Source organism: Carya illinoinensis, chromosome 2 (assembly GCF_018687715.1).
Source record: "Carya illinoinensis cultivar Pawnee chromosome 2, C.illinoinensisPawnee_v1, whole genome shotgun sequence".
NCBI classification, from domain to species: domain Eukaryota; kingdom Viridiplantae; phylum Streptophyta; class Magnoliopsida; order Fagales; family Juglandaceae; genus Carya; species Carya illinoinensis.
Window position 1 is genome coordinate 27,830,894 of NC_056753.1, and position 140,382 is coordinate 27,971,275.

General features: G+C 36.6%; 15 protein-coding genes across 30 annotated transcripts in view; 7 read left to right on the plus strand and 8 right to left on the minus strand.

Moving 5' to 3' along the window:
• The first annotated feature begins 1,825 nt into the window (after positions 1-1,825).
• Positions 1,826-19,775, plus strand: LOC122300630 (3-isopropylmalate dehydratase large subunit, chloroplastic-like). 4 transcript variants are annotated; one of them, XM_043111428.1, is made up of 15 exons: positions 1,826-2,017; positions 2,152-2,289; positions 2,387-2,557; positions 5,062-5,214; positions 5,308-5,376; positions 5,474-5,590; positions 6,267-6,341; positions 6,490-6,567; positions 6,736-6,831; positions 7,357-7,406; positions 7,698-7,752; positions 7,962-8,093; positions 10,713-10,760; positions 10,861-11,019; positions 19,364-19,775. In XM_043111428.1, exons 1-15 carry the CDS (start codon positions 1,967-1,969, stop codon positions 19,502-19,504), a joined length of 1,533 nt encoding a protein of 510 aa, XP_042967362.1. In that variant the 5' UTR covers positions 1,826-1,966; the 3' UTR covers positions 19,505-19,775. The 4 variants fall into 4 exon arrangements, with proteins under 4 accessions (XP_042967362.1, XP_042967363.1, XP_042967365.1 ...); XM_043111429.1 differs by having other exon boundaries at positions 1,827-2,017; positions 2,155-2,289; XM_043111431.1 differs by having other exon boundaries at positions 1,830-1,987; positions 2,155-2,289.
• Positions 19,776-21,928: 2,153 nt separating this feature from the next.
• Positions 21,929-25,235, minus strand: LOC122300632 (auxin-responsive protein IAA13-like). Its single transcript, XM_043111432.1, has 5 exons — positions 24,516-25,235; positions 23,441-23,754; positions 22,899-23,016; positions 22,525-22,586; positions 21,929-22,420 (listed from the first exon to the last, which is right to left on the minus strand). Exons 1-5 carry the CDS (start codon positions 25,142-25,144, stop codon positions 22,371-22,373), a joined length of 1,173 nt encoding a protein of 390 aa, XP_042967366.1. The 5' UTR covers positions 25,145-25,235; the 3' UTR covers positions 21,929-22,370.
• Positions 25,236-37,643: 12,408 nt separating this feature from the next.
• Positions 37,644-40,295, minus strand: LOC122294915. The gene has a single exon (XM_043103908.1). It carries the CDS (start codon positions 39,995-39,997, stop codon positions 38,228-38,230), a length of 1,770 nt encoding a protein of 589 aa, XP_042959842.1. The 5' UTR covers positions 39,998-40,295; the 3' UTR covers positions 37,644-38,227.
• A 2,975-nt stretch (positions 40,296-43,270) lies between these two features.
• Positions 43,271-51,334, minus strand: LOC122300633 (nuclear transport factor 2-like). The gene is made up of 10 exons (XM_043111433.1): positions 51,189-51,334; positions 50,906-51,041; positions 50,674-50,808; positions 49,495-49,801; positions 47,244-47,512; positions 46,974-47,163; positions 45,579-45,700; positions 45,431-45,496; positions 44,915-44,996; positions 43,271-43,803 (listed from the first exon to the last, which is right to left on the minus strand). Exons 2-10 carry the CDS (start codon positions 50,942-50,944, stop codon positions 43,586-43,588), a joined length of 1,428 nt encoding a protein of 475 aa, XP_042967367.1. The 5' UTR covers positions 50,945-51,041; positions 51,189-51,334; the 3' UTR covers positions 43,271-43,585.
• Positions 51,335-53,895: 2,561 nt separating this feature from the next.
• LOC122300634 (28 kDa ribonucleoprotein, chloroplastic-like) lies at positions 53,896-56,323 on the minus strand. The gene is made up of 4 exons (XM_043111435.1): positions 55,785-56,323; positions 54,800-54,901; positions 54,383-54,655; positions 53,896-54,286 (listed from the first exon to the last, which is right to left on the minus strand). Exons 1-4 carry the CDS (start codon positions 56,202-56,204, stop codon positions 54,233-54,235), a joined length of 849 nt encoding a protein of 282 aa, XP_042967369.1. The 5' UTR covers positions 56,205-56,323; the 3' UTR covers positions 53,896-54,232.
• A 1,046-nt stretch (positions 56,324-57,369) lies between these two features.
• Positions 57,370-61,610, minus strand: LOC122300635. Of its 3 annotated transcripts, none has more exons than XM_043111438.1 (5): positions 61,313-61,610; positions 61,066-61,164; positions 59,068-59,160; positions 58,871-58,966; positions 57,370-57,959 (listed from the first exon to the last, which is right to left on the minus strand). In XM_043111438.1, the coding sequence occupies exons 1-5, from the start codon at positions 61,323-61,325 to the stop codon at positions 57,694-57,696; spliced, it is 567 nt and encodes a 188-aa protein (XP_042967372.1). In that variant the 5' UTR covers positions 61,326-61,610; the 3' UTR covers positions 57,370-57,693. The 3 variants fall into 3 exon arrangements, with proteins under 3 accessions (XP_042967372.1, XP_042967371.1, XP_042967370.1); XM_043111437.1 differs by having other exon boundaries at positions 61,310-61,610; XM_043111436.1 differs by having other exon boundaries at positions 61,066-61,609.
• A 2,542-nt stretch (positions 61,611-64,152) lies between these two features.
• On the plus strand, positions 64,153-69,302 carry LOC122300636. The gene is made up of 4 exons (XM_043111439.1): positions 64,153-64,432; positions 64,532-64,760; positions 67,526-67,681; positions 68,543-69,302. The coding sequence occupies exons 1-4, from the start codon at positions 64,232-64,234 to the stop codon at positions 69,232-69,234; spliced, it is 1,278 nt and encodes a 425-aa protein (XP_042967373.1). The 5' UTR covers positions 64,153-64,231; the 3' UTR covers positions 69,235-69,302.
• Positions 69,303-71,737: 2,435 nt separating this feature from the next.
• On the minus strand, positions 71,738-73,609 carry LOC122300637 (plasmodesmata-located protein 2-like). The gene is made up of 3 exons (XM_043111440.1): positions 72,397-73,609; positions 72,123-72,230; positions 71,738-72,042 (listed from the first exon to the last, which is right to left on the minus strand). The coding sequence occupies exons 1-3, from the start codon at positions 73,187-73,189 to the stop codon at positions 72,035-72,037; spliced, it is 909 nt and encodes a 302-aa protein (XP_042967374.1). The 5' UTR covers positions 73,190-73,609; the 3' UTR covers positions 71,738-72,034.
• Positions 73,610-77,448: 3,839 nt separating this feature from the next.
• On the plus strand, positions 77,449-81,686 carry LOC122300639 (oxidation resistance protein 1-like). The gene is made up of 8 exons (XM_043111442.1): positions 77,449-77,881; positions 78,260-78,690; positions 78,791-78,863; positions 78,956-79,036; positions 79,276-79,339; positions 80,165-80,252; positions 80,372-80,456; positions 80,953-81,686. The coding sequence occupies exons 1-8, from the start codon at positions 77,786-77,788 to the stop codon at positions 80,989-80,991; spliced, it is 957 nt and encodes a 318-aa protein (XP_042967376.1). The 5' UTR covers positions 77,449-77,785; the 3' UTR covers positions 80,992-81,686.
• On the minus strand, positions 81,505-102,022 carry LOC122300638 (pre-mRNA-processing factor 19-like). Its single transcript, XM_043111441.1, has 18 exons — positions 101,862-102,022; positions 101,669-101,754; positions 100,866-100,937; positions 100,649-100,711; positions 99,037-99,123; positions 89,481-89,628; positions 89,268-89,389; positions 88,741-88,857; positions 86,672-86,767; positions 86,527-86,586; positions 84,672-84,746; positions 84,138-84,242; positions 83,695-83,811; positions 83,546-83,623; positions 83,366-83,462; positions 83,088-83,139; positions 82,157-82,227; positions 81,505-82,074 (listed from the first exon to the last, which is right to left on the minus strand). Exons 1-18 carry the CDS (start codon positions 101,872-101,874, stop codon positions 81,959-81,961), a joined length of 1,575 nt encoding a protein of 524 aa, XP_042967375.1. The 5' UTR covers positions 101,875-102,022; the 3' UTR covers positions 81,505-81,958.
• Positions 102,023-113,775: 11,753 nt separating this feature from the next.
• LOC122300641 lies at positions 113,776-118,636 on the plus strand. 8 transcript variants are annotated; one of them, XM_043111447.1, is made up of 6 exons: positions 113,776-114,192; positions 115,771-115,858; positions 115,928-116,559; positions 117,519-117,707; positions 117,894-118,019; positions 118,113-118,636. In XM_043111447.1, the coding sequence occupies exons 1-6, from the start codon at positions 114,142-114,144 to the stop codon at positions 118,218-118,220; spliced, it is 1,194 nt and encodes a 397-aa protein (XP_042967381.1). In that variant the 5' UTR covers positions 113,776-114,141; the 3' UTR covers positions 118,221-118,636. The 8 variants fall into 8 exon arrangements, with proteins under 8 accessions (XP_042967381.1, XP_042967377.1, XP_042967384.1 ...); XM_043111450.1 differs by lacking the exon at positions 113,776-114,192 and adding an exon at positions 115,263-115,518; XM_043111448.1 differs by lacking the exon at positions 113,776-114,192 and adding an exon at positions 115,525-115,682.
• Positions 118,637-122,102: 3,466 nt separating this feature from the next.
• On the plus strand, positions 122,103-126,036 carry LOC122300642. Of its 3 annotated transcripts, XM_043111451.1 has the most exons (4): positions 122,103-122,255; positions 122,445-122,624; positions 123,499-125,249; positions 125,628-126,036. In XM_043111451.1, the coding sequence occupies exons 3-4, from the start codon at positions 123,546-123,548 to the stop codon at positions 125,790-125,792; spliced, it is 1,869 nt and encodes a 622-aa protein (XP_042967385.1). In that variant the 5' UTR covers positions 122,103-122,255; positions 122,445-122,624; positions 123,499-123,545; the 3' UTR covers positions 125,793-126,036. The 3 variants fall into 3 exon arrangements, with proteins under 3 accessions (XP_042967385.1, XP_042967386.1, XP_042967387.1); XM_043111452.1 differs by lacking the exon at positions 122,103-122,255 and having other exon boundaries at positions 122,265-122,624; XM_043111453.1 differs by lacking the exons at positions 122,103-122,255; positions 122,445-122,624 and adding an exon at positions 123,036-123,163.
• A 2,900-nt stretch (positions 126,037-128,936) lies between these two features.
• LOC122300643 (60S ribosomal protein L23) lies at positions 128,937-131,870 on the plus strand. The gene is made up of 4 exons (XM_043111454.1): positions 128,937-129,091; positions 130,026-130,310; positions 131,382-131,423; positions 131,606-131,870. The coding sequence occupies exons 1-4, from the start codon at positions 129,079-129,081 to the stop codon at positions 131,686-131,688; spliced, it is 423 nt and encodes a 140-aa protein (XP_042967388.1). The 5' UTR covers positions 128,937-129,078; the 3' UTR covers positions 131,689-131,870.
• Positions 131,871-134,575: 2,705 nt separating this feature from the next.
• LOC122300644 (eukaryotic translation initiation factor-like) lies at positions 134,576-139,658 on the plus strand. Of its 2 annotated transcripts, XR_006240053.1 has the most exons (6): positions 134,576-134,902; positions 137,668-137,836; positions 137,969-138,094; positions 138,767-138,870; positions 139,148-139,213; positions 139,304-139,658. XR_006240053.1 is itself a non-coding variant. In XM_043111455.1 (5 exons), the coding sequence occupies exons 1-5, from the start codon at positions 134,697-134,699 to the stop codon at positions 139,349-139,351; spliced, it is 615 nt and encodes a 204-aa protein (XP_042967389.1). In that variant the 5' UTR covers positions 134,577-134,696; the 3' UTR covers positions 139,352-139,658. The 2 variants fall into 2 exon arrangements, 1 of the variants encoding a protein (XP_042967389.1); XM_043111455.1 differs by lacking the exon at positions 138,767-138,870 and having other exon boundaries at positions 134,577-134,902.
• A 562-nt stretch (positions 139,659-140,220) lies between these two features.
• Positions 140,221-140,382, minus strand: part of LOC122300646 (protein PROTON GRADIENT REGULATION 5, chloroplastic-like) — a 1,066-nt gene continuing 904 nt past the window's right edge. The window contains exon 2 of the mRNA XM_043111456.1: positions 140,221-140,382. This exon is cut by the window's right edge and continues 236 nt beyond it. The gene's annotated coding sequence lies outside the window, so the exon portion shown is untranslated.

Consider the following 140,382-nt stretch of genomic DNA (forward strand, 5'->3'; position numbering starts at 1 on the left):
TTCTAATAGATCCAATGCCAATGATCTGGTCACTGAGGATGAAAAAACAATTGAACATGATGATCAAATTCTGCAAGGACAACACGAACAAGAAGAGAAAGAAGAAGAAGAAGAAGTTGTTGTTGTTGACAAGGAAAAGGGAGCATGGTTTGGGTTCGAGAGAGGTTAAGAGAGAGAGAGGGGTGGGGGGGGGGGGTCTCGACCGATTGTTCCCTTGTATTGTGGTGCTTAAGGTTTGAAGATGTTCCCCTACGTGATTGTCATCTATTGGCTTCCGATGAAATAAGATTATAAGATAAACCGGTCAAAGCGTATCTATTCAATTAAATATAAAATACCATTAAACCTTAATCGAAAGCTGCTAGCAATGTTATTTACTTGAGAAATAATATTTACAATTTTAGAGTATGCAGTTTCTGCATAATACTTTTAAAAAAAGTGAATAAATCTGTGACCTACATAAAAAAAGTATTTTTTTAATGATAGATCCCACTTTTTTTTAAAGAGGATGCATGAAGACTGCACAATCCAAGATTGTATATTACACTACCCTATTTATTTATGCATTATTTTCAATATAAATAGAATGGAAAATTATTAGATAAATTAGAATTTGGATAACGTGTACTCCCAATCTATCACAACATTAAAATTGCTTATTTAACCATTTGTTTAATGATATGACATTTTATAATAGTATATGAATTATTTTATTCAGCAATCTTACACTACGCACTTGTTGGTGTGGATTTTTATTTTTTATATATTCTTTTCAGCAACAAGTGTGTAGTGCAGGGCTGTTAAATCAAATTTTACATTCCTACTCTAAAACTACTTAAGAGTTCACTCACTTATTCATATAATAATTCACTCTATTAGTTTTTAGACTACATTATTTGTTTTTGCGGGCAATTGTAGTACACTGTTTTTTGCAATCTTTTGAAAAAAATTATAACCCTTATAAAAATATATTTTTTCATAGAGAGTCATACTGTTTATTGAAAATATGAATAAATTTGTTTGGTTAACAAAAATAAAAAATCTCATCTCAATTTATCATTATAATTTTTTCAAATTTCTATATAAAATATAATAAATAATTTAAATTTTCAAATCTTAATATAAAATTAATATTAAAAAATTATATTATAACAATATTTTATTCATTACTATTCAAAACATCTCATCTCCTTTCATATGTGCAACCGAACGAGTCCACGTTTTAAATAAGAATATAGCATTAATAGTTTACTATACTATTATATATGATGGTAAATCATTTATTTATAATTTTTCTTAGATTAAACTATTCGTATAAATTAATCCTCAGCTCCTAGCCTCTTTCTTTTAATATATTTTTAGATTATATTAAATTTTTTTTTGAAAGTTCTATTACAAAAGAGTTGTATTAGCACACTATTTGAAGTGAGACCTATTATAATTAAAAAAAAAAATTAAAATATCAATCATATTTTATTATTGTTGATGCAAAACGCTGAATGTTGGGTTTATTAAAAAACATTTCTAAATAAGTTTTCTAAAATTTAAATATATATTTTCAAGATTGTAAAGTAAAAATACATATTTCATGAGATATGTTTATTATTATCACAAGAAATAGATGGTAATCAACCAACAATGTTTTAAGAGAGGGAAAAAGAGGTTTGGTTAATGAGGTGTTGTGAGATGATCTCAAACTATTTTATTATTATTTATTTACTATTTATTATTATTATTTATATATTAACGCCCAAACGTAGCAACGTTAAAAGTAAAAGAAAGAAATTCTAAAAAAATCTCTTTTAAGTGACGTGTGGTTGAAACACGTTGTGTGATCGATGTCTTGAAGGGTAGCCATCCCATTGGGCCTCCCTGCACAAACAGCCACCTCAATTCGAAAGTGAAGATCCCCATCAAAGTGTTCGGCCGCCGCTTACCACTCTACATTTTCTCAGGGCTTCCACCCATGGCTTCCTCTACCATTGCTGTAACTCCCACATCTTTCATACTCAACAAGGTCAATACATTTCCCCATTTCCCATTGCCCCACGATTCCTCTCTGTTACTATTTTCTCCACTTTTTTTTCTGACAATAATCTAATAGCCCATGTCTAGTATTTCGTTCCTGTTTTGATCCTTTTTTCTTATCAGCAGAAAGATTTGGGGTTCTCTGCTTTTTCGACACGGTCAGGGTTTTCCATTGTGAAATGCCGGAGAACGATTTTCAAGAAAATTTGTTCGGTCATGGCACCGCAGCAGTCGGAACGCAAGCCTTCGACCACTGGCTCGGTTGGGTTCCTATCATTTTTCCTGATCAGGTTTTTGTTTTGGGTTAATGGGTTTGATTGTTTTGTGAATTTAATGGCGGGATTTTGGTTAATTACAGGTGAAGACTGGGATGACGATGACCGAGAAGATACTGGCTAGGGCTTCTGAGAAAACCCAGTTGATCCCTGGTGAGAATGTTTGGGTTAACATTGATGTTCTGATGACCCATGATGTTTGCGGCCCTGGTTCAATTGGAATCTTCAAGAAAGAATTTGGAGAGAATGCCAAGGTATCGGATAGTCTGTTGCATTTAAATGTGACTCTTTTATGACTTTTTTCTTTTGGCTTCAATAAGATTTAATGATTCCTCATTCTAAAGCTAATATCTTAACTTTATTGGAAGTGGTTTGAATGTCTAGTGGCGGAAAACTGATGCGGTCATGTGATGAAAATCTGTGGGCAGAATTTGCATATCTTCATTGAAATTTAAAGTTCCACATAAAACAATAGGGTCTCGTGTTGATGGTCATTAAGCTGTTGTTATTTTAACACTGAATCAAGACAGAGTGATTGCAAAAAAGTCCAAATAGATAACGGACGCGAATCAACCATACCTGATAGTCTGATCACGTCAACATAAGCGTGAGAATTTTGATCATATTAATGTTCACTGGAGCGTTAAGTTTACAATAGTCTGATCATGTCGATTTTCACATAAGCTGTTGTTATTTTTAACACTGAATCAACACAGAGTGATTGCAAAAGTCCAAATAGATAATTGACACAAATCAACCATACCTGAAAGTAAGGGGCACGCGAATCAGGTTTTGGCACGACAATTGGTGTGGGGACGTCGCCCTGAAAAACATATTTCCTTCTCTTTATAGGATTGCGTCTGATCCGGGCTCCTTAGTGGTTGATAATATGTGCAGTACTACAGATGCCATTCAATGGTCTGTGAGGTTCATTAGAGCCGTCCAAGATTGGGAGATGGGAGACATCATTGAATTTTATAGAATGTTATATGTGCTGAAACAAAGGACAGGAGGGGAGGACAGATTATGCTGGAAAGACATTGGTAACAAGAAATTTTCAGTTTGTTCATACTACAAGGCCTTGTCGACTCGCTTCCTTAATGCTTTTCCTTGGAAGAGCATTTGGAGGAGCAACGCCCCTCCCAAGGTTGCTTTCTTTGGCTGGCTAGCTTCTCATGGTAAAATACTGACCATAGACAACTTAAGAAAATGGGGACTACACATTATGGATTGGTGTTACTTGTGCAAACACAATAGTGAATCTGTGGACCAACTTCTTCTCCATTGCGAAGTAGTCAAGGTATTGTGGGATGAAATTTTCTTGAGGCTTGGTATCGCATGGGCTATGCCTAGGAGAGTGATCGATCTACTATCTTGTTGGCGAGGGATAAGGGGCAACCGCTAGATCGCAGCTGTATGGAAGATGGTACCTCTATGTTTAATGCGGTGCACATGGACCGAAAGAAATGGACGATGCTTTGAGAACAAGGAACGCTCTCCAGAGGGTTTCAGGGCTTTTTTCTTTCATACTTTACTACTTTGGGCTTCTTCTATTGTACTAAACGGAACAAGTCTCAATGACTTTTATGCTACTATCAATAGCTCAATGACTTTTATGCTACTATCAATAGCACTTAGTTTGTAACTAGGCTTTTCTTTGTATACTTCCTGTGTACTAGGGCCTTACCTTTTTACGTGGATCAATAAATTTTTTTTAACTATAAAAAAAAAACATACCTGATAGTCTAATCACGTCAACATGAGCGTGTGAAGCCCCTAAGGGTTGGCTCAAGTGGTAAAAGCCTTGGGCTTGGTGGTATACCCAGGTCTAAGGTTCAAATTCCATTGGGTGCAAACAATATCTAGAGGCCATCGGACTTGGGGATTTTCTCATTGAATTACCTAAGGTGCACTTGCGGAAAACTCTTTTCCGAGGGCCTATGCACCCCCGGGATTTGTCAGGATGCTGTTCCTGGACATCTGGTGCCAATAAAAAAAAAAACATGAGTGTGAGAATTTTGATCGTATTAATGTTCACTTGAGCGTTAAGTTTACATTAGTCTGATCATGTCAATGTTCACATGAGCATGTGAATTTTGATGGTATCAATATTCAAATGAGCAAGAAATGTACATACTTGTGAGATATGCTTTATTTATTTATTTTTTTCTGCTGCACAGTCTTCATCATTTTGATGAAGGTGTATGCCATACTCATGAGTGACTGTTAGGTGAACTGTGTGTGTTAGCACTTTTGATACTCCTATATGATAAGATTGAGGGTAGGTGGTGTATGAGATTCCACATTGTTTGGGAATGAGAAGTTTTTGCTTTTTATAAGGTTCCAATGGAGCTCCAATTGTATCATTGACTAGTACTTTTGAAGTATAGGCCATATAGTTTGGGCCTTTCATTGGGGCGTTACAAATGGTATTAGAGCCAATCCCAACCAGAAATGTTGGATTTGAGCCGTGCCACCTACAACAGACAGACCTGACGAGGACGTCAGGAATTTAAGGGGGGTAGATTGTGATACCCCCCATGTGATAAGATTGATGGTATGTGGTGTATGGGATCCCACATTGCTTGAGAAGAAGAAGTTCTTGCTCTTTATAAGGTTCCAATGGGGCTCCAGTTGTATTATTGACTAATCCTTTTATAGTATAGGCCATGTAGTTTGGGCCTTCCATTGGGGCGTTACAGCACTATTTTAAATAATGTAATAACTGTCTGAGATTGACTGTTATTTTGGAATTGAGGTTTGGGATCGGGAGAAGATTGTAATAATACCAGACCATTACATATTCACGAGTGATGAACGTGCAAACCGTAATGTGGATATACTAAGGGATTTCTGCATGGAGCAAAACATCAAGTACTTTTATGATATTAAAGATCTTGGTAATTTTAAGGTATGGCTCTACTCTCTCATTTGCTCTCTTTCCATTTTGCTAATCCATTATTCTTAAGAGGTTATATCTAAATTTTCCTTCCTACCTTTTCAGGCTAACCCAGATTACAAAGGTGTATGCCATATTGCTCTTGCACAAGAAGGTCACTGTAGGCCTGGAGAGGTAAGTTCTTTTATCAAAAACATTGCAAAGTCAATAATTCATGTCACTTTTGTGCCTTAAAGTTCCAATGTTGTTAAACCCTATTCATTGCATTCAGGTCCTGCTGGGTACAGACTCTCACACTTGTACAGCTGGAGCATTTGGCCAATTTGCCACTGGAATTGGCAACACTGATGCAGGTTTTGTGTTGGGCGCTGGGAAACTCCTCCTCAAGGTCTATATATGCTTAATTTTGGCGTCAACATGGACTTCCTCACTTTAACAACTTAATTTTTGCTCGGAAAACTAATTTCATATTTAAGGTTTCCAAAATATGATCGTAATTCTCAATTCTAGGACTTCCAGCAGCTGTAAGAACTTAGATATCCTTCACTGATTGGAAGGTAGTTAAGATACTGCCATCTAGTGTGTGAATATATACCCATACAAATTATTTATTTGACTTTGGGATGTATCATGTTTATCCTTTTTGGTAAGTTCAGATGTCTTATTTTATTAGAGCCATGCATTCTTGTGTTAGACGCTCTTAACATCTTTGTAGTTTGAATTATTATTGAAAAGCCAAGAAAGATGATTAAAATACAATTTATTTGCTCTTTTTAGTATTTCCATGGATAAGCATGACCATGATTATATGCATTCTGTTAAATTTTAGAAAACTAGTAGATCCTCAAGTCTTAAAACTTGCTACTGTTTACATATAAGAGAACTAGAAACCAGAGTATGGAAAAATTATGTCTTTCAACTTCCTTCAAGCTATGTGCATGTTCCAATTTTCTGCAACCTGTACATATGCTCTATCTTATAAATTGACAAAGGTTTTCCTGTCTTATGTAGAAATGTATTTGTAGTATTCCCATATCGAGTTTTCATCTATATATAATTCACAGGTTCCCCCAACTCTGAGATTTGTGATGGATGGCGAAATGCCGGATTATTTGCTTGCAAAAGATTTGATTTTACAAGTAAGTTAAAATAGGTTCTTGGGCGATGCCTATTACCTTTAATAAAATTTCCTGATTGCACTAGCCAATATGCATTAACTGGATCTTCTATATAAATGTACTCCCCTTATCTGTTTTGTTGTTTTCCTGAACAATTTTCACCTTTCAGATTATTGGTGAAATATCTGTATCTGGCGCAACATATAAATCTATGGAGTTTGTGGGCTCAACTGTTGAAAGTTTAACTGTAAGTAAATGTTTCTTTTTATAGGTAACTGTAAGTAAATTTTTAAAAGATATTCTCCGAGTCTCTGGTCCACACAAATCTGCTGCTAATGTTATTCACACATATTTTTTAGTATTTTTTTATTTTTTAAGTGGATCATGAATTTTACTTCTCTAATTCTCTGTATAGATGGAAGAAAGGATGACATTATGCAACATGGTTGTTGAAGCTGGGGGAAAGAATGGTGTTGTCCCTGCTGATAGCACCACATATAAGTACCTTGAGGTTGTTGCAATAGTTCATTAAATGCATTTGGTTTGATAATCCCCTATGTGTTTGTCCATGCACTTAGATGTGTGTTTATGCAAACATGCTAATCTTTTTGAGACCATGCCACTCCATTTTAGGCTTTTAGCTATATATCATGATATAGATATATTTAACTTATCAAAAACTCTATGCATAGTCACTTTTGTGTACTCTACTAATGTGATTGGCCGTGTCACTTTTTATCAATATAAACTACTTGCTTTGGCCAATTACATCAGTAGAGTGTGCAAGGAATACATAAAAATGACTGTATGTAGTAGAACTTTAACTTATTCCTAGTTTTAATACTAAAACCTGATGATAGTATACCACAATCCTGGGTTTGAAATCCATATTTGTTGTAATGGGGTTGGGTTGTCACCTTGAAGAAAAACTTATTGCCTAAAAACTGCTTTGTTTTGGACAGAAGATGTTCTCCTATGAAGTCTACATGTATCATATCAAACATTTGCTTATAATATTATATTTTGTTTTGCACAGGATAAGACTTCTGTGGCCTATGAACCAGTTTATAGTGATGAACAAGCAAGGTAGTTTTTCCTAACTGTAATGTCTATATGATTAGAACTTTACATGGACGTATGAGGAAAAAACTATAACTATTTTTGGAAGAGAGGAGAGGGTGTCTGTGCATCAAGTACCTAGTAGTTAAATCTGTTGATGTTAGCTCTGAATGGTGTTTGGGTGACCTTTCCTACCTTGGCACATTTATGTTTTTTGATGACATACTGAATTAACTTGATTACTTTTTGACTAATTATTTTTCTTTTGTTTCACTTTTGGATTTCATTTATATTGATGAGTTTGATCTTGGCTTTTAGATTTCTTTCCGAGTACAGATTTGATGTCTCAAAACTGGAACCCCTGGTAGCAAAGGTGCGTGATTTTGATAGCTGTCAAAGAGAAGATTTGCTCAATTTTCTTTTGTTTTATCTTTACTTTTCCTAATACGATCAAAACTAGGAAACCATGTAGGTGGTGGATCGCATGATTGATCTACTAAAAATGGGTCTTCTGTTATAGTTCTAGAGGGATTGCTTACTTTGACTCTTTTTATGAGTAATGATGTCAATATTTTTCTACAGCCACATTCTCCAGATAATCGGGCTTTAGCAAGAGAATGCAAAGATGTGAAAATTGACAGAGTGTACATCGGATCTTGTACGGGAGGGAAGACAGAGGATTTTATGGCTGCAGCCAAAGTTTTCCTAGCTTCAGTAAGAAGCTTTATGTCTTTATCATATATAAGACCACTGGGCACTTTTTTGCTACTTATATAATGGCTTGGTTAAAATGTAAATATGGTGTTATTTTTAGATATATTTTGTTAACCCCTAGGGGTTGGCTCAAGTGGTAAAGGCCTTGGGCTTGGGGGTATGCTCCCCCTAGGTCTAAGGTTCAAATCCCCTTGGGTGCAAACAATCTCTATGGACCATCTGGTTAGGGGATTTTTGCCTTGAATTACTAGAGATGCACTTGCGAGAAACTTCTTACTGAAGGCCTATGCACCCCTGGGATTAGTCTGGACGTTGTTCCTAGACACTCGGTTCCAATAAAAAAGAAAGAAAGATATATTTTGTTTAAAAATTTAATCTTAACTTGAGTATTGGAGAGTTTGGTTCTGGTCCCTAATTTGCTTTATCTTTATCCATTTGTTTAGAATCATGAGAAAAACCACTACTAATCTGCCTTATATGAGTAGTTTCATATAATTCATAAGCATCAGGGACGTGTTTTGTTGATGAAGCATGTATCTTAATAACTTTTGTGCTACATTATGCCTTTTTTGCATATTTTTTGTTCTTATATTTGACATATGAGCTTTTTTTACTTAAATGAAGAATCAAATTAAGATTAAGGTATATATTGCACTTTACGTTTTTTTTTTTTTTTTTTGATAAGTAAAAATTTTATTCATCAAATGCGATAGGCGAAGCCCATGTATACAAGAAGTATACAAAAGAAATGTTGATGTCGTGTTTCGTACACTTTTGGGCCGGGCCCTCAGCAACTCAGGTATTCAATCTTGAGCCGGCAAACACAAAAGGTAACTCTAGAAGCCGGCGGCCGAGGTGGCAGCCAGGGGGGAGCCTCCGATGCCTAAGTCAGTATTGCTTAAGGTATAAAGTTCAAGGGTAGTTGTAGCAAGCAAAGTTTAGAGAGTTCCACCCCCATCGTGGTGTGTGAGAGTCGTTTTTATACCTGTGTTTAAGTTAGGGGCCCATGCTTTGCAGCTGGGCGGAGGGGTGTCCTTTTGGAGCCCCTTCCACTAGGCTTTATTTAATGTGGTGTGGCCCCCTAAGTGAGGTAATTAATGCGGTGTGATCTTTTGATATTGCTTTAGAGTTCAGTCCCGTCGAGATGGCGTGTTCCCTTCTTGCTTCGTCGGGATAGCCTACCGTGCCCGAGGTAGCGACCCATTCCCGACTTGGGACCTCGAGCCCTGCTTATACAGGTCAGGAACCCCCGACTGGGTTGCCCAATGGCTTGGCGTGTGCAGGCCTTCGAGAGCTGGCCCTCTAGGGTTTAGGAAAATTCCCTCTTACACCTGGTTTGGGCCTGAGGCCCTGGGGAAAAATCCACCTAACAAGAAACACCTAAAAACATTCTATAACTAGAACATCAAGGACAGCAACTCGTACTGCCCCACCATTAAGTACAATGGCTGAAAACCAACTAAACAAAGAACATATAAAGAATTCCCAGATTTCATCTACATTGCGTTCCCTATTATTAAAACACCTCTCATTCCTTTCAAACCAAATGCACCATATAATATACAACGGAATCATCTTCCATGCAGCTGCCACTTGAGAGCAAGGAAAAAGGTCTAGGCCAACATGCAAGTGCTTCTACTACTGAATTGGGCATAACCCAGGACAGTTCGGATCTACTAAGCACACCATCCCATAACCCTTTAGCCACATCACAATGAATAAGAAGATGGTCCACAGATTCTGCAGCTTTCTTACACAAAAAGCACCTTCCACAACAATCATGCCACGCTTTCTCAAATTGTCAATTGTCTGAATGTTCCCCAAATACTATTCCAAGGAAAATAGATGTTATGCTGATCATACGACTTATAATAAGATCTAACAGTAAACTTTTTAGACATTGTGTGTCTCCAGTACATTTGATTCCTCACATGTCGTCTAATGCCCCTGAAAAAATCAGCAACCTCCTCAATTTCCCAATCCTGAACAGATCTGTAAAAACTGACATCCCAATGCATCTCTTCGTTATAGTAAGTCAACAACTCAGAAATTAAGGCCTGCTTCTTAACAGCCAATCTAAAAACTGCCGGAAAAGCTTTAAATGGTGCAGTATCACCACACCAAACATCAAACCAGAATCGAACTCTTGACCCATCACCTACCACAAAACTGACCTGTTTTACAAAATTATCCCATCCTTTTCTAATAAATTTCCATAAACTTACACCATATGACCCCCTACTCTCCTTAGTGCACCAACCCCCCCCTATCACTACCATACTTCCATACAATCACCCCCCACAACACTCCCTCTTCCATATGAAATCTCCACAACCACTTCCCCAACAATGCCTTATTAAAACTACACAAATTACGAATCCCCAAACGTCCATCAATAATAGGACAGCAAACTTTATGCTTTTTTAGGAGTTATTGAGACTTCATTGTAATGTTTTTTAGTAACTATGCTCCTTTTTGGAGCTTCTTAATATCTTTTGTTTAACTGGTTTACCCAATGCCATTCTTGTGGATTGCTAATGTTATTAACCCCCCCCCCCCTTCCTCTTCTTTCTTCTTTTTGGGGAGTAAGCTAAAGAGATGCAATCACTTATTCTGCAGGGCAAAAAGGTCAAAGTTCCAACATTCCTTGTCCCTGCAACCCAAAAGGTTTGTAATTATAAAGCTCAATATGGGTGGATAGAAAGCAATCATTTGAATAATTTGTAGATAAGTAAACTTTTAAGCAACTATATGATAAAATTTGTAGGTTTGGATGGATTTATATGGTCTCCAAGTACCAGGATCTGGCGGCAAGACTTGCTCCCAGATATTTGAAGAAGCTGGATGTGACACACCTGCAAGTCCCAGTTGTGGTGCTTGCTTGGGTGGCCCTAAAGACACCTATGCACGCATGAATGAACCAATGGTGAGTTATTTGTATCCTTTGCTAGCTCTTTCGGAAGTGTTAACTAACTCTTTATTCATTTACTTCCTGAATGGAGATCCTTATTTCCAGCTGGTATCTTTTGGAAAAATTCATAGCATAATTGAATTGAAATAAACAACTTGCCTATGGTTCCGTCCTAGTGGTTGATGCCTCCACATTTTTCCAAAGAAATTCCTGAGCCAATCTGGGATGAGATTCTGAATGTAGTCCACTTGTATGCCCTGAGAGTTTCAAATTATTCCTGGCACGATGACAGTGGGATAATAATCTTGTCAAGACTCCAGTGTTACAGTTTTATGCTGTTTACCAATATTGTGATATAATTACGCCTGATCTTCCTGTGCTGGAGTTCATAGATGATTGCATTTCACGTCAAAATGTGCAAACAAATTGGACTGATCTCTGACCCTTTGTGGATCCCAGTAGTGGATTATTCTTTATACTAGATCAAGAGTAATTGTTGGCTAAAAAAGTAGTACTTGTTTGGATGAAACTTATATCTATCAAGAAAACCATATCAGCATAAGAGTAATTGGATGGTAATACTGAATAACTACATCAGCATATCATTTTTAAGGTATGAGAAAAATCAGCCCACCCTTTCCTGGGATGTTTTGTGTGTCATTTAAATGATTTGTGGAGTCATGCAATGCTAAGTTCCAATGTACATTACCGTGTTCTGTTAATCCTCCATACTTTGCCATCCACCAGTATCCTGTTACAAGTCTAAGCTGAACCACATTTTTAAAGCAATGGTGGTGATAATTCCTACCTACACCATGTCTAACTTCCTCTTGCTAAAGTCTCTTTGCAAATCTATTGATTGCAAACTAAAGGACTTCTGGTGGGTTTTCCTGCCCACAAACGACAAAATTTTATGCAAAGCATGGGATGCCATTTGTCTATGGGATTATGAAGAAGATGCAAGAATTGAAAAAGGCACTCGTGGAAAAACTAGGACGGGCAATGGTTTTAAACTAGGAGAGCTTGTGGGTAAAATAATTGAGAGGGAACTACCTACCAAATGGTAATTTTTGTATGGCCAAAAGTTATTCATCAAAAAAAAATTTTTGTATGGCCAAAAGCAAAGGCAATGTATTCATGGAGCTTGAAGGAGATTGTTAATATCAAAGAATCGATTACTGCAGATTGCTTAAGGGTTCCCTGTTTATCAGGATTTATCCCCAAAGTTTGGATGAAAGATGCATCAATGAGGCTGAAGGAGTGCTTGTGGAGGCTTTCATCAATCAATCCTAAAGATCCTAGAAAGTAGATTATTTATGTCGAGCTTTTCAAGCTGAGAGGGCTGAAGCAATCCTTGATATCCAGAAGATCATGATAAACTGTTTTGGACATGTTTCTTGCATACTCCATGTGTACTTGGGCTTTCCCTATTTACGTGGATCAATAAAATCTCTTTTACCTATAAAATAAATAAATAAATAAATAAAAACTGTTTTGGACACGAGGATGATGGTCAATTTTCAGTCAGCTTGGCCTTTGCACTTGGAGATGAAAGGAGATGGGATCTAGCTAATCCTTTACAAAAATGCATGATTGGGAACAGTTGTGGAAAGCCCGATTACAGGCTAGACTGAAGCTACAGCTGTGGAAGATAGCTAACAGTATTCTCCCTGCTCAAATGAATGGGGTAAGTTTTTTTTTTTTTTTTATAAGTAAATATAATATATTAATCAAAGTATAGGCAAAACCTGATTCAGTATTTTATAGTTGTCCTAGCTAAGTAGGAGCAATAGATACAAGAAAATCTACGCCATTAAAGTTCACCGCAATGGCCCAAGTACAAAGAGTTCTAATAAAGTAAGCTTTCAATTCCTTCATCGATCTCTCTGTCCTCAAACGTCCGGTCATTACGCTCTTGCCACAAACACCACATGATGCATATAAGAATCATCCGCCACACTGCTTTAATTTGTTGGATACCTCTCAACTCTGTCCAGCTAGCCAAAACTACTACCACAGTCTCAGGCATAACCCAAACCAAATCAACTCTACCAAGAACTTCATTCCACTATCCTCTCGCTATCTCGCAATGTAGTAATAGATGGTCCACAGATTCACTCCCCTTCCGATACATGCAACATCAATCTGCGATAATCAACCTACGTTTCCTCAAATTATCAGTTGTGAGGATCTTACCCAAGGATGCAGTCCACACAAAAAACGCTGCTTTTGATGGTGCCTTATGTCTCCACGGCTCTTTCTAAGGAAAGTGGGTATGTGAATCTTGAGTTAAGGACTTATAAAAAGAGAGAACCGATAAATTACCTTTGCTTGCAGATATCCACCACAACCTATCTTGTGAGTTACTTGGTGTACTGGAATACAAAAGGCTGAAAAAAGTTTCAAAGCTGCTCATCTCCCAATCTTGTGCAGCCCTAGTGAAATTGACATTCCACTGGATTTGCTCTCCCAATCTCACCAATACTTGTGCCACTAAAACATCAATGTCACTTGCAAACCGGAACAGTGAAGGAAAGGAATCCTTTAGAGCTACGTTATTACACCAATTGTCATGCCAAAAGTTAATTCGGGTTCCCTTTTCTAGACAAAGTCTAGCGTGGCGAGAGAAGACCTCCCACCCACGTCTTATATTTTTCCACAACCCCACACCATATGCCCCTCTCACTTCTTTTTTGAACCAATCCCCCCAAAGACCTCCATATTTGCTCTCATTCACCATCTTCCACAGGGCTTCAGGTTCCTTGTGATACCTTCACAACTATTTGCCAAGTAGCGCCCGATTAAAAGATCTCATATTTCTAATGCCCAAGCTGCCACACGAGAGAGGGCTACAAACCTTCTCCCACCTAACAAGATGAAACTTGAATTCCTCCCCATTTGAAGTTTCTCCAGACAAAGCGCCACCTTTGTTGGTATAGAAAATAAGGACAAAAAATAGGTAGGTAAATTAGAAAGAGAACTCTTAATTAGGGTAATCCTACCACCTTTTGACAGGTACATTTTCTTCAATCCTATTGGACGACGCTCCACTTTCTCTATAACCGAATCCCAAATTGGAGCTGCTCTCGAGGCAGCTCCCAGTGGAAGACCAAGGTAAGTCATCGGTAGTGATGCAATCTCACACGCCAAAATACTAGCCAACTGAATGATGGGCTGAACACCTCCAATAGGCACCATCTCTGATTTTTCCTAGTTTATTTTCAAACCCGATGTTGCTTCGAAACAAAGGAGGAGGACCTTCAAAACTCGGACCTAGTTATGATCTGCTTCACAGAAGAAAATAGTATCATTTGCAAATAATAAATGAGAAATGTTAACAAGTCCCCTATCATCGCAAAACCAGTCACCAAACCATTCTCAACCAGTGCTGCAGACATTCTGCTCAATGCCTCCATCACAATAACAAAATGTAGTGGGGACAGTGGGTCTCCTTGCCTTAGGCCTCGTGTGCTATGAAAAAAACCAGTAGGGCTTCCGTTTCTCAAAGCGGAAAATTTCACCGTTGTTATGTACCATCGAATCCATGAGCAATATCTCTCTCCAAAACCACATTTCCCCATAAGGTCAAGAAGAAAGTCCCAGTTAATATGGTCATATGCTTTCTCCATGTTTAACTTGCAAATAATCCCAGCCTCACTAGTTTTCAGACGACTATCTATGCATTTGGTTGCGATAAGAACCGCATCTAGAATCTGTTTATCCTTTACGAATGCATTTTGTGGTTTTGAAATTATCTTTTCCACTACCTCACTCAAGCGGTTCGTTAACACCTTGTAAATAATCTTGTATACCCCATTAACCAAGCTAATAGGCTGAAATTCCTTAATCTTCTCAGCCCCTACCTTCTTCGGTATTAGTGCAAGAAAAGTAGCATTAAGGTTTTTTTCAAACTTTCCCGCCAAGTAGAATTCCTGTAACACCTTCATAAGATCATCTTTTACAACAATCCAACAAGTTTGGAAGAAACCCATCGAAAAACCATCTGGACCCGGGGCCTTGTCTTTAGCTATTTTCCTCACAACATCATAAACCTCCATTTCCTCAAAATGCCTCTCCATTCTACATACATCACTAGGCTCAATGGAATCAAAACCAAGCCCTTCAAGTTTATGCCTCCAGCTCTCCTGCTCAGAAAGTAAATGCTCAAAAAAGTCTATGATATGATTGTTTATCACTTGCTCTTCCCTACACTCCACACCCTCAATTTTTAGCATCTCTATGTTATTGAATCTCCTGTGTGAGTTAGCTACTCTGTGGAAGAACGTAGTGCTTCGATCTCCTTCCTTCAACCATAGTGCCCGACTTTTGACACCATGAAATCTCTTCTAAAAGAACAATTCTTTCTAGGTCTGCTTCCAGCACTGTTTTTAGGGCTATCTCTTCCTAAGTTAACGTCCGAGTTTCTTGTGTCCTTTCGAACCCTTGAATCTCCATTACCTTGCTTTTCTTTCGTTCCATTATGTCACCAAAAGACTGCATATTCCAAAGCTTTAAATCTAATTTTAAAGCCTTCAATCTGCTTGCAAAGATAAAACTAGGAGTTCCTTGTATCTAATATGAGTCCCACCATTGCCTAACTCTATCCTCAAATCCTTCCACTTTCAACCACATGTTTTCAAATTTGAAATGCCTACGCCGCCTTTCGAGCCCTCCACAATCCAACATAATTGGCCAATGGTTCGAACACAAACGAGTCAATCGTTTTTGCACACATCCGAAAAATGGCATTCCCACTCCGGAGAAATTAAGAATCTATCTAGCCGAGACCACGTTTGGTTATTAGACCACGTACAAACACCCTTGCTAATGGTAAATCCACTAGATTCAAATAAAAAATGCACTCTGAAAATTGTGACATAGCTGGCCTTGTTCTCCTATTTCCAAAGCACTCAGTTGGGAATCTTGTAACGTTAAAATCTCCACCAATGCATCAAGGTAGATCCCACTATGTAAACCTACCAATTCATCCCACAATAATCTTCTCTCATTGTCTACGTTGGGGCTATATACACCCGTGAAAGCCCACATAAAATCATCTGCCACGCTTTTAAAGGAGCAAGCCACTGACTACACTCCTATAAAATCCTCAATTTTCTCCACCACCCGTCTATCCCACAATACCAAAATACCACCTGAAGCCCCCTGAGTTGCAAAATATACCCAATCTACATATGAACAGATCCAAATACTTTTCACCATTTTCCTATTAATAAATTTCAACTTTGTCTCCTGTAAGCAAACTATATCTGCCTTCCACTCACGTAGCAAGTGTCTTATTTGGGAACGCTTACTGACCTCATTCAACCCATGGACATTCCATGATACAATTTTGGGCTTCATTTAGAAAAGGCCAGCCCCTTCCCTTTAGTCCTGTCCCTACTGGAGCTTCCGTCCGAGTTCATAGACCAATCTAGCCTTCTCAACAGTAAGTAGTGCCATAAATTGTTCCTCATAACCCTCGCACCTTAGTCCCACTAGATGCTGGATGTCCTTCACCATGTTGAACACCCAGTCTGAAACACAAGGCTCTGGAAACATGAAATTCAGAGTTACAAGCTCACCCACTTCAGATTGATCTGAGTAATCTCTTTGCACGAGGCCACCTTCCCCAAGTGGTTCACTAATCACCTTGATCATTCTCTGGGCATTTTCGTCATCTGATAAGAACAAATCGTCACTGTTTGAGTCATCTGCCTCCATCTCGTCACTACCTTCCAACAAAGAAACATCATCTGTCTTCAATGGAGGTTTTGCTCGAGCAACAGACACTTCCCCTCCACCCATCGGTCTGTTCTGTTCTCCCCCCGATGGTGAAACTGGGGTTGAACCCACTGAGACTAGCTGAGTACCAGGCGTGCGAGAGATCTGCTCCGTAACGCACTGTCCCACCTCCGACAACCCCACCTCCTTCACTGGCACAATCTGTTCACCGGCCGGCAAGTCCTACCCTGTCTGATGCCTTGCCGTTGAATAACTTGACTAAATCGCCCCTGCCCCGCCTAGCTCTGGGTTTTTTCTTGCCGGGCTGGGCGCTCTTTCCATTCCTTCCGGGCTACTTTCGTCCCATGGGATGAGGCCCAATCCGCTCCTTCCAACCCAAATTGAAACGCTTGGGTTCCACTTCACCTATTTTCGAGTGGGCCTTACTTGGCCCAGCCCGTTGCCCATAAACTTCTGAAAGACCCATCTTCTGAGCGTCAGGGACCCCAAAACTCCCTGTTTTGCCGTTTTCCATATTAGACCCAACACATTTCAGAATTTGAGACACCTCTCCCTGCAACTTCCATAGTTGTACCTGCATCTCCCTCAGCAAACCACCATGGCTGTATCAGCAAACCACCATAGTTGCACCTTCATATCAGAAAATGAAGCATTCAATGCCCCTTGTGCAATGTACTTTCAAAACCACCATGGCTGTATTGGAATTTCCACCATAGTTGCACCTTCATATCAGAAAATGAAGCATTCAATGCCCCTTGTGCAATGTACTTTCAAAACCACCATGGCTGTATTGGAATTTGCCGTTGCACATGTGCTATGGAGCTCATCACCTTCGCCCATCGGATACCTTTGCATTTGATAATATTACCATCTTGGAGTGGGTTAGGATTCTCCTTCATGCAAACAAAACCCTCCAAATTGGATAAAATGAACATCCTGACTTTGAGAGAATTAAAATATCCACAAATGAGGAAAAAGGCAGCCCCTTGAAGTGGATATACAAATCATGATTCTATTCCCAAAATACTTGAAGGCTTAGAAAGAGATGCATTCAGAGCCTTGCCTGGGACTCTCTAATCCAATGATGGCGGGAAGTTAACTTTGATGTTGCTATTAGCAGTCTGTCATGACTGGAATGGCTATATAAAGGGCGTATGGAGCAACAAATCTCAAACATGTTCTCCTATTATTGGTGAAGCTATGGCTGCTCTCACTGCTGTGTTGGAAGCTTCAATGGTAAATCTGGATGAGGTAATTGTTTTAAGGGGCTCTTGCAATATTTGTTCCTTAATTATAGAAGGAGACAGGGATGACTACTTGGATCAATAGTTAGCTTGGAAAATACACACAAAAAGAACTGCCAATGAAATGGCACATCGGATCACTAAATGGCTGCAAAATGTATTCAAGAGGATTTTATATCTTGTTCTCAAGACCAAGGCTCTTACCACTTGAGCCAACCATTAGCGGTTATTACATAATGGATATACATATTTATTTATATATATATGTATGTATGTATTTTGTGGCTGACATGGTTAGGTGTGAATGATATTTTATTTCTTCCGGAGCCAGAGTTGTTGGGGAATCACGTTATGTTGTGTGTGTTTTTGGGGGGGGGGGGGGATCCTAACTTCAAAGATTTTATTTGGGCTGGGGTAAGATGGTCGTTGGATAGATGGAGCAGTCTCTTCAGATCAGTCAACCATCAAGAATCACATTGCACAATATTATGAACATCTCCTAGCCGAATAACAACCATGGAGACCGACAATAGGTGGTTTGAGTTTTTCTGAACTAGATTCACAGAGTGTAGGGAGGCTCGAGAGGCCCTTTGAAGAAGAAGTTTGAAAAGTCGTTCGAGGTATGGCTAGTGACAAGGCCCCAGGCCCTAATGGTTTCACAATGGGCTTTTGCCAAACCTGTTGGGAAGTGTGAAGGGGTGACCTTATGCTGGTATTTCAAGAATTCCATAATCATGCTAGTTTTGAAAAAAGTCTGAATGCTACCTTTTTAGCTCTTATTCCCAAAAAGGTGGGATCAGTGGATATTCAAGACTATCGTCCCATTAGGTTCGTGAATGGGTCAACAAGATTCTATCCAAGGTGCTAGCAAACCAATTGAGTACGGGGATGGAAAAGTTAATTTCAAAGCCGCAAAATGCATTTGTCAAATGCAAACAAATTCTGGATTCGGTCTTAATTGCTAATGAAGTGTTGGATGGACGAATTAAATCTCAAGAACCGGGGTTACTTTGCAAACTAGATATGGAAAAAGTCTATGATCATGTAAATTGGAAGTTTTTACTTTATCTACTTACAAGATGTGGTTTTGTTGAGAAATGGCTGAATTGGGTAGAATTTTGCATCTCAACAGTTTGCTTTTCTATATTGGTGAATGGTTCACCGATGGGCTTTTTTTACTCCCGTGGCTTGAGAGGGGGATTTGCTCTTTCCCTTACTCTTTGATTTTTCAAGCATGAGTTATTGCTAGCCATTGTGATGTCTTCAATCTCTATTGTGACTCCCCATTATGTTTTACTTAGATTGCTTATGTTTAAGGCCAATGAGAATGGTTACCTTGAATTTTATGTTACTGTATGGGATGGTCTTTGCAGGTCTGTGTGTCAACAACAAACAGGAACTTCCCAGGTCGAATGGGACACAGAGAAGGCCAGATATATCTTGCTTCTCCGTATACTGCAGCAGCATCAGCTTTGACAGGCTATGTTACCGATCCAAGGGAGTTCTTGCAGTAGGCTATATCATAACTCTGCTCACCATGTATGTCATGGTTACTTTGTACTCAAAGACTGTAGGTCTAATGGCGGAGCTTAGAAGAAGTATGGATCTTAGAAGTTTTGTATGATTATTATTATGAACTCGGTACTAATTATTGAGCTTTTAAGTGAGTTGTAGCCTGGCCAAGAAACCGTGTGTCCTATGGCTGTGCTAAAGCTATCCATGAAATAAAAGGAAGTTACGAGGAAAAAATAATACAATTGGGGTTGGCAGGACTCGTCATCGTAATGATTATTCCTACTTTGGTTTTTATTCTTCCTTTATGGCCAAATAATAGGAAGACCTTGAACTTTCCTGCCTAGCTGTGTAACATTGGAACTTGAGTGATTCTGATTTTGATGTGTGGATCTTCCTTAAGGGTGTGATGATACGCAGACATCGCGGGGGGGTTTCTGTTTTCTATTTTATTTTTTAGGCCCTTTACCCAAGGAAATGACCAATTCTGAATGTAAAACAACATTTATTCTATTTTTCCTGCTGTTCCTTGCGTCAATGGGGTTGAGTCTGAAAACCTACAAAGATCATTTGGGGGAGAGCAATCATTCTCTTGAAGTTATTAGGTACTGAGGAGAAGATTTCAGTCTATAGGCCAGTGGAATCTGGTTTGCAGTCTGTTCTCTGATCTGACTGAACCAAAACATTCTCTCTTTCTAATAGAAGAAACTGAACCAAATAGTCTGTTATAGGCCAATGCAATCTTGTCTGGTTTGCCACTCAAGTACATTGTAACGCTAGTGGCCGTAGTATCTGCACAAAAGTGCAGAAAGACAATTATTTATAGTGCCAAAATCAGAAACCAGGCCTCATGGTGCCTCAACAATCAATGCGCTGAACCTCATCATACAGTTTGTGTTTTTTTTGGGGGGGGGGGTGGGGCTGGCATATCTTTGATCCGATTGCACTATTCAGTATTTAGATAGCTGCTCGATTATCCACCAGAGTGCACTCAACGCCACAAAGTGGCAAGACTGATTTTAAAAGCTTTCAACATATTCCAACTTCTCTCGTCTCTTTTAGACTCCCACTTTTCCTTTCTCGGCCTGAAATATTTCAGACTCAAGTAAGGATTTTCTAGGATTGGAGTGAAGCCATAGAAACAAAATAAAAGCTTTACAGCTATTGGGGGAAACCCTTAAGGCCCAGTTGCTGTCTTTTTGCAAGACATGGAATGGAAACCAGCAAGAATGTACGGGAAACAGATGAAAGCTGAAAGAGGCCCTCATGTCTCCCTTCAACTCATGAGAACTTTGGTACCCAGTAGAATACAGTTGTCTCTCCAATCAATTAAAAGAATGTAATTATTTAAAGAAAAAGTAGCATCTCATTTCATCAATAGGCTGTCGTCTGGAGTCAAAATTTTCATGATTGCATAATCTTAAGAACCAAGACTGCCATCTCTCTCTCTCTATCTCTCTCTCTTCATATCAGTATTTCATAAACCTTACCAAAGTGATAGCAGATAGCATCGGACCTTTATCCAAAAACGAAAGAGAACAAAAATAATAAAGAAAGGAAAACCACAAACTAAAAACAAAAAAAGAAAAAGAAACGGAATATAAGTTATGACTTTTTGAATGTTTTTCACTATCAAACTTACTGGAATTAAAGAGTCTTCAACTCTAACTAAGGGGTAGAAGGTTTAATTTCCACGTTTCCTTTACATTCCAAGTAAAGATTGAAGATTTGTTGGTTGGTGGTCGGCTATTATCTTATACGTGAGAGAGAGAGAGAGAGAGAGAGAGAGAGAGAGAGAGAGAGAGAGAGAGAGAGAGAGAGAGAGATCCTAGGCCTTCCTTTGAAGTAAACAAAAAACACAAGTGAAATGTTGAGAACGAGGTCGAGCAAAAAGGCTGAGGATAGCATGTCATTGATTTTGTTGTCTTATATGAGTAACCTTACTGAATTTCAGATCTACACAATCAAAATGAAAACGAATCCTAATTCTAATTGCTCAGCCAGCTCACCACCTTGTAATTTAAATCAATCTAGAAATATACAGTCAGACATAATTATGGTGTACAGAGCCATCATCCTATACATTGATTATGCTTTGTATTATCATTGCTAATAAAATTATGGCAATTAAGCTGAGACTGTTCATTCTTGTAAGTTGTAATGTACGAGTTAGACAGCAGCAGCTATGATGCCATGAATGCAAAACTCAGCACCATCACAGCTGATGAACAGTCCTAGATGTGGTAGCCTTTTTATCTTTTGGTAATATTTCAATGTCTGTACGTGAAGAAGTGTAAAACCAGCTATGGCAATGATAATTACAAAACTCTGCTACTTCGAAGGTTTAGCATAATTTGAACAGGTTGATTCAGCCGTGAAGTAATTGAAAAAAATGAAATTCTGTCAAATCAGAACCAAAAGAACACTTCCAAAACACTGCTGGAGCATCACATTTAGAAAACATGGCTAACCAACACAACCACAAAATTTTTAGAAATCTAAAACCACCCAAGTTTTCTTTTCAACTTTGTAAAAACTGAGACCGCTAGATTGCAGCAGACTCAACACTCTAGATATAAGTACTCCCATATTTACAATACTGTGAAGCAGCATTCAGCCAAGTTGGCAGGACTGTATGGTAGCACTATATTAAGAGACTTTAAAAACTAGAATCAAAATTACCTACAAGGACAAAAAAACAGCAACAACCAGAGACTGGTTGAGTATAACAAAAAGGAGCAATATAAAAACCAGTGGAAGAACAATCTCAGCAGGACACTCTGTCTCATGAACTTTTCTACTTTCCTTTGTTTTCAATCTGTGGGTTCTCTTCATGTACTCAATTTGAGAATGATTAGATCAGTGGCATTATATGGGCTTGCTTCTTTGTTTCTCATTCCTTTCTTGAAATCTTGGAGCTGGAAATATATGTGTTAGCTAGAATTGAAAAAGTAGGGGAAACAAAATCAATTCAAATATTTGACCGCCAGACATTAGAATTATAGTTGTAAATTTCAAATACCAAGTCCATTAGCCTCAGAGGTTGTCATGATTCGAAGCCGTCTCACAGAGCCAAGAAACATCCTGAAATTGCAGTACAAAATAACATAAACACTGGGAGCAGCACAAAAAAAGGAGATACGTATATACTTATCGTGGCAAATGGCAATTTAATCTTTTTGGTCCTTCAAGATTGCTACAACTCATGAGTCGTAACTTATGACACCCTCAACCAGACCACCTAGGAATATGGTCCACCAATGGCTAGGACCATTAATATTGGCAAGGCTCACTTCAACTTTATGTATACCCATTTTCCCCTTTCCACAACTCCTATTTTATTTATTAATGTATTTTTTCCGTTTTTAAGTTGTAATGTTAAACGATTGAGCATACCCCCATGGAACATCTCCCACAAGCATCCAGTCTCCATCTTTATCTTCGTAAGTGAGCACAAATTCAGATGAACCATCCAAAAGCTTAGAGGATTTTGTCACCCGTTGCTTCTCTCCACCTGACGCAAGACAAATAATGACCATATGCACTATCAGCGTCAATCAACCTTTCGCTGATCCATACATGCAGAAAAAAATGTGCATTATTAACAGGCAGAAATATTTGCTACTCGTACTGGACCTTTTGTTTCCCCTTTCACTGACCCAACCTCTTATCTGAGTACAAGGTCATTGGGTAAACATTGACTGTCTTAGGCCTACCTCAACTGGGGTATTCAGTTTTGGTCGCATATAATTCAAGTTTCTATTGAAACTTAGGAACAAAAGTGGACAAGACAAGCAGACAGTGGGTCTTACAAAATTTATAGTTGTCCGAGCAAATTTTTTCACTTTATATGTCTATGTGCTTACTTTGAAGATCGTTTTAGAAAATCAATCCAATTTCAACATCCCGGATCAAGACACGAGGGAAAGAGAACTAACCCATGGATTTGACAGTTGTGGTGGACCTAATGAACATGTCTTCCAGCATTTCGGCCAAAGTCGCATAGCAAGAATGAGCATTCAAATCAACCTTTCTTCCTATCGGAACTCCATCCATATTCACCTTCACAAATCCAAGATGACATTTTTCTTTAGCAGTATTTTCAGTATTTGCATAATTTTTTTTTTTTGAAGAATCGTTGGATTCATCTTTCTCTCCAATTTGCTTGTCTTCTTCACCTCTTTGACTCTTTGTCTGATTTACCAAGCTGTTCATCCTGTAAGCCCTTATGGGTGGCCATCCCACAACCTGACTGCTTTCACAAAGCAAATCACAACAAAGGAATGATAAAATTAATGATTAAGGAACAGATTGACGAACAGAAACAAAGATCAGTAATAACCATTTTCTCATAATAACCAGGCAATTGCTTGAACAAAATGGAATGCTTGGAATTTGATAAGAAAAGCACTCATAAGAAAAATAAATTAATAAAAAATAGAAGCCTATTATTCGTAGCATCGTCTACACAGTTGAATAACTTAAGATAAAAAATAAAGAAATGTGATCACTGTAACAAAGTATATACAAGAAACAAAAGTACAAGGGACATGCATTCTAGATAAGAAATATAAGCCCCCTGTCTCACTATAGATTAAAGAAGGCATGGCCCATTAAGAGATTATGAAGGAAACAATATAAACAGACGTAAGACATAGAGCTAATGAGGAAAATTTCAGGCAGATGACACGTAAAGAAACCGTTACACGGAAAAAGTTTTCGCTCTACAACATGAGAAACAACACAAGGATCTTTTAGAGCTGCCGATCAACTTCAAATACAGCTATGACAATTTTTTTTTTTTTTTTTGGGGGGGGGGGGGGGGGGGGGGGGTTGTTTAGATCATGCTTGCAAATTACTTGTGACCCCAGATAAAGATGGTCTAACACATCCGCTCGTCTGACTGACTGCAAGGTCTTTATTTTCTGGAATTGGACCTTTGATGAATTGTCTCTCTCAAGGGGAGATTGAGAGAGACAGAGACAGAAAAAGAACTTTGATGAATTTTCTAACCTGGCACTAGGAGGAGATCCACCTTCTTGTGAAACAGAGTCAGCAGCTCTTTTAGTTCCAGTCACAGCAGTTGCCCTGTCTGCGAACCGAGAAAGAACTGAGGAACCATGAGAGACCACTGAAGGAAAGTCTTTGGCTGTCAAGATTCGACCACGCTCTCCCCATGTACAAGGTTTACCCTTTACAGCAGCAGCAGCACCACCACCTAGGCTCAGACCAAGACCCAGCTCTAGTTCAGCCTCAACCGGGGGGTATGAGGATGCCTCAGAAGACAGGCCCACGAAGTCTTGCTCCACCACCTCCATCTTTGACACAGTAGATTCATTAGTGGAAACCCCAGAAGAACCACCACCACCACCACCTAGTAAACCAAGAGTAACATCCATGAGAGCAAGATATTGAGTCAAATTTCTAGCAGAGTCGAAGAAAAGTTTAAAGAATGAATGCAAAGATTTGGAGTAATGAGGGGGTGAAAGGAGAGTATAGGGCAGCAAAAGGCACGCAAAGAGAGAAGGGAAGGGAGGGGTAGGTTGAAGAGAGGTGGTGGAGGGGGTGATGGTGCTGGGGCCCGGGTGTCCGGTAGTGCGCCTTGCACTCTCACCACCCCAAACCTCAAATTTTCTTGACATGATTCATTTCTCTTTAAGAATCTGATTTTCTATGTTGGTATAGTGCAGAGAAAGATATAGTTTAGGAAAAAAGGCTAATAGTTTTTTAGAGAGGGAGAGGGGGAATACTCACAGTATGGGCATATAAGCATATGCAATTTGGTTCTTGAAATTCCAATTAAACAATATCCGTATCCATTGTTTTTGGCCATCTGTGTGGCATATAGTTCTTTATACAGAGAAGAAATTTGTCGTTAAAAATAGTCTCGATCTGGTATGATAAAGGTTGGAATTGATGAGTATTTCTATTATGATGTTTGCAAATTTTATTTTTTTAGGCCTTTGTATATGATTGCTAATGATGTTAGGAGTTAGGAGTTCTTGGGTCTTTTGACCTGGACATGTGGGGAACTACCGTCCACACTGTATTTTTTTGTGTTTCGAGCACATCAACTATGTATTTACTAGAAAAGCAGGTAAGGCCTTGTCATCAAAAAGAAAATTTAAGACCGTTTCTTTGTAGATTTCTCTTTGAACTGAGCAAATTTCCTCGAGAAAAATGCTGCTTAAGGAAAGTGAAAATGGAAAACGTGATTACGGAAGATAACAAAATCTAATCATTCTGTGGTTAATTTCACAACCATGCCAAAACCCAAGCAATAAGAGGTTGTATCTTACTTTTTTAAAGCTATTTATACATCTTCCTTAACCTAAAGGAGCAAGCATTGCAGACTTAAACAAGATTTGTAGTGATCAGTACCCAAACCCAGATATAGAATACCTATTCATTTAATCTGAGTTTAGGTGTCGCTTAGTATAAAAGAGCATTAGGTTAAAGTCTAAAGGTCGAGTCTTTTTACATGCAAAAGCAATATTATTCTTATAATCTTTACTTCTCAATGCATGCTCCTTTCTCTCTTTCTATGCGCTGTCTACTACTTAGACGACAAACGGCGTCAAAACTTGTTTTAGAAAGTTGAGACCTAAAAAGATCAGATGCAATAATATTGGCAGTGGACATGAGTGGGCCTGCAGCCACTAAAGGTGAGAAATTTTCAAGAGGAAAACATCTTCATTATTAATTATTCACAAAACCGCATTTATCATTCATTACTAATTATTCTTCCTGCAGGGACCACATCGATCTAAACAAGTTTTCTAGTACAGATGCATGCATATATGGTCGGTCTGTTCATTAATTGATTGTTTGGGAAAGAGAGGAAGAGATCAGTATTACTTAATTCAACACAAAAAATTAGCAATATTGGAGATGATCAACTTGGATATATATATAGTTCAATAAAGAGAAAATACAATATTAATGCAGCTTGTAGAATATATATACACACACTATCTAAAAATCTTATGCGGGAAACAAAATATTGTTTTAGACTGCGTTTAAATGTTGAGCTGAGTTGAATTCAATTCTTTATAAATAATAGTGAGTTAAGATGGTGAAGTGAGTTTTGTGGGACACATATAAGATGAGTTTAAATGTGTTTAGATGTTAAAATGAGTTTAGTACTATTTATGAAAAGTTGAAATAGATTGTGTGTCATATATGTAAAGAGGTGTTGAGTTGAAAAAGATTGTGGGTTTCACGTATAAAAAGATTTTGAATTGAGATAAATTTAGTAATTTAAAAATTGTGTATTTAAATATTAAACTCAACTTAAAATTAGACTAAACTGAATTAATTTTAATACATTCCAACAACATACCGAACTAGCATGAGGGTACATGATGTGTTTATTTCTTCTAAAATGGAACTGTCCGATTTGATGAGGCAGTTTTTTCGTAATTAATGATTCATACATAGCGCCTTAATTAAACCATGCCATGGTTTGCTAGACATTATTAATTGGCCGGTCTCATATATTCACACAGTGTTCAGAGGATGTCTTCATAATTCCGATAATTACCTGGATCAGTGGAAACATTCCGTACATATTGCATGCCATTAATTATAATAATATATGAATGCCCAGCCGGGTTATGATCAAGTACGTTGTGGATCAATACAATTAAACTGCACATGCATCTTGTACGTTTTGCAAAGTACATGATCATCTCACTACATGAAGGCTGAAGCTGATATATCGTATGCTTTTTGCGGCGATAAGAAGTGTGACCTATTTCTTGCATTAGAATGTTTTTGCATGCATGCTGGCCCATTGGGGGGAATATGGTTATAAGTCTCTGCTATATATGAACTAATTCTCTCTTCCACTAGTACTTTTTTTTTTTTTTTTTCTCAATAAAAGGGATAGTACGGACGATTAATGTAACAACTTTTTCTGTGCGTTACTATATGAGTTTTTTTTTTTTTATTATTATAGAATGTCTGGTTTGAACTATAGATAATACTCAAATGGTAAGTTCGTCACCATAGTACCTTCAAAGTATCTAACTGATTCAAAACTCATCTCATGATCCAAAAGTCAAATTTTACTATCACAAGTACTGATTTTAACTTATGTCTTGACTTAAACTCCTGACTTCGAAACCATATATTCTTACTAGACTACCACCTTGGTGGTCCTCCACTACTACTTCATTCGCAATATATACATATATATATATATATATATAAGAGAATATATACTTCAATTACGTACATGCAGATCGATCACAACATTATTAATATTCCAACGATCGAGAAATATCACTTTATTGACTAATTATTGCAGGTTGCACTACAAATTAAGAATCTGATCTACATCTTTTATATATGGATGATATATCTCAAAGTACGTACTACAATATTTCTCCCACAATAGCAATCACACGCATACATGATATACATATATAATGGAATCTTTTCAGATCAAGATAACGTTTTAACTTTAGAATTAACTATACATATATTGTTTTGGCTTATTATTAAGTTCTAAAAGATGTTCGATTGTTGTGTTGATATGTATTGATATCACATCATGCAGTACTACTTTCTGTACGGCGATCGATGCCTCTTCACGCGCAAGCATATATACTTTGCGACGTACCCTACGTGTTCGATCCTAGTCATGATCCTAATTGTCATCACTATTTTTATTTTTTATTTTTTAGCAAAAGCTTGAATATTCAAGCTGTATTGTTTATCATAAATTGTCTATATATGTGGACTACGTACTAAAATGAATTCCAGATTGTGTTTGCCAAACTCTTTCTTGATAAGTGAATATTGTTTATATAAAGGATCCAACTTAAGCTTTGATATTATATCATTCCATAATTTATATTATTATGTATATTTCATAAAGTATTTTTGTGAGGGAAATGTTTTAGCCATAAAATTATTTTATAAAATTAAATTTACAAATTAATTTAATGTGATATGTCACATTATAAAATTATATTTATTATAAAATATTAAATCTAACTGACCTTATGAAATTACATTAATTTATAAATTTATTTTTATATAATTTTTTTTATATACGTAACAGTTAATAAGTCCTCAATCCTAATTACCAGCTAAATGATAAAAAAGAGACCTGTTGTATTGTTGGGCTGTTATTGGGATTTTCATTTGTGGATTGGTATAGGTCTTGGGCCCATAAGGGTATGGGTCAACCCATTTACAGATTAATGAAATTTAGATTAATGAAGAGATCAAATGACAATTGGCCCGTTAAGTTGAGTTTCTTAAGCCTTGTTTGTGTAGGATTGTATTCTAAGATATTTTTAGATATTTTATTTTTAGGTATTTTATTCTTAAATATCATTTAAATGTAAAATAATTTTTAATTTTAAATCTTTATTTTTTCATCTGATAAACGTAAAACTCAATACAACTTTTTCAAATAAAAAAAAAACACAACATTTTTAAATTTCAAAATAAAAATTATATTAAAAAATTATATTCAAATACTTTTTTAATTTTTATAATATTTTTATTCAATTTTTTTTTTCTTCCAAAACTCAATAAAATATTTTACCTCAAATCATTTTATTAGTATTCAAAAACTATAATTACCATTTACAAAATATTGTGGGATATTCTAGACGTCCAAACCATCGCTTAGTCTATTGAAAATTCAAAATATAAGGAATACATGGTAGTAGTAGTACTACTAGTATATATATATCCTCTATGCACAGACTAATAATTTCAAACATACATGCGTTTAACATAAAAGAGTACTTCTATATGCAAGCACACGGCGCACCAATATGCGGACAAAAGATGACATGGCAAGTTAAAATAAGGAAAAAAAAAAGATGGAAAACAAGAAAAAGAGGGAAATACGAAAGTTGCTTCCTTCAGAAGCTTTCATCGTTTCATTCATCCTGTCTAGTTCCTGCGAGAGCTTCCCCGACCACCCACGTACATTTTCCGGTGAATCTTCTCCACCATTTTCAGTGTGGCGACCAACCCTCTCATAAGTTAATTTTATTTTTATCTACCTCTCACTTTCTCTATTTTGATCCTCAAGTGGTCTCTGTTTCGGTCCATTTTATACCATTAGAATACATGGTAGTCTCAGAAGGAGAATCTCATGTAGCATTCGAGTTTCACATGTAAAAATGTGTTTCCCGAAAAGGTATTTTTAGTTTTCTTGTTTATTTGAAAATAAGCATGTAACTCTTCACCATTTTTTTTACTCTTGTTTAACAAGGTGGTGTTTTCCTTTACCTTACAAAGTGTTATTTATTTTTGTTGCCCAGATGACTAACACAAGAGGGGGGGTGAATTGAGTTGTATTAAAAAAAATAACAATTATAAATCAAATATATAATATAAAATATAAACAAAATATGAAATAACAATAAATATAAAGAGTAAGGGTAAGAGAGAAGCAAACTCAGTATGTTAACGAGGTTCAGCCCCACTGCCTACGTCCTCGCCTCAAGCTACCCCTTGAGGATTCCCAAATTCACTATTCAACCTCCTTCAGGTGGAGATAGAAACCTATTACACCTTTGAACAACACCGCTATAAAGGATCCGTGTAGAACACCCTCTACACTTGCAATCACCTTACACGTGGTGATTCAACTATTCCCCGTGTAGAATACTTTCTACACACACAAGGGTTATACACACCCTTTTTCTGATACAAAAGCTGATAGTGGGTAGGTTATCAGAAAACACTTCTCAACGAGTGAAATAAGAACAATACAGCGCAAGCTATATCTCTCAAAATGAACAAGGATTAAGGCTCAATGTTTAGAGAAGAGAGAATGAAAGCTTTGAATGAATGTTGTATGCTCTTGGTGTTGTAAATGTGAAGCTCTCAAATGATCTATTTATAGGCATATGAGACTTCATATTCAAATTTAAAAAGATTCACATGTCAAAGACAACATCATTCACTTTTTCAAAAAATTCAAATAAAAGGTTCTTCTTTTTCAATTGTCAAAGACAACATCATTCACTTTTTCAAAGAATTCAAATAAAAGGTTCTTCTTTCTCAATTGTCAAAGACAACATCATTCACTTTTTCAAAAAAATCAAACCTAATCTTTTACTTTTGGCATATGACAAAATGAGCACACTTTCATTTTCAAAAAATTCAAACCTAATCTTTTACTTTTTGTATAAGTCTAAAAAAGCATCAATCACTTTTGAAAATATTCAAATAAAACATGCACATGTGAAAGATGACAATCAATCATCTTTAATATTTTCAAAGTTCAACCCTTTAATCAAGGCATGCACATGCAAAAGATGACAATCAATCATCTTTCAAAATTTTCAAATTTAATTTTCAAAAATATTCATGCACATGTGGAAAATGTATTTTAATGCTTTATGATAAAATATTAATTTTGAGCATTAATCCTAATTTCGAATTTTGAAGAGATTTACAACATTACTCTATAATTTTAATGTGAACTTGTTCCCTTCTTGCGCATGCTTGTTTCCTTGATGTGCTTGACTCCATTGTGTAGACAACTTGAGCTTGAGACTTCTTTATTCTTTGAATTCATTTGTTATCATCAAAATCCATGTGTAGATTTATAATCACATGAAACTTGAAACCTTGAGTTCAACAATTTTGGTTTACAACCAGACATAGTATACATAGCTGCTGATCGAGGAAACCAGCAGAAGAAGGGGGGGTTGAGGCTGCATTAGTTGGTTTCCTGAAAACAGGGGAGATTGAGGCCAGAGTGAGGGTTGGAGGCTTGTTGGAATAGAAGGTAATTTTTCCTAACTTGGGATTTCAGGGTGAGACGGTTGGGAGGGCCTTGGAGGCCGCTATAAAGGAGTGGGGGTTGACACGCGTTGTGACATGCACAGTTGATAATGCATCATCCAACGATACCGCATTGAGATATCTTAAGACCTTTCTTAGAGAGGCAAATAAGACAATCTTGGGTGGTCAGTATTTGCATGTAAGGTGTGCGGCACATATTCTTAATCTTATTGTCGGTGACGGTATGAAAAATCTTGATGACTCTATTGCTCAGGTCAGGACTGTTGTGAAATGGGTGAGATCTTCTCCTGCTAGATTGGAGAAATTCAAGGTTACTGCGCGGTCTGCGGGAATAACATCAAAGAAGGGGCTTTGTACTGATTTGGCTATGCGATGGAACTCAACATTTTTTATGTTAGAGGCAGCCCAGGAGTATAAGTTGGCATTTGCCTTATTGGGTGAGGAAGACATCCAATATGTAAAATATTTTGAAGATCAACCAGGATTGGGGAAGCCGATGACTTAGGACTGGGATGTTGTATCCACTTTCGTAGATTTTTTAAGGCTTTTCTACGAGATTACGACGATTTTATCTGGTTCTTTGTATCCTACATCTCATCATTTCTGTCAACAAATATGTAAGGTAAAAGAAGAATTAGATGAGATTATTGAAAGCGGTCACACTAGATTGCGGGAGATGGCATTATTGATGAGGCGAAGTACGACAAATATTGGGGGGGAAATTTCGATATGGCTAATATGTTATTATATGTAGCTGTTGCCATTGACCCCCGGTTTAAGATGGATGGCATGGTATATGGATTGGGTATTGCCTATGGGTAAGTATGGGCGGAGCATATTGCATCAAGGGTTAGGGAAACCCTTGATAGATTATTTGATGAGTTTACCATCTTGCGGGGTGATAATATTACGGCACCTACTGCTATCCCCCCACCAGTTCCAGATGCTAGGGGTGAGAAAAAACGTAGAATGGACTGGGGTGATAGGATGGAAGGGAACCCATTCACGAGGAGTACTACAGAGGCTAAGTCAGAGATAGACAGATACTTTGGTCTAGATCTTGAACCATATGTACGAGACTTTGATATCCTGACTTGGTGGAAGATACATGCCCCCAAGTATCCCGTCCTTGCACAAATAGCCCGCAGTATTTTGGTCATCCCTATTAGTACCGTAGTATTGGAGTTGGCCTTTAGCACTGGAGGGCGCGTATTGGATCCATTTCAGAGCTCATTAGATCCTAACACTGTTGAGTCTTTGATTTGCACCTCAAATTGGATCACAGGGAGTTCAATTCATGTTTCAGATGTTATTGATTATGATCATGTCAACGCCGACGATGAGGGTGATGGTGCACTTAGATCTGGTAATTACCTATGAATTCAATTATATTATTTTTATTTATTTATTTAAAATTAATTTATGTTAATTTCTGCTTTTAATTGTTGTAGTGATACCTGCATTACCTGGTGCTGGGACGACGTCTACAGCTACATCCTCCGCTACAGTATGAATTCTTTTATATTAGACTCTACACCCACCATTACTTATGGTTTGCAGAATTGATCCCTTACTTTATAAGTTAAAACTTTATATTGATAATTTTAATTCGTTTTATTTTTAATTTATTATTATTGCAGGATTTATGATCTTCAATTTATCTGCCCATATCTCAACACAATGGAATGTCTCAATAAACTCACCGCCACCAAAAATTGATCAAATTTCCGAATGTTATGATTATGTTAATTTATAATTAGTTGTAATGTTAATTATTAATGGTACAATTTGTAGTATTTATTATTTTTATGTCTTTGTAATTTTGTAATTGTTTATTAGTTGACATGATTTTGTAATTTCTATCATTGTAATTTTGTAATAGCTTAGTGCATGCCTTAGTTACTTAATAATTAATAGGCTAATAGTATAAGACTATAAGGTTGATTGTTGAAGTTTTTGAACTTGGAATTTAGTAATTAATATTTGTATTTGTATTCTTATTTTTGTTAAAAAAAAAATTTTAATATAGAAATATAGTTGTAGTTAAATTTTTCGTCTATAAACAAATTTGGATTGTGTTTCTGGGTTATTTTGAGCCCAAAAAACTTATTTGGGCTCAAAATACCCCAAAATATTTCAATGGGCCAAGGGCCCATCACCAAAGCCGAGGCCAGACAGGGGGAGGGGCTCCCCCGCACCCCCATTACCAGACGGGGTACCCCGCCCCATCGATGCGGGGGCCGGGGAAAAAAAAGCCCCCCCCCCCCCAACCGCATGGGCGGGGGCGAGGGCGAGGGGTGGGTAGCACCCCTAGTATTACACTGCCCAAGTTAGCAGATTTCAGGTTGTTGATGACTACATTAATAACCACCATATCTTTTATACTTTTTTTTTTTTTTATATATGTGAACTTCTATAGTGTAGCTTTTATTTAATATAGATTTATATATATATATATATAGAGCATTTGTTATGGTATGTCTCTTTATGTATTTATTTAATTTTTTTTAGATATGTTAACTTGTAATACGAAGTCTGGATTTTTTATAATGCTTTGGTCTGTATACATTCAACTTAATTGGTTTGTTGATGCCAACTTAAAGTTGGACAAGTAGGTGTCGTGTGCATGAGTTGTTAACTTGCCCAGATAAGCAGTACCTGCCATTTTGCTAGTTAATTCGGTGTACATGTTCCATGGGAGTTACTAGATCAACTTTACCTAAAGATATGACCAATTCCAACTTTACCTATGAATTTAATTTATTAAAATAGGCTATGTATAATAGAAGGCACATTTCGGCCTGATCAAATTTGAAAACTGAGCAATTTAATCTTTGAAGAGTTAATCACATTTCAGCAAAATAACTAAGCAATACAGATTTAACAATAAAGATTCAGCAAAATCTGGGCATCTGATCCATACCACAAAATGTTTCAACAATACAGATTCAGCAAACTAAGCACATTTTGGCTTCAGATGGTTCAATTTATTTCAAGATATGTGCACCTGAACAGTATCACAGACTTTTCAGCAATACAAATTCAGCAAAATAAGCACATTTCGGCTTCACACGGTTCACTTTATTTCAAGATCCGGGCACTTGAATAGTACCACATAGACTTTTCAAGCACCTGAATTTATCAACTACACTATCTTCACAACACTATCATACTTTCCAAATAGACAAACTAAATGAGCTGCAATGAACATTTTGCTGAAAAACACAATCAGCAGTTTCATCAGAATGATATGTCAGTTGCCTACTTGTTCTAATAATTTCTTACACATTTCCATAACTACTAGTCTAAAGCACAAATTCACAAGTTCAAGCTTTATACAAAATATTTGACAATCAGTGAGTATTCACTGTGATCGTGAGAAGTACAAATAAAGTAATATACAAATGATAAGATAGAGCTTTATATTTCTGCATTGACGCTGGACTCCCAAGTCCCTCTTGACAATTTCGCCATCTCTTTTTTGAACCTCTTCCATCCAATTTCGAACCTCTTCTATCCAACTTCAAACCTCTTCCTCTCTTCTTCGAACCGTTTCCTCTCTTCTTCGCAACTCTTTGGCAATTTGTTGAAACTCTGCCTTAGTTTTCTAAAGTTCTTCCTCCTTCCTTAAGGAGTTAATTTCTATTTTAACAAGCTCTTTTTCTCTTTCATAGCCGCTACCAATATCTGTCTATTTGAAATAGTTGCAGTGTGGTAACCCCTGTATAAACAAACCAACGAAAGGCATAGTAAATTAACTTGTAATTTTGACTCAAACCCAAACAAAGCAAGTGCTTCTGATGATATTTTTTTTTTTACCTGAGAATTGTACTTTGAACACCCAAAAAATGATCGACCTGGATTTCTTGGCGTATTTGATGTTCTGAGCGAGGCGGGTGACCCACAAGTGCACATTGGATTGTTTCTCAAAGTATGAGTAACAAGTGAAGAAGAAGAATCTTCACTCGATACCTTTTCTCCAAACAACATTTTCCCAAAATAGGCAATGGAGTATATTGTTGCTATGAAAAAGAAGTTTTTCTCATTTTTAGTTTATGCTCGGGTTAAGAAGTATTTTTTTTTTTAAAAGAGAGGTGGAGCAACTTAGTTACCATTAGGGGAGTGTTTGTGGAAAACAGATAAATCATATTAGTGTCAGGTGTTAGGGCAATAAGAGCCTTAATGTCATGAACACAGACAGAAACACAAGGATTAATTTCTTATCCATAAATGATAGACCCAGCCCAATCAATGAACAAAACTGCACAAGTTGAAACTGCACAAGCACAAATTCGAGCTAAATGTTTATGTAGTGTAAAACAAAATATAAAAGCAGTTTCAACATATTTTATAAAGAAAAATGGGGCACATCAGCTAACTGTTCCATGAAAGCATGCATATATGCAGATCCATTGTAATGCAGTCAGGTTTGCGGTTGCCTTTATTGTTGCAGATAAAAGGGGCTAGCTAGTAGTTACCTAGCTACTTTTTTAATAAAAAGTGTACGATATCACTTATATGTTCTAGAACTATACAAATCATTTTAATCATTTTACAATTCCTGAGAAGCTAGGTTCACTTGCAGATTTAAATTAGCTATTAGCTATTTAAAAAAATATATATACTTTAATTAGCTAAAAAGATCACTTTCTATGAGTTTTCTAACTGTACAAATGATATTATAATATGAGTGGTGGAAGTTTAAGGTTGGATTTTGAATGATCAACTTCATAGTTCCTTTAGAACTTGGTGTTTGAATGAGGAATCAATCTCTTGTTAGTTAATATATTCTACTTTATTACATTCTAGTCTCCTATGTAATTATTGCTTTCCTAAGTCTCTTTCATATGTCATTTTAACCATATGAAAGAGATTGTTTCTGTCTCTCATGTATTTCTTTCCTTCGAACTTTTTCACACATCATTTTTTGTAGATGTTCCATCTGATACCAACACCACAGGGGAGCTTTTACGTGTTGAATGACATTTTTCGCTTGAATTATTCATGAGTGTTAAGACAATTCAGTAATTTGACAGAGAACTCTATGTTAATTTTTTTTAAATGTTTGAATTGAACATCGAAAGTTAAAACCAGATTTTGTTTTAAGGTTTGATTTATATTATAATATGATCAACTTGATAAATGGCTTGTTAGATTTTTATGGTTTCAGTTTAGGAGACCTTCAGTTCAAACCTCTTCAACAAATTAATCTAAACACACAAATCAACTCTATTTTTACAAATAAAATAAGTTCAAATTTTCGAACCTATTCCTTCCACTTTCTCGGCAACCAAACAGGACATCAAAACGCAATGCTTTCTGTGTGTCAACATTAAAACACTATACATAACTTAATCTTTGTACAGAAATGAAAACTATTAATTTCCAAACAGAAACCCTAGCAAAAAAATGTTCAGTGTGAAACCAAAATTATACATTTTTGAACAAAAACCCTAAAAAAAATTCTGAATACAGATTAGGGGCTTCTACTTTATTCATCTTATTAAAATATAGACCAAATAACCAAAAGCACCATTGAGGGAGAGACAAACCTGTTAGGCTCGATTTAGGGTTTCCAAACTCAGATCTACGTCGTAGAACCAGGAACAACATCGATGATATTGAAAACAAAAAACCGCAATATATCAATAGATAAAATAACTAAAAGCAAGAGAGAGAGAGAGAGAGAGAGAGAGAGAGAGAGAGAGAGAGAGAGAGAGAGAGAGAGAGGGAGAGACCTTTCAATCTTGATTTAGGGTTTTCACCATCTCTACAAATCTACGCCGTAGAGTCCAAGAAATACAACCATTTTTAGTCAAGATTAAGCTGCGGAGTTACAACATCATACGGGGGAGAGATTGATATATGAGAAGAGTTTCATACGGGGGGAGGGGAAAGCTGAATGAAGGGGAAGGAAAGCTGAACGGGGGAGGGCAAAAGCAAATGAAAGAATTTCACATCAAACAAAATCTGTCAGATGGAATCCCAAGAAGATATTTGCTTTTGCTTTTGCCGCTTAACATAAAATGTCCCATTTCATTTATTAATCCACGTTAGCAGTTTGGTGCGTAATTCGTCCCCTCGTACCTGCATTAAGACTTTTCTAATATAAAAAGAGAACTACTACATATATAAAGAGAATACTTATAATCTAATAAATTGATGTGGCTTCACGTGATGCGTTAAATCTTTTTTATATTAAAAATAACTTTATAATCTAACATATTACATCAGGTTATATTAATTTATGAATTTACTTTTATATAATTCTTTTATAACTAAAATATTTCTCATATAAAAATGCATTATAACGTACAAGTAAGATCAAATGACAAAGAATTAAGTAATATCAAAAGGAAAAGAGAAAAGCTGGTCTGTCCGGGTGCAATGCAAATAGACGCATTGCAAAACCCAAACACCCACAACACATTATTTAATATCTTTAATTACGAAAATTTACTAGAATATCGATCAACAATACCCTACGAGGAAAAGTGTGCACTTCCTTAGAACTTTGTGTTTTTGGGTATCTCTCTTTATGGACTTCCAAGTAGTAAATGACAGAGACTTTAGTAACAATGACAGATACAGCTAATAAAAGAAGAGCAATAGGGCAGATTGCATGACGGCCTGACCTATCGTTCTAAAAGAAAATCAAAAAACAAAAGAAAGAAATTAAGAATGGCCTAACCGATCATGGACATGATCTCAACACTTTCTAACTTTCAATACCCTATCCTGCGCCGCCCATGCATGCTCGATCATAAACTTTCCAATTCCATTCCATGCATTTGTTCTAGCTATGTACGTGAGTACATCATGCATGAATCAAAATCCAGACCCTCAATCTAGTCCTACGTTGATTTTGCGTGCTCCCATGATCAGCATGCAGGCAAAAGCAAATATCTTCGTTCGTTAATTGATCGAGAGTCATCCGTTCAGATAAAGCATACATCGTCGGCCGAGGAATTCCGGCGGATGCGCTCGCTGGCATTACCTTTCTTCCTCGACCCGACCGTCGACCCACCCGTCGGCTGATCTCCACCGCAAACGATCTGACATTGACACCCGCATATGTTGCTGAAGCACGAGAACAATCCATTGCCGCTGTCGGTGTTACGCCGCGGGTGTCGATTACTGGACCTTATGCTCGAGAACTCAACACCCCGGTCGCACACCGGCGGGAGCTCCGTCCGCCACCTTTCCAGCTTCGACTGTAGCCCCTCCACGCTCTCATCCATACTGGGCGCCCCGCCAATGATCGAGCTCCCTTCCTCGTCCAGTCGTTGCACCTTCGCCATCTCCGCCGCAACCTCCGACGGAGAAGGACCCAGTTCAGACTCCGTCAAGAAAGCCTTCGTCGACCTGCGTGGGGTGGTGGCGTATTCCCTCATCGTCGACCTTCGCGGCGTTGCGTACTCCAATAGCCCGTTGAACTTGTGGAAGGATTTCGCCCGCATGGGCGTAGCGGTAGCACTAGCGCGGGGGTGGACCGGGGTCGCAAGTGGATGCTTTGGAGTCACACGTGTATGACTGGGAGTCATACGTGGGTGCATGGGAGTTGTGGCTTTTCTCGGGGCCCCGAAATCCAAGTCGAAGCCAGCTTTCTCAAGAGTGCTCAGTCTCACCTTGGGTTTCTCCACGTCCGACTCAGACCAGTTGTCGATTTCTTTAACGGGGTTTGCGTTTAATACCACCCGTTTCGGCGTCGGATAAACCTCTGCAGCTACTTCCGGCGAACTGTGCACAGAACTCGATCTGCCATTACTAGCCTTTTCCCGGCCTTTCTTAGGTGTTGGATCCCATCCAACTTCCGAGCCGCTGATTACCGAACTTGGTCTCCCGTAAGGTTTTGCGGTTTTACCTATGTTTGGAGCTTCCATGCCATAAACTTCGGAGACACTAATGATGGAGCTGTACTCTATTTTGTTCTTGTTCTTCCTACCCCTTCCGACTTCCGAGCCGCTGATCAACGAACTTGCTCTGGACCATATTTTCTTTTTCATTGGACCCACTTCAGAGCCGTTGACCATGGAGCTCGAATTTAGATTGGATTTCTGTTGGACAGCCCGAAATTCTGACGTCCGGAGATCTGATGCGATCATGGAGCTGGTGTCACTCTTGGTGCGCCTTATCGAAGGCTTCGAAACACCCGTCTGAAGAGAACCGCCTTGAAGATGGGAGTCCTCCTCGCCCATCAGATGGCGATATCCCACGGCCCCCGAGGAATTGAGCTGAGAGTACAACGGCATGCTCCGCATGGAACTGTTGAGAATTCCCACGCCGATATTCAGAATCCCCTGTGGCCGACCCGATGGCCTCCGGACCTGCAGAGCCACGAACCTCATTCCGACCTTTACCTGGTTGTTGTTTTCGTTGTGCGACCTGCCGGGAAGGTTCGGGATGAGATTACCGACGAGGACACGGACGGTGCCCACGTGGACGTCTCGGAACCAGTGGAGGGCGTAAATCTCAATCATGACTGCGGAGGTGTCGGAGTGGAGAAACTCGTCGTCGACGCGGAAGACGAACTTGTCGTTCCAGGTGGGGTTGTTATCGCCCTGAGAGTCCACCCGGGTCGAAAGTTTCCGGTCCGGATGGACCCACGCCACAGCGTACGTCCGCATGGAACGCGATACATTTGCGAGGTCTTGTGCCGATATGAGATTGAGTTCCAGGAGCTGGAACGGTGCTAAAATGGTTGACATAATATATGAGTGTTATATATATATATATATACGTACGGACTGTTGAAAAGGATCTCAGAGAAACAAATCAATTGTTCTTTGTTGGGCAGGGAATATGAAAGTAGAAAAGGTGTTGGTGGTGCCGTGAACAGCGGAGTCCACTCGATCGCCGGCGTCCGATCGAGAGGAAGACGACGACGTCGGCGAGGGAGGGATATTTGATGGGCATGAAATTAAGTCAGGCCGGAGAGAATGTGCATGGCATTTTGAGAGCTGGGAAAATAGCGAGCGAGAGAGAGAGAGAGGGGGGGGAGGCCGATCAATAAGGGTAGCTAAGCGTTGAGAATCATTTAGGGGACAGCAGAAAGAACGGAGTTTCGTTGGTTACCATTGAGCAGAAAGTTTATTTTGTTTTTAACTGTTTCGTTATCCAGATTGGTCGTTAGTCAATTTCCCAACTGCATTATGATTTGCATTTAAGGTTGCTTAATTTAGAATTAGGAAGAGGGTCATGATCATGATCAAGTTAAGGTCTAATCATCTTATTAATCTTCTTTTCTTTTCTTTTCTTTTTTTAAATAAAAACATGTTTGGTAACATATATGAGAGAATGTGGCTGATTATATAGATCATCATCTGGTTTTGTTTGGCAAGCATACAAATTTTTTTGCCTATTTTTACGAAAAATAATAATTGGTTAATATAAAGTTTTTACTGCAAGAAAAAAGTTTATTTGTAACTTGTTATAATATTCTACAAAAATGATCATTTTCTATCAAAATTTAATCAATTTTCACTCCAAAACTCATTCTTGTCTCAAATAATTCATCATAATAATTTATACTTGGGATCTACAATCTTTTTCAACTCAACACATCTTTATACGTGGAACTCACAAACTTTTCAATTTTTCATAAATAGTAATATTAAATTCATCTTAACATCCAAATACATTTAAACTCGTTTTAAATAAGCCCCACAACTCACTCTACTTACTTAATTCACTATTATTTATAAAGAGTTCAAATCAGCTCAACCTCCAGACGCAAATATTTTATACGATTCATGAACTGCTAGAAATTTCGTTTGTAAGTTAGTGTTTAAAGTCTTATCTAAGTGAATGAATTGATCAGTGTGTTATAATATCACAACAATTTATGATCTACTTTTGTAACTTAAAAACGTCACAGTCAAAGCTTTACCAAATTGGGAGCAAATTAGAAACTTCTAGCATATAAATGTGAATGAGGCTTCGGTTGTACACCTCATAGATTGGTTGATTAAATCCATCGAATACCTACCTAGCTTGCTGCTTATCATTAATCTGATCGATCTGGCTCCATAATAGTGCGTAGAAGAGGCCAGCTGCAGGGTCAAAGACTTGGTTTATCTTGTTCTAGTTGCTCAATCCTGTGGGCTAATTATAGATAGTATACCCTAATTAATTATTAGAAAATACTTTAGTCATAAAGAGATTACACATAAGTAAACTTACAAACTGATATGGTTTCATGTGGTACATCAGATTATAAAGTTATATTTATTACAAAGTAGATCTAATGGATTCCATGAAGTCACATCAGTTTGTGAGTTTATTTTGTATAATCTCTTTGTGTTTGTACCAATTCACTTAATTATTAGAACCACCCCCCCCCCCAAAAAAAACCAAAAAACACCTAGGGAGCTGGCTGGCTGGCTAATTGTAATTGCAAATTTGCAATTTCTGCTAATATCTTTGTTGTTGGTACTTTTGCTTCGGCCTAGCTACCATCAGCTTGGGCCAAGAGATTTCACCTTCATGCTTGAGCAAAAGTGCCTCAGGAAGATGAAATGATGAATGAAACCTTGTCATGGGGAGGCTAGTAAGAGGAGTCCAGATCCTTTCTCTTCTTCTTTTCTTTTTGGTGAGTAATCCGGAGCAAGATTTTGAGCCTACTGCATCATTGGGGATGTGAAAATTGACCGAAAAATCAGATTTCTGAGCAGACCAGAGTCGCAGGCATATATTGTGTTTCCAATGCCAACATCTATAAGGGCCACTAAAATGTTAAGCCATCATATCAATTGCAGGAGCATGTGAATTAATTGGATGGTCGGAAAACTTAAAACTGACATCTTCAAAATAACTGATAATGCTCGTATCATGCTCCTCTTTTTTCTTTCCTAATAAGATTTTTCTCCAGTCCAAGGGAGGAGACCTTCAAGTTCAAGGAGCAGTGGAATAATATTCTTACTTATTCTGGCAGATCCTGAAGATGTGATATTAACGTATCAGCGTAGAGAGAAACTTACATGCTCTTGTAGAATATGGTTTTGAGGGAAGCGGCCATGAAATTGCATAATGTATGAATGTCTGGGATTTTTTGATCGGAAAATGTTGACAAAAGGCTGAAGTTTGTGCACAGGAGCAAATTGTGCTGATATGAAAATCCCTTGGATCTGATACTGCAAACACAGAGTCACGTTCTTAAGCCTAATTACTGCAAGCTAAAGAGGATATGAAGATGGAAGCGGGAATATGGGATAATTGAGATCAAAACATGCTCTTCAAAGATAAAAATGATGCATAGATCGAATTGTTATTAGGTACTTTGAGATTATGAACACGTGGTATAAAAGTTAATGCTTATATCGGTAATTTCAACTGCTTGACATGTATGGATAAGATGAAGTAGTACATCATCCACGTTCTGAAAATATCTAATAATTTCATATCCTGCACATATTAAAATATTTTAATACGACATATATACAACGGTCGAGGATAAGCTTAATTGATTAGCATAGAGACCAAACCATCATTCAAAACATCCTTGGTTTAGGAGCCATTCCAACTCCAAAACGAGCGTAATGCATTCCTTTTCTTTGCATTTCTAATATCAAATGAGCCACACTTTTAACAAAGATTTTTTTTTTTTTTTTTAATCCTTATGTGTCCAGACCAGCTTACACGTTCCTCAATTAAACCCACAAAATCCTGAAATTAACGACCAAACAAACCTGTAGTGACCCTAAAGAAACTTTGAAAGAAATTTTATAAATATAAACTCACAAATTAACGTATTTTAATATTATATGTTAAATTGTAAATATACATATATTATAAATAGATCTAACATATTATATGAAATGATGTCAACTTCTAAATTTATTCTTGTGAAATCTTTTTGTGATTGTAGTACTTCTTTAGAAACCATCTTAGTGGGCGAATTTCGGATATCGTGTCGCTCAAATATCGCTTCAGCAAAAGTGAATTAACTGATAAAAGGCTTGCAGGGTGAAGAGAATAATAAATAATGTAAGGACCATAGAAATAATTAATAAATGAATAAATCAATTCAACAAGCTTCATCAGTAAGACAAACAATGCTAGATTCACCGGATTAAGTGCTCAAAACTGCAAACACATTGCTGTTAAATTATAATAATTTCCTGGTAAAGAAAAATAAGTATCAAGGGACCCTTGGACGAGATATATGTGATTCATACTGCAAAACATCTAAACATGGCCGACTCCTGAAAATATCGATATCATAAATTTCCAACCGACAACTGTGAAGGTGCGAAGCTGCATGTTTATCGAAACTTCACTCTTGTTGTTCGAAAATTCTAATTAAATGGCTCTTGGGGATTTTGTCCACTTCTTGATACTTGGTGTCCTGGCAACCCCCTCTCTTGCCGGGGACCAGGCCGATAGAAACCATTTCCTCTTGGTTTGTTGTAGTCCCGGTCAACCCCTTCATAACCACTTCCCCTACCAAAATTCCGAGATCCAAAACGCCCCCTGGGTGCCTCTGCTTGGTAGCTAACCCTGCCCCTGCCCCTCCCTGTTCATAACAGTGTCCAATTAACTGATATATTTAGAAATAGTGATTTGCTGAGAGCAACAAGGCAAGAATATCTTTTTTATTAGTGATTATAATTTATACATGCTATGATTAATTTCAAAAATTCTCTTTTTTTTTTATCTTTTTATTAGTAACAAAGTACGAATATTTCAAATGTTATTATTTCAGGCTATTATAAATTTACCAAAAGCATAGCTCAAATGTTTCTTTTTAAAAAGAAAAAGTAACAAAGCTTGAATATTTCTAAATTACGTTCTAAAGGCTAGGTGAGATACAATCATCAAGACAGTTACACTATGATGCAGAAAAGCATAATGAGTTTTGCTACATACAATCACTTTTGCATACTCATTGTGCAGTCTACTGATGAAACTGGGCAAAACAGTTATTTTATTAAAAAAAAAAAAAAAACAGTAAAGCAACCAATCACTTTAGCGGAGTGCGCAAGGAGCACACAAAATTGACCGCACATATAATTTTTTATTAAACTAATGATTGTAGATGGTGTATGGGATGTTACATAGGCTCTGCCTATTTTCATGCACTTCAATAAAATTTACTTCTTACTTATCAAAAAAATAAAAAAGATGGTGTATAGGATGTCACATTCCTTGAGAGGTAGAAATTATTGCTCTTTATAATAACTCTAATGAGGCTCCAATTAAACAATTGACTAATTCTTTTGGAGTATGGGCCTAGATATGGCTTGGGCCTTACTTGGGGTGTTACAATCTCATCCGACCTAGGTGGTATATCTTGTATATGTCCTATGTACTCGAGCTTCACCTAAACATTCATCCTTCATAATATTTTTACTTATAAAAAAGAAAAGTCACACCCAAAGATCACTTGTGATCCACAGAAACTTTTTAGTAAGTTTCAAGAATCAAAGTAAAATTTAAATAGCATGCCCCACCCCAAACCACAAAAAAAGAAACTAAATCCTGCAGGTGATGCCAGACACCTCAGGTTTCATCTCATCAAATCTATAGCTCACCATCAGGAATGTAGTATTGACGCAATGGTTCATAAATGAAAGGATTTGGGGCCATTTTCTGACATAAGTAATAGAAGACAACAAAATACATACTTGTTCCCCGAGATGGAATATTGCTGTTTGGTCTCCGCTCTTCAATGTATACTTGTCGTCCAGCAATGTGAACAGAACCCGCCTACAGACATAAATCAAATAGACTTTAACACAACCAAAAAAAATAAAAAATAAACAAATTCAACAAAATTATGGAAATTCCTTATTTTTACAAGTAATAAGATGCATTAAAAAAAGGAACAAAAAAGGGAAATCCCCAAAAACAAAACATCTTTACCTGAAAAATAAAGAATTTTAATCTGAGAAATTAAGGATCTTGATATACATTAGATTAATGAATTTTGGAAGTTAAAGAAGCTCAAAATATATATATATATATAAAATATCTGAAAGCTGATGCAAATAGAGAATTGGAACATCGTCGACCAAGTTGAGAACATGGCAGAAGTATGCTCACTTCAGAAGATAAATTTAAAGTTTTTTTCATGTATAGTATATGAATTCGTGATAAATAAAAAGTATTATTTATCACAGATTCTCTAAAATTATCCAGACCTTGACAGCATTCTGAACACCAGTCATATCTTCAAATTCAACAAAGGCATAGCAAACACCAACATCCTGCACATAATAAAAAATTTGCTTCATATTATTGATGCTTGTAGGCAATAAAACAGCTGATAAAGATGCAAAGGGGATGAACCTTGCGACTTCTTATGACCACACCCTCATCACTGAGTTTACCAAAATTCTTGAATTCCTCCTCCACTTCAGAAGCAGATACAGAAGGTGGCAAGTTTCTCACATAAACAGACTTGATTTCGTCTACAAATATCCCCACATAAAATCAAATGAATCTCCAAAAAAAATTTTTTTTTTTATATATAAATGCTGCAAAAATATCACTGAAGGCAATGGCAAACAGATGAGGTCTTATCCAATTTCGCAAGGAAGGAACTTAGAATAATAATAAGAAAATCTTAGAAGTGCATTTGGAAAAGTAAGGTGCCGCCTAAGATTTGCTTTATTTGGATGGACTGCATCTCTTGGGAAAATTTTGACTATGGACAATTTGAGAAAGCGTGATCTTGGAATAATGGATTGGTGTTATGTGTGTAAGAAGAGTGGGGAGTCGGTAGATCACCTTTTACTTCACTGTGAGGTGGAAAGGATGTTATGGGTGAAGATCATTAATAGAACAGCTATTGCAAGGGTGATGCCCAAAGGGTGGTTAATTAGTCTGCACGTTGGTAAAGGAGTAGGGTCAATTCACATATTGAGAACGTATGGGAGAATGATTCCTCTATGTATCATGTGGTGTCTATGGATTGAAAGGAATGGTTGAAGCTTTGAAGATAACTAGATAAGGAATGTTCTCCAGATGAGCTTAGAAGTTTCTTCTTCCATACTTCATTTCTTTAAGCCTTAGCTCGTGTTTTTAATGGAGCCTGCTCAAATGATTTTCTTTTACCACTTTCTAGCTCCTAATTTGTAACTAGGTGTATGTTATTTGTATACTTTGTGATACCCCATATGATAAGGATAATGATAAGTAGTGTATGGGATCCCACATTACTTGGGAAAAAGAAGTTATTACTATTTATAAGGTTCCAATAGGACTCTAATTGTATCATTGACTAGTCATTTTGAAATATAAGCCATATGATTTGGGCCTTCCATTGGGGTGTTACAAATGGTATCAGAGCCTATCCAAACCAGAAATGTGAGACTTGAGCCGTGCCACCTACAATGGACTAGCCCGACGAGTACGTCAAGAATTTAAGAGGGGGAAATTGTGATACCTTATATGATAAGGATAAGGGTAGATGATGTATATGATCCCGCATTGCTTGGGAATGAGAAATTCTTGCTTTTTATAAGGTTCCAATGGGACTCCAATTGCATCATTGACTAGTCATTTTGGAATATAGGTCATGTGGTTTAGGCCTTCCGTTGGAGCGTTACATACAACCTGTGTACTTGGGCTAAGCCTATTTACTAGTTTTAATAAAATGTTATTTTACTTATTAAAAAATAAGAAAATCTGATACTCTTATGCTGTAACAGAAATGCATAATAGGAGTATTAGAAAGCATACCTTCATCTTCCACCGTGGGTACCTCCTCTGGCACCTCTGCTACAAACCTTTCAAATGTATTTGTTGACGCAATTGATTGCTGAGTGGTGGGCTGTGATGCATGATCCCACTCTGAAGGAAGAGGTGCACTTTTGTTAGCAGAAGGCTGTGAAGCAACTATTTGTGTGGGTTGACCCTTGGCTACTAGTAACTTCAAAAAAAAAAAAAAAACAATCAGTCCCATGTAGAAATGGATCCACATAATGAGTGCTAAATATATTTAGTACATACAATAGAAGCATAAGTGTGCTTTTGGGGCTCTCCAACAGGTTCCTCGACTGCAGAAGGCAGTTGGCCTTGGTCTACAGCATTTAGAGTATTCTGAAGTAAACCATTTGACTCTTCCACAGCAATGTTCTCCAGAATGTCTTCAGAATCAGGGACTTGCTGCAATCGTTGCTTTGCAAAACTATAATTGTCAACTATACCATTTTCTTTTACTTCTGTAGGAGCCACAAACTCTCTTGCCTGGACTTCGCCACCAAGCAAATAATTGGACACTGCCACAACCATCATTTTAATTCACTCAATTATTGGATGGAGAAAAATTTTCTAGTATCTCTACAAATGAAGGTTACCAAAGCTGTTCCTTATCAGATATTGGTCATGCATACACAATTTTATATTGAGCTGCAGCCAGAAATTTTACAATTTATGACCAAAAAGTAAAAACTACAAGAAGCAGTATAAGCCTCATTGCTAATCATATCTGGCACATCAAGAACAACAGAATTCATGGGAACATCACTTTTCTCGGCCTTCGAGTTTTAGTGAGAGAAGCTCCATCCTCTCTCTAGGAAAAAGAAACCAGGTAACCGTCCGAGGGAGGTGGAGCTTCGGCTCCTCCCTCCCTCCTCCCAACCGTTTCTGTGTTTTCTTTTCTGTTTTCGATGTTTGTTTTCCTGAAATAAGATCGGCTCCGGAGGCTTCCACCAGAGGCCGTGACCCGAGATCTTTTCTTCTTTTTTACACCCAGTTGGGCGGAGAGATTTTCTGTTGGGGGGGAGGTTCTCGGTTGCGGCTTTGGGCGAGATCCCTGACTATTTTGTATAGTCTTCTGTGGGATGTTCCTCAAAGGGTTACGGCGTGAGTTTGAATCGGGTGTCTTGCTCCTGGATTGATGGTTTTGCTTGTTGGCTCGGGGTGCTCCTCGCGGGGTTAAGGATCTCTGTTTTACCATGGAAAACAGAGGGTGGTTTCGGGGTGCAAGCCGTGCTGCATGGAGGTTTCAAAGGGGTTGGGGTGGAGGCCGGAAGCTTCTCATGGTGTTTTCTCTTCTGGTTGGTGGCGGAAATCAGGTGTCACAGTGTTGATGGTTTTCGTTTCTTCGTTATTTTTGTTTTGATTGTTAGATCTGGTTAGTTCTGGTGTTTTGACTGGGGTTGGGAATAAGCCTTGGGTGGCTCTGTGTCCGCTTAGTCTAGGTTTGGTTTTCGTCCTTGTGTGGCTTTGGTTATGGCCCTGTGTCCGTTTGATCTAGCCGTAGTGATTGTGGCCGGGCGACGGAGACGGTGGTGTAATCCGTGAGCAGGGAGTAAGTTGCATTCTCCATGGAGCGGCCAAACCTTTCTGTCGAAGCCTATAGGGATGAAGAGCTGAGCAGGGGCCGGACGGGGGAAGGATGCAGAGGCTCGTGGGGAGGAAGATGGGTGGCGGCGGCTTGTGTTTGAGTTGAAACCCTAATCGGGTTGGGCCCCCATGGCCCTATGGGCCGGATTGTTATCTTGGGCAGGACCTGTAGTTCAGGCTGGGCTATGGGCCGGTTTTTTAACTTGGGCAGGGCCTGTAGTTTCAGACTGGGCTTTTTGTTTTACCAACCCTTAGTTTTTTTTGTAGTAAATCTGCTTAGTTTTTTATAAATAATAAAATAGGCTTATATCCCACTCCTCTTTGGAGGAATGTGGGTGTTAGTCCTACTCCTCTTTTGGAGGAAGGTAGGTGTTAGTACTCTTCCTCCTTGGGAGGAGAGAGTTTGGTTATTCTCCTCCTCCTTGGGAGGATGGAGCGGGTGTGTATCTCCCTTCTTCGGAAGGAAGGTTTGTTTCAGCTCTGGTTTTGGCAGAGCGCCTTCTCTTTTGACTTTCTGTCAGGGGAGAAGGTGTAGAAGTTTAGACAATGTCCGTCACAAAGAAATTTGTTGACGGGGAAGCTCCTGAGCAGTTGCGTTAGTTGACTTATAGTCGGATCTCCTGTATTGATAAGTCACAGTTGTAACTTCGATTATTAATGAATGCAGATGCATTTTTCCCTTCAAAAAAAAAAAAAAAAGAACAACAGAATTCATGGTGTTTCATTATCAAATTTGTTTAAGCATAAAAGCAAGCTCAACATGTATACCTACAGAGATTCCATACAATCATTTTTCTGGTAAAATCAAAAACTTCTTTCCCTTATCAATTAACTGAACCACAGGATTGTGATCATTACAACCTAAGACGATGAGAACCCTTCCTCCCCAAAAATTAGGTAGAGCAACCATTACCTGGATCTGAAATAGCAGCAGGAGCATTTAATTTGGAATCAAGTTTGCTCTGGGCTAACAACACTGCTGAATGGTGGTGAATTGGTTCATCATCAACAAAGTGAAAAATGTCATTAAGCACAAAATAGCCTTTTTCCTGAGGCGCAAGGAAAAACGTCTGCACGAAGTTCCTCTTTCCGCTGAAATCCTTAATTTGCACTGAACCTGAAACCATCACAAGAACACCTCCATTCCAAGATTCCAGAGAATTTGCCGTCTTGATTTCAATTCCAGTATAACCAAGTGACATAGCAAGTGCATGGATTTGCTGCCAAAAGAAATAAAATTAGGCAACGTAGAATAAGAGTTCTATTAATTGTTCATCCATAAATGATACAGAAAACAAACAGGGGGTATCAGAACAGAGAAATAGAATCATGGGAGAATATATCCCCCCCCTTTTTTTGTAAGTGAATATAGCCCATTAATATGGAACTGTTATTAAATCAGTAAAACACCAGTGGCAGTAAAAACTATCAGCTACAAAGTCATGTAAAAACTAGTACCATTTAAGACCACAGCTTCCAGGAAATTTCAGTACTAACTAATCATTATGATGAATCAATTACTTCAGGAATGAAAGTTGCTACATGAGTACATGGCACATTTTAATACAGCCAAACAAAGGCTCATTAAAAATTAGCAATTTTGTCCCTCTATTAGCTGGATGCCTGGACCAAACGATAAAACAGGAATTGAGGCGTGTGGTCGTGACATACTATTCTATTTTTCATTGCATGACATATTGCTGCCACTAAATGTCCAGAGTTTTCTCGATATTTATATAACCAATGCATTCACCATTGTAAAAGAAAAAAAAATGGTTGGATCAAACATTTGTAGAGTTCATCTCCATAATGCCAACTCCAGGCACCTCAACAGATTAATCGATACCACGTAAAGGGACAACATACCTGCATTGGACGTTATCACTGATTTTGAATAAAAATCATGTAATATACCAGTAAATCTAAAACTCATTTAAAATCGAAAAAAAAAAAAGATTATAGTTAAATACAAACAACCCAGTAATACCAGCTACATCATATTTCATTCTAAAACAAGAAAGAAAATATAAACGCAAAATATAATTAGGAAAAAGAAAAAAAGAGAGCGAGAAAAGAGAACAGGAAGGTATACAAGCATTGCAGTAGCGGTCTCGCGTGTGTTGCCATCGATACGAAGCATGGTACTGGACTCGGAATAGAACTGGTATACAAAGTCGGGTTGGTGCTGCAAAACATGGTAGTACTGCCCCACAAAATAAGTCCCCACCTGACCCATTTACCACCGCCATTAGAGAGAGAAGATTAAAACCCACACACACACACACACACACAGAAGGCTAAGAGATAGCAGAGAGAGCAGGTACCTGATTAGCAGTGACCGGAATGGTAAACGGCGAGGCCATTTTCGAAACCCCCAAAAACCCTAAATGAGAAAAAGAAGCAGCTTCCGAATCGGAACCCTAGAAGAAGAAGATCCAATGCCCCCTCGCCCCTGAAGATCTGAAACACACACACCACCACAGAACAAAACCTTACATGGTATTCTAAGATTGGCAAACAGAGCACGTACAGAAATACAATATCAGTCAAAACAAACATAGAGATCTGAGAGATGGCTGTGCTTTAGAGAGAGATAGAGAAGATTACCTTGAGAGAGAGTGAAAGATATTAGGGAGGATTTTTCTCTCCAGGGGTTGTGCTTTTTGTGCTTTTGCTGGGTTTTGTTGTTTGTGTTATTGTATCCATCTGTACGCACGCCATTTACTTCTTTTCTTTTTTTGACTTTTTTTATTTTTTTATTTTATTTATTATAAAGTCTCTTGCTTAATTTCTTTTTCCGGTAAGTTTTTGTTTATAACTTTGACTCCTCTACTGACTACACTAATCATATTATGTTATTTAAATATTAATATATATATATATATATATAAATAACTTTTATTAAATAATAAATAAAGAGTAGTGCTAGGTTGCCACCTAGCAATAACTCGGCGTGCCGCCTAGCACAAATGTGATTGTTTATTTTTTATTTTTTATATTCTTTACATTTTTAAATATTTATAAAAAAAATTAAAAAATATATTAATATATTAAAAGTCATTTTCTTAATTATTAAATATAAAAAATTAATACATAAGCGATCAAAATGAAGCAACATATTAACATTTTCTATGATGAGTATAAAATGCATTTTTTTTATTTTTTATGTTTTTTAAATATTTTAAAATCATTTTAAATATTTAAAAAAACCACAAATTCATTTAAAAACACTACTTAAAAACAATTAAAAATTAAAAATTGAAAAATTTTAAAAGATTACTCATCAAATATATTTTCCTAAATAAAAGGGTTAAGTAATTTGGTACACTTATTTAGGCAATAATCATAAAACAATATGGATGCAGAAAATAAAGTCAATCTCTTTAGCAATTTTTTAGGGTATATGAGAATAAGGAAAATATTCTTTTATAAAATTAGAAGATTATTCTATTCGAATTTAGTAATGCGTTTAGGTATATCCAAAAAAAAGACAGAATTTTGGATGATTTTGATCAAAAGCGAAATCATTGTTTTGGGTGAAAGAAATTTTTATGGAGTTGCGTCACAAATCCATGCTTTTTCCCAACAATCGTGCACCATAAATGTTGAATCAGCGTACCACTTTTTGCATAAGCATTGACGAACGTTCCACAAATACTAGCATGCATTACTGTGTCTGCTTTGCCAACAACAACGTGACAGAATGCCCAAAAAACAGCAAACAACATTGGACACAAACACTAACCATTGATCATTAGTTTCTTGGGTTTTTTCATTGCTTGTTTGAACTTTGAAAAGTTATATCTTCATTAATCATGGGGCCTAACCAAATTGGGTGTTTAATTTAGAAATTAATCTCTTATCATTCCACGAAGATGGTAGAAAGATAATGAATCCTACCAATCTTTGCAAAAAAAAGTGTTACCACTCCTTTCCATATGAACTGCTTTTTGTACGCATGTAATTTGTGATGAATACAAGATTATTGGAAGTTGGATGTGACATCAATTTTTTTTTTTAATGTCGAAGAACCTCTTCAGGGGAAGGCTCTTAGGACTCATCCCAACAGAGCAAATTTCGATCCCATGTACCACACCCTTAAAAGTTTTCATATACAGAATTGGTTAAATCACTGACTTTTTACCATAAAGTGTGATCCCGAATGATAGTTTGCACCTTAGACTTTGAAGAGAGTGATACTCCAAAACCAAGACATTCATCACTTGGGCCACCTGTTAAAATTTGGAAGTGACATCATTTTTATTGCAATTTTTTTTTTTCAATTTTTACTAATTTGCAAGCCTATCGTATTAGCCATGACAAACGTTGTTTGTAAGTAGCAGAAGTCCTCGGCTGCACTATAAAATTAAGGATGAACTGTTGTTATACACGTTTAGGTTTCTTGTCAATTCCGACAACGGTCATAACAAATTTGAACGAGTTTTCTCCCAGATGTGACAAAATTCCAAGCATAATCATTATTTTTTGTGAATGAATTAGTCAGGTGAGCCCCATTTTCCCCGACAACTGTAACCCAATTCGTATTAGCAAACGACTTTGGCACGACATTCTTAGACTTTCATGACCATGTGTTATTACTAACACATTTGTGTCTGCTGCTTGCATAACAACATAAAAAGCCACTATAATCACACAAAACTGACATATTTCGGCTGGCTGAGTGGTGTGTCCTCGCTTGTTAGAAAGATAACCGGAGATACCTCCCAAAATAAATGAAGATTTATTAGTGAAATGACTTGGCTTGGCTCATTGTTGCGAAAATAAGATCAACTCCATTTGACACGGAGATGGGGCATACGCATCATGACTGCATTATTATGGGGTAATAATGCAGTCATGATGCGCATTCCCGAAGATCAAAACCTGCATATTTATGCTATATTCCTGCTACTGTAATGCAAGCATAAGCACAGAAACTTCAATATATGAGTGTAGATCCAGTTATGTTTTGTCAACCATTCATAGAGTACCAATCGACTATCTGATTCAGAACTCAAACCTCTTACACTAGAGTATGTACGATCTAACAATGCTTCATGGCAAAATTAAGACGTAGAAAGAAAGAAGGAAAATCAGACAGTACTGAAGTAGTCAATAGGAGCATTTTCGAGAAAAGCCAACGTTGACAATGTTAGGCAGCAGCTCTATTTGTTTAGGAAAAGATTTCCTCCTTGCTTCCATTCAAGCTAACATATGCTTATTCGTACGTAGACTTAGCTTTGTGAATGAAACCCATGTAAAATCAAGCAGATACGTTTAACAATTCTTAATGTTTAGAGAGATGGCACAATAATAAGTGAAAATAGGCCCCTCATACTAATTACTATAATAAGATTTCCAATTTCTTAGATACAATACTTGTTTGGCCTTGATTTTAGGCCTTGAATGCTTATGCAGTTGTTGATATACAGCCTCATCTGTCATGCATGAGTCGATGATAATGATACTTCTTAGCATTTTTTATCAGCTATGCAGAACGTGATCACGGTTAGCATTAGCACAAACCATCATTTGATTTCACAATCACAGATTCTGATAGCCAAATAGCACATCCTTCTCATTTCTTGAGCACCACTGGACTTGAAAGTTTGATCATTAACCTACCTTTAGTTAATACCCTGCTGTTCATCTTATGATCTTTTTCCTTGAGCCAGGCTTACTCGCATTGCTCTTCCTTCTAGCTCCTATGACGCCAAGAAATAACAAAGAGCAATTAATAACGCCAAAATATGAATGTACAAGAGATTCAGGAAAGATGTGGGGAAAGAGAGACTAATTACTGCTCCATTAAGAGTGTCGAGGGCAGTTTCCATCTCTGATTTTGTGGAGTAGCATACAAAACCGTAACCACGTGACCTTCCTGTCTCTCCATCATACAGAACCCTTGCTCCAACCACATTTCCATACTCCTGAAATGCTAGTGTCAAACTCTCCGACGTTACTGACCAGGACAAATTCCCAACAAAAAGCTTATGATCAGTTTCGGGATACAAAGGATCTTTAGCTTTAGGTTTGTCCGAAAAATTCACCCTCAAGGTTCGGCCCATATATTCCTGTGACAACCAAATTCTTCTAATACTGAGGAAACAGAAAGAAAGCAAGAAAGAACTGAAACAATCAAGGTATTTGTACCTCAAGTTAATAATACACGGATATATGCATGCATAAAAACACATGAAAAGACGAGAGTTTCTTACTTTTCCATCCAGATTTTGAATAACAGCATCACAATCTTCAACACTACTCATGGTCACAAATGCAAATCCTCTGCTTCTCCCAGTGTACCTGTCATACAGAACCTATAACAATTTGTATCAATCAGTAAGGACATGGTGAAACTAATAAATAGGAATCCCAGTGCTGGTGTTACCAAACTAAATTGTATGTCCAAAACAATAGAAGAAACAAATTTATGGATTGAGGGTTGTTCCCAGAAGGCATTTGATGAAGATTTGCAGCATTAAATTTCCATCTTGGCCAGGTTGGAGTTGAAAACTTCACTTGTCCCAAAAGCTTAAGCTGATAGATGGGGTTATTTAATTATTTAAATTATATTTTACTCCAATCCTTGTTGAATATTTAAGAAAATTCCACTCATTCCACTTCACAACCAAAAAGTAATCATAATTTGCTAAAATCTCTCTGGTTAGATACTATTTGATAAATTACAAAACCAAGAAATAGATCTTAATTAGTCCTGTTCTCTTAACAAAGCCAGGAGCAATCATTGAGATGAGATGAAGATATTGAAACAATTTAAAAAAACCACAAAGGACCTAAAGAACTACCCTACCCCCAAGGAAAAAGAATAAAGATGGTCCAACTATTCATCCAAGGAAAATGGCTCAAATCATTTTCGAGCGTTACTCGTTCAGTAATACCACCTTGAGTTTACTCAGAACTCTAGTGTACTTGTCAACAAGCAAGAGGTCAAAATTCACATCGTTCATTAGCAATGCAAGAGGGAACCGATCACATTCACAAACTAGTCTCTTCTCCCGTCATTACATGCCACTAGCTTTATGGCACTTGTTACAGAATGAACAAACATTCGTTAAGAAATCACTACAGCAGCACTCTCTATCTATGTTCAAACTGGGGCATGATCTGATTAGGCTAATAAACGAGATACAACAAGCTTGTTGGATCCTAAATACTGAGAAAATATCGCATGCTGATTACCTCAATCAGCTCTGGGCTTCCAAAGTCCTGAATGATGCCAGCAAGCTGGGCACTGTCCACACTATAAGGCAGATTCCCAAAGTAAAGCTTAGTGTTCACAGGACTTTCAGCCTCTCCATCCAACACTTCCTCTCCTCCGTTATCCTCCTCTTCACCCAACCCTTCTTCTAAATCAGCTGTCACTGCCACCTCTTCCTGATCAACAGCAGCTGATAACCTCAGAAACCGCCACTTGCTCGAGATGCCGCAGACTGAAAGGTGTTCGAGCCTGGAAGAATGAGATATGGATGCTAACATGCGGGTTGATGAAATTCTTATTTGAGGAGGGTGAGATGGGCAGTGATTAGAGCGGACACATTTGAGGGTGTGGATGGATGAAGAGAAATATGAGCCCACAGACGCGGCTGCAGTGGCTGCCATGGTTCGGGAACTAAGTTCTTGTACTGAGGTTCGTGGTGGTGGTTTTCTTGGATGGTGGGGGGTTGGGGGGAGTGGAAAGGCTGCATAGATAGTGAGGAACAAGAGAGAGGGATGATGGAAGTGTGAAAAGCCATGTAAGCTTATATCTAAGCTGATGTGGGCAAATTGTGTCCAGTGAGAATTGGAAGACGGAGGATATATGGGGCCGGGGGGATAAGGTGAGTCCAAACTAGATCAGACTTGACTTTTGTATCTGTAATGGGCTTTTTCTGTCAGGGTCTTGCTTACTGGTGGGTCTAATGAAATCCAAGAAGGTGTCTTTTTAAAATATATAAAATAAAATAAAAAAATATTTTTCACCTTACGTTTTATAATCTTTAGTTACACTTTATAATTAATTATTTTTTTAAGTGATAATTATTTAAAGTCATTTCAAATGTGCTATATTAGCCAATGTGACTATTAGTGACAAAATGTAGAATGAAGAATAGCGATCCTTTTTTTTTTGTTTAAATATATTTTTACCTCTAATTTATCAAATGTTACTCATTGTAAAATTAATTTATTACCTTTTTAAACTATCAAGATTTGAGGGGGAAAAAAAAAATTTGCTTTCGACTTATCAGATTTTTTGCACTCTAAATTGACTATCCATTTTGAATGGAAAGTTGATACTGTGGTATTTAAAAAGTGTATCGATTTTTTTTTTTTTTTTTTAAATGAGTTTCCCTTCATTGGTGATAATCCCATGCATGCCAAATGTCAAAGATCTCTTATCTCTTTCCCAGTCTAAATCCTAGAATTCAGGTAGAAACTTAAAAAAATCTGAGTTCAATATTAAAGATGAGTAACAAGAGCATAGGTGGGAACATGGTTGCCTATAATTCAGCAGAAGAGACCGCTGACAAGTTGTATAATCGGATAAGATTTAACTTAAGTTGCATTCAATCTGGAAGTGAGTGCTTACAAGTTTGAATTAATCTCTGTGTATTGATCTTCAAACCCTTTTACTCGCACTATCCTGTTTTAGCACCTTGTTTGCTGCATCTGATAGCAACAATTTCATGCGTAGAATGTAATTGTTTAACATTCAAAGGAACGCCTGTGATTTTCATTACTGCACTTGCATTGCCATCCCCAGTAATTAAACAATAGCAAGCCCATATGGACAGTAAACCAATTTTTTACTCCAATATGAGCACAGATTAATCAGTATCAGTATAACTTCTTGGTAAATTTTAATAGAGTTCATGACTATTCACAACAATATTTAGTAAGTATGATATAAATTGTACACTCCTTGGCATTCATACACTGGAATTAAGGGAAAGATTGTGGGGGAGAAGATTGAAGCTCCTGGTGCAGAACTTTGCCTCTCATGTGAAGAAAAAAGAGAGAGCATGTTCCATTTTTAGAAAGGGAAGAAAACCCATATACCCATATGAATCACTGAAAGAGTACTAACCCAATGGCAACTCATCTAACGGTTCTAAGTTCCCATAGAGCTTGGTTTCACGGTTCTAAGATATTTTTTCTGACTTGGAACTGATAATGCCGACCCTTTCTTTCCTCTAAGGTCGCTCTTACCGTCATCAGCATCCTTGGAAATCCTTGTATTAAAAGGCCTTTCAGTTATGCCGCTTGAGATAGCCTTACAGTGCACATGTCTGCTTTGAACCAAGTTAGGATTCTTCAAAGGTGAAGGTTGTTTCACCTTTTTACTCCTATTCTTGTTTCCAATCGTCACATCATTATCTGATTACAAAATTACCAAATGCTAAGAGGTAAAACTTTTTTCCAATAAAAATATAGATGGCAAGTTCGAATCTTGTCTGTGTGTGTGTATGTTGTGACACTAAGAAGTGCATTATTATTTTTTTATATAAGTAAGAAGAAATGCATTATAATATAAGGGATGCAGTAGTTTCAACTTTTAGATTCAAGAAGGTAATTCTTTCTCTACCTAATATACACTGATGGCATAAAAATACACATTTTATTACTCAGTTCCATCTGTGAAGAGCGAAACATCCTTTATTTTTTTTAACCTCGGCTTGTAGATCTAGCCAAAGATTCTTCCCAACATCATGAGTTCATCATTGCATGGAATTCATTGATTATAAAATAAACCAATAGCTTGTTCCAATGAAGTCTTCTTACAAGGTCATCAAAGCAATGAAACAAGAAACCTTCATGATTTTGAGAGGTCACCAGGCTCTATCTATATGAAGTAAATGAAACGTGAATGATTATTATGTGCTGCAACCACGGAAGAATGCATTCTAAAGTTGATTTTGTTTGAACATGGAAGTCATTATGATGATAACAATCTTCTTGTGCTGCAAACCCAAAGTCTACTAAAATTATTGAGAAGCTTTCTCCTAAGATGGTCAACTCAAAGATTTTATAAAAATAGAATAACGATCATTACAAGAACTTCCAAAAGTAAGATAGTCACCTCCAAAGATATTATGAGTTTTCCTACTCTTAATATATTTTTCTTAACCTTTTACTATAATTTCTTTTGGGAGTACATATTTCTATAAGGTCTATATGAAGTTCTTCAGTGCATACATAAGGGCACTGATCATCACTTAGCCCAATTGCAATAGATAAATAAGAAAAGGAAAACATAAGATTATAATGAAATAGTTAAGTGAAATTACCTGGACTAGATAAAATGGCACGTGGACGCAGAATTGAACTGGCCCTATTATTTATATTATCATCCTTGTCAATTTTCTTATCATTCTTCCCTACTCCTGTTGATCAAGAGATTCAGATGTCATAACTACAAGATATGTCTATGCAAGAATATACAAGTGATTTTTTTCTCTCCAAAATTTATCAGAGCAAAACAAACCTTCAGGTTCAGAAATTGTTGGCATAGGTGCATTCGGTACATAAGAGATTGGAATTTTTGCTACACATAGTGGAGAAAGGTCTTCATGCTCCACTTCCAAAAGGAAAAAGGGGGGAGGAAGGAAACGAATAAGAAGTTAAGGATTACAGATGTATAAAACCAACCAATCAGTATATGCGAAGGACATACAGATAAAAAATAATAAACATCATCATGGCAATAAAAGTTCTTAAATAAGAATAACACTGCTGCATTACTGTCGCAGTTGCAAAAGCGAAACCATCTTTTAAAGCCTATAATTGTTCGTATCAAGCATCAACCAACCCCATAAATAATCAACATTTCAGCCTGAAATCAGTGTCATTTGAACCAAGCCAACTTTTCTTCCAACTTGAAAGGACAACATATCACAAGGATAGATGCATCAAAGCTTCATAACAGGAGTGTAAACCACAATGAATTGGAAGAATGAGGAAGGCATGTCCAATTCATTTTACAAAAAGATATTCGTCAAAACAATCAAGCTCCCTATGATAGGTTGGTCGTCAAACTAATGTTCATTTCATGTGCTCCAAATCTGGATAATGCCGAGAAGGGTAGTTGAGTTATTGGCAAGTTGGAGAGGGATCTCAAGGACAGCACAGATTGCAGCACTGTGGAAAATGGCCCCCATTTGTATCTCATGGTGCATCTGGAGTGAAAGAAACAATAGACATTTTGAGGATCAGGAAATATCTGTAGAAGAATTTAGGGGTTTTTTATGGAAGACTTTGTTTTTGTGGGCCATGGCTTTAGAGTTCAATGGTCTTAGCTTCCATGATTTCCTTGTAACAATTTCTAGCTCTTAAAGCGGTGTATTCACATGTATACTCCCAGTGTACCTGGCTTACGCCTTGTTTACATCAATAAATTTTAATATTACTTATAAAAAAAAAAAAATGTGCTCCAAATCTTCAGTCACGCAACAGGGTGTCACTAATCCATAATAAAGCACTCCTGACCTAACAACACATACAGCATCCTTGTGTAAGACAAATTATTCTGTGATACCAGTTAAATTGGGGAAGCCCAGGGCATGTTATAAACTTGAACATCACTGTTCTTTACAGTCAAAGGTAAAACTTTCTCAAGAATCAAACACTTTAAAAAGAGGAAAAAACTTGGAAATCTCATCATCAGGATGAGGATATTGCACTTGCCTTTGGCGTTCTAGAAAAAAAAAAATATATATATATATATATATACGTTTTCCTTGGATTCCAAGTGATTGAGCATTCCAAGCTAGTCTGGGACTGAGATGCGGCCGACAGAAATGAATTTACAGGACCTGTGGCTGTAAATCACTCGGACCAAGTTCCTTTCCCTGTTTGTTTTCTACTTCCTGCACTAGTGATTCTCTGGTAAATGTGCATTGCTTTCCCACAAGTGTTAATTTTTTTTCTTCCCCCAAACATGCCAAAACCAGGGCCCAGTTCAAACGCAGGATGTTTCCAAACAGAATACTAACCACTCAAGTTACCCCTTCCTTTCTTTCTTTCTTTCTGTAAATTACGCTCGAAATGCAACTTATAGCATAATAACCCAAAATAACATTTTCAGACGGAACAATTTATTTGATCGATCAATAATTACATACAATCCAGTCTATCTTTGACGAGTACTACCGAGACCGAGCAGATACTGATTTACTCGGTGAAAGCCCATTGAAGAGTTTAATCGAACAAGAAATTATAAAAAAATAAAAAATAAAAAAGAAAAGAAAACAATGACAGTAAAAACTAGAGCAACAGGCTCAATTGTTTTAGCAGAAAACAAAATAAAACAAACAAGATGATAACTCAAATTTCACCCCGATAATCAATTTTAACATGGAGGGTCTAAAATTCAGGACACCCAAAAATCTGAATCAACCGTGGTAGCAGAACACGTAGTTTAACAAGGTAACCTGTCGTAAATATGAAAAACCAAAAACTAAAACATGCTTGGAGCAAGAAGTACCTGGAAAACAAGAATCATCATTCAACGGAAACAAAGAACTTCCCTTAGGATCATCTTGGTCGTTCTGTTCCTTCACCTTCACCTTCACCTTCGGATACACTTCAAGGTCCCCGAAAAAGAAAAACACAAAAAGAGAAGAACCCATTCAAGTACACGATTAAAATATCACAACAAACATGGCAAAACCAAGAAAATAAGAACAACAATAAGAAGACGAAGATTAAAACAAAACAAAACAAAAAACCACTTCTGTCTTCCATTTCTGTTGTTGCAGAAATTCCGGAGCTTCTTCTGCTATTCTAAGAAAACCATGAAAAGGAGAAGAAAACACGGAAAGTATGTCTGTTGCGATGCAGCTACAAAGACAGAGAACGGCCGTGTTGTTGGGAACGACTTTTTTTCTAAGAAAGTTCGATGGACGACGGAGCAAATTGGAAGGAATGTGCAATCGGTTGGGTCAAAAAGTACACTTTTTTGGCAATTCGGTGACTTCTCGGCATCAGATACGCCTCCGAAACGGAACACGTCATGCAACACTTTTTGGCAATTAGTTACGTGCATCCACTCCAATCCTTTGACTTCGATTCTATATAAAAAAATTTTAAACGTGTATCCATTTTTTTTTTAATTTTTTAATCAAATACTTAAAATATAAATAATTTGTAGAAAATTTTAATTAATTTAAAAATAAATAAATTTAAAAAATTTAAGAAATATGGTATGTAGACTTATATATAACAAATCTCTATTTTTTTTTATATATTGTTTTTTATTTTTAAATATTTTTTTAATTCATAAATTCATTTAAAATAATTCTTTAACAATTAAGTAAAAAAAATAATAAAAAAATAAAACATCAATCGACAACTTTTGCAGTGCTGCATCCTCATCCTATGTAGATGCGGCATTTTCCTTTAAATTTTACAATGAATTTTTTTTTTTTTAAATAAGTTAAAAATTAAATTTTCCTTTTGAACTGAAATGATTATATATTATATAGTTTTGATGTGCATTTTTACCAACTAAAACAAATTTAAAACCTGTGTGGTATAGATAATAGAGATTCAACAACTATTTATTATTTATATGAAACTTGAATGTATTTCTCACAAAAAGATTAAAGTCGAATTTAATAACAAGATTTATGATTATCAATTAAATTAAATGGAGGCTCTCAACAATACTACTTATTAAGCCCTCTTTGTATGTATTCATAGTTGAAAATTTGAATGAAAAAATATATTCATCGTCTCTTTTTTCATCATCCTTTCATCATCTTATGATGTAGTATTTGATAATAATTTTACAAGTAAAATATAATAAATAATTTTCAATTATCTAATATCATATTATGAGATGATAAGTAGCATTACTCTATTATTATTTTTAAACTTTTCTTACAAATTACAAATCAAATCATACTATATTATTGATTTAAAAGATGTATCCTCTCCACTGTGCTATAAATAAAATCTTTATTACTCCATACCTAAAATGTTATTACCAACCATTTTAAATTTTTAACTTTGTTTATTATTATTTAAAGATAAATGATAGTTACAGTTGTGACTGTGCAAGTGTTACGCATTTATTTTTAAAAAAATGAATAAATACAGAATCTTCATAAAAAAAAATATATTTTTTAAATAGTGGACTCTATTATTTTTCAAAACAACTGCATAATACTTACGTATTCCACGACTATATATAGTAATACTCTTATTTAAATGGTAATGTACAAGTCTTGCACAAGATTTTTGTAAAAATATGCAACACTAAAAAAAAGTGAGTTTTTCACATTTTTTCACAATGAGATCCACTTTATTATATAAGGTTTGTGCAAAATTTATGCATTTAAGACTTTTATATATCATTTTTCCATTTAAAATTATCTCAATTGGTAAGCTTGTAAAGATTTCAGTTGAACCGAAAGAATTGATTGGACCGAATGGTTCCAATCGGTCAAGACCGGACCCTTCGGTCTTCCCTTTACAAAATTTTCGATTCTTCTAATTCTGGGGTAGGATTTTTTTACGGACTTTGCGAGACGCAGTCGGTAAATACAGTCGGTTGTACAGAATAAATAAAAAAAATTATAAAAATATTTTTTTTCATAGTTGTACAAAATGAATAAAAAAAGTTATAAAAATAATTTTTTTTTTATATAGGTCCCATATTAATTTAGTTTTTTCAAAGAGACTGCACGCCGACTGCATTTACCGACTGCACAAATCATTTCTCTTTTCTTACCTTGACCGGACCAACAAAATATAATATACATATTCTAAAATATTTTATATAAATATATATTATTGCATATAATAATTATATAATTAATTTTTATAATTTTTATCTAACCTATTACTATTGATAATATAAAATCTTAAATATGCAATTACTAATATGCTATCAAATAATTAATATATTATATCAATTAATTAACCTATCACCATTAAAGAATGAAAAAAGTTACACAACCTCCTATTATTCACATAACCTTCACACATCATATTTTTTTAATTTTATTAGTTTTTCTTTTATCAAATATTTAATATATGGATAATAAATAGAAAAATTCAATTAGATTAAGAAGAATAAACTCAAATTTTTTTGGAAAAATATAAAAAAATATAAAAAAATGTGATGTGTAGAGGTTGGGGTGGTTGAGTAGTATTACTCTTAACTAATTACTAATATTTACATATAATTAAAGTTATTAAATAAATTTGTTGTAAAATAGTTGAGTTATTAGATAAATTATCATTTGGTATTGGGTCAGACTAAACGGACCAACTGGACAAAATAGTTTCAATCCGATCCATATGGGAGTTGGGTCCGGTCCTAAGTGGAAAAATTCTGAACCGAAGGAATTTAGTCCGGCCTTAAAAACCTGTAAACCAATCGGACCGGAAGGGACCAAATTCAAGGCAGCTCCCTCTTTCATAAAATTTAAAATCAAAAATCAAGAAATCAAAAAGAAAAAAAGAAAAAGAAAATAAATAAAGGGAGATCAAAATTATTAACTGACGTGGCAGTTTGACGCGAGTCTTGTTTGGTTTTTTCGGCAAATAAAAAATTGGTATTACATAGCAAGGAGTCGGCCGGGAGTCAGGACTTTGTGACTTGCCTCTGGGAGGGTTTAGTAGAACGACTAGGCTTTCGGCTGATGTGGCGCAGGTTGGGATCCGCATGGAACGTCCGGCGAGGATTTTCATCCGCAGTACGGCAGCGTATTGAGGACGAGGGGGATTGGTCTTATTCCTCCGAGTGGTGGAGGGCCGACTCCGACGGTCACACCGTTTTCCGTTCCATTTCCGACAAAGGAAACGGCCTCGTCTCCGTCGTCGCCTACCCTTCCTCTCAACCTGTGAGGCTTTCTCTCTCTCTCTCTCTGAATTTGTTACCATGGTGCTTAAGAGCACCGATGTAAATATTTTCAACGGTACTGTTGGTAAATAATATGCAGAATGATGTGCACTGGCCTGAAATGGAGAGATGGTTACAGCGAAGGCAGTTAGAGGTACTTCCGGTATGTGAACGCGAGGGGCGTTTTAGGATACTCGGGTACCAATGGCGGGCGCTTCGTTTTAATGATGATACTCGCCAAAGCACTGTCAAAGTGATGGCTGCTTACCGGGAATCGGAGCCCGGTTCCGTGTGCCTAATGCAGCAGCCACATTGCCTGGCTGTTCCATGTAAATCAAATTCCTTCAACTGCTTTTACGCCTTTGTATGTGTGTGTGTGTGTGTGTTTGTGATATGCTGTTGGAGAATTGCCAGAGAAAGAACGCTGTGAATTGCATCACGTTGCGTTTAAGTTAGTTCTTTATATGCTGTATGATGTTAGTCTAACAGGTAGTTCACACCTCGGCATTTTGGGTGGATGAAATATAGGGCTGAGAGCCACTATGAGCTCTAATAAACATCTATGATCTCGTATGTTGTAGAACTGTTTGGTATTGAGGAAGTTGTTAGAGCATACTTGGGAGGTTTTCAAAGAGGGTTAGGGCTAGCTGGAATGCCAGATAGCTTGATGAATTGATGTTATAGGAGAACAGAGCGTACTTTAAAGCAATTAATAGAATAAAATGTCGTAGTGGAACGTTTTGGAGGTTATTTTGGCATCCCTAGCTTAGTTTGGAGGATTCTCATGGGAGTCCAATTTTTCTCAACCTTTTGGATTATTTTTTTTAATCTTGTTAGGAGAGAAAAGGAACAAAAACAGTTTCAAGCCAACTATAAGGGACCTTGTAGAGATGGTGTACTTTAAATAAACAAAGTTTCATTTCTGTTCATCCCATCGCATGGCTGATCACTTCAGTACCTGATGGATAAACAAAGTTTCTTTTTCTCGTTTCTAGCATGTAGATTGTATCTTTTCTGCACATTTTGTATACATGTAGCATTTATATGTGCACCTTTTTGAACCCAAATCAATGGCACCTATGAAAGCTTTTACTTCCACAAAGATCACGTTTATATTCTCTGGAAAAGTGAAAGGGAAATAGAAGAAATCTATCTGATACATTGGGGGTCAGTAATAGTTTGGATGAGTTAAAGCTATACAGGACCCAGTCTTGGGGTATGCTGAGGATCCCTTTTGACTAGTCTTGTCTTGCCTCTTCTTCCAAAGAAAAAGGCATTCAATTTGAGTTATTATTGATTAAGATCAAGTCTCTTGTGGGCCTTCCCGTGGGCCTCAGAACTTGGCCCGGCCCCTTCCATCCCCTCTCACTTATATCCCCTTCCTTATTTTGCCCGACCACCTTTCTCATTTCAGCCACCTCCCACTGCAGTTGCCATACCTTCAATCGGGCATTACTAGGTAAATGGCTGTAGAGATATCATAAGGAACCTGATACCTTGTGGAAGACGGTAATAGAGAGCAAATATGGGGACCTATGGGGGGGTTGGTGTACAAAAGAAGTGAGAGGAGCACATGGAGTGGGCTTGTGGATACATATAAGAAAAGGGTGGGAGGTCTTCAATCGTTATACCCGAATCCGTTTAGGAAGAGGAACCCGTATTAAGTTTTGGTACAACACTTGGTGTGATCATGTGGCTCTAGAGGAATCTTTTCCTTCTTTATTCAGAATTGCAAGAGATATTGATGCTTCAGTAGCCGATGTACTGGAAAGAACAGGGGACCAAGTTCAATGGAACATCCACTTCAGTAGGGTGGCACAAGATTGGGAGATGAGCAGTATTGAAGCCTTTTATAGCCTTTTGTATTCTATTAAACCGGGTAATTCACAGGATAGTCTTTGGTGGATACCTACAACCAAAGGTACTTTTTCGGTGCGCTCGTTCTATAATTCTCTTACTCAAGAGACACCTGTTCAGTTTCCATGGCGAAAGATATGGAGACATAAGGCGCCACCCAAAGCAGCTTTCTTTGTGTGGACTGCAGCATTGGGTAAGATTCTCACAACTGATAACTTGAGGAAGCGCAGGGTGATCATCGCAGATTGGTGCTGTATGTGTAGGAAGGGAGGTGAATCGGTGAACCATCTCTTAATACACTGTGAGGTAGCGAGAAGGTTATGGAATGAGGTATTTGGCAGATTGGACTTAGTTTGGGTGATGCCGGAGACGGTGGTCGGGGTTCTGGCCAGTTGGAATAATCTGAGAGGAAATTAACAAATAAAAGCGGTGTGGAAGATGATCCCTATATGCATCATGTGGTGTTTATGGCGAGAGCGCGCAATGACAGAACTTTCGAGGACAAAGAGAGATCGATGGAGGATTTGATAGTCTTTTTCTTTAGAACTCTTTGTACATGGACCATAGCGGTTGATTTAAATGGATTGGGGTTACATGAGTTCCTCATATCCATTAATCAAACATAGAACTGGTCACTAAACTTTGTATCAGGCTTTTGCCTCCTTTTTGATAATATAATTACTTTACTTATCAAAAAAAAAAAAAAAGATCAAGTCTCTGTTCAACTCCAGATATCCTTGATTTGGGAATCTTGGGATGCCATAACTATGAGTTTGTTTATCTATTGACACCAACTGTTCGAATACTTTTCTGTGTGAAATGCATGAGCGTTTCTGTGTTCCAGTTATTGTGCGAGGAGAAACCTCACTTGTAGAAAGTAGTACATGACATTGAATCATGTTAGTTTCTTAAACGGGTGCGATTTCTTCTGATGGCAATCATTAGATGTGCCATCTGTTGTTTGGTCTTTAGCTACACTTGAGTAATGGATATCATATTGTCAATCTTTTACTTATCAAAAAATATATATATTACTTAACAAAAATAGATCTGACGCCCCCTTTTGTTACGTTGACAGTTTTTTTTTTTTTTTTTTTCAATCAAGGCAATTGATCCTCACAACAACACTTGTTATTTTACATTTTACTTTGTTGTTGTGGATGTTGAGGTAACATCTTGATCTCTGCCGAAGAGGAACAAAAGAGTAACCATTTGATGTCTGAATGCCATTTTGCAGACCTAAAGAGTATGCTATCAGCTGGGTTGGCTACCATAGCATCCTGTAGTTATGATATAATAGAAAAGGCGGTGCATGGGAAGAAAACCATGAACATCTTATGCATTGGTCATGGAGGGGGAAGCTTACCATTATTTTTGGCTAGTAAAATTAAAGGTGAGAATCTATCACTTAACCATTCTGTATAATTTTCTTCTATTATTATTTGACGTATTTGGAAAGATTTTGAACAATAAGTGAGTTTTTACTTCACTTTTCTGGGAGCCAATCATCTGCTTTTCCTTTTTCTAGGAAGATGTGATGATTTCTTCACTTATTGTTAGGGGAAATATGATCATTCTAAGATTTGTAAAATCTTGAAGTCTATTCTTCTGTTTGGTATGTGGATAATTTGGTGAGAAAGGAATTGTTGGAGTTTTTATAGGGTTGAACATATGTTGATATCTGTGTTCTTGAAAACTTTGTGTAATTGGAGGTCTTCTTAAGCATCGTTTATTCCAGTTCTTTTGTAAAATTTGATGATCTTTTAAATGTTTTCCTGTGATTTTTTAGGAGTTACTCCATTTACAACTTATGAAAAAAATTCTCATGTACACACACACAGCTGACCTTTCTTGAAAATAGTGAGTATGTATCTCTTTCCTCCTGTGCTTTTTGGCATCCAATGTTGCTGCAGAGAAAGCTGAAAACTCAGATACTCCTTTGGAAATGACTTTTGCATTTGCATACTTGTGTTATCTTTTTGGAATGCAATCACTTGCCACAGTAGTATCATGCAACTTCCCTTATAAACAGCTTATTAAACAAAAAACTTCCCTTATAAAACTTGGAATGCCAATCCTAATATGTCTTCCATCTTTCTATGGTTGGCTTTTGGGCAGAAATCTTAATCTTCTTGCCCATATTAGCAAATCTATGTATAATTTAGTGATTTCTTTTTCCAATATCCAATTTTCTTTTATTGAATTATTGGTTGCTTTTTTGCTAAAACCTTACTTGGAATTCTTGTTCCTACAGGTGCTTTGATTCACGTGGTTGAAATTGACCCCCTTGTTATCTCAGCCTCAATCAAAGCTATGGGTTTTCCTGCTTTCTCAGTCATGACCCAATCAGGTCAGCGTGTCTTCTCCAAACCTAATGCCATTGATGAAGTTCTGTGGAAAGGCATCCATGAGAAGCTATACCTCTATGAATCAGATGCTGAGAATTTTGTCCTTGACAACAACAATCTATATGATATGATCTTCATTGATGCTTATGATGGTGACGACATCTTCCCTCGCAAGCTGTGGGACCCAAATTCCCCATTTCTAAAAGCTCTCAGTACTCAACTTCACCCGGAACATGGCACTGTTGTGGTGAACCTTCATTCAGATTCTGAACTTCTGAACCCCGATGGTTCTGTTCCATCTGTTCTTGAGCAAATTTTGCCAATGGGGAAATACGTTTCCAGAATCGCCAGAGCATACAAGGATGTACTGGTAGGAAATGGGAAAGAAGGTTCTGGTTTGGGTTTTACTGTTTCGGTTCCTTGGGTGTGCAATACATCTTTAGTTGTGTGCAGAGGTTTACAAAAGAGTGGTGGGCATCTTAACAGGGATTTTTTTATGAACACTATCATGTCAAAATCCCTTGAAGTGGAAAATCTTCTGGACTTACCTTTCTCATGCTTGCAGTATATAAAGAGAGGTTTAATGTTAGTTGATTGAGCTCTGAACAGCCTTAAGTTTATCATCTTGGCATTCTTATATTAAAATATGCTTGGCCATTGAGAGAATTTTGAGTTTTAAGATTAAATATTAAAATGTTATATTTTAATATTATTATTATTTTGATATTTGAAAAAGTTAAAAAAAAGTTGAATTGTTTATTATATTTTATACGAGTATTTGGAAAAGTTGTAATGATGAAATAAGATTGCCAAACAGTACTACTACGAATGCTCCCCATCTCTCTCTCTCTCTCTCACTCTCTCTGCTAAAAGAATACCATGGTATAGCATCTTACTTTCAAAATAAGATTTTTATTTTGATAGAGAGGCCATCGGCTACCGGCCTACCAGAATAAAGTCCCCCTCCAATACATAAAAACAGGACCTAGAAAAGAAAAGAAAAGCAGTTACTTTTCAACCCTATTGACATATTTTTAAGGGGGACAAAAGCGTTTGAGGAAATTTAATTTTTTTTTTAAATGAAATTAGATTCTTTAATGTCAAAAATCGGATTGTGAGAAAAGGAAGGTTCAAACCAAACCATCTTTTAATTTTTATTTTCGAATTTTCATAAATAAAAATTTTATATTAAAATCCCCATAATATATTGTTCTAAACCCGTGCCTTAATAAACTGGCTAGGCGCCGGAAAAGCGGAGAGAGTCGAGGCCCCAAAACTCTTGGAATAACCCCCCTTCGGCCCTTCCTTACATTTTCCACGTACACTTGGGGGACACTGAAATGGCATCGCCGCAGGGCAAGAAGCGAGTCTCTACGACGACCAACGACCAGTCCCTCATTTCTAGGGTCTCCCGCAGCGTGTCTCAGTCCCCGATCCTCCACCAGATGAAGCGAGCCGACTCCGACGCTGCTTTCGTGTCCAATAAGCTAATCCGCAGCACCGGCAGGGCTGCCTGGATTGCCGGTACCATCTTCCTCACCTTGGTTGTCCCGCTCATCATCGAAATGGACCGCGAGCAGCAGCTCAATGACCTCGAGCTCCAGCAAGCCAGCCTCCTCGGTACCTCCAAGTGACTCCGCTCCGCTCCGCCTCTCTCGCCTCAGGTCAGCTCGGCTAGGAGAGGGGGGGTTTCTGGGGTTTAAGGTTTCGAATTGAACGTGACGTGACATTTGATTTGGAATTTTGAGAATCAGTATTTGCCATACTTGAGCGATTGTAACTGGATTCTCTTCAATTGCTTTGCCTTTTTTTTTTTTTTTTTTTAATGGATGCCGCAGTTATTAGGTTCATTCTTCCCTCCTTTTGGTTAATTTGATATGGTTTGGAACTTTGGTGAACGGTGACTCTATGATATGGCGTTTGGTTGGCGAGAAACCAGAAAAAGAAACATTCCAATCAACATTTTCTGAAAGGAAATCTTCTTCTGATTCAAATCCCAAACGAGGGACAACATTCTCAGTCCCCCGTAATTTCTTAATTTTGCACTATAAATTGCTTCGAAGCAATGGCTTGTTGACAAAAGTTGAACCTTTACAATTGTTCAAATATGATGTTAACTCAGTAAATGGGGAATTGCAGTATGATAAACCTTGAGAGTGTTTTCCATAAGATGCCTTTGCGGATTTCTCCTGGAAATAGACTATAGATTGGTTTCATCAAATGATTTGATATCCAATTATGCTTAAAATTCTGTTCACAATTTGTTCTTGCTGATGCTATGTGCTTTGGAGATTTTAGCACTTTTTAAAAGAATTAGAAGTGTCGCATCCAGAAAGAGTCAAGTCCTTTGCTTAGTGGTCAAAAGCCAATAACATAGATATGTTCAGGGAAATGGTGGTATTCTGAGTGTTTTGATTATTGGGGAGAAATTATACCAAGATACTTTTTATTTAAATTTTGAATTCTCAATTGATTTGAATTTCAAATTTTCCATAAACACTATACTTATTTCAAAGAGCTCTAAAAAGAGTGGTAAGTGTTGAGGAATAAATCTCATATTGCTTATGGACAAGGTTTTAGGCATGTTGCTCATTGCTTATAAACATGTCTAAGACCTTGTCTACAAGCAATATAAGATTTATTCATCAACAGTAAGAACGATTTTATCCATTATCCAGCCAGTAAATTTAGCATTTGATCACAAGTAACCCGATGTCAAGTTAAAAGTATCACCCTGCTAAAAAAAATTAGTGCATGCCGTGGATTCGAGTCTTGTTAATTTGTTGAAATATGTGTGTATTAACTGTGAAGTGCTGATTTTCACACTAATAACGATAAGAGAAATTAGTATTCAATACAACATAATTGAGTCTAAACCGCAAAATCCAGTTTTTAGCTTCTGATAATAAACCAATGACTGATTAAGGCAATTCAATACATGAGAAGCCAAACTGGTGAAAGTGACTGATTAATTCATTTTCAAGATAGCTTCTATGCAGTGACTTGCTCTAAGAATTCAGTGTCATTATCAGAACGACTTGTTAAGACATAGACCCTGCGTGGGAGAGAAGGATTGCAATTGCAACTTTGCTAGAAAGATGTGAATAAAATAGACAACCATTAATCTAGAGAAGAGGGCAAAGAGACAAACACCCACATGGCTAGAGGGATCACAAAACAGTCATTCCTACAACTTCCACTTTTGTGAAAATTTTTCTTGATTCCATGCCCTACTTGCTCTCTCTCTCTCTCTCTCTCTCTCTCTCTCTCTCTCTCTCTCTCTCTCTCTCTCTCATATTCTCCTCAAAAACTCATTTCCTTCTGACCAAAAACAAAAAATAATGATGTAGAAAGAATCCACCTCGGAAGAACTTTGCCTCTTTGGAACCCATCTCCAATCAAAAATCTGCACAAAACAACATGTTCCAGCTGTATCAGCGTTAGGAGCAGAAAAGATAAAGAAGGTCCACCTCATTTTTCACATACCATCATGTTTTCTCATCAAATTCCTGGCAAAAAGTAGGCAAATTACTAGAAACCCCACTCCTGCTGCTCCTCCCAATATTATCGCCACTGTCTTACCTGTACTTCCCTCTGTTTCCGCATTAAAATAAAAACACATCCCGCATTATTAATACTGGACTAAAACTAAGAAGTCCTGTACACTTATGGATTCATTAGTAGAGAGAGAATGAAAAAGACCCACTAAACTTTGGCAAAATAGAGATTACAGAAAGAGAGAGAAAAGTGCCAACTTTACCTGAAGAAGAGGAAGAATAGGATGAGGAGGAGGAGGAGGATGATGAAGAAGATGATCTCCTTGGAACCCCATTAGGATAGTAATCATAGCTCATAAAGCATTTATGCAGATAGATTTGGCCCGATATAGAGCTCCCACATTCAACCTGAGCTTTCTGCACAGCGCTCTTCACACACTCCCCACAATCTGTGTTCCCCAAATCCCCCTCACACTGAGCCAACAAATACACGGCTTCGAAGCTAGTAGTGTAGAACCCGTTGCCACTAACCACGCCGTTTTCCAGCACCTGTAACGCAGCGTCCCTCCTTTCCTCGAACCCACTTCCGGCCACGTTTGTTGCCCCGCAGGTCTTGTAGAGCAGCTGGAAGCCTGAAATCTGAGCAAACCCTGAAACCTCATAGAGAATGTAGCAGCCGTACAGCTGGACTCTGGCGGCTATGGCTTTGCCACACAGACTATCTGCCATTTGGGGAAGTTTGCTCACACAATTGTAGCAATCAGCATTGCTAAGGTCCCCTCTGCATTGGAAGAGACCAGAGATGGTGGCTTGACCACTGCCAGAGGTGGTCTTGAAGAACCTGGCCTTGGAGGACTGCGAAACCAGGGAACCAAAGAGGGATGAGAGGGACTGGGAGTAAACCCCAGTTGGATCTGAAAAGGCCTGCTTTGCACAGCCCTTGTAGACCAAGGCTGTGTTGTCAGAAGCAGATTCAGCGAATGGGATAGGCTCAAGATTGGTAAACAAAACCAGAGAGATAAGTAAAAGGGAAAAGGGTTTTGAGAGAGAACCCATTTGAGGTAGTGTTGATGTATCAAATCATGGCAGGTTTTCGGACCGCGGGGGAGGGGGGATGTTGCTAGGTAAACTGAGAGATTGTGGGTTTATTTATGTGGTGCTTGTGATTTTTTTTCTTTACTTCCCCCCCTTGGACTGTCCTGTCTCTTTAGGTGAGCAGAGGGTTAGGGATGTGGCTTTGCCTTTTCTCCACAGAGTGATGGTGTACAAATGATGGACATAAAATAATATTTTTTATGAAATGGTGAACTATTTGTTTGGTTTAATAATGTAATAACTTCATATTTGAAGAGAATGTGAATAAAATGTTTGAATAATATAAGAATGCTTAAATGAGAGAGATATATTCTCCAACCAAATGAAGGTGAGGAGGCTGTGAATGGAAAGGAATCTGACTTTTGGGGAGCGAAGTGAATGCAGTTTGACTAAAGTTCATCATACGTAGGTATGATTTGAAATTTGTTTTACAAGTTTTTAGAGCAGATGAAACCTCTGGGGTCCAAGAAACTGGGACAGATATTCAAATTGGACCCTAGCATCTGCAGTCTGCACGAGAATTTATGGCCTTGGGAATCACTTCAGGACAAGAACATGGGTGTATATGTATAGCTGGCGTCTGGGTTGAGTTTAGATAAACATTACATTACACATGAAATTGTTACCAAACTTTACTTGAGCCTCTTTTCTTTTGTTCATTCTGAAAGAGATGTCCAACAAAAGCCATTTTTTTCACTTAACACAGACAAGAAAAAGGGTTCTATTTTCAAATTGGATATGTACAGGTATTGTAATTTCTTGGTTTGTAAATACTACATGGTGGTCCTTCAAACAGAATGAGAAAAGTAATGGCAAGAGGACAAAATAATTCAGTTAAAATTACTTTGTTTTACTCTGCTTTTTTATATCGATGTTTTGGACCAGTGCTGTATTAAATAAAATGATTGAGGTATGGCCAAAAAAAAGGAGCGGATGTTTAGCTGTACTAGCCATTCTAACATCATATTCTTTTTCTTTGTCTCCTCTTATTTAGCTGTTCTTATCAATATTGTGGAATTGAAATTAATGGCTGAAACAATATAGGTGGCATTGTCACATGTGTAGAAAACTTGATTTGATCCCACATTAGAGAGCTCCCAGATCAATCCCTTTCGTTTTCTTGCTCTTGTTGTCTTGAACAACTATGTATCACATATACTTAAATAGTTGGATGGAAGTGGGATAAGGTGGAAATCCATTCCTTAAAAAACAAAAATAAAGCTCATATTCAGGCTCGGAAATGGAGCAATGAATCTTGGAAGAAAAAACAATGTATTTCCAAATAGAATTATTCTACCAAATAATTGGCAAAAATGTGGGTCTCTTGTGAGATTCCCAAGTCCGAAGAGGCAGCATAGGTGTGTGCAGTGTAATTTACAACAGCTCATAGTGGAGGTGCCGATGCCTTCAATGCCATCAAGAGGTGCCTTCAATGGGGTCTCGTGATGTGGTTATGGAGTTGCCTAGCTAGCCTTCGTATTGTTCTGGGGCTTTCGAAATGGTGGAAACACGTTGAGATAGAAAACCATGTCCTCAAGTTTGACCTTCAGCACGAAAGAGAGAGATATGTGAGATGAGCCATAAGACATAAATAAGATCCACTTAATATGTCTATCTTTTAAACGTTAAAGGCTCGAACTTAAGACGAACTCAATCGTATTGGAACATCGGAATCTATTAACACAAATTAACTTTTTGTTAGTTTATGGACGCATCTTTTCATATAATAGTGTCACTCATAATCGATGTAACGCATTTTAAATGGTTTTATTAGCCAACATTTAGTATGAAACTACTACAATGCACAGCCAAGTTATCAACCAATGTTACTAAAAAACTACAAATCCAAAATGAGGATTATCTAAATAAATAGGCTTGATTTCTATAATTCTAAGCAGACACACTTATAGGAAAGGGGTCTGACTAGTGAGTTAGATGGGCTTAACAACACCACAGATAAATTGGAAAAGAAACAAAACATGAATTTTTTAAAAAAATGATAAAATTATAACTCTTTTTGCAAACATCTTATAATTTTGTTTTCGATAAAATGAAATTTTGTAGAATAATGATATTTCTATAATTATTTAAAATGACTGTTTTTAGAAGATTTATAAAATTAAAAAAAATAGTGTTTTTATAATTATTTACATAATTTTATTTAAATGAGAGGTATTTTTATAAAATAATTTATAAAAATAGTATCTTTTATAAAAATATCTCAATTTTAAATATGATTAATTAAATAATTATAGAAAGAAATGAACTTATATTATTGGTAGAATATTTTGAACGGAAGAGGAAAGCGAATCAAATAGGAATAGGAAAATGCTGCTCAAACGTATGCATCAAAATGCATCATTCTGTCTCTTTTTTTTGTTTAATATTAAAAAAATGGTAAAATGTATTGGGTGATGCTACTCAGCCCCATGAGTTTGCCCCCTTAGGTATTGTTTGGATTGAGAGAGCCTCTCAATTTATTTTATTTATTCATTACAATTTTTTCAAACTTCCATACAAAATATAATAAACAATTCATTTTTTTAAATCTCAAAACAAAAATAATATTCTAACAATATTTTATTTAACTTTCAACTCATTATCCAAATCTTTAGGTACCTTTTGAATAGTAAGTTAAGATAAAAGTTAAAAGTTAAATAAAATATTGCTAATATTAACGTCATGTTTCACATGTTTTTAGGTCGGCTCTTAGCAACTTGGGTTTTCGGTCTTGGACTTATAAACACAAAGAAAACATCGTGAGACGGGGCCGTGGTGGCGGCTGGAGAGTCTCCGATGCCAAAGTTAGTATTGTCTTAGAGTAGAGTGTAAGTAAGTAAAAAATTCAGAGAGTTTAGAGATAGAGTTCATAGTACCTGGAGATCGCCTTATATACCTAATTTCCAAGGGTCAACCACTCACTCTTCGTGTCAGAGGTACATGTCACCTCAACCGTGTCCTCAATCGGATGATATAAATGTGGCTTGGCCTTCTATCCTATTTGCCTGGTGGTAGGTTTGATACATCGGATCCCCCTCCTTACTTGTTGTCAGGAGAGTAGGGGTCCTTAACACGTATCGATTGCCCACCTGTTCAGACTTGCTAGGGCCAGGTGGTGTAGGGCCCTTGGGGGGGTGAGCCGAGGTGGTATGTGCCTTGTTCCCATTCCTCTAAGATCATGGGCCTTCCATGGGCTGAGGGGTTGCCTAATTGGCTTGGGCTAGGCCTTGGGCCCCCTGTGCAAGCCCTAAGGGGAATCCCCTTATAGTTATAATATTTCTCTAATACCAAAGTCAATATCGTTTTAAAACAGAGTGTAAATAAGTAAAAAATTTAGAGGCTAGAGATAGAGTTCATAGTACCTGGAGATTGCCTTATATACCAAATTTCCAAGGGTCAACCACTCACTCTTCGTATTAGAGGTACATGTCACCTCAACCGTGTCCTCAGTCGGATAATATAAATATGGCTTGGCCTTCTGTCCTATCTACCTGGTGGCAAGTGTGATACATCGGATCCCCCTCCTTACTTGTTGTCAAGAGAGTAGGGGTCTCCAACATGTATCACCTGCCCACCTGTTCAGACCTGTTGGGGCCAGGTGGCGTAGGGCACTTGGAGGGTGAGCCGGGGTGGTATGTGCCTTGTTCCCATTCCTCTAGGATCATGGGCCTTCCATGGGCTGAGGGGTTGCTCGATTGGCTTGGGCTAGGCCCTGGGCCCGTGGGCCAGGCCATGAGGGGAATCTCCTTATAATTATAATATTATTATTGTTTTAAAATTTAAAAAAATTAAATTATTTATTATATTGTGTGAGAATTTGAAAAAGTTATAATAATAAAATGAGATACAATACTTCTTGTAACTTACCACTAATTCAATTGTTTTGTTTTTCTTTCTTTTAAACATCTTTAAATATTTTTAATAAATAAAAAAATGCATAGCTTTATTAATAGTTACTTCTTTAATCATTAAACAAAAAATAAAATATCCGAATGGTAAATATGAGGCGGCAAACTCATGAGACCAAGTAACTTAGAAAAATGATACCATACCGCTTAGGTTTGCCCATTCAATTTGACTATTCAAGTATTTTATTGTATTTTAATTTTTAATTTTTAATTTTTCCTTTTCCTTTTCCAAATGTAATATCGGTCGAATGATTCGGTACCCGTATCCCTATCCGTAGGAATATACCGTGGACAATGATCGGACAAATGCAAGAGCCCAAAATGAAAGAAGCGACGACGACGAATCATACCTCGAAGTTTCGAACATAAGGAGACGTATTTTTCAGAAGTCCCAGAATTAAGAAATTCCCAATCAAACTTCGTTGGTTGCATTACTTTCTGCCACTCCCACCATCGTTCCTCTCCCCACCGACCAGTCTTCCCTTTCCTTTTGGATTCCTCTTTTCTCAAACTTTTCCTCTTAACGAAACGAAAAAAAAAAAAAAAACCAGAAACGTTAACACCCATATAAAGAGCACAAACCTCGGACAGGAAGACGCCCCCGTGAGAGATTCACTCCGTCTCTCCTCTTCAAAGGTAAAAAAAACTCATGATGTACACGTTTAAAGAGAAAGTGACGGACAGGTTCACCCGTTTCTTCGCCGACTCGTCCCCCTCCTCCTCGTCCTCGTCTCCCCCACCTCAGGTAATATCGATGTTATGTGGTACATAAAAAGTTGAGCTTGATTATGGTTCTGGTTCCTCGTAAAACTTAGATCTGGGTGTCTTAGAGAATTTTAGTTCCTTCAGTTGACATTGAATTTTGGTGACTTGCAATTAACTGATTGGGGATCTTGTGCGGAACGGTATTTTTTTTTTTAATTATCAAACTCACTGCAAAAATGGTGGGCAATTTTTGTCGTTGGAGTTATTCTTCTAGAAAACACTATTGGAATGCTAATTACATAGCTAACTTCGTCTTCTAATATTCCTAGTAGATGTGGCTGGTTTTCTCTCATATTTCTATTTGAATTGTACGTGAAAATTCTCAATTCATGATGATATCAAGTTTTTATATATGTAGGCCAGGCCTTATTCTGAAGGCGTGAAAACCTTTTCTTCATATTTTTCCTACATTAACCATTCAGTTGGATTTGATCGATCCATATCAAAGAAGCATCAACATGATCTCAAATCAATTCAAGAACACCCTGCTCTATATAGAAATGCAAACTCTGTTGCTCTAGATGAATCCTTGGAAGACTATGTGAAACGTAGTCCAGTATGTGACAAGAAGGTAACAACAATCACTCGAGACGGTGATGAAGACCCGGCTTCTGGCAGGAGCACTAGTGGGTCTGAAGTGTTTGAAGAGGCTACTAACCGACACAGCCCACAGAAGACTTTTCCGTATCTCACGGATGAGTCTGTTTTTATTTCCACAGATTTGTATGAATTCTTGCTGTCGTCCCTGCCTAATATTGTGAAGGGGTGCCAATGGATGTTGTTGTACAGGTCAGTCTTGCTGAAAAGCTTATATACTCTACACTAAATGCGATTTTTGTTCTTGTAGTTGTGTCTTGATTCAATATTGAATATTTCAAATGAAGGGCAGTACGTTGAAACATGGTATATCACTGCGTACACTAATTCGCAAGAGTGCTGATCTTTCTGGTCCATGTTTGCTGGTATGTTGATATCTGTTTCCAATGAAATCCTGTAAGTGGTGATACTAATTTGGGATCCATCAGTCTTCACGGTACTCACTCGTTTCATTTAGATTGCTGGTGACAGGCAAGGTGCTGTGTTTGGTGGGCTGCTAGATTGTCCCTTGAAGCCTACAGCGAAGAGAAAATATCAAGTAAGTTAACATGCTTTCACCTTTGTTGACATTAATCTTTCATAGATTTCTTCTTGAGGAAATGGCTCTCCTTATCCCACTCATCTGGGTTTGGCACTTTGGCTCTCTATTTCTTCCCCTTTCAATATTCTATCTCCTTATTTCACTCATCTGGGTTTGGCACTTTGGCTCTCTACTTTTTCCCCTTTCAATATTTGAAGGATGATTGTGTACTTCTTTCTATTTTTGGTGATTGATAGGGAACAAACCAAACATTTGTGTTTACGACCATATATGGTGAACCGAGATTATTTAGACCAACAGGTAAGGACCTTGACTTAATCAATATGTGTAATGCTTGCTCTTTGTGGGAAGATGTGGCAATCTAGTTCAGTGGAAGATTTTTTTTTTATGGTCAAGAAAAGAGATGAGGGCATAGCCGCAACTCACGTTGGAGTAGGTTGTAGAGCCAACTATTATTTGGCTGCGTGTTTGGACGCTTCAATGTTTGGTAATGGGAACATAGTATTCCCAATTCAATATGTGGTCAATTGAGACCTTTATTTGAACCTGGCTTTCGTTGGCAGTCTTCAGCTGCTATGTTAATTGGTAACAATAAGTTTTTGAAAATTCTCACTCTCAATCCAAACATCTTTACACCAAAATAATCTAAAAGAAAATATTCATTAAAACATCATACCTTGATTTCCATAATAAACAAAAACCAAACCAGCTTTCACAAAAATAAAAAAATGTAGAAGTTTTCTCTCCAAATATATTTTAATGGCCCTACCACTTTCCAATCCTAATAAAAGCAGGTCTTGAAACCTTTTTCAATCCAAACATATTTTATTGATCCCACCATTTCCACAAAACCAAGAAAAGTCCTTTAAAGAATTTCTTGAAAAAATTAGTAACTTCCAAAAAAAAGGTTACATCCAAGGGTTGTTCCTTTAACAGGTGCCGTATTGAAGCTCTTTACCATATTGATGTGATGAGAAATTCATCAGCATTGGGTGGGAAGAATAATTAGTCTTGAATGGACTATATAGTACACCTTCCAATCAAAGAAAAAAATGTTACAATGCGTGAGAATCCTTTGTTGCCCCTTTCTTATGCTGAAACTAATGCCAAACCTTTTGTATATAGGAGCCAATCGATATTACCACTTATGTATGGATGACTTGTTAGCATTTGGCGGTGGTGGCAACTTCGCCCTGTGCTTGGATGGAGATCTGTAAGTTGCTTATTTTAATGTTCTTTTTTGAATTTCACATCGTCTAATGGATGAGAACAAATACTCAAGAGAAGAGTCTCTGAGTCTCTTCTCACGCTTGTGAACTCTTATCTGAAAAGGTTAAGTGGAACCAGTGGACCCTGCCAAACATTTGGGAATTTGTGCTTGGCTCATAACGAAGAGTTTGAATTAAAGAATGTCGAGGTAATGCCTGCTTTTTAATCACCTTGTCTTATATACTGTATCTTGAGAAAGTATTTGCTGCTACTGTCCATTTCAACCTGCTTCATACTCGCTTATCTTTGTCATACTCACCATCCTGGCATCTGGTTGTGGCTGATGTGAACTGAATAGAAAGATGAACTAGGATCCGTGAAATCTGATATTCAGTAACATTTTTGGTGATATCAGAAGTATTGGTAAAATAGTAGCTGTTCTTAGGGTGTTCATTTAAGATTGGGTCACATGAAGTGGAGCCCAGTACATCAGCAGAAGTTTGAACTTTGAAGACGGATACACACGTCTTCAAACCATGTAGAATTTTATTTTAACGAAAAAAATAGAAATTACATAGCCAAGTTTTTGCTCTTTTGTTTGTTTCTTCTATTTTACAAGCCTTCATTTCGCATCTGCAAATTTAACTTCACTCTTCGTTTTAATTATGTCCCTTGATATTAATGGAATTCTTGTCTATGTGCAGCTATGGGGTTTTACACATGCATCGCGTTACCTTACCTAGGACAAGCCTCTTTCTCAATAATATTATTTATTCATTTACCTCAATGTGTATCTATATATATATATATATATAAGGGATTGTCCATTTGTTGAAGTGTAGAATCCTAGAATGAACTAAAAATCGCTGTCTAGTGGCAGTCTTGTATTAATAGTTGGATGTTTGATTAATGTCCGAATGAATCATCTTTTCAGTGGAAAAAATTTTCAGAGCTATCAGTACTATAAATGTTGCGAATTCGAATCGGCAGATCGTTGAGGCTCAAACCATGCTCTTTGGAACATGTTCAAAAAATGCTCTCTGCGATCAGTGGAATCGGAAAGAATGCAGTTGTAGAAAATGCTTCTCTAATAAATTACGTGCCCACTCTAAAGCATTCGCTCAACTTCGAAATGCCCATCCCGCGTTGTAAATAATGACTTGACTGCCATGCATTGCACGCATTCAATAATTGATCAACAAGCTTGTCCCTAATTGCTCATTCTAGTCAGTGTACCAAATTACAACAAAAAAAAGTAAGAACCGAGAACAGTTCTGAATATATTGTCCTGTCAGCCACCCACAATCGGACATACAAAAGATAGAACGCTAACGTTAGCCAAAAACCTATTCCAAAGCGGCAAAATCTGATTACAACAAAATTGGAAAAAAAAAAAGAGAAAAAAGAAAAGGAAATGATACATGAGATGGGGTACCAACTTTAGAAAGTGATGATGATAATTAATCAAGTGCCGACAAATATGAGTGTCTCCAGCTCAGTTGAGACCGCATCTCGCAAGATCGAAGCGGAATGCTCAAGGGTACTCTTTGCTCAAAGGAGAGGAATGTGGCAATAGTTTCTACACCATATAATTGAAGAATTCTACCACCCATTTCCTCAAGCCAATAAATAAATTACACGTCGAAGTAAACAGCAACCTCAAGAAATACCAAGACTTCCACTTCCCACTTACTGCTACTTGAAAGTGCCTTAAGACTCTAATGAACCATCCTCGCTGGGCAGGCCGAAAATGCGGAGGTTTCTATCCATCGATCCTACTGCCATATATTTCGCATCTGGCCCAAATTTTGCACAAGTTGCTTTACCTGTAATCAGAGCTGCGTATATTTATCACCAAGGATTACCAAAATAAAAGTTACTAATAATACTAGGACAAAATTCAATAACCTGTGCCAGATAAATCGGGAAAAGTTTTGATACAATTCCATTCTGACTTCACATTTGCAACTTGGTAAACTCTGCAGAAGTCACAATCCCCAAATTAGTTTACATGGATGCAAAAATTATTGAAACTACAAAAGCAGAAGAACATTTAGCTCCAAAAGATGGCTTGGGTTTAGCTTAGTCTGCAGTTCAAGTGATTGAAAAATTAAACTGTAGTTGACGGGTTGGTATGAATTTGTGTAAATGCTGTAAACAAGATAGTACGAATCTTAAAACTCAGGTAAACATGGACGTCAGATTCATCACTTGAACTTCCTAACTGTTGGCTAAGTGGGCATGAATTTGTGAAAATGCTGTAACGTGGGCCCAACTATCCTCCAATGCATATTTTTTCCCTTTCTTTTTTTGATAAGTAACAATTCTTACAATCTGAAACTGTAATATGAGGAGAACCGGTTCAACCTTCTACAAGGTGGCAGTAATACTCTCTTCCCATCAAAGAAGAAAAATGGCGTAAGTGGCATTAAGGACATGAATGAGGGAGGAGAATAAATGGGCATCCCATGATTTTCCTTCGAGAAATGCTCTCCTTCATCCTGAATTTTTTCATCCCTAGTCACACAAGCTATGTGGCATATATTAAGTGGTTGATATATGAAACCACTTGAAATCTACCATATCAACAAGTGTGACTGGGGATGATAAGCTCTAGGATGAAGATTAGCATTCCTCCTTTCCTTCCAATTCCTTTAAACAAAGGCACTTTGTACAAATGACAGAAAAGTAAACATCAAATTAGCCCAAGCTTTTTCAATAGTAGAGAGAATCAATAAAAATATAGAGGACTTCCATACTTGTGAAATTGGATAGAGTTTTATTCAACAAATCAATGAAATCTTTAACTAAACCCATGGTTGAGTTATCAAACACCCACCTTATATCCGATCCAGCTATTGCAAGGTAACTCCCACTACTGTCAAACTCCACTGCAAGCAGAAAAAGAGCTTCCATTACCATAATATTTCTTCAAGACTTGTATTATATTATATCAGCAAACAGAACGAGTAAGTAAAGGATTATAATATCTCCCATTCAATCACAAGGCATGGATCAGAAAGGGATAAGACAGTAATAATTTATCAACACCATTCTTGATCTCTACATAGAGCCATCTATTTTGTGCATGGAAATATCAGAACTAGAATTACATACCGGAGTTTGTTGGGGTATCTGAATCATATGGAGCAAATGTCCGGAAGTTCCTTAATTTTCGTAGATCCCACAGCTTAACACCATCATGAGCTGCAGTCTGTCCATTTTAAACATGAAATTAAAACATGGCATGTGCAACCCTCTATGCACTTGGAATATTTCATTTGCAGAAATAGTTACCGCAAGGAAGTAGCCATTTTCAGAGAAAGATATTGAAGTTACAGCCCCAACATGTCCATCAAATCTGGCAACATTTGCCTGTAAACGAAATATAGAAGCAATCAGAAAAAAATGAAGAAAATTGAGGTAGAAGCCACACAGAGTTCTACCTGACTTTTCACATCCCAAATTTTAACAACAGCTTCAGAAGTGCCTGTTCCAAGAATTAGACCATCAGGATGAAATGCTGCAGAAGTATAGCCATTAGAATCTGAGGCATCCACAACCTGCAGAACTAAACATCATAAGATTTACTCACCAAAAAAATGGAGTTGAAAGGGATACATGACAAATAGTTATAAGGTTTTCAAAGATTGCTGAAAGCATTTCAAACTAACTCTTTATTCTTATGTGATGAGTCATTTAAACAATTGAGATGATTTCGTGCATATTCACTCCATTGATCAAGTTGATGCAACGGCTGTCAACTTATAGATACATATCATTCCTAGTATTCACAGTTCTAGAGGTACTAGATCCCGCCAGAAGAGGGGGGGGGGGGGGGAGGGGGAGAGAGAGAGAGAGAGAGAGAGAGAGAGAGAGAGATTTGGACCTGTGAGAGACATAATCCAGAAGAAAGTTCATAAAAGCACCATGTGCCATCAAGAGAAGCAGTCACAAAGTAGTTATTGGTTGCATGGACTGTAATAGCTTGCACCTGAGAAAATAAAAGGAATATAACTATTGAATTACAAAAGAGCACAATAATAGAATGGCAATCAACAACCGACAGTTGTAGTCATGATATCACATATTTCAGAAATCCTAGATTAATTGTGATGACGATATCAAGTATCATGTTCCAGTGACAATTTAATACAATAGACTAGATTTTCAAGTCAAGACTTATTTTTTACAAGTAATTCATTTTATTAATACGATAGAATACTAGGCAAAGCCCAAGTACATCAGGGCGATTATCAAGTCAAGATTTGAAGAAAGAACAGAAGAATTCAGACATCAAGAATGGACTGAGAAAATTCTACTTCAGATTCCCAAAGAGCAGAGTAAAATCACCAAGGAGGCATGTCACACACAAGGTAAAAATTGGTAATGGAACACGATCAAGAGAGTGAAAGCTTTTTACCTCCGCAGTATGATCCTTTAAGATGTGTCTACAGTTATGGTTCCCATCATCAGACTCTTGCCACAAACGTACAGTCTTCAACATATAAAAAAGAACAGTTCAGGGATAGAAAACAAACAGCAAAGTGACAGAAACAGAAGTACATAGGGAATATTAAATCAATTCTTAAACATTCATAGCATAATTTTACAACAAGACAGAGCAAGAAGCACCACAGAATCCTAACAGAATTTGTGAGACAAACTGGAATGGATCTTTTTTTTTTTCTTTTTTTATAAGTAAGAAAGAAAATTTTATTAAATCGAATGAAATAGGCAATGCCCTTGTACACAGGAAGCATACACAAGAAAACACCTAAATACAAAAGCGGGAAAAGACAATAGAAAATCACGAGCAGAAGCCCCGTTAATCACTAAAGCAGAAAACCAAAGCAATAAAGAGTGCACCAAAAAATTCTGAAGTTCCTCCAAACTATGCTCCTTATCATTGAAACACCACTCATTCCTTTCAATCCAAATACACCACAAAAGACACAAGGGAACCCATCTTCCAAACCGCGTCCACTTGAGAGCAACCATGAAGCCCTTGCCACCTCACAATGCAAAAGTAAATGATCCACAGATTCCCCGCCAATCCATAACAATAAGACCACGCTTCCTCAAATTATCCATCATCAAAATTTTCCCAAGAGAGAGAGTCCATATAAAAAAGCAACTTTGGAAGGGATCTTTATTAACCATATTCCGTTATTAATTGGTAAGTGGAATGATGATATATATATATTTTATAAATAATGGAATGATTATATTCAATCAGGAAAAACAAAAAGAGTAAAGAAGCTGCAAGAAAATGCTTACTTTAGGTTGTGTTTGGTTGTTGAACCAAACTCAACTCATCTCAAATCAATTATTGATGGGACCCACTACTTTTTCAATTTCCCATAAAAAAAATTAAACTCATCTCAACCTAAATAAGTTAAACCCATCTCAATGGGACCCACATAATACTATTATTCACGACTCAACTCATCTCAACATCCAAACGTAGCATAAATTTTTCACAACAAAAATCAACCTGAAGAAATGAATTTTCAAAATATACCAGTCAAAAAAAAAAAGTTGTGATGATAGTGCAAGCAGACCTTAAACCTTTGCTTGCAGCTATCCATATCAGAACCTACCAATACCTTTTGGTAGTATTTAGGGAAAAAGTTCAGGCTCTCCACAAAGATCAAAAAAGCACATATAGGAGGGGAGTTCTGTGGTCAAATTGTGTTTATGCTCTGTCATGTTTCATTAGAACCCCTACAAATATCACATGCAAACTTTTCCCGATAGGCATGCCTACCTTGTAGTCTGACCACTGTAGCTATCCATGGATGTTTTCCTTGTTCACAATCTAGCAGAGAGGATGGATGGAAGGTAGGAGAAATGAAGATACATTGCAAAGGGGAGGGGAAATAAGGGGACTCCTCCCCACATGTTGTTTGGTAGAAGAGAAGGACAAGTGAAAAGGAGCAAATGAAGGTAAGGCATCGAGTTCCGATTTAAATGGTTTAAAGTGAGGACAAAACTGATATTTTACAGCCTGGTGGGTTCAAGAGAGTTTTGCTGCCCCTCTCCCAATTTTTTGCCCATACCAAACTTAAGGATTTTACCCCTTCGTCATAGACTAGACTGTCAAAATGCAGTGTTCGGTTCAGAAGACATGCAACCTCTTAATTACAAATTCACTCCACTGGTGAAGCAAAAATAGAAATCTAAGAATATTCATAATTAAAATTGGAAAAGAAAATGCATTTCAATTTAAAGATTCATGACTGTAGAACTTGATTCCCACAAAGCTAGATGCATACCTTGTCAGCTGAGGCAGTTAAGAATAAATCACCCCGAGCAACAAATTTTAAACTGGTAACCTATGAAAAACAATGTCTAATCAGCCAACAGATCTTAATGACCAGAAAACCTGAGCAAATGAATAAAACTTAAAAGCAGTTGAACCTTTTTAGCATGACCACTGAGTGTAGATAAGATCTGCCCTGATGATCGATCAAAAAGTACTGCATTTGTGTCAAGCCCTCCGGTTGCAATTATGTCCTAGAAAGAGAAAGAAATGCTTTCATCAGTGCCAGAACCGTACTTGATCAATATGAACACCATCTAGAATGCAAATCATTGTTAGAGCACCAGAGGAGCGTTGAATTACAAATAGCATAGGACTTAAAAATAAAACAACTGAACCAAAAGAAACCAAAGGATAGTTTGGAACTCCCCAAGCTCCAAATACCTACTGCAGACGAGGTAGTTCCACAATCATACAAATGCATTTGTGAAACGAACCCTTCAACTGGAATCTTAGGAAAAAATAAGACAACAATATGGCAAACACGTGACCAAGCTAAAATGTTCATATGGAGATCCTTCATATGACACTAATCATAATTTGCTTCTAAGCCCTACTAGTATTATACGACATGTTAGTCCCATAAATCATCAACAATACAAGATAATAAGAATTCACCGGCTACAAAGACTGCACCAAACTGTGTTATCTTTAGGACTACAACCGTTACCTTACCATGAACATAAACATAAATTTCATTTAAGGAGCTGGCAAAATAAGGGGTCAAATGTCATTCAGGGTATGGGCATTTTCATGTCCGACCCATTGCTCAAGCAATCTGGGTTCATAATTTTCATCAACTGGCCCTGGAATTTTGTACTTAATAGGATGCTTTTGGACCACTAACTTGAGAGGAAAACACACGCAAAATGGGGAGTTCATGTGCTGATGGTAATTGTTACCACATCCCCACATGCAATAATAAAAATCTATACTCTAGCCATACTGTAAAAAATATGCTATAACCTTCTGTAGCTGTTTAAAAGTGACATGGTCTGAGTCATCTGCCTTAGAATTTTTTGGCTTAAAAAACGAAGTTTTTCTTTTAATGAGTAATGAGATTTTATTTATGAAAACAAAATGCACATCCCATGTACAACGGGTGCGTACAAAGGAGACACCTAGATAGGATTTGAAGAGAGACAAGAAAATCATTATGAGCATCATATTCCTTAAAGTTCAGAAGATAGGATGAAAACATAACTTTGTTTTGGTGGTCCTGATACCCATTATTCCAAGCAATTGAAAAAGATTAGGTATTCACCTTAACAATATATCAAATCAATGAAATGATGGGTTCTATTTATTTGGAACCTAACCTAAATGGACACAAGATTGGATCGAACCTTTTTCCAAGTTATTGTCCCCCCCTCCCCCGAAACACAAAATGGAAATTCATGGAGTAAGAGGTCGATAACTCTTCTAATTACATTTTTTAATTTTTTAATTACATGATGGACGGCTACGGAAAACATTGGTGAGTGTGAAAAGGTGCTCCACCAACTGACCTATAGCCCTTGTGCTTTTTATCTTTCCATGGTATTTGGTAGAAGGAAATCCTCCCCCAAGTCCAAATATTAAGGAAACACAAATTATCAGCATTACATTCATGAGTGACAATATGACCTGGAGAGGGTCATTTCCATTTCTGTCACTAGCTGTGTTGGTTCATAACTTTTAGCACATAGGACACGAAAGAATGCAATATACAAAATTTCGACCCATTATATACATCAGAAACAGTAAAGCACAAGAATTGAACGGGTAAATAAATGACCAGATAACAAATTAAGGAATTTGATGTTGCAAGCTCAAGTATCTATCACCGTATCACCTAAGCCAGTTTCTAGGTGAATAATTTGGAAAAATCGATAAATACTCTCTTCTCATTTCCTATATTTAGTATTTTTTCTACCTTTTCTTTCCTGGTAGCAGTTTTGGTAACATGATCATAATTGACAATAGTAAGACGACAATGCACAAAACATAAAAGGTGACACGTGCAAAGAAATAGAAGTGCAAGAATTAGCTGAGACTTTCCAAGACAATCAAGCAACAACTCAGCATCAGCACCTAGGGAGTGCATGTTGGACAACTTACTCCAATGAACTACAAATGCAATAATAAGATATGCACAAACAAAATTAGATCGTAGTGAATGCTGTACCTTTTCAAAATGGATATCAAGAGACACAATGCCCGGTTTGCTTGTTTTGTGGAGCGGATGACTAGAAATCTGAGTATACCTTTCCAGAGCATCAATGGTAGCCACCGTTGGAGGTATCTGAAAAGAAACCAAATAGGAGCATCAATGGTAGTCAAGTAATTGGTAACCAACAAGTTTTGATAGGTCAATTTTATTAAGGGCGCAAAGGGGCACCACTAATTACATGGTGTATCTTTGGTAAGATGGAAAGGGGTCAGAGAAAGGAAAGGACAATTATTTTCCCGTTGGATTTTTAATTGCTTTATGGAAATGGAGAGAAAAAATGGGTTGTGAGCCCCACAAATATAAAAAGGAAGTCTCTATCCTCCAATTCTTTTCCCTCAACTCTTTTCCTTTCCTTCCCCTTCCCCCAAAACATACAGTGGAAAGGAATGAAAGACTGGTAAGAGAGAGAATATTCCTTTAACAAATTGGTTAGTACTGAAATCAAAACAATCTCTGTGATATTACATCAAAACAACCAATACCTGGCGCTTTTTGCGCTGCTGTGAAAGAGCCGCATTACAGTCAGTTAATTCAGCAATAATACTGGCAGATATTCCAGGTCGTATTCTCTTTCCCCCAGGGCCAAACTCCTCATCCTCAGCAGCTATAACAGCAATGATAGAGCTCCAGTTAGCTATCTTTTTAAGTTAATGTGAAAAGAAAATCAACCAAGAATCACATAGAGGAACATCTACCTCTTTTACCATTGCTCATCACAGGAGCGTTTGCTGTAACTACCGCAGATGCTGACATGGGTATCTGCCTATCAGCCTGAGCAAGCAATGACCTCGCTTCATCCCTTTCTTTTTTAAGTCTTGCAATCACACGGCAAGCAGCATCATGCTGCCCATATATGAGAAATTTAACCAACCAAATTTTAGATAACCATGAAAGTGATGGATGCATGTTTGAATCAATAATTTACAAAACGGGAAAAAAGAGACAAGATAAGAGAAGCATAAGCAATGAAATTTCAATCCGTAACTATTAAGAAGTAACCATGAGAAATTGGGAAAGATTTAACAAACAAAAAAAGAATCCAAATGCACTGGAGCTAAAACTCACATCCACTTTTTTCTGCTTTTCACAAACACTTCCCTAGCAGAGAATAGTCTAACAAAATAACCTCAAAGAAGTGTGGCATGCTGCATATTATCATCTAGTGAAATGTTTTTTAACAACAAATATTCTGAGAAGAATGAAACGCATGGGTGGAAAAAGTAAGCATACCTCCCAAAAGCTCCTTTTGCACAACAAATAAATAAATAAAAACATTTCTCACATGACAATAACCAACAACTGCAAAAATGTTTGTGTAGCTTCGGATCAATGAAGCTTGAATTTTTTTTTTTTTTTTTTTTTGGGATAGGTAATAAGAAATGTTATTCCAAGTAAATAGGCATAGCCCAAGTACACATGAAGTATACAAGAGAATACACCTAAATACAAGCTAAAGGAAAACAATTAAAATAAAGCATTACAGATATTCATATCCCTCACAAGATTGTTCACCCAAAAATTTAAAGTGCTAAAGAAAAAATCCCTAAATTCCCCCATTGTGCATTCACAATCTTGGAAGCACCTCCCCTTTCTCTCAAGCCATAAACACCAAAACAAACACAAAGGAATCATCCTCCACTCAGCTTTATTGCCTCCACATCCCACAGCACCTTGCCAACTAGCCAAGAACTCCACCACATGAAAAGGCATCACCCAAGCAATGCCTACCCTTGCAAATAACTTATTCCACAAATCAGTCACCATTTCACAATGTAGAAACAGATGGTTAACAGATTCGCCATCTTTTTTACACATGAAGCACCAATCCATCACATATAAACCCCTTTTCCTCAAATTATCAGTAGTTAAAACTTTCTTCAGCAACACCAGCCAGCGGAAAAAAGCAACTTTACTGGGCACTCTAGCTTTCCAAATGCATTTCCAGGGGTATGTTTTAATACCATGACAATTTAAAACCTTATAATAGGAATTCACAGATAAACTGGATTTGTTATCATGAACCCACTACATCCTATCTTCCCTGAACAGATCAATCTTCAAATCATAAAGTTTAACATAAAAATCAGCAGCTTCACTCACTTCCCAGTCTTGAATTCCACATGTCAAAAACAAACTCTCATAATAACCAACTCCGGAAGATTTTTTCTAGTAGGTATCAAATCCAAAATATTTTTAATAAGTAAATTTTTCAAAAAAATGAACTTGATGTGGGTGGGAAGGAAAACAATTAAGAGTATATTACAAAGATCATTATCAAAATACAGTGAGAAGAAGAGAATAAGAACTTCACATCAAAGTTTAAATGCATAGCCCCAAAGCAGCTACAACTCCCAAAGAAACCTTTTTATATGCCAATGGTCAATAATCAGATTTTGAGATTGTCATTTGAGAACTAAGGAGGCTCAGTTTGAAGCCACTATTAACTGCTAACAACTATGAATATAATAACACATAGATACTCGTACACCCCTTTTCTCCCGCTCCCTCATCTCTAGCGCTTCTTGCAGGAGATGATCCATTGGTTTACATTCATTCCTATTGAAGTTTAGGAAATCTTAGTGGATTTTCCACGTGACAAAAGGTTTTGAGGATACAGTAGGTGAGAATGTTGTCCAACGATTGACATTCTGGTTGGTTAGATTTTGTTAATTTCTGCTTGTTCATCTGCTTGTCCAATGGAATCGATTAGGAATGTCATTATAGAACAGAAATGCTTTGAGTTTAAGAAGATGAACGAGTGGTGGTGGAGATGCATTGAGAGTAGTTGTTGTGCAGTGAACCACATCTCAATAGATCAATCTTATATGGGGTGGTTGGCTGCCATGGTTAAAGAAGGCATAGCTGATGGAGGACCTGCAAATTTCATCAAAACATGGAGAAGAGGGCCTCAGGTCTTGGTGGTGCAGAGGCAAAGGAACTCCTATGGGAGATTTTTCTCCATTTCGAAATTTGGTCAAGTAAAACGTCGCGGGCTGATTGTAATACCTGAAGGAAGCAAGGGAGTAGGCTGGAGGAATTTTGGGGAGACGCTGCAGGAATTATTGGCAGCGCACCACATTCTAAGGGGAAAAAACAGAGGAAGAAGTTCAGGGAGGGCCTTACCCCCGTCGCAGGGGCACCATACTATTTCGTACAAAGAGGCGTTGTCTCGAGCGGCAAAAATCACAGAATTGGCAGGAGATCTTTCCGATTTGGGCAAAGATCAGGTGGGTGTTACGGGTGGCAAGGGAATGTCGGGGCCATTAATGAGAACCTTGTTGCACACTATTGCTGAGATGGAGAAGCAGGTGAGTGTGCTACAATCTAATATGGCTGTCTTGAAACGGTGCATAGAGGAATGTAATATTTACAAAGTCGGCTTGGGCCAATTAGAAGGCCCGTCTGTTTTGAATGCGATTGGGCTACCTAAAGGGTTGACCAAGTTGAAGGCCCGTCCCAGACCTCTCAAGGCCATTATGTCCCGCTAATCTCAAGCACAACGTGTGAGCCCAACTCCACCCAGTGGGCAGTCCAACGGAGGGGAGGATTATCGGGGCTCTGGGTCCCAGGTTAACGGGTAAAGACCCGGTAACCAACCCAGGTACGTCGAAGATGGGTTCGGAAAAGTCGTTTCGATCGGTGTTCTCCCCTCAGGCGAAACAGACAGCGCCAATGACCTTGGTGGAGCAGATCCTGCCGTTGTGTGATGCAAATCAAGTTGAAAACTTGCAATTTTTTTCATTTCTTCCCGATATTTATGCACAGACCAGACCAGACCAATGGAGGCCCCCAGTGCAGCGTTTGAGATTTCCTCGATCTCTCAAGCACAAAACAACTCGAGATTGGGTATTGACTCAACGCATGCCCATTTGAAGACCCCTTCTGCCGCAGTTGAACTGCCCTCTGATTCCCACACACAGATCCCACCGATTATGGGTACGGTTTCAACATTTCCTCAAGTGAATGTCCCCATAGCTTCGGATGACCATTTGGAACTTTTTTCAAAAGGTGGGGATGAGAGGGTTATGGAATTTAGGAGGGAGGCCGCATGCTGTGAGGGGCTTTCGCAACGGCTCACAGATATCAGTCTGATCCCTAATACACAATTGGTTACTGTTGAGGTAGAGAACAATGTGGGTCAGGTGATCGAGTGGGGAGGTATTAAGCTGTTTGGGGATGACTCTGATGGTGGTGACAGGAACCCCTATCTGCTGAATTGTTTATTACCCAGTGATTTTAAAATGTCAGATTGGGTGTTCAAAAAGGTAAAGGATATCCAGCATATTGTAGGAATGAAATGTGTGGGCTATGAAGACTAGTTTATGGCACTTCTTACGGCCATATAGGCGGGTTATGCACAATCTAAGAAACATGGATCCAAGAAACAGAGGGAGCTCAAGAGACTTAATTGGTCTCTGAATAAGGAGAGTTCAAGTCATGATAGGAGCAAAGGAAAGGGTATTGTTGTTTCCTTATGAAGCCAAAAATTGTGTCTCGGAATGTCTGGGGGCTGAAAGAGTTCAATAAGCGCCTCCGCATAAAAAATTTACTTCGAGAATGGAGGGCGGATATAGTTGATTACAAGAAACTAAATTAAAATTGGTGACCAGAAAATTAGTGAGAAGTGTATGGAGTTCCCCGTATGTAGATTGGATCTATCTATAGCTCCAATTGGGGCCTCAGGGGGTATTCTTGTGATGTGGGATAAAAGGGGCGGAGAAAATGGAAGAGTTCGTAGGATAATATTCAGTGGCCGTTTCTTTTAAGATGGTGGAAGACAATTTTTTGTGGACTTCTGCAGGTGTCTATGGGCCAAATGTTGATAACATCAGAAAGCTTATGTGGGAAGAACTTGCAGAATTACATAGCTGGTGGCATCTTCCTTGGTGCATAGGCGGTGACTTTAACATCGTAAGGTTTCCAAGCAAAAGATCGGGAGACAGTCGTCTAAGCTCAGCCATGTCGAAATTCTCAGATTACATTTTTTATTTGAACTTAGTGGATCTCCCTCTTATAGGTGGTCCTTTCACCTGGTCGAATAGCTAGACATGGTCTCGTTTGGACAAGTTCCTAATATCGCCGGACTGGGAGTGTCACTATCCACAAGTGTGTCAAAAGAGATTACCACACCTATGTTCAGATCATTTTCCCATTTTATTGGATGGAGGCAGTATTCAAGGCGGTAGGCGCTCGTTTAAGTTTGAAAACGTGGCTCAAAAGTGAGGGCTTCATAGATAGAGTAAGGAGTTGGTGGTCAGCTTATCAGTTTCATGGTACTCCACCTTATATTTTTGTAACTAAACTAAAAGTTTTAAAGAATGATTTAAAACTTTGGAACTCTCAAATCCTTGGAGATTTAGGAGTACAAAAGAAAACCATGTTGGAGGAGATTCAAAACTTTGATAGGACCACCGAAGTTAGAGTCCTCACCCCTGAGGAATTACCGCGTAAGGCAAAATTGGGGTCAGAATTGGAAAGGATATTATCTTTAGAAGAGATCTCCTGACGTAAGAAGTCAAGGGCCCTTTGGCTAAAAGAAGGGGACCGAAGCACAAAATATTTCCTTAGAGTGGCTAACTCACATAGGAGAAACAATACCATTGAAATGCTAAAAATCAATGGTAGAGATTGCAAAGACGCTCATGTGATCCGGGAACATGTGGTGAGTTTTTTTGAAAATTTATTTTCAGAACAAGAGGGATGGAGACCATCTGTGGATGGACTCGGTTTTGATTCTATTGAATTTCAATTAGCATCTTGGTTAGAAAGAGCTTTTGAAGAAGATGAGGTATATGAAGTTGTTAGGAAAATGGGGAAAGATAAAGCACAAGGACCAGATGGCTTTTCCATGGGATTCTTTCAAACATGTTGGGAGGTTGTGAAAAAGGACATCATGAATGTATTTAAGGAATTTTTTTCCACTGGGAAATTTAAGAAAAGTCTAAATTCTACTTTCATTGCTCTTATTCCGAAGAAAAATGGGGCTTCGGAAGTGAAGGACTTTAGGCCCATTAGTCTCATTAATGGGATATACAAAATCTTGTCTAAGGTACTAGCTAAAAGACTAGGGGAAGTCTTAAGCAAGATAATTTCAAAGCCCCAAAATGCCTTTGTAAGGGGCCGACAAATTCTGGACTCTGTGCTAATTGTTAATGAATGCCTGGATAGTAAAATGAAATTTGGTATGGCCGGGATTATTTGCAAGCTAGATATGGAAAAGGCTTGTGATCATATTAATTGGGACTACCTCCTTTATTTGTTGCAGAGATGTGGTTTTGGGGAGACATGGTGTATGTGGATTAGATGGTGTATTTCAACAGCAAGATTCTCAGTTTTGATCAATGGTAGCCCGGAGGGTTTCTTCGACAATTCCCAAGGTTTAAGACAAGGAGATCCTTTGTCCCCACTTCTTTTTGTTATCATCATGGAGGCCCTGAGTAGGATGTTAACGGCTCTGGGTACTAATGGCTTTATGACGTGAATCGTGGCCTCATCTCTATTTCTCACTTGCCTTTTGCAGATGACACTAATTTTCTGCGAGGCAGATAATGAACAACTTAGGGTGTTGAAGGCCCTTCTTTTATGCTTCAAAGCTGCATCAGCCTGAGAGTGAATTTTGATAAATCAGAACTAGTGCCAGTCTGGAGAGTCAGCGATACTCAGTAGGGGTGGGCAACGGGGCCCCGCACCCCGCTACCCCGCCCCCGTTCACCCCGCCCCCGCACGACGGGGCGGGTTACACCGCCCCGCATCTAGTCCCCCTAGCGGGGGCGGGGAGAGCCCAACCCCGCCCCGCATTTCCCCCGCCCCGCCCTCACCTATATATATATATAAACATAAATATTTATATTTACAAAAACATAAATATATGTTTATATATATAAATATATATTTATATTTTACAAATTGTGTATATATAAATATATATATTATAATTTGTTAGACTTGTTCACAAATTATGCATTAGCAAATTTAAAAACTATATAGTTTAAAAACTACTACACTACAACTTACACAAAATATGCATTAGTAAATTTAAAAATGACATAATTTTTAAATTATAGTCATATTTACAAAATTTAAATTTACAATTTAGATCTAAACATATATTTTTTATCACTTTTAGATCTAGAAATAATTTTTTAAAATAATAAAATATAGTTAATATTTGAAGTGAAAATAAAGCGGGGCGGATTGAGTATCCGCCCCGCACCCCGCCCCGGGGATGCGGGGGAGGGTGACGGGGAGGAAAACCCCACCCCCGCATGGTGCGGGGAGGGGGCTACCCCGCACCGTATGGTGCGGGTAGCACCCCTAATACTCAGCAGTTGTCCAGCACACCACACTTGGCTGTAAGGTTGCTTCTCTCCCTATGACTTATTTGGGATTACCGTTGGGAGCTACTTCACGATCCTTACCTATTTGGGACCCAGTCATTGAGAAAGTAGAAAGAAGACTGGCAGGGTGGAAATGATTATATTTGTCGAAAGGTGGTCGTGTGACCCTAATCAAAAGTACTCTCTCTAACTTACCAACTTACTTCTTGTATTTATTCCCTATTCCAGCGTGTGTGGCAACACGCATTGAAAAACTTTACAGAGACTTCTTATGGAGTGGGATGGGGGAGGAATTTAAATTCCACCTAGTCAGGTGGGATAATGTGTGCAGACCACTCCAATCAGGTGGGATGAGGATAAAGAATTTAAGAACATTTAACCGGTCACTTCTTGGGAAATGGCTTTGGAGATACAATTTGGAACCAAAAGCACTATGGAAACTAGTAGTTGACTGCAGGCATGGCAGATCATGGGGGGGTTGGTGTACTAGAGAGGAGACTGAACCTCATGAGGTGGGGATTTGGAAACATATTAGACAAGGGTGGGGAGTGTTTGCTAATCATTCTAGATTCCTGGTGGGGGATGGGACTTGTATAAATTTTTGAAGGGACATCTGGTGTGAGGAGGAGGCATTGAAGGAGGCTTTTCCAGCTGTGTTCCAAGTGGCTTGTGAGCCAGATGCTTCGGTGGCAAACCTTTTGATTCGTTCAGGGGACCAAATCCATTGGAACATTATCTTTTGTAGAGCAGCCCAAGATTGGGAAGTTGACAATTTTGAGGCTTTCTTCAGCCTACTTTACTCTTTGAAGCTAAATGGCCTGTGTGAAAATACGTTGTGGTGGACACCTGTGAGTAAAGGAAATTTCTCGGTAAGCTCTTTCTACAAGACTCTTTCAGCCACACCAAACTCTCACTTCCCTTGGAAAAAATTATGGAGGAATAAGGCACCTCCCAAAGCAATTTTTTTCACTTGGACGGTAGCCTTGGGTAAGATTTTGACTACCAATAACTTGCGAAAATGTCGGATAATTATTGCAGACTGGTGTTGTATGTGTAAGAAAGCCAGTGAGTCAGTGCGACATCTCTTGTTACATTGTGAGACAGTTACAACCCTGTGGTGTGAAGTGTTCAGCAGAATTGGGTTAAACTGGGTGATGCCTGCTACGGTAGTTGATGTTTTGGCTTGTTGGGGGATACCAAGAGGACTCCCACAGATTAAAGCTATGTGGAAGATGGTTCCTATCTGCATCATGTGGTGCATTTGGCGAGAGTGCAATGAAAGGACCTTTGAAGATAAGGAGCGGACACTAAAGGAGCTTCGCTCTCTTTTTTTCACCACTTTATTTCTTTGGGCCATTGCTTTAGACTTTAATGGCCAAAATGTACACGATTTTCTTCTTTCTTATTCAGCGAACTAGATAGGTCTTATCTCTTGTATTACATCTTGTATACTTGGGTTTTGCCTATTCATATTAATATTACCGTTTACCTATAAAAATAAAAATAAAAATAAAAATAAAACTATGAATATAATAACAAAACCAGCTCCTGTAAAGACCCAAGGAATGCCCAAGCCATATCAAGGCCTATACTACCAAAGAACTAGTCAAGGTTATAATAGGGGCCCATTAGAACCATTATAAAAGATGGCAACTTCTATCTCCCAAGCAATGTGGGATCTAATTCACCACCTTCCTATACTAAATCTGACCTATTACAACCTTTCCTCCTTAAATCCCCAACGTCTTTGTCGAGCCATTTCATCATTGGTGGCATGGCCCAAGCCTCACACCTTTGGTTGGGTTTGGCTCTGATACCACTTGTAATAATCCAAGGAAGGTCCATGCACATCTAAGCCCCATAGCTCAAAAGGACCTGTCAATTTTACAATTGGAACCCCTTGGAATCATTATAAAAGACAAGAACATCTTCCTCTCAAGCAACGCAGGATCCCATTTACAACCTTATACCCAATCCGAGGTATTATAATCTTCCCTTCTCAACAGGCCATTCAATCATAAGTGGCACAGCTCAATCCCACACTTTAATAGGGGTTTGAATCTTATATCATTTATAACAACCCAATTGGAATCAATTGAAATCATTATAAAGGGTACTAACTTCTCAAGCAATTTGGGATCTCATCCACCACTTTCTTATACTCAATGCGAAGTACTACCATCTTCCCCTCAAAATCATTGATGCCTATGTTGGGCCATTCTAACATAGATGGGATGACTCAAATCTTACACTCCTAGTTGGTTTTGGCTTACACAATTTGTAACCACCCAAGGAAAATTCAAACCATATTTAGGCCTATAATCTAAAAAGACTAGTCAAGTTTACAATTGGAGTCCATTGGAATGATTATAAAGGCTTAAACTTCTCTCTCAAGCAATGTGGGATCTCATTTACCACCTTTTTATAGGCAATCCATAGCATTAAAAATCCACAGAAGATTTTACTAACATCATCAAGTCTAAGAAGGATATTAGGAGCAAACAACAAGGACTAGTTTTGAACTCTGGTTCCACAAAAAAGTTCGAGGCCTCTGTAAGATGTACATACTATCATGTACATATTATAATTAAGGCCTTCACAAAATCTTTGATGACAAAATCATCAAGGATTTTGATATTTTGTCATCAAAATGTGTCACTCTTGTACATGTCCCGTGTACTTGGGCTAACCTATTTATATCCTCAATAAAGTCTTTGTTAAACTGATAAAAAAAGATCTTTGATGACAAAATTGCATAATGTTTTCTTTTACGAGTATATAAGCATTCAAGAAAAAAGTAAATAAAAATGAACAAGGAAACAAAATATACCTTTAAAGATATTAAAACATTCTACCAAAAAAAAAAAAAACATTAAATAAAAACTATAGTGAGCACATAACCAGCTTCTGATACCTGGTATAGAGCATGACTTAGCTCTTGCCTCGCTGTATGTAGTTGTTGTTCCAATGCAAAATTGGATAGCATCAAACCATCCCATTCCTATATGCATGAGAGAAGGAAGAAATAAATTGTGGTCTAACAATAGACAACCAATTACTAATATTTGCATTGTTCCTTAAATGATATAACCAAGGTGCAAAACACGTGAAGTTATCCCCACAATATTTATCCTTGTCTGGAATTTTTTTCCAACGTAGTCATTTCAACTCATGACTAGAGAGATTAAAACTGCACTTAAAAAAGTCATCCCATAAAATAAACTAATACATGACTTGTCCATAAACATTTGTCTTAAATTTGGGCTAGGATTCAAAATGTTTGTCACAATATAATTATGGGATGGTGGTGGTGGCATGTCATTAGTGCAATGATGGTGGTATTGATAGTGGTGGCCACACTAATGTGTTGTTGGTGAAAGTATTAGACGTAAAGTGCAAATGCCATCTAGAGCCTACGCCTGACTCAAGTACAACACAAATTTTAAAAAATGATGAATAATAACCAGAAAAAGGAGATATTAACTTAATTTACTAGAGGATTATGAAACATGACTATCAATTAATCAACTAATTCCAAAATATTTAAATATAAAACTTAATATGATTCTCTTATACTTTACTAAATATACACGTCAATGACATTGGATAGCCATAATCAAATTATAGAATATGGTTGAATAAAAATTTACCAAAATGGCCATGACCAAAAGCACTCAAGAGTTGTAGGTATTCACTTCCATGCTAACATAAGCAATCAAATATCCATCCAAATAGAAAGCCAAAAAGCGTACTTGGACTATTATATCGGTTCAAAACATATCCATCACATATGACAACATATGGCACCATGGTTCATAAATGATCTTCAATATCAACTAAATATTTAAGAATGCTTGTTTACTTGATTTTCTAGGTCTTGAAGTGACATTATTGTTTTAAAAAAAAGTCCAATAGTGCACGTTCCTGCACTTTAAGCTTACACAACAAGCACCAAGACATGCTCTTTTTGTAAGTGAAAAGTTTCGGCCTTGGCACTTTGCACTTGGGTGTGCTTTAACCAACACTACACTAATGGTGATAGTGAAAGTTGTGGAAATAATGTTTTAGAAACGAAATTGAGATGTTGGTTGCAAGAATAACAATAACAATGGAAAAGGCATCACACAATCAATATTGTAATTGCGAAGTTGAAGTGATGGTGTTAGAAACAAAGCAAATTGCGACAAAATCAACATAAATTGTTGTTGGCCAGGGTAACACCTGATTTTTGTCTTATTAAAATTTTTCTATTCATCAAAAAAAGTCCACACGTGTGAACAATGTTATCAGGTTCTGAGAAAAGGAATCGGCAATATGATGTCAATTTGCATGTACAAACCTTCTCACCATATAAACAAATTACAGGGCAAACTTAATGACCATGATAAATTGATGACAACGAAGCAACACAATCTAGTGAAACAGCACTGTAGTTAAAAATGGAGAAAACTGACCAGCATCTGCAGCATATAAAGCTATTAAAGAAGTGACATGATAAAAATATAGTCATAGACAGAAGCCCATACATTCTGGAACATTCCGAGCATGCCAGGTATGCTAGCAGCTTGTAGAGGTCTAGGTTTTACTATCTGCATGGGAAGCCACCAAAAATGCATCAGTGCATGACAAATGTAATAAACAACAAGAGTCTTAACTACCTTAGCTGGTACAATCTCTCAGCCCCAACCATGCAAACTTCCCATGACGTTAAAATAAGAAAAAATGTCATCTTTATAAGCATACCTTGCCTGTCGTGATTGGAACAATGTCATCCAGTGTAAGTGGTTCCCCCGTAATTGGGCATTTTCCAAAATCCTATTCGATAAATAAATAAAGAAGTAGGTTTTCATCAAACAGTGTACTGGAATTGGACAGAAAGATTAACTAAATAGTGAAAATTAATTCAGAAATGATTTAGAAGGCATAAATCAAGATTTGTTGCAACAACAATTGAGTACAAAAAAATAAAACTAACGAATTCCATGTGTTTTCACAAAAAAATGGAAGTTTTATACATTACAACATATCCTCGGAAAAGGAAGGAGAAAAAAGATTTAAAAAAAAAATATTTCTGCAATTGATCAGGTAGATCAACAAAATATAAATGAACAGATTTTGGGCTGACAATTTTGTTGGGAACTAGGGAAATCGTAAACGAGCTCTGTGAATCATAAGCGTATTATCACAAAATCCCAGCTTGCCTTCCAATACCAATTAAAAGAAAAATGAGGCACAGAGTCTTGCTTGTACTGAGATACTGTTCTCCAAATGGCTATAAATAATAAGCAACAATCTACCTAACAATTAAAAAAAGGGCAAATTAAGTTAATTAGGTAACGACATTTATCACCAAGGTTCTAGTACAATTATAAATTACGATGTAAGCCCTTCCCAAGCTGCTAGGTATAAGCCAACACTCAGTACGAACAGTCCGGTTTACTCAATTAAAATTTCCTCTTCCTCCTCGACTATTTTTGAGAGACGAAGAAGTTAGTAACGAAGAAGCAAACAGATACCCTATGATGAGGAAAGAGAAATGAACATACCGAGATGTGCCTCTCGATTAACCGCTTCTCATATAGCAGTCCAGATTTCTTCGACACCACGGGCTGTTCCGGAACCTCGCCGGAGACTGTACGGTAATAGTAGAAAGAACAAATAACAGATATCAGAAAAAGAATAACCAAAATGGCACTGAATACCAGAAGGAGACCGAAGAACTGAGAGAAGGAGGGTTACTTGAGCAGTTCATTGTAGGGGAGAGAGCTAGGGTTTTCGCTTTGAGCTACCGTTGCCTGATACGAGAGGAACTCAACTAATTACTAAACTAGAAGAGGGTGTGACAGCCAAAAGGGAAAATTGAGAGGAAGAAAGGGTGTTTTGTGGACTAGGGATGGCCGACAAATAACCCCAGAATTGGGCTGTGCCAAACTTAGGGGGAACGAACTCGGCCCGATTCTAGCCCATAACCAAATTAACGCATTTTCCAACTACTATTTTGTACAACAATTTTCATCTTAATTTTTTTTTTTAACCTTAAATCAGGTTAGAATTAATTTATACAAATGATGTGCGCTTTTTTATCATGTGATAAGCATATATTTTGTTAAAATGATAATGGTTACAAAACAGGCTTTAACATATAGTATGATTATTTCTTAAACTATAAATTAATCAAGAATTATCTTTGTACTCGGAGCTCGATCGATTGCTTTTTTTATTTTTAAATTTTTAATAAAAATAGTTTAAATATGGGAATAAAGTTTTAACCATTGTCAAAACAAAAGGTTTAGCTATTGTTGATATCATTAGGGAGCAAGTGCAAGTGCATTAATCGATATATAAATAGTACACACCTGTATCATGTTTAGTAGGCGCCGTGTGAATAGAGGGAGCTAGGGGCACATGACCTGCGCATAGAATGCCAGCTTGCCAGCCAGCCAAATGCCCAATCATCCAATTTCCCGATCAATGCTAGATTTTGTTTTCGCATGCATGCATGGTACAGCGGAACATATTAATCGTAGAGTCCAAGCAATTAAGCACATATTTGATTTGTCATTGTTGGGAGGTTTTTCATCTCGTCATCCAATATTCGAATTGCCAGAAAAATGGAAGTTCTTTAGGATCGGAATTATGCTACAGAGCAGCCACTGTTTACGGCTGATCTGTAGCACACCTTACGTGTCATGTCTTTTTTTTTTTTTTTTAACAAAATGTTTTCCTCGCTCACTCACCCATGTCTCAACCCCGCTCCCCCTACCCGATCCCCCTTTCAGATCACCCAGACCTGCACACCTGCAATGCCACCGGCTACCACCCCCTCACGCCGGCCACCTCCAGCCACCTTCAAACCTCCACCGAATCCCCCACGCGCAGCCCCCTCTCTCAACCCAAAATGGGTTCTACTACACAGTTTGTTGCTACTACCGTCGCCGTCGTCAGCCTCCAGCCCCACCGTCGAGCACCACCAAGCCCTTCACCTTCGTGACTCTCCATAGCACGACGGCCCTCTCCCTCTCTTTCCCGAAATGGGTTTCACCCATACACGGGTTCTCCACCTTAGCCCGCCGAACATCGCCACCCACGGCTTCTAGCCGCCACCTCGAGCTTCCACTGGCCACCATCGACCTACCCCAGCCACCCATAGCCTCGATTTCCCCCACCCGCACCCTCACTCTCACATGGGTTTCTCCACCCATTTGGTCTATATCCGCTGCCCTCCAGCCACCGTGCCGCCTCTCCCTCAGATAGGGATTTATCGATCTGGGCTTCTGTCCCAGGATGGATTCTCCAGCAGAGTATTCTACTCCACCACCATTCAAGGTCCAGAGAAGCATTCTTCTGGCGCTTCCCCATCTGAATCTCATGTGCCCAGGTGACTTTGACTTCTGATTTCTTTTGTGTTTTGGTGACGATCGTTTTTTTTTTAATTTTTAATGAATGGGTCTTGAATCAATTGGGTTAGAAAATACTAGCCAAGTTTCTTAAAAAATATTTGAAGATGTATACTCGGGTTATTATATATGATGTCTTTCTGCAAGATAATGGATTCGTGATTTTTATTGTCTTATGGGTTTTGCTATTTTTCCTCTCTTTAACTTTGTCTGTGATTGCTGTAGTAGAGCTTATGGATGATTTGCCCTTGCATGGGCACTCAAATGTATAAATCCATGGAAGAGAGAATGCACATGATAGAATCTATCTAAGGAATATAGCTTTATTAACTTTTTTATTTGAGATATATATAGGGTAGTGTTTTAAGTGTTAAGTTTGTTCCTTTTATTTACAGGGACTTTTATTTTGAGGAGAACTGAACATAATTGTTATAAATTAGTTGCTGGGACTTTCATGGGAGTAAAAGCTTTTCTAAATTGTAGTTGAGATTTCTGGGTATAAGCTTCCAGGCTTGTCTAATGGCTTATGCTTTCTACTAAAAGTGGGAGACATGGGAACAATCTTTATGAAGGTGATGGAGGAGTTCCAAGATGAAAGAGAGTCATAGAGAAGTGAAGATGTTGCTTCCTTAACATAAAGGAGGTAGACTTCATAGCTATTTCTATTTGGCTTGGTTCAATGACACCACATATATCTTCCAAAAATGGTATTAGTTAAGTGAAAACCGGAAATGCCTTATCTTTTGAATGGAACTCTCTTTTTGTGGCAAAGATTCTTGTGCCATTAGCTTTGAATGCCGTGAAGATTTTTTAATATCATTAACTCCTTTCCTATATCTTGTATCTTGTTTCATGTGGGATTAAAAAAAGTCCAGCCAATAGAGTCATCCTCAGTTTGATATCTGAATGGTTCAATGGAAAGAGAATTTTCAATTAGAAATGGCAATCTCAGTTATACTAGTTGTTATCCTGATCCCATGCTTTTGAAGTGAATATTAACAGGTTGGTCAGTAAAGGCTGCAAATTAGTTGCTTGCGGTTCAGCGGCTTCCACCCTGAAGGTTTCAAACGATGATCTTGCAAAAATAGTTGATACTTCTGATGAATGGATATCTATTCGAACTGGGATTCGTAACCACCGAGTTCTTTTAGGTCAATTCTTAGTTGCAATACATTGACGGCATGGAAGATATATTTTTGAGGTGTTTATGGTGAAGTTCTCAAATCTGTATGTTAGACCATGCTCAGCTGGTTATAATGACAAGCTTAGTTCTCAAAGAGTTTTTATTTTTATATTAATGCAAAACATCGTAACTCGAAACTGGCTGTTAAAGTCGTGCTTTGGACGGACTCAATCCTGGCACTCTCTATTGATTATCTCCATTGTTCTTTTTATGAACTAATTGTAATGAAAATGGACATATAATTCCATTTAATTATCTATCATCATTGCTTTTTCTTTTTTCTATTTTTGTTAATTCAATCCTGCCATTTCCTCAAATGTGGAACCGGACCAGATATAGGTACAAATGTTGCCATTGATGGCAGGACGCATGAATGGTTTTTTTTTTTTAACCGAACCAGTATGTTCGTTTGCAAACTTTTTCATTGATGGAATTCAATTCCATTCTGTCTGGAAATTGCTTCTCCTATCCTTATTGTATACATGAAATAAACCCATTTCATTACTAACTCCCATAAATGAAAAACTATCTGACGCAAAAACCATAACAATTAGCTGGCATTGCACGATCAAAATGTTGGCACTTCCAATTAGAAAAGCTATAATTTCTTTTATTGAAACTGATCTTGATGATACTATTTTCTTTTAACAAATAAACTGGACCCACATATCCCATCATAAAGCATTGCAAAAATCAAAAAATGGATTTATCACAAGTCATCTTGAGTAAATATATACCAGGTTAAATTGTTCGTGGCCAAAACCTCATATTTGATGGCATATAGATACCTATAGGCCTAGCACCTCACTATTGTAACAACAAAACAGATCCCATTTTAACTAAAAATAAACTAATATCATTTAGACATCGATTGTCCATGCACAGAAAATTAAGCAGTTCAACAAAACTACTAGTAGTCCACCCGAATGACGTACCAATCAGTTTATACATATAACATGCAGTACGAAAACAACATCAAGTTCCATAACTCCTTACTGTTCTTCACTCACAAATGCAATATTGTTTCTGACATCTAATAGGTAGCCAACCATAATGCTCAGCTATGCAAAAGACAACTTTTGAGTCCTGGAGTCGAAGGGAAGGATGGTGAGAATTTGCCACCCATTTCCCGGCATGACACCTTTGTTTAGCAATCACCCATCAGCTTTCATGTGATCTATATTTCTCTGCATCCACTCCGCATAGGCATAGTTAAATAAACCATAATATTTGTAATGGGAATGAAAGTGGTGGCAGAAAAAGTGGTGGATTCTGAGTGTGGGAGTATTCCAAATTCATGCTATGCCAACTTTGAAAATGGTGCTTGTTTTAGCAGGTGGATATATCGCTGTATTGGTAGTTTCACAATAAACTCATGTTGGTTCAGATTTTATTCCCTTTTTTAAAAGGACATCTTCTACCAGGTGATGCCATCTTGCCATCTTTAATGAACCGAGTAGACATCCTAAAGGAAATAGAGGACTTGAGGCAGCTTTATACACATTGTGGAAGGAATGGTGTCCTACTGCTTCAAGGCAATCTTGGGATTAAACATTTAGCCAATTAAAAGTATCTTAAGTTATTATCCTCAAGTTTGAAACTGGTATAGGATTAATTTGCCAATCTTCATTAGTGTCAATGAAAACTTCACATATCAATAATCTTTCACATAGCTTATGAACAACTTATTTGTCATGTACAAAGTATCACATAAGAACTAGACAGCTTTCATCAAAGGCAATTTTCCTGTAGCTTATGTATACAAAAATGGATGTGCCTTTATGATAGGTACAAAGATTACAGCAGTAGTTACAAGAAGAGATGGAACTACATGCTATCTTGGAAAAAGCTATTGAGAAGAATGCTTTGAAATTCTCAAGTTTGTCGTGTCTCCCTCATCAGGTTTGTTAGCTGTTATGTTTCTTTTGGATTCAGTAACATATGCTTTGGGATGGAAGTGATCCCATTAACAAATTTGAAGAAACTGTCCTGAAATTTAAAATTTTTGAAGCAGATTTCACATGTCTAGTATTTTTTGGTTCAGGCTAAAAATGTATTATCATCTACCCTGTGGTGGCGGCGAGATTTTTCAATGGAGAATGTGAACGAAGAAATTATTATGGTCATCAACCAAGAACACATCTACCAATATTGAAAGTGGCGAGATATGCATCACCCAGATGTACATTCCATTATTTTCCAGAACCAAATTCCATCACCCTGAAACAAACCCTAATTAATTTACAGCTAATATACCTAAACCCTAGAGATAAAAATAGAGGAGGAAATACACAGAAGTTCATAAATGTATTTCTAAACCCAGCATCACAGAGAAATAAGGAGTAAGAAGCGGTCAGTTTGAAGAAGATTACCTCTCCCGCAGATTTCTGGACACGGTGGTTTCGTAGTGTTTGGACTCACAATGTTGGCATGAAGAGGATGAAGGGAGGGGGAAATTGAGAAGAAGAAGGGGTCACGACGGGATTGAGGGTTTCGACGTGAAGAAGAAAAAAAAACATTCACAGGGTTCGGGGGGAGAGGAGCTCGCGCTCTGTTGTCCCGAAATCAAATGGGTTAATTCTGATGGAGGGAACGAGCAGCTGGGGAGAATTTCATCATTTACCTAGTGCCACGTATGGTGTGTTTTCGGGTGTTTCAAAACAGTGGCTGATGCAATATACATGCATGCATTTCCAGATATGGTAAAACGATCCGAGTCAATTAATTAGTTGCAGAACTTGAACACTGCGTACATGGGCCGGGGCGATCAATCGAACAGCTTTTCTCCCAAAGAAAGGATCAGAGGGATTCCTGTGCTACGTACGAAAGGAGCCAGGAAACATTGTTGAAAATAGCTCGGCAATTGACGTAAAACGCTAGCCAGGAGGAAAACATTTTCGTAGGTGCATGGGTATCGTGAACGTACGTAGTTGTCATTTGTTTTGGGAATCATAAGTATCCGAATCCCCAACTTTAAGTTTGAGCCTTGTTCCATCTGTCTCATCTTTGTTCTTTCTTACTCATGTATAGATTCACACAAGCATATATAGATTTAATTTGCTTTCTTCAGGATGGAAAATTCATCTTGGTTTAATTATCCATTCAAGTGGAATTAGTAGCTAAGCATTTTTAATTTCGTAAGATGGTGCAACAACAGCTAGGCAGATAGTTAGCTTGCTTGACATGCTCAAAACACATACAACAAAAAGATAAATGATTTAGTAACATAAAGATTTCACAATAGTACTGAAATTGTAATATCTTATATTTACTTGCATTTTTATTGAATGATTATTTAAATTATTATAAGTAGTAAATCTCTTGTTTTAAATTTAGTGTATTTCTCGTTAGATTATTTTATGATTTTTAAGTTGTGAAATTTATTTTAATGTGCTTTATTGATATTAATAATTATCTTGCATTTAAACTACTTTCTAGCTTAAATTATTTTATTATTAGGTTTTAATTTTTTTATTAATATTTAGTTGTAGTGTTTTTATTTGACTTTTATTTATTTTTATTGTATCTTTTTATTTATTATACCTTTATTTTCAGACTGAGCTTATTGGGTTGTTCTTTGCTTTTGAGCCAAGCTCCTTCCAATTTTCAGCCTAGCCCCTTTTATTTTCCTCCTATGCGGCGTAGTTTTGGCCTTAAGTCCTTAGAGCACTAGTATTGACTTTATCAAAAGTCAGTGTATCTTCAAATTTTGATGAATTTATTTAAAATGAACTCGTATTGGATTCATCAAATGGGTCTTTGAGAAGATTTGAGTTACAGTATTTGTTGTTCTTCCTTCAAATTTAAAGGTCTACTATTTCACTTTCAAACTAATATTTTATTCTAATTTTAATATGCAATAATTTTATTTTATTTTATTCTAAATTAGTTGGGAATCAATTATTTAAGTATCAAATTAAATTATTAATGTACATATAGTTAGTATAATTACAAAATATGAAAAAAAATTAAAAATATTATTATTAAAAAAATAATATTATATTATTATTTTGATAAATCTAATGGCTAATCTAATGTAGAATTATAGATATGAAGATTTTGGATTTATAAAAAACTTATACTTTTCATCAAATTTTGAAGATGAATTTGATGAGTCCAATACTAGTACTCTTAGGGCTTTATTTCTTTTACTTTCTTCTTTCTCCAGCCACATGCTGCTTCTTCCTTCTCTTCTTCTTCAATTTCATTTCTTCATTCTTCCTGCTGCGTCGTCTACTTCTTCTTCATTGGAAGTTTATTTTCTGCTTCTCTTCTTCTTCTTCACCTATTTTCCTTTTTCCTCTACTACACCAGTGATAACTTCTTCTTCCTTGAGAATTTTTTGTTTCGTCTTCAGCTGTGCGCTGAAGCCCCTTCCTCCATTTTCAGCTAATCTATATGTTAGCCTCTATTGTTGTTCTTTCTCTTATTTTTCTTTAGTAAATTTCGTGGCTCATGCTTGTGTTTTATTCTCATTTCATTTTCATTTGATTGGTCCTTCCATTTTCCTGTTTTTGGCCTTAACCGTGGGTTACATTTTGCGTTTCTTGTTGATTTTGTTCTTGTAGGGCTCCTTTTTTTGTCTCAATCCATGGGTTGCATTTTCGGTTTCTTGGTATCTTTGGTGTTGCCGTAAGCTTCATTTTCCAGCCACCATCTCATAGATTTTATTTCAGTTAGTCAGCCCTGATATTCCGAATTTAACTTTCAAAATCTCATTGTTTCAAAACCCATTTCCCATCCCAAAAATTGTAATTTTTGTTGATTTTGATTTGAGCTCGCTTTTGGCGTTAAACCGAGTGTTCGAGTGCTTAAGCTTTCAGATATTGTCTTTAAGCGCTATAAATAATTTTAAAAAAAAACTTTGAGATTTAAATATATTTTTGTTCAAACATATTTTCTGCAAATTGGTTGGTGGGTTGTGCCGGACTTGGAGTCATAGGAGTAAGGGGGACATGTTGGATTTGAGGAAGGGTTGAGATGAATTATGCTTGCATATATTATGTTATGTTTTGATGTCATGATATTTTATTGCATTATGGTATGCATATTCATGTGTTATAAATGAAAACTGAATTTTCATGTGAGAAAGCTTTTTAGGTAGTTTTGTGATGAATTATTGGAAATGATAGATGGGAAATGCCAGGGAACCCGCTTTAGGCTCACGTTGAAGGATCCCGCTTAACGTGTATAGTACACTGTACACTGACTTTTACATTTTTTTTTTATCCTTCAATTGCTTACAGCGTGTACTCTTCACTTTTAAGTCATTTTTTTTTTCTCCTAACGGCATTTACATTCCCCTCCCTCCCATCCATTTTCCTTCTTATAGCATGACTACTCCCAGTTCAGATTCTTCAAAGGCCAAACCAATTCAGCTTACCAAGTTCAACTTCTTCAAAGACCAAATCAGCCCATCGTTGCCCTAGAACCAGCCCGTCATTGTCAAGGCCAAGAACTAGCCCGTTGTTGTCAAGGCCAAACTTGTCTCCAAGATCGCCGAGAAGAAAATCAAGGAGTTGTGGGTTTAGATGCTTGTGATTTCTTTGTTTTTGCAAATTTTTTTTGGAGTTTGTTTTGGAATTTGTTTGGGATTTGTTTGTAGCTGTTTGGAAATGAAAACTGAATTTTCATGTGAGAAAGCTTTTTAGGTAGTTTTGTGATGAATTATTAGAAATGATAGATGGGAAATGCTAAGGAACCCACTTTGGGCTCCCGTTGAAGGATCCCGCTTGACGTGTATAGTACACTGTACATTGACTTTTACATTTTTTTTTTATCCTTCAATTGCTTACAGCGTGTACTCTTCACTTTTAAGTCATTTTTTTTTCTCCTAACGGCATTTACATTCCCCTCCCTCCCATCCATTTTCCTTCTTATAGCATGACTACTCCCATTTCAGATTCTTCAAAAGCCAAACCAATTCAGCTTACCAAGTTCAGCTTCTTCAAAGGCCAAATCAGCCCATCGTTGCCCTAGAACCAGTCCGTCATTGTCAAGGCCAAGAACTAGCCCGTTGTTGTCAAGGCCAAACTTGTCTCCAAGATCGCCGAGAAGAAAATCAAGGAGTTGTGGGTTTAGATGCTTGTGATTTCTTTGTTTTTGCAAATTTTTTTTTGGAGTTTGTTTTGGAATTTGTTTGGAATTTGTTTGTGGCTGTTTGGAATTTGTTTGGGATTTGTTGTGGACTAATGAGGTGATGTTTTGAGCACCAAAGGCTTGACAGAAAGCCACAATATACTAATGACTGAGAATTTGTGTTGGTTTTCTAGAGTTATCCAAAATCATTTGTTTAGAAAAGCATGAATTCTATTTCCCATTAGATTTTGCATTTTCATATGCACTAGAAATCATGTTATTAATGTTTTCCATACCTTTTCTTTGTAAGTAAATGTTTTCCATATTTTTATCTTTGTATAAAATAGTGAAAGAGAAATGGGGGTTTTTGATCCTTTCTCAGTTGAATAAGATTACAAAATGCCAATATTCCTTTCAATTGAGTTCATTGTTTAGACCCAAAACACCAATTCACTTTACTTTTACACTATGCACAAGCTTTATGGGAAATTTTAGTCATTAAAATGTGTAGATGGAGAAAAAAAATTTCAATGCTTATATCGGAGCCCTTAGCCATGCTGCCATTTACCAACGCTGTAAGAAGGAAAATGGATGGGAGGGAGGGGAACGTAAACACCGTTAGGAGAAAAAAAATAAGAGTTAAAAGTGAACTCAAGAGTACACTCTGTAAGCAATTGAAAGAGGAAAAAAAAATCAATGTACAGTATACTGTATACGTCAAGCGAGATCCTTCAACGGGAGCCCAGAGCGGGCTTCCTCGCATTTTCCATGATAGATAGAGGAAAAATGGACTGTAGGGATGGTAGTAAGTAGGAACGGTGGTAGAGTCATGTCTGTGGTTCTCGCCTACGATGCATGCGGTAGGGATGGTGATAGTCCCCCCTACGATTCTCACCTACAATGGGAGTTATAGGGATGGTGGTAAGTAGGGATAGTGATAATCCCACCTGTGATTTCCACTTACGGTACACTCGGTAGGGATAGTGGTAAAGTCCCGCATGTTATTCCTGCCTATAGTGTTAATTGGTTAATGGACTATTTTCTAGGAAAATGGCAGTATATGATTAAATGGATACGAGCATCATTTCTGGAAAAATTGTAGATCCTATGATTGGGCTATATTCTGAAAAAATGGTGAGTGGTTATTTTTTAGGAATGATTTGGGGTCACATGCATGTTTCATCATATGCACGCATGTCTGTTGGTTGCATGAATGTTTTTTTATCTTTTAGATTGTTTTGGTTGGTTATTTACTAAAGCTCATAATCTCACGGTATTCAATACCCTACAATACCATTTTGTGGTACAGTAGATTTTGATGCAGAGGAAAATATTGAGCTTAAGGGGTCGGTTACGTCGGAGGAGTGGCATGTGGTCATTTTGAATCATGGGTTGTTTATCACTTTTTGGTTATGTAAATATCGGTTTTTACTTTCTTTTCGCTGGGTAATTATATAATATTTGAAATGTTTTTAATTTGATATGCGAGTAATTAAATTTATAATACTTAGATGACTACTTTATTTATCTGTTGCATTTTTATTATTCACATTTGTATGTTGCACACACTTTGAGCACTTATTGTTAAGATATGTGATCCGTATTGTCATCATCTCGATGTTACGATTCTCACATTTATGTACATGAGAGTCGAGGTGTCACAGACATAACTTAATGCAGTATATTAGATTATAAAGTTATTTTTCATCGTAGAAAAAATTTAATGCATTACATAAAATTATATCGATTTATGAGTTTATTTTTATAAAAAATAATTATAACATGTCTCCAAAAAAGTTGTGCAACTCCTAACTATTCTCGACGTTCAGGCAACTATAGTAATAACAAATCATGTTTATGGCAAATCAGTCGATTTGTTTATATTTTAGACATTTGTAAATATCATAAAGTGGATAATGTCAAACTTTTATAACAATTTGAGAAGAGAAATATTTTAATTATAAAGAAATTTTATAAAATTAAATTAATCAATTAACATAAATTGATACAATAGGTTAGATTATAAAATTTATTTTTATTATAAAATATATATAATATATTATATAAAGTCATTTTAATTTATAAATTTATTTTTATAAAATCTTTTCTGAAGTCGAGTTCTTTATTAAAAACTAATTGCTACTACCATGAAACCAAGAAGCTGGCGGCAAACTAGTCAAATCCCAGATATTATATCATATATTCAACTATGATTTACTAAAAATAATTATAAAAAAAAAGTCAAACAAAATAATAGAGGTTATCTTTGCTAAAAATCTCCTACTGTATATTCAAACCCGGCCAGGAATAGTAAAGGCCCGGTCAAAAAATTTTCAGTAAGCAGGTAGTTACATGCCACTTCATCACTCTTGGCCACGTGCCATCATCATTCACCCTCAAGCGAGTTACTGTGGCACATGTTTGATTACTGAGAGTTTTAAGAATTCTTAAAAAGAAAAGAAAATCTTCTATAAAAACAAAAAAAGAAAGAAAAGAAAATCATGTGGAAATAGGAAAAACAAATGAGAATTAATTTGGAAAAATATAAAATATACTGTGTATAAAGTGTTTTAAAATTCATGACTATAGAGAGATTTAAATTTTTGTTCTGAGTAAAATATTTATAAGAGATTTTTCTTTTTTTTTGTAAAAATTATTTTGGATTTTTTGATTTTCAGAAAAATACAAAAAGTCTTAGTTGTTTATTAGATATTTGGGTTTTTGTATGGAATTTTAAAAAAATGAAAATATATAGCCTTAATATTAGTTTCTCCCGAACAACCTTGGTAAGAAACTGCCACGTGGATGTTTGGGTAGCTAGGAGGGAACTGGCGGTCCACCGCGAACTTCGGGTTGACCCTTCCACATAATGCTAATTGCTAAGTTCGGACGCTCCATACGCTCCTCCGCCTCTGTATATATCTGCAACTTCTTGCCACCCCATATCTTCTTTCATTTTCCAACCTAAGCGCCAACGTCTTCTCTCTCTCTCTCTCTCTCTCTCTCTCTCTCTCTCTCTCTCTCTCTCTCTCTCTCTCTCTCTCTCTCTCTCATCAAAACCAAAAAAGAAAAAAACCAAAACTCATGCCGAAATCAGTCTCTCTGAAGCGCGCTGCTCTCTCTCTGTTTTTTTGGTTGTTTGGTTTTATTTTTTTGTTTAGAAAGTAATATTTGTGTTATTGTTTTGGATAAGTTGTATATATAAATATATGTATGGTCCGAGGCATGGGGCGTGCGTGGGTGCGAGGTCGACGCTATACATTACATGTTTTCCATCGCTGTTTTAGGGGGTTGAGAGGAAATTAACATCCTCGATCGGGGTTTCGCCGGCTGGCCTAAAGGTGGTGCGTACGTGCGTACGATGTTGCAGGACGTGGTTCATCCAGTACCGGAGCAGCAGCTTCCCGGCCTCGTAAGGTTTCTTGACCTTGAACGTACAAAGTCTTGATCATTTGTCATGCACGTTCCCCATGCATGCCTTCGTTCAAGTATCCTTTTTGGGTGGTGAAAATCGATCATGACTCATTTTCCTCGTGTTTTCCTTTTGTCTTTCGTAATCATGTTATTTATAAATCTCTCATACAAATTCATAAAATTATGCGTTCGCCACGTAAATTGTTCAACATATCATGAGAAGCTACGCTTTGGGATTCCTCCATGTTCTTATTTTCGCACTTGCCGTTTTCCTTTTCAAGTTTGCATTAATATTCACGGATTTGATTTATAAATTTGATCTCGTCAGCAATTAGTTGAGTTTGCATTGTCAAATGGCACCAAATTCTCCCCCTCCATTCTCCGTTTAGAGTTTTGTAATCTTAATGCATGTCATGATCCTCTGCTCGATCTTCCCGACGTCTCCTCATCTGAATTTGTTATTGAATGTCTACATAGTGTACGTACCATATACATTCCCAAAATCTTTTGTCGTTCCTATTTTTTGAAGAGATATAAGCTCCAAAATCGTTCTAGCTGCTAAATATGTACGTGGAGATCATATATATACGGAGCTTTATACGCTTGTTTAGTATTTATATTGGCCGTTTGATCTTGAGTCGGAGGGAAAGAAAGAAAGAAAGAAAGAAAGCAACTTGCGACAATAATCACTCAAAAGACAACATTTCAATCTCGTGTCCAACCATATATTCTCAGTACCAAACTGTCATTGTCCAAGGGCACCATCGCAGCTGTAGTAATCTGATCTTGAATTTCCCTGTTCGTAGCTAGTTAATGTCAGGTGTGGTGGTAATATATATGTAGCTTTTCACGCTTCACTTTTTATAAAATTTTCTAATTAAGATTCTTTTGTTCAGTTGGAGAGATGAAAGGCACTGCCACTTTGACAAGCATTACGCATGGACAACATTAGGGATTCTTTTAAGTGCCTTTTAAATTCCCAGTGTTTGTTCAAACTGGGCTATTTCTATATGTTGCACAAAAGCAGCATACCATGAGCTTCCTTCTTTGTTTATGTCGATATTGATTTCTAGCCAATATTTGGTAACTTAGTTCCCACATATCACATGGAACACAAATGCGCATCTTTTTCTACTTTGCACAAAATATCCACCATGATATCGACCTTCATTTTGCAGAACTTATATATATGTTTGTTTACCATATATTCGATACAGAATATTTGTCCATGGCTACCACAATTAACTAGGGATGACGTGCCATTGAGTCGAGAGAGAACGGGAAGGTCTTTGTTCTTAGAGATATGCAGCACTACTCCTTAGAGGTCTCACCTTTGATGTCTGTCTGCAATCTAAAACTCATCGGGAATAGAGAATATTAGCTTTCTGTTTTGATCTTCGTTCTCAAGTCATTGCAATTTGATTCATATCCATACATATAGATATGAAGAATGATGCGTCTACTTTGCTTAAGATGAAGGTTCATCATGTATAGTCTCAAAATAAATGTTAAGGTTTACAGATGTTGCAGTTAATCGTGGTCATGGTGTTGATATTTCTTTCCCAATGTTTTGCAGGATGAGATTTCGAGCCCCCTCAGTGCCCAAATTTTTGATTTTGCGGACCTAGAACTTTTCCCTGATCAGACCATACAGAATTCTGAGGGTACTTCTAGCTCGAACTGCTGTTATGAAGAGAACTCTTCCTATGCCACTAATCTTTCCTTACCTACAGATGCAGACAATAACTTCGATAGCTACGAAGACAACAATGGAAATCCTAACACAACCTCCAACCCTGCCACCAACACCATCACCAGTACCACCACAGCCACCGTCACTCTCAACAATAGTAGCAATCTGTCTGTAATCTTTGATTCTCAGGAGGAAATTGACAATGAAATAAGTGCCTCCATCGATTTTTCTGCAACGCCTTCCTTCTCTGTTTCACAGTTTCTCCCAATTCAACATGAGCAGTTCGATTTCTCTTCAGTGCAGCCTCAGATTCATATATCAGGTGCCGTTGTTGAGGGGCTTTCACAGTACCCTGCTGACCCAGTTGCACCTCTTATGGGGGCTTCCTTACCGGCTGTTTTCAAAGAGGATTGTTTGTCCTCAGTGCCATCTTATGTGCCTTTGAACCCTTCATCTCCTTCTTGTTCTTTTCTCGGCCCTGCCTTAGGAACATACATGCCTGCTGGGGCCATGAATGCTGCTGCATTATCCGCTGACAGTTCTGGGATTTTCGGCGGAAGCATCCTCATGGGTTCTGAGCTGAAACCACAAGAATTGGATTGCCAGGGTGACAATAGTGGAATTTACTATCCAGATTCCATGCAGCGGGTTTTCAACCCTGGAGACCTTCAGGTAATATAGCATGCAGTTCTGTTGTAGCTTATAGATTTCTTATCTTCTGCTCCAAAAGAACTAAAAATTTAGAAGTAACAGCTTGCTTAGATATTTCAGTGTTGAATACATCGAATTATCCAGTTAACTCTTAGCGAACCTGTGTACTATAAAACAGCATTTAGGATTGAAACTTTTCAATATTAAAACAATATAATGGCCTTCTTACCAAAATTAAGATCTTTAGCTTATGTCAATCCAAGTTGTTGCACCTATCCTGGGACTAAAGATTGAAACTTTCTAATTAATTTAGAAGGCGGTGCAGGTAACTGGGGGGGCCAGGGGGGTATTGCTTTTAGTTCCTTGTCTTGTACTTCGGGGTATTGCTTTTAAATCACTATTTTTTTAAAAAGTTTTAAATTGACGAGAACAGGTAAATTTTATTATTTATTTTATATCTTAATTTATTCTTACGTGTTGGGTAAACTCCTTCTTAATAGATAGTCTAACATCTAAAATATTTAACTAAATGTAATAAAGTATAGAATCAGAGTTCGAAACTTAGAATTTGTGATTTAATATTATGTAAAATTATCATTTATCTCAAAAATTTGAACTAATGAGAATAAATTTATTTTTATTATTTATTTTATATTTTAAGATTAATCGAGTGCTAATCCAATAGCAAAGAGAATTTAAGAGGACCTTTATGGAATGAGTAGAAATTTTTCTGCAGTTTTTCTTTTTTATTAAAAAAGGGATTTATTAGGGAGCATCTACTATTCATGTTGCACACAACACACTTATAGATTTTTATAGGGTGTAGGGATACTTTTTATAATATATAGATATTTTTTATAGAGTGTATGGTGTGATAAATAGTGGCTGATCCCAATATTTTTTCATTAAAAAAAGGGTACAGTTTTTTTCTATTAAAAATGGGACTTTTGTTTATATAACTTCTCCATTTTTCTATAAAGGCACTCAGCGCAGAGAATCAGCGATTGGTGGGTAAGGCTGGAAGATCTAGTACTCCATTGTCATCGGAGATTTCAAGTTTGGAAGACTCAACTTACAAAGTAGGAAAACTCTCCGTCGAGCAGAGGAAAGAGAAGATCCATAGGTACCTGAAGAAGAGGAATGAGAGGAACTTCAGCAAGAAAATAAAGGCGCTCTCTCTCTCTCTCTCTCTCTCTCTCTCTCTCTCTCTCTCTCTCTCTCTCTCTCTCTCTCTCTCTCTCTCTCTCTCTCATGCACAAAAAAAGAACCTAGGCATCACCACTATCACCACTATCATATGCGCATTATTGTCTTAAAATTTGAGTTCCTAATGGTCTATATACATATATATGCAGTATGCCTGCCGCAAAACACTAGCAGACAGCCGACCCCGAGTCAGAGGAAGATTTGCAAAGAATGATGACTTTGGAGAAGCTCATAGGCTTGCTTGTAGCAATCATGAAGAGGATGATGAGGGTGAAGTAAGATTTATTAAGCATGTTAGATTAAAAAAATAAATAAAATCTTGCATAAATAATTTTCTCACCCACGATTCTTATATTATGCACATGCAGGTAGTTGTGAAGGAAGAAGATGATCTGGTTGATTCTTCAGATATTTTCACTCATATTAGTGGTGTGAACTCCTTCAAATGCAACTATCCAATTCAATCCTGGATATGACAGATACGTTTTGGGATATCAAATACTTTTACAATTTTGCAGGACCCTCTTTTGGCCTGGATGCATCTATCTATCCAGGTTCATTTAGGATACCAAAAAAAAAACTGGGTCAATATATATCTGTAGAATATATGGAGGAGTCAGGATCATATAAAGTAAATAACAATGTAGTTTCTTTTTTGTACATGCTATATGCCTCTTGTTGTACTAGCAACTTCAAAACCCAAAAGTTGTGCAATTCCAGATGGCAAACTTGATTGCTGGAAATGGTACTAAAGAGACCAAGCTCAAGTATTTCTATATTAAGCTTTTGGACCCTGTGCATCTAAGCTCCATATTCATGACAAGGTTGTTCTTTTTCCATGTACAGAGTACAAATGTTAAATTGACTGGGAGCTCATGCATGCTCAAATAAACTTTCGTACATCTATTTTTTTAGGGTCGGCCTAAACGAGCCAACCCTATAGGATTCCACAAATTATGTCGGCCATATGTCTTGACAGTCACACAACACTCTCCAGTTGAGGGGGAGAGCGTTCTTTATGTACAGATAAACATGATATGGGCTCCATGTTTCAAAATTCTGCTGGTGTATAAATTGGTATATTTCACTGTGGTTTGAACCTTCAAATCTACAATTGCACAGACCCTTTAGGATTCCTTTATGCTTAAAACGATTTTAAACACAAGGAACCAACTCAAATCCATAAGGAAGAGGAGAGAGGGATTAGTTGATTGTACTTATGAGAAAATATGTTTAAAAATGATATTTATATTCATAGAATGCGCAGACATCGTATACTCTTTTTAAAAAAATAAATAAATAAATATGAACCTTACTCATTCTAAAAAATACACAATATTTAAATAATCTATAACTATATTTAGCATTTCTCCTCATAAATGCAGCACAGAAAGCTAGATGGCATTTTGAAGAGCAAAACAACAAAAATGCTTATGTTTTTTCAATGAATTGTTGGTTGGACGGCTCCTATGAAAACAGAGCTTTTCCTTGTCAAAATCAAGATCCAGGATCACCCAATTGAGCCTGCAATGGTCCAAAAATTGAAGATTCAGTTGGTCCCACTTCCATAACTATGTATGTCACTGTCAGGATATGAAAATTGCCGGGAATTCTGGATTTGAAAGAGGAATTCTAAATTGTACACGAAACAATTTATTGACATTCGAAACGTATCTTTTGACATTTTAACCTTTCCAAATGTACTCGTAGTAGCCGAAAGCAATCAAGGTGAGAAAATAAATTGACATTTTAACTTTTCCAAATGTACTTTTTATTTGATTTTCTAGTTGGATTATACATTCAAAACGTATCTTTGAAGATTATAATTTATGATACATTTCTATTAAATTTTTTCTTTTTAAGTAGACTTGTTTTTTAAGTAAATTTTATAATCTCGAATCATATCAATAGGAATGATAGTTAACGGTTAACTGCTAAAATTAAAAAAAAAATTATTTAAATTGATATTTGTGACTTGATCTAATTATCAGAAATGACCAAACTTAAAATGAAAGACGACATTCTTCTTGATTATTTTCACTTTTGAGAAAGAACTGGATCATGTATATGTAAGATCACAGTGAGAATTTGCTGTTGCTGGTTTGGAAAAGAAAATCATTCATCAAGATTGTGGTAACATTTAAAAAAGAAAGACACTTCTGCTGTAAAGCAAATGATCATCTGTATTTCCTCGATCAAAGGATTAGTATGAAAATAGTGGTTTTGAGGTGAAGAAATCATTCAACTTCTACAAACATCACATACAATACATATCATTAGCATGCATGCATATCATGCCATGACTTGGAGTGTAAAGGGTTCATTACAGTAGAGTCTGCATAAAGGCTCACTTTTGAAGGAACCAAATTCAACCCATTATAGAAATTTCATATAGAATTGACATCCCGGCCACCTCTTTAATGAAAACTGAAAAGAAAACTTTTCTCATTTTATTGTACAAATGCATCGCACACATGAACATGTTCGATTGTTTTTTGTTTTTTTGCCTTTTGTTTTGTCACGTTGGTTGCACTTTAATTATATATGTTTATATTTCGTTTTGTTTTCTTGTCTTTGCGTGTTATAGGGATATGGTGGTATCCGTAGTGTGTTGACTATATGCAGCTTAATTGGTTAGGATAGGGAATAGGGTTTGATTTTCTTTTTTATTTTGAGAGAGAGGGAGGTGTGATTTTCCAATGAAGAATAATGTGCTTTAGAAATTTGCATCACGAGCATCATGAACTATGCAAGATAGAAGCCAGAAGACAAATCAAGATTTTCGAACTGCCCGTTGATGCATCCAATTTTACAGGTATACCAGGCCCGGTTTAGATGTCAAAAGTATTTCAAATAATTTATTAGTGACATAACATTTTCCTCAACAATAATACTTAAATTTGACGCCGTCAACGATATCAAGATCACTTCTGTAATATCTCTCATATGATAAATATGATAAGGATAATAGTAGGTGATATATGAGATTTCATATTATTTGAAGATGAGAAATTTTTACTTTTTATAATATTTTAATGTAATTCAAATTGTATAATTGATTAGTACTTTTAAAATATAAATAATGTGATTTGAGTCTTCTATTGAGACATTACAAATTGTATCAGGGCCTATTCTAACAAAAAATGTAAGACTTGAACTGTGTCACCTATAATGGATAGGCCTGACCAGAGCGACGAGAATTTAAGAGAATAGATTGTAATATCCCATATGATAAGAATAAGGATAGGTGGTGTATGTGATCTCATATTATTTAGGAAGAAAAAACTTTTATTCTTTATAATATTTAAATAAGACTCTAATTATATTATTGACTAGTATTAGAATGTTACAATTTCCTACTTTTTAAAATTGAAATCTCTTCTAACATTGAAAATTATATGTCGTATAAAATTGGCCAGGGTTTCCTTTCAATCCAATCAAAGTTTCTTCTGATTCATTATAAAAAAGGAATAAGTGTTTCATGAATATGTGATATGTATATGATTTTTTTTTTTTTAAATTTAAGTAAAAAAAGCTGTCATGTGTCTTTTCATTTTAAAAGGAAAACGTATTTCTTAATCCTTATATGTTCGAGGGGACACCGTTATAAAATTTTAAATAGATTGAAATAAATTTTCTCCGATTTTATTTAGAAAAATACTCTACCCTGTTAGATTTTTAGGACCTACATACTGTTCATGCGTTCTTTAAAATTAAATAATTCCATTATTTTAAGTAATGAATTTTTTTTAATCTATTTCATTTAAAGTATTATAACTAAAAAAAATTATATAAAATTAAACTGATGTAATATATATAATATCTTAAATTCATTTTATAATAATAAAAATTTTATAATGTGATATACTTGGACATCTATTTGGAAAGATTAATACTGTATATAAATTTTCAATAGATAAATTTGACATAAATCATTTATAAAAATATAGATCTGATTAATAAAAAATAATTTTTTTTAACTTTTTTAAAATAAAATTTATTGTTTTATAAAGACTTGTGCGTGACTTCTCTATTTTTAAGTCGGAAGATAGGCAACAGCAAAGAGTCAGAGAACCAAAATCTCGTAAGAAAGAAAAGGAAATTATCAATTTCATAATTTCCTATGAAAGATGAAGCCCCAGATCGAGAAAGGAAAAACAATTTGCTTCTTCCAAGTGGCCCTTCTTTCTTTGGCTTTAGTGGATACCTGTAGCTATCGTGCAGACCAGCTCACTATTATCTCCAAAATTCCTTTTTTTTTTTTTTCAATATTGTTTAAGTATTTTAATTTTGGGTGCAACTGCCAACTGAAGGATATTTCAAGTTGAAAATGGATATTGTAATACGCTTCGTATTTTGCATTGGCCTTAAAAAAAAGCATGAATAATATAAAATGGGAAGTAGGGTCCCTTCACGAGAATCCGGATTTTGGGGGCCGAGTAGGCACTTAAGGAACGTGGCTGACAACCCCATTTCATCCCCCAGTACGCCACTCGTTTCTCTCGGTTCAGGTAGTTTCTCACACAATCACACCCTCTTGCGTTCCTAGATATTAGAATGATCGTTTTCTTCAAATTAAAAAAGAAAAGAAAAAGCTTTAGAAGCTAATATTAGAGCTTATCCTTCTTTTCGTGTGCTAATTTCGTTTCCCATTCTTCGCATTTTCCTTTCCTTTCCTTCTACTCTTTGACCTTTTACAGGGATTTCTTTGTTTGTTTGGGGGGATAACGAGAACAAGCTCGAAGTTTGAGGATTAAAAGAGTGTTGGCATGTTGGGAATCACCTGCTGCTCTTCTGGTTGAAAGTGGGTCTGTCATCTGTGTTTGTGTCTGTCTTTTTGACTAGGGTCGTATTGGTTCTTCTTGGATCCAATCTTTGAGGTAAGAAAAAGTTGCTATTTTTTACTTCGTTTTGTTATTTTTTTTTCTCTGTCTGCAGCTTGTGCTGGGTTTTTGGTTATGGTGCATTTATTATTGTTTTTTCAGTCACTTTGTGGCTTTATTGCATTTAGTACTGATTTTGTTTCGTGGGTATCCTGAATATATTTGTTTTTCTTCGTTTTGTTGGGTTTTTGGTTAAAGTTTTTATTTTTCTTTTTGTAATTGTATGGCTTTATTCCAATCTTCTTCTTCTTCTTTTATTTTTTTGCGTTTTACCGAGTACACTTAATCCTTTTTTTTTCTGCGTTCTTTCTGGGGTCTTGGAAAGATATAGTACTGTTTTAGGAGGTGTTCGTGTCTTGAGCTTAGCTCGGTGGTACCAACTAACGTCGAGGAATTCCTTGAATTTAAAATCAGTGGCCTACCATTTCATTTGAACACGAATGGAGTTCTTGCGTGCCTGTGTAGCTTCGAGGAATTCTTCGAATGTAATTTCAGTGGCCTACCATTTCGCTTGAATACGAATGGAATTCTTGTATGTGAGTGTGAGTGATTATTTGAGGTTTCTATATCTGCATATATTTCCACCAATTGTTCTTCATCGTTTCTTGTTTATTCATCTCTGTTTAATTTGCTCAATTGACAGTTTATTTGTTATCCTATTCATATAAGTAACGTGAAATGGTAAGGTTTCCTAATTTGCTCTTTTTCCCCTATCGAACTAGAAACTAATTTTGTTACAGCGAGAAAGGGAAAGTTGGAAGTTGCTTGTTATTGCATATGATGTTCGTACCTTGAGAAATAAATCCAAATAAATTACCGATGGAATGCTTCTGTTTGGATATAATAAACTGCTTGTCATGATTTGTGACAGCCTATCTCGTTGGATCTCGAAGATGAAACTAAAGGTGTCCTACATTAATGTGCTTTAGTTCATTGGATCGGAGGATGGATCACACATTTGTCAATGCCTGCGAAGATGGCTGGGGAAAGGAACGTTCAATGCATATTTTGGGCAATGACAGTGAATTATCCAGAGAAGATGGTCTGGATTTTTCTCAGTCAAAATCAAAAAGGTTGGTGAAAAGGGTGAATTCAGGCCATGCTATTATTTTGAAGTTTAAGCAATCACAATTGTGCAGAAGTTGCAATCGAGGTACTTTTGGCTTGGACAGTAGGATTCCGAAGCATTTGGTAAGTGTAGATGAGAAATATCTTCGTCGTTGCCTGGAATTGATTAATATCAATGCATCAAAAGTGGCGCGATGCAATGCATCTAATCAGGCTAAAATTAGAAGCAAAGATGCATATGATGCTCCCAGTTTCATTTATGAATGTCCATTGGAATCTGGGAATGGGGGTGTCGTCGTCAGCCCTGCAGGACGATGGATTGTGGGTACAATCATGGGAAGTAAGAGTATGCAGAACATATTGAAGAGTCCATTGTTTCACCAATTCGGTTCCTTAGATGGCAATGCTAATTTCAGAAGATCAAACTTGAATGACATCAAAGGCTCTATATGCTATGATATTATGGACTCTCCCAGTGGTTTAACTATATCTTCACCACAGAAACCAAAAAAGAAAATTCCACTGATGGGAAGCCATAACAATGGATCTGATAGTGAGCACAAAAGGGGTTTTTCTATGTCAAGCGCAAACTCTATTGGTTCTGATCAGTCTTCTTCTTCTCCTTCTCCTTCTCCTTCTGCCTTTGTTTCTCAGGGGATGCTTCACTGTACATGGAAGGGTGGGCTTCCTCATTTTGTATTTTCTACAGATGATCAGAGGGAGGTCTATGTAGCAAACTTGTGGAAGGTTGGGTCGACAGATGATTATATATACTCATTCTATTCAATAAAGGATGGCCAGAAGGACCATGGAGTTTGTGATAACTTGGTTGGTCATATGAAGGTATCGGCTTCTCTCACCCATTGTCTGGACAATTCTAAAATCAGGGAGATTGAGTTCGTTTTGTATGGTGGTGATGAAAATTGTGGCATAGAGGCAAACACTTCAAGCCTTAATCCGAGAAAGAACAAAGGGTTCCCAAGGAAAGTGGTGCAAGTGTTCAGAACGAGTCGCTCATCCAAACATAAAACATTGTCCAAGTCTGGTGGATCCAGTACCATACCGGAAAAATGTTCTTTGGAGTTATGTGATACAGGAAACAACCTTGAAACACTTGGTATGGACAGTAAGTTTGAAAATCATTTTCTGCCAAAATTTGAATTGGCTGCCATCGTTGTGAAAAACTATGTCCATGACAATCATCGAGAGGGAATTGGAGGTTGGGGCTTGAAATTTCTCAGGAAATTCAGGTCCGGGAAAAATGTTGATTCACTGGAAGCTTCGGTACCTTGTGGAAGTAGCTCTCGAAATACTGGCATTTGCTCTACAACTATGGACATTCTCATCCCAGCAGGTCTTCATGGTGGTCCAGGAACCAAAAACTGTGGCCCTTCTAGCCTTCGTGAAAGATGGAGATCTGGTGGACACTGTGACTGTGGGGGCTGGGACATTGGATGTCCTTTGACAATACTTGAATCTAGATTGAGCAAGGATAGCATTTTGCCCGAAGTTGAGACGCAGGAGGAGTGCAAGCCATTTGATTTATTTAAACAGGTGCGTTAATATCCTTGTGTATTTTTCCTTGTATATGATTTAGAATTGCACAGGTAATATGTCCGTCACCAATAGCTTGAAGCTGTAGCTACTATAGAGTTTGCTTTTGCCACACTGTATTAATCTATTAATCTCCTTCTGTTGTGACATTTTCATGATCAAGGTTAGAAATTATTTGAAATTAGGAAGGTACTTATTTTTTCTTAGTTTTGCTGTATTCTATTGTGACTGAGAAAGGAAGATGACGTACTTCCAAAGAGTTGCTTGTCATAGAGAGATTTCAAGGGAATAGTTTTTCATATTTCTATTCGTCGACTTCATATATGTGCCATATTTAGACACACATAGTATAACTGTGTCCAATCTTCAAAATTTCAGGGTTCACAGCATCCCTCTCCCACCTTGAGGATGGTAAATGTTCATGATGGTTTGTATTTCGTTCATTTTCAACCAATTCTATCAGCTCTACAGTCTTTCTCGATTGCAGTGGCAATTATCCACACGCGGAGTCCCAGTCTCCAACCCAAGTATGTACAAGACTAGAAGTAGCAAGGTCCAGGTTTGGTGTTTTTATGTAATAGTTGTACCCTTTCTCTATTACAGTAGTAAGTCAATTTTAGTATATGTAAATGAATCGAGATATTTGTAACTTTCTCTTGATTCAGAGTATATTCATTCATATTGTAGGTTAGTTGGTACTGAAATGGTTTACTTTAAATTTTGATTCGTAGACCAAAAACTCCTGTAATCTGCTCCTTTATATGAAATGTACAAGCTTTTAGTGTAATGTTTGGTTCGAAATCATCTCGATGCCCACTGGCTTATAACGAGATTCGGTGGGCATGATCTACAGAACTGGAACCGATGCTGAAAACGATGTTATGGTTTGAGGGGCACTTCTAATTTCTTAAAAATGTCTGGTCGATAAGCTTTTAACAATGCTTTATTTTTCATTCAGTGTTTGACGGATGGAATTGACCATTTCTGCTATCAAACATGAACAGTCATCTTGGGGGAGGGGGCTAAATCTTCTCTTTTTGCTTCAGTCATGTGATACTGGTCCTCGGGGAGGACTCATTCAAACAAAAAAAAAATGTTAAATCATCAATTGTCTCGAAAATTTAAGATGATAAAAAGTAATAGATTTTATTATTTATTTTATATTTTAATATTTTTCTTTACGTGTGAGTTTGACTCCATTTCAATCGATGATCCAATACGTTGAGTATTTAATTAAATAAGATAGAATGTAGAGTCAGATTTTGAATTCAGGATCTTTGTTATATAATACTATATCAAATCATCACTTATCAAAAAAATTTAAACTAATGCAAAGTGGTAGATTTTATTATTTTTATTTTATATTTTAACAAAGGATTGGAAAGAAATTTTCCTTTTTTGTCACGAACTTAAATTTCAAGAAGAAAAGTTCAAATTATAACTCATTATTACCCAATTAATATAACAGTGCATCAACTTAAATTTTTTGAACAATCGGTATTTTCATGTGGGACCAAAATAACGGTCAAGATTCTTTGAAGCAATTGAAGATTTGTATACAATGCATACGAAGTAGTTGACTAGTCCTGGCCACTTAATGATGAAATAATGGTGCACTTTATTTTAGCACTCTAATAAGTAATATGGTTTGTTTATTGTTTCAACAGGGGAAATTCTTGGTCCGCTTCACTTAAATACTAGAATTTAATTAATTAATTAATTAAAGTTGTACTTAACACTCGATTTGACAACTTAGGGTTTATTTGGTTGCAAAACTCAATTGAGACTAACTCAATTTAATTTAATTTTAAATTAAATCTAACTTCCGAACACTTAATTTTCAGATTACTAAATTCATATCAACTTAAAATCTTTTTACATGCGAAACTCGCACTCTTTTTCAACTCAACACATCTTTATTCGTGAGACTCATGGTATTTTTTAATTTTTCATAAATGATACTAAACTTATATTGATATTTAAATTCATTTTAGATAGACTTCATATAATTTACTCTGCTTACTTAATTCATTATTATTAATAAAAAATTCAGATCAACTCAATATCTATACGCAACCTTAATTTGACAACCATTAATGAAAACCATCATACTTGTGATGGAGAGAACATCTTACATAAACATACAATTGTGAAACAAACTCTAGGAAATACCGAGTATTGCTCTGCGAGTCTGCTAATTACAAAACAAAAAGGATGTTATTAATTACTTGCCCAGCCGGGTGTTTGTGCAAGAAATGGTGCCGAGATCTCTTGTAGCGTTTAGATGATAAGAACGTTGGTATTGGATTGGTTATCTCAATCTTTAAATTTTAAAGAATATGTAATTTTTTAATTTTTAACTAATTATTTAACACTTAAAATCTATATTAGATTAGTTATTACATTCTCTATAATAATAAAATATTATTATTTTTTATTATTTATATTTCTTTAATTCATTTTTTTAATACATTTTTATTTTATTTTCATAATCTTCATCAATCTCCAATAATCATATTTATTTTTATTTTCAAAATCTAACAATCTATAATTTAATAATCTCATATGTACATAGATGGTAAAATCTCATATTATATCAATGAAAATTTTATCTATACAATCCATAAAAATTCTATATATATATAATATAATAATCTCAAATGTGGGATGAACATGGGACAAGAAATAATAAAATACTAGTTTGAAAAAGCTATAGCTGTTTTCATATTTAGAATGTGGGATGGATTTCCTGTAGCTAATATTTCTTATAAAAAGTGTTTAGCTAATTCAATGTTAACTCAATTTTATCAACATTTTATAAAATATGAAAAGCACTAGCATTTGGCTAATCCAATACCAATGCTCTAAGACAATCTTGGATGATTTAAATTGATATGCAAATAGTAATATTTTATAAATTCTATTGATACATGTTTAAATATGAAGTATGTTGCGATGTGTTTAACTTTTTTAAATGAAATTAAAAAAAATAGTAAGTTCTATCAATAATTAGTTTGAAATAATTGAAATGAGTTTCTTTTAATATACTACAATATATTATCACTATAGTAATATATACTATAATATACTATATTATGTAATATATAATTTTATAAGATATATAATATAGTACATTAAAATAGAAAAACTGGACCGAACTGGATTGAAAGTCGGTAAAACCAAAGTGTCAGTTTAGGAAGATAACCAGTACGTAATTGATTTTGAAAAATACAAAATCGATGCATATCAGTTCGATACTAAAATTTGTCTAAAATTAGACCCGTTACGCCTATAGTTCTGGATTGAATGTTGTTGCTAGTAACTTTAATCTATCAACTAGAACGAACAAGTTAATGTAAAATTATAAACTGAAGTAACTTATAAAATATTAATCTACTTTATATAATAAAAAAGAGTTATTTTATGTATAGTCATTTTTATGTATTTATTATATATTATATTGATGTGATTATTTTATATTAATAAAAGTGACATAGTTAATTATATTAATAAAGCGTATAAAAAATACTGTACATTAAAATTTTAATAAAAAAATTTATTATCTAACCGATTCTAACATCTCGTGTCAAATCTAGTTAATTTAAAATTAATTTTTACAAAATAGTAACTTTCTATAGGAGTCCCTGAGCCCATTATTTGGTACCAATTCCGGTAGCCCACATCCCACTCAGCGAAACTGAGTGACAAAGATCATCATGGGGCGTTTTGGAATTTAACACTTGTTACATGACAAAAGCCCTAGACGGTCACCTATATAAACGACCCCAAAAACCCTAATCGCGTTCTCAGTCTCCTTCAGCGGGCCAAAATGTCGAAGCGAGGTGAGTACGCCGCTGTTCTCTGTGTTTCTTTTCGTACATCAATTACATTTCCAATTGTTTATCTGATTGATTGCCGAGAAAGCTTCATGGATAGGATGAGGGGGGATCCATTTTTTCTGCTGTTTTTTTTTTTTTTTTTTTCATGGCTCAATAAAATGATAGTTTGCAATTTACGTATTTGCATTTTTATTGATTTCTCGTGCTTTTTTTGGCTAATAACCTTCGGGACCTTAGAGTCCGGATTTCCTTTTATTTCCCTTGGCGATCCTGGGTACTGAACAAGGGGAAACGACAATATTATCATGTATGTTGACTAACTATGTGAGACGTTACAGATCACATTCTTTCTTGAGGAGGCCTAATAAAACTAATTCAAGCCAACATTTTTATGTTGCCTTTGTCATTTCATTTTCTTGTTCTCTCGGCGGCCAAACAGATTCTAGTTGAAATTGTTTTGTCTTGTTTGGATAATGTCGTGGATGATTTGGATCACTAGTCTTGTGGGATCTATTTGGTTGCGGAGAAACTGTAGGACCTTTTCTTTGCCTTTATTCTCCTGTCTTGCATACAAGGGTAACTCAAGCTACGTACACGAATTGAGTTTACAGCATATCTCAAGCCCGAGCTTTGACTAGATGATGACTTTTATGTTGCCTTATTATTTAGTATTTTTTTAAGCTTTCTAGGCAGCGAAACAGATGGTTATTGAATTTTTTAATCTTACTGGATACGGTGGTGGAACATGGCGTGTGGGATCTGTTTGGCTGCAGAAAAATTGTAGAAAAAGAAAATGAAGTAGGCCGACTATAGGATTTTCATATTGATTTGTCGCAATAAAATGGAAAAGCATTTAAAAATCAAAGTAGGAATTTTCGTCTGTTATGAATTCAAATAGAATAGCACATAATGAATTGTTGGTGCATTACTGGTTTAGGACGTGGAGGATCAGCAGGTAACAAGTTCCGGATGTCACTGGGTCTACCAGTGGCAGCAACAGTAAACTGTGCTGATAACACCGGGGCAAAAAACTTGTATATTATCTCGGTGAAGGGAATCAAGGGTCGCCTGAACCGGTTGCCATCTGCTTGCGTTGGAGACATGGTGATGGCCACTGTGAAGAAAGGGAAGCCTGATCTCAGGAAGAAGGTTCTGCCTGCAGTTATTGTGAGGCAGCGTAAGCCGTGGCGCCGAAAGGATGGGGTCTTCATGTACTTTGAAGGTAATTGCTTTTGTTTTAGTTAGATTGTAATGTGGCCATATGCTTGTTAATCATTTTGCTGTTTCTAATATTAGCTATGACTTATTCTTGATTCAGCGCTTATTTGGCTGCTTGATAACTGGTTTATGAATGGTTTGCTTCCTGACCAACCACGTTGTTTAGCCCATTCCTAAGCATTGTTGGATACTGTCTCTGTTAACTTGCTTCAATATCATAATGAGTGCTAAAACCTAAGACCAGAGTGAAAGTTCTGACGTTAAATATAAGAAAAATTAAATATATTGTATTTGTGTATTTTTTTGTAAGATCTGTGCAAAATGTATCTTGTAATCTTGCCAGACATTAGTCAGGTATCTTCCTTAATATACCATGGTAGATACAGTTACGAGTCTGGAAAATTTATTGTGTCCATCGTTGCAGATCTTGCTGTACTTTTTGTGCATGCATCTGCTCCATTTGGGCCCGACATACAACTATAAGGCTTTAAGTTACAACTATTATTTACAATTCTAGTGCTCATTATGCATCAAGCCAAGTATCAATTGAACTAGTCTTGGCTCAAAGCCCTCCATGCATGTATGAGTTAAATGATTCTCTTCCACATCTTGGTCCCATGGTAGTAAACTTTCACCTTTTACATTCAAAATCGTGATCCCATAGTAGTGAACTTCGATCACTTACATTCAAAGTGTTGGTGACAAGGCATATGGCACAACATCCTTAAAAGGTCAAAGTTTATTACCATATGGGACCAAGTAGTGAACTTCGACCACTTACATTCAAAGTGTTATTGACAAGGCATATGGCACAACATCCTTAATGGAAAGTTGGCACAGGCATTCTTATTGGAGTTATATGTGGCATATAGAACACCTTCGTGTTTGATCTGTTAATCTAAATATATTATAATTTCATAGATAGTTCCTGGTTTCTTATCTTAACAGCGGGAGAAAATAGATAGGACATCATTCTACTTGTTTTGAATTGGTTTTTTGGGTGCTCAGATGTACGGTCTTATGTTTTTCTTATTACAATACAGTTTTTTCATTGAGATACTATTTTCTTTGGCAGATAATGCTGGTGTGATCGTGAATCCAAAGGGAGAAATGAAAGGTAATGGCTTTATCTCAGTAACTGACGAATTATCATTTATTTGTTGAATGTCCATGGCATGGTTTCTTTTTCTGGGTCGTTCATGTCAAATGTGTTGAATAATGTCTCATACATGGTCATCTGCTTTTTATTTTTGAGCTTAGTTTTAACTTGGTCCGACTGATTTTTGTTTTATGTTTTAGGGTCTGCAATTACTGGTCCTATTGGGAAGGAATGTGCTGATCTATGGCCGAGGATTGCAAGTGCAGCTAATGCCATCGTTTAAGAGAGTTCTATGTTATCTTTGTTTCTCCCTCCGTAATTTTAATCTCGATATTTTTATAGAAGCAGAGAGCTTTCCTAGACTGACTGGATTTTGTTATGAGGATATTTTGAGTATGGTGAAAACCGCATGGAGTCTATGTTTGGATTATGATATTATGATATTATTAGTTTGCCGAAATTTAACGCTGTGTTAAGGTGAGAGCATATTTCTTATGCTTGTTGTGCCCATTTCTCTTTAATTATTCCAACCCCATCCTCATAAAACTAGTTATATGCTCCTTGTACGCTGAAAAAGAAAACTAGATGTCTCATTCTCGTCCCTTGCGAGGACATGCATAGTCGCCCACTTCAGCCTTGTTGCAATCCTGTAAGCCGCTCTCCCAGGCCTTGTAAGAGTATTTCACAACAGCAAGCATTTTAAAAATGAGATTAGAGAAGAGGGTTCAATTGAATGTGATGATAACCATTCGAAGATGTCCAATGCAACTCGATTCCCCCATCAAATGTACCAGCATATTTTTTAGGAGAAATGCTTCATATATAAATTAAGGATGGTGCCAGCGGGCATACCGCTGAGCATACATGCATTTCAAAATTTTTCTTTCGTTTTTTTTTTCAATATATTTTTAATATTCTTAACCATTAAGAAAATAAATACACGACTCCACTATTGGTTACTTCTTTAACCATTAAGTAAAAAAAAAAAAAAAAATTAAAATTAAAATACTCAAAGAGGTAACTTTGAGAGGCTACATAGCCTAACACAAAAATAAGTATGTCATTTTGTGTTGTGTTAATTATAAGTTTTATTTTTATGAGATTTTTTATAGATAAATATTATTCAAATAATAATAAGAATACCTAATACTATTGAATTACAATAATAATAAATATAAAAGTAAATTTTAAATCCTATAAGATTCTTAAAATTTTTAGAAGTTGAAGAATTAAAATGTTAATATATATTACAAAAAATAAAATCAAAAGGCAAAAACACTCTTGGAGGTTGTGGAGGTGGATGCCTCATGAAGGCATTTTTTTTGTTATTTATGTATTTCGAAAATATTAATATATATTACAAAAAATAAAATCAAAAGGCAAAAACACTCTTGGAGGTCGTGGTGGTGGATGCCTCATGAAGGCATATATATAAATATATATATATATATATTTTTGGTTATATATGTATTTCGAAAATTTTGGAAATCAAATTTAAAACTATTTTATTATTCCTGATTTTTATTCTAATGATATGATTGTTACGTGTATTACTAGCCATGTCACACATTGTCGATAAAATATCTTGAAAATATAAAGATATATGACAGAACTTAACTAATAATTTTTTGAAATATAAAGATAAAAAATACAAAACAAGAAATAGAAAAAAAAAAAAGAAGAGAAATCATAATACTTTTACAAAAGAACAAAACTTTAGAGATTGTTCGAGTAAGATGGTCTCCCCCTCCAGATAATACGTTCAAGCTGAACTAGGACGCAGCAGTGGACAAAACAAAGTGCATAATTGGTATAGGGGTCATTGTAAGGGACCATAGAGGCCAAATGATTGCTGCTTTAAGGAAGAGTAGATCTCTGTATCCTGATCCTACTCTAGCTGAAGCTTGTGGTGCATACGAGGCTGCCAAATTTGGTCTACAGCTTGGCATCTCCCAGGTTGTTCTAGAGGGAGATCATTCACAGCAGGTGGTCAATGCACTTATTGTTAAATATTTTAATATGAATATTAATAATTAAATTTTTGATTTTTTAATGATCTATAATAATAAAATAATAATAAATAAATACATATATTTTTCTATTTATTTAATGAAGAAATTAATCTGATTATAAGAGAATGATTATCTTAACAACTTTACTTCCGAACATTTCTTGATAGTTAGAGGTACAATAATATTGTAGATGAGAATCTTTTAACCCCTTAATACTATTTATAGATTTACAACTATCATAAAATTTAGAGACTTTGTGTCTTATTATGATTGTATATAGATATATTCTAGTTCTACTATAACTCAAGAAATTAAGTGATAAGATTGAATTAATCTAAACCTATTAAATATGGATGTGTGAGACATAAAATTTAAATAAAATTCTTACACTTATGGCGGCCCAATTTCTAAACGTTTCTGCTATGGCTATGGCTATGGCAACTCAGGAAACAATGTCTCCCCCAATACTTGGCCTGTTAAGCATGTAAGACGTGAAGCCAACAAAGTGGCTCATGTTTTAGCTAGGAAGACCTTAATTGTATCAGACACCATTGTAGGCATTGAGGAATCTCCTCCATGTATTACTGATTTATTGAGTAATGAATGAATGAGCTTCAAGCTCCCTTCCAAAAAAAAAAAAAAAAATTTAGAGATTGAATATATAATTAAAATTTTTTTACACATTATTCTTATATTATACACTTATTTTGATTTTTTATCTTTTTATTTTTTTTCTTATTAAGTATGTGGTATAGAAATAATGAATAAAAGAACTTAATTAATTTAATAAAAATAAAAATAAAATAAAAAATATAATATATATATATATATATATATAAAATATGTGGTGTAAAAAGCTATACAGCGAAACTTTACAATTAATAGTAAAATTTTGAAATTATTTATTTTCTCAGCCAGGCTTATAGTCTTCATACCGAATTTAGCTACTCTTGCCGAATAATATAATATAGAGTTTTGTTATATATAAATATAGTTACGTATTAATCTGTATATTAATACTAATTCATTCATATTCAAAATTTAAATTAATATTATTTTTAATAAAATTTATTTTTTAATTAATCACGTTACGTTAATATACGCAGATTATCCTTCCAACTATATTTTTCCTATAATATAAGGCTCAAGCACGCTATCCCAGAAACCCAATCGGTATACAGACCTAAAATCAAGTCGAGTCCAACAACAAACTCTTAAGCAGTGTGTAGAAGACATTTTGGGTAGAGGCCGAGCGAGAGAGATAAATAGGAGAGGATAAATGGCGACCGACTTAGCGACCGACGTAGCGATGGCGGCACAGACGGAGGCTGTGACGTTGGAGGAGACGGTGACGAAACAGCCGCACAGGTTGGAGAGGAAGTGGACGTTCTGGTTCGACAACCAATCCAAGCCCAAGCAAGGCGCGGCCTGGGGCACCTCTCTCCGCAAACTCTACACCTTCGACACCGTCGAAGAGTTCTGGTGGTAGACATTCCAACTTCAACCTCTGTCTCTCTCTATCTCGCTCTCTAGCTTTGCATATGCCTTGATAAAACTTTGATCTTAATCTCCATATCGTGATTTATTATTGATTTGAGCTAATTCTCTTCGTTTTTTCCCGTTTGCTTGCTGAGAAAATTTGGTTGGAAAATTTGGTAAAAATGATCAAATGTTGAGTATTGTGATATGGGTTGATACGGTTTACATGGACTTAATAATATTTTGCCTCGAACAACCAAATAGTATTTTTTTTTTTTTTGACAACCAAATACATAAAATAGTTTTAGTTTACTCGAGGCTTTTCAATTTCTCAGTTCCCATTCAATGGAATTTATTCTTTTTTCGAAGTATTTATTTTCCCTCACATTTCTCTATATTGGTATGAATCACTTCTTGCTTCCTTTATGTGTACGTATGTATGTACAAAGATAATATCAAATCAGTTATCCTGATTTGATTTCATAATCATCAAATCAACTGATTTGGTTTTGATAATGATCAAATCGAGAGATTTGATTTTCATTATGACTATGATATTTACCTTATCGGAACTATGAAATTTGTCTATACATAGGGACCAATACTTTTTATTCAAACACAATTAAGAATAGAAAAGATGTAGCCCTCAAAATTTCTGCTGTCATTATCCTTCCCTCATTTTCTTCTTTCAATTTCTATTTTGTTTTGTATTTTCTATCATGGAGTTAGAGCTCTTGGCTTACGCTAGATTCGATCCTATGGATTATTTCTTTTAATGTTCTTTCACTAGCTTTACCTCTCAAATTCTTCATCACTGTTAAACTATGTTTTGTCTAAAATCAATGCATTTGAGATATCTCTATTAGCTGTGTGCCTTTTACTTTTTGGGTTTTGGTTGGTTGTGAGCATTGTTTGAAGCATCATGCCACCCATTTTTTGGATTTTTTATTTTTGTCCAGCCATATGAAGCCCATTGTTGGCTCAATCTTTCAGCCTATTGTTAGCCATTTGTTGGCTTTGGCAGGCTGTTGTCAACCCATTGTTGGCCATAGCTCTAGATTTGATATTCTAGATGCCATTCACTTCATCACCAACGTTACTTTCATAATCTCATTAGCGAACAATCAGCGGGTATGAAGACTATACTCAAATTTCAAAATCCTCCACCTTGAGTTTGAGGGAGATATTTGAGATAATATCAAATAAAAAATTGATTTGATTATTATTTGATATATTGAAGATAATATTAAATAAAGAATTTGATTTGATTTTATAATGATCGAATCAACTGATTTGATTTTTATAATTATCAAATCAAGATATTTGATTTTTATTATGATAAAGATATTTATCTTATCTCATCTCTATGTAATTTGTCTATTAATAGGGATCAATGCTTTATATTCAATTACATATGAAAATAACAAAGATGTAGCCATCAAAGTGCCTCTCTCCTTCTCTCTTCTTCATATTCTTTTTTATCTTATTTTATATTTTCTATCATGATAGAAAATATAAAATAAAATAGAAATTGAAAAAAGAAAATAAGTGAGAGAGAATGAGTTTGAATACAAAGTATTGATCCCTATTTATAGGGAAATTACATAGAGATGAGATAACCATAATGAAAGTCAAATCTCTAGATTTAATTACAAAGACCAAATTAGTTGGTTTGATATTATTTTCAACATCTCTCTCAAACTCAAGGTGAAGGATTTTGAAATCTTAAGTTTAAAATTTGAGTGTAGCTTTCATATCCGTTGATTGATTGCTGATGAGATTATGAAAATGACGTTGGTGATAAAGTGACTTGCATATAGAATATCAAATCTGGAGTTGTGATCAATAATTGGTTGTTAATGGGCCAAAGTCAACAAAGAGCTAATGCCAAAAGACTGATCCGACAATGGGCTACATATGACCTTGGTCAACTATAGGACCAAAATAAAAAAATTCAAAAATGGATTTGGGGCTTCAAACAATGCTTACAACATGCCAAAATCCAATGACATGAGCTCACATATAATAAAGATACTCCAAATGCATGAATTTAAGATGAAACATGGTTGAACGTCAATGAAAATTTTGTGAGAGGTAAAGGTAGCGGAATAACTTTAAAAGAAATATTATTTAGGATCAAGCCTAACATTAGCCAAGGGCTCTGATACCATGATAGAAAATATAATATAATGGAAAGGAGAAAAAAGGAGAGAGAGACTTTGAGGACTACATCTTTCCCATTCTCAAGTGTAATTGAATACAAAGCATTGGTCCCTATTTATAGGGATATTACATAAGGATGAGATAAGATAAATATCTTCATCATAAGCAAAATCAAATATCTTGATTTGATAATTATAAAAATCAAATAAGATTTAATAATTTTTTTTTGATAGGTATGTTTTAGATTTAATAATTATGAAATCAAATCAAATTCTTAATTTGATATCATCTTCTTCTTTTTGATATGTAATATCATCTTCAATATATCAGAATAATAATCAAATCAATAATTGATTTGATATTATCTCCAACATATATGTATATAGTATCATATTTCTTGAACACTGACTTATTAGAAAAAAAAAATTCTTGAACACTCAATAAAATTTTCCGTTCCCATGCTATTTAGTTTCTTGATTTTTATATTCATAGAAAGGAATTGATCACTATAATTTTTCTCCAGTAATAATTTTCCTATTTCTTGACCAAGTTAAAAGTTAAATACCTGATTCTCTTCTTTCAAGTTAAAGCTTCATCACTTTCTGCAGTTTGTATGATCAGATATTCAAGCCCAGCAAGTTCCCTGCAAATGCAGATTTTCACTTGTTCAAAGCTGGGACTGAACCTAAATGGGAAGATCCTGAGTGTGCTAATGGAGGAAAGTGGTCCATTCCCGCCAATAAAAAGGCTACCCTTGATAACATGTGGCTAGAAACTGTAATTATCTCCCTCTTCCAGTCATTTTCCTTTCGAAAGCTTAATTTGGAATTCATGGGTAACGGGTCATACTAGTATAGAAATGATGGGAATCATGGTAATTTATGGAGTTTTTTTAATCTTATTGGATAGTTGATGGCCTTGATTGGAGAGCAATTTGATGATGCTGATGAGATCTGTGGTGTGGTTGCTAGCGTGCGCCAGAGGCAGGACAAACTTGCGTTATGGACCAAGACAGCAGCAAATGAAGCTGCCCAGGTCTAGTTTCCTTTATATATATTGATTCCCAGAGTCGTTTTTCTATTGTTTTAGTTCTAGGAGGTCATTCCCTTCTCAATGAAATAGATGACCCATGAAGGGAACTTGTTTGAATCTTATCTGTCTTTGTTTTTGGGTACGGTGGGGTGGGGTTGATTGTGAGTCTGCATGTTTAAGGAACACCTTGGCACATATGAAGCTTGGTTATTATTTTTTTTCCTCTGAGCTGAAAGAGAGATTCATTCGGCAGATTTATGTTAGTTCTCTCTGTCTGTGTGTGTGTGTGTGAAGTTTCATTTTGCTGCCTGGTGTAACCCTGTGAGAGACTTGACGTGCATGACATGTTGCATTCATTTGTGAGTTTTATTTGCTGCCTTCTGATGATAATAGATTCGTAGTATTCTGTACAAAATCTGTATCAACACTTGAGTAGTACAGTCTTTATCCTGGCTCCCTGCTTTCTGCTTATGTTTAGTTTTTTCTGTCCTGGTTAAAATGTCTTTGTTTTACATGTTTAATTTTCCTGAAAAAATATAGTATGTATTTCATATAATTGTGTTTAAAAAAAGATTGTATTTATGGTGCTTAAGAAGCAGGACCATGTAATTATTAACTCTTTCTTGAAGGATGGTTTCAGCCTTGAGATCTCTGTTTGTTTCTTGTGGGTAGCAGGACAGTTCCTTTCTATCTCCCTGTAAATTGAGAATGAGTATTCTATATAACGTAATGGTTGCCTTACCCGTGCAAGACTAGATGGACACTGCACCTTCTTAAGAGTATGACTGTATTATGATCAAGCATTTCGCTCCCTATTTATTCTTTTTTTGTTTTGTATTTTGGCTACAAATCACACAAGACAGATATTTGTATATACATTTAAGTGTATCATATAGATTACATTTTGTTCCGGCAACTTGAATGTTTGCTCTAACAGAGTTTTCAGTTTTCTTTTCCTTTTTTGTTTTGTTGGGGGGGAGGGGGTTCCCTTCGCTCCAGTTTTCTCCTTAATTGTTCTATTCTTGAACCATAAAAACGAATGTTTATTATATGTAGATGAGCATTGGGAGGAAGTGGAGGGAGATCGTTGATGTCACTGATAAAATGACTTACAGCTTCCATGTAAGTTCTGTGCAGTGTTATTAAATTGTTAGCATGGATGCCTATTTATATTTAATCTATTGGTATCTCTGACTGGTTTGGTTATTGCAGGATGATTCTAAAAGGGAAAGATCGGCCAAAGCTCGATACAATCTGTGATTGTGCAATTAATTTGCTGTGCAATTTTCTTCTCTCAGTTGTGGGAGTGATGAAAGCCAATGAAATTGCTTTGATGTTATTTTTTTTTAGGATTGTTGGTATATACTACCCAAAGTGAGCTGTGTTTGAGGGTCGATATCCCATATGGTTTTTCATATATTGCTCCTTGTGATTACTATATTCACTACTGGCTGTTTTGTCATGCTAGAGCCGCAACTTGCGAACGATAATAGAAATTGCGTTTTGCTCTCTTCCTCCTATGATTGCAAAAAGGAAAACCAAGAGAAAAGCTGATAATTCCTTTCTAGATTTGATGTTGATCAGCATTTTTTATTCATAGCTGTCTTTGCTGCTTATGTTATGATATGGGAAGAAAGGATAAACTCTGGTATGGCTAACATTTAGATCCATGATGCCTAATCCCAATAGTGTGGGAAATGGAGAGATTCTCTTTATTGATGGATTAATAGTCTGTCAAGGTTCTCCTAATACTTCCGAATCCCCGATCTTGCCAATTATGTCACAAAGTCGTTAAATTCTAAATCATAGTTCATTCAAATCTTTGAAAACATCCCATAAAATGCTTCGTTTTAAAGAGGGCGGTATTCTAATTTTATTTTCCTTACAATGTTTTGCAAATGGTAGAAGTGGCAGCGGGTTGGCTGGCGTTAGCTTACAACCCATGTCCCTGCAGTGTTAAGCCTATGGATCTCACAGACTGGTTGGTATGACAAATTGTTTGATGGCTGGATTATGGACTTCAAAAGATGCAACTGCATTAGCTTTATCGATGGGAATCTGTAGTACAGAGTTTATGCTTCACCCCAAGATTTAAGATATTGAACATTCTAGTTCATAGATGCAAAAAAGGCCAGAAATGTATGCTGAATATATAGGGTATCAATTTCACTTGTTACATTTACTATAGACCTAAGCCCTAAAAATGTGATTATATCAGGTCTGATCCAATAGATGGTCAGTCTGCTCTGGGGGGTTAACCCTCCCACATTGCTGCCTCTATGGGATATTTT

Bases quoted from the DNA above. Each gene is read 5' to 3' on its own strand.
- LOC122300636 (XM_043111439.1), top strand. From the start codon at position 64,232: ATGTGGCGCAGGTTGGGATCCGCATGGAACGTCCGGCGAGGATTTTCA. The intron at 64,433-64,531 runs GTGAGGCTTTCT...AATAATATGCAG, and splicing joins CCTACCCTTCCTCTCAACCT to AATGATGTGCACTGGCCTGA. The intron at 67,682-68,542 runs GTGAGAATCTAT...TTGTTCCTACAG, and splicing joins TTTGGCTAGTAAAATTAAAG to GTGCTTTGATTCACGTGGTT.
- LOC122300641 (XM_043111443.1), top strand. From the start codon at position 114,142: ATGTTGCAGGACGTGGTTCATCCAGTACCGGAGCAGCAGCTTCCCGGC. The intron at 116,560-117,518 runs GTAATATAGCAT...TTTTCTATAAAG, and splicing joins TCAACCCTGGAGACCTTCAG to GCACTCAGCGCAGAGAATCA. The intron at 118,020-118,112 runs GTAAGATTTATT...ATGCACATGCAG, and splicing joins AAGAGGATGATGAGGGTGAA to GTAGTTGTGAAGGAAGAAGA.
- LOC122300644 (XM_043111455.1), top strand. From the start codon at position 134,697: ATGGCGACCGACTTAGCGACCGACGTAGCGATGGCGGCACAGACGGAG. The intron at 134,903-137,667 runs GTAGACATTCCA...CACTTTCTGCAG, and splicing joins ACCGTCGAAGAGTTCTGGTG to TTTGTATGATCAGATATTCA. The intron at 138,095-139,147 runs GTCTAGTTTCCT...TATTATATGTAG, and splicing joins CAGCAAATGAAGCTGCCCAG to ATGAGCATTGGGAGGAAGTG.
- LOC122300630 (XM_043111428.1), top strand. From the start codon at position 1,967: ATGGCTTCCTCTACCATTGCTGTAACTCCCACATCTTTCATACTCAAC. The intron at 5,215-5,307 runs GTATGGCTCTAC...CTACCTTTTCAG, and splicing joins AAGATCTTGGTAATTTTAAG to GCTAACCCAGATTACAAAGG. The intron at 10,761-10,860 runs GTTTGTAATTAT...TAAAATTTGTAG, and splicing joins TTGTCCCTGCAACCCAAAAG to GTTTGGATGGATTTATATGG.
- LOC122300638 (XM_043111441.1), bottom strand. The intron at 99,124-100,648 runs GTATGGGCTTCT...TCATGCATATAG, and splicing joins TGCTCGGAATGTTCCAGAAT to GAATGGGATGGTTTGATGCT. The intron at 83,624-83,694 runs GTAGAACTCTGT...TTTCGTTTACAG, and splicing joins TTTGGGATGTGAAAAGTCAG to GCAAATGTTGCCAGATTTGA.
- LOC122300633 (XM_043111433.1), bottom strand. From the start codon at position 50,944: ATGGCCTCGCCGTTTACCATTCCGGTCACTGCTAATCAG. The intron at 50,809-50,905 runs GTACCTGCTCTC...TAAATGGGTCAG, and splicing joins TTCCGGTCACTGCTAATCAG to GTGGGGACTTATTTTGTGGG. The intron at 45,701-46,973 runs GTATGCTTTCTA...GGATATTTGTAG, and splicing joins ACCCACGGTGGAAGATGAAG to ACGAAATCAAGTCTGTTTAT.
- LOC122294915 (XM_043103908.1), bottom strand. From the start codon at position 39,997: ATGTCAACCATTTTAGCACCGTTCCAGCTCCTGGAACTCAATCTCATA.
- LOC122300637 (XM_043111440.1), bottom strand. From the start codon at position 73,189: ATGGGTTCTCTCTCAAAACCCTTTTCCCTTTTACTTATCTCTCTGGTT. The intron at 72,231-72,396 runs GTAAAGTTGGCA...ATGCGGAAACAG, and splicing joins CTATTCTTCCTCTTCTTCAG to AGGGAAGTACAGGTAAGACA.
- LOC122300635 (XM_043111436.1), bottom strand. From the start codon at position 61,210: ATGGGTTCTTCTCTTTTTGTGTTTTTCTTTTTCGGGGACCTTGAAGTG. The intron at 59,161-61,065 runs GTACTTCTTGCT...TCCTTTTGGAAG, and splicing joins TGATGATTCTTGTTTTCCAG to TGGAGCATGAAGACCTTTCT. The intron at 57,960-58,870 runs GTAATTTCACTT...TTTTGTAATCAG, and splicing joins TGCCATTTTATCTAGTCCAG to ATAATGATGTGACGATTGGA.
- LOC122300639 (XM_043111442.1), top strand. From the start codon at position 77,786: ATGATGTACACGTTTAAAGAGAAAGTGACGGACAGGTTCACCCGTTTC. The intron at 79,037-79,275 runs GTAAGTTAACAT...GGTGATTGATAG, and splicing joins CAGCGAAGAGAAAATATCAA to GGAACAAACCAAACATTTGT. The intron at 80,457-80,952 runs GTAATGCCTGCT...GTCTATGTGCAG, and splicing joins TTGAATTAAAGAATGTCGAG to CTATGGGGTTTTACACATGC.
- LOC122300643 (XM_043111454.1), top strand. The intron at 130,311-131,381 runs GTAATTGCTTTT...TTTCTTTGGCAG, and splicing joins GGTCTTCATGTACTTTGAAG to ATAATGCTGGTGTGATCGTG. The intron at 131,424-131,605 runs GTAATGGCTTTA...TTTATGTTTTAG, and splicing joins TCCAAAGGGAGAAATGAAAG to GGTCTGCAATTACTGGTCCT.
- LOC122300634 (XM_043111435.1), bottom strand. From the start codon at position 56,204: ATGGCAGCCACTGCAGCCGCGTCTGTGGGCTCATATTTCTCTTCATCC. The intron at 54,902-55,784 runs GTAATCAGCATG...AAATTGTTATAG, and splicing joins GAAGCCCAGAGCTGATTGAG to GTTCTGTATGACAGGTACAC. The intron at 54,287-54,382 runs GTAATTAGTCTC...TTGGCGTCATAG, and splicing joins TCGACACTCTTAATGGAGCA to GAGCTAGAAGGAAGAGCAAT.
- LOC122300642 (XM_043111451.1), top strand. From the start codon at position 123,546: ATGTGCTTTAGTTCATTGGATCGGAGGATGGATCACACATTTGTCAAT. The intron at 125,250-125,627 runs GTGCGTTAATAT...TCAAAATTTCAG, and splicing joins CATTTGATTTATTTAAACAG to GGTTCACAGCATCCCTCTCC.
- LOC122300632 (XM_043111432.1), bottom strand. From the start codon at position 25,144: ATGTCAAGAAAATTTGAGGTTTGGGGTGGTGAGAGTGCAAGGCGCACT. The intron at 23,755-24,515 runs GTTAGAAAATTC...TTGTGAAAGCAG, and splicing joins GGATCTCCTCCTAGTGCCAG to TCAGGTTGTGGGATGGCCAC. The intron at 23,017-23,440 runs GTTAGTTCTCTT...GTCTTGCGTCAG, and splicing joins CACAACTGTCAAATCCATGG to GTGGAGAGAAGCAACGGGTG.